General features: G+C 38.7%; 1 protein-coding gene and 1 long non-coding RNA gene across 3 annotated transcripts; both read right to left on the bottom strand.

Annotated features, from left to right (window-relative positions):
• Positions 1-11,234: 11,234 nt before the first annotated feature.
• On the bottom strand, positions 11,235-67,168 carry LOC150085620 (putative peptidase C1-like protein F26E4.3). Of its 2 annotated transcripts, none has more exons than XM_090374139.1 (12): positions 66,972-67,168; positions 43,182-43,597; positions 37,176-37,239; positions 30,600-30,704; positions 29,665-29,755; positions 28,319-28,460; positions 20,648-20,798; positions 19,133-19,304; positions 18,815-18,860; positions 18,528-18,651; positions 14,507-14,549; positions 11,235-11,935 (listed from the first exon to the last, which is right to left on the bottom strand). In XM_090374139.1, exons 2-12 carry the CDS (start codon positions 43,453-43,455, stop codon positions 11,765-11,767), a joined length of 1,383 nt encoding a protein of 460 aa, XP_090230265.1. In that variant the 5' UTR covers positions 43,456-43,597; positions 66,972-67,168; the 3' UTR covers positions 11,235-11,764. The 2 variants fall into 2 exon arrangements, with proteins under 2 accessions (XP_090230265.1, XP_090230266.1); XM_090374140.1 differs by lacking the exon at positions 66,972-67,168 and adding an exon at positions 43,775-43,798.
• Positions 67,169-76,095: 8,927 nt separating this feature from the next.
• LOC150085619 (uncharacterized) lies at positions 76,096-79,742 on the bottom strand. The gene is made up of 2 exons (XR_016546973.1): positions 79,030-79,742; positions 76,096-76,635 (listed from the first exon to the last, which is right to left on the bottom strand). It is a non-coding gene; the product is annotated as an uncharacterized LOC150085619 (long non-coding RNA).
• Positions 79,743-121,896: the final 42,154 nt, after the last annotated feature.

Genomic DNA, 121,896 nt, shown 5'->3' with positions numbered 1-121,896 from the left:
TTACAAAATTCATGCACTTTTAAATCTCTGGCCTTCCCAGTGAATGGTACACCTACAATCAAAGCAACGAAGAGATGGGGGGGGGGGAGGTGAACCCCTGGTTCTGTTTGACACTAAACACACTTCAGAAATGACCAAACTTCTAAACTACAGAAAAGTCTCAGAACGAACCTTCACTCTCCACTTACTCTATTAAAGTGATCGCGGGTGAAATCAATACGCCAAGTTTTGGGCAGATGTGTAACTGGAGAATCCCCCCGAAACCCTTATGTGCCCTCCCTTCTTTAGTCTCTGGCGTGGAGACGCAGGAAAGGCGATAGATTCCTGCCAATGGAGATGCTCCAAAACGTCCAAGAAATGGATGCTGACTCCAAGAAATTCATTGGGGACAAACCGACAGAAGACGCATCATCAGGGAGCAGTTTTCATCTTCAGCCGAGTGACTGTCATTATATTACCTTGATCGGTGTGTTGCTATTTTGAAAATGTATTAATGATAACGTGGTTCTAAGTCTAACTAGTCTTTATGTAATGAAAAATCACTATTACTTTTCAAACTGACAACTCTGCTTTAGAAAGAAACAACTTTTCTTATCTCAAAGCGTGGTAACTTAAAAGCTTATTCAACTCGGAACGAGTTCCAGACAACACCTGTTTACTTCATCTTTGCCGATGCAAAATTACGGAAAGCGAAGCCCTCTTTTATTAGGTAGAGTTTTGTTTTCTTCCCTCTTTTCTGCCTCCTTAGAACAAAAGCATTAATAACTGTACTGCAATGGTTTACAGAAGACGCCGTTCGTTTTATTTTTGGCTTATTTGTTCTTCTCCCATTTATAGTTAATTAATGGCATACCGGAGTCTCTTTGCGCTCATTAGCGGCCAACACTTTCACCTACACGGGAAATCACTCCAAACTGCTTAATGACTTTAATTACCAACATTTAGAGGAAGAAGATTCTCCAAACAAGAATGCAGAATACTTTATTTTTCTGCCATCTTCCTGCGAAATATTTGTGTAAGTGGGTGGAGAATTTGTGTGTTCCATTAGGAGATGTGCAAATACCTTTCCTGCTTGATCCAGAAACCTTATACGATTTGAATAGAATTGGTGTGAGATTGGTTTCTGTAGAATTTTTTGTTTTGCTAAGTGTTGTAACGAATTACATTTGCTTTCAACAGTGTTCTTCAGCGAACTTTTGATTTTAACGAGACTTAGACCTTGGGATTTTAGTTCCAAAAAACATTTTTCATTTAATAATGTTGAGAATAGGTATTTCGTGCAAAATTGGAGAATTGTAGTAGACTTGATCGAATCTCACGCATTTGGTCAACAGTGCATTTGCAGAAGTGCCACCATTAAGCTCAACTGCAGGCAATAAGCAAATATTCACCATAATTAATGTATGTCTGATTATTACCTTTGGTTAAGCTTAAAGATTAGTCTTATGGTCAGGCAGTGGCGGCAATCTAGGTGAACCTTGCAATATGTGTATCAATCCAGGTATATTACCACTCACTCCATGATCTTCAGATGTAATGCTCGGCATTAGATACACAGAGGTGGACAAAATAATGGAAATGTCTGTGATTAGAGTTACATGTATGCACTAATATGGTGTTCCGCCACTCTTTTCTTTAAAACAGTTTGTATTCTACGTGGAATAGATCCAAATAAATCTTGAACTATCTTAAAAAGAATTCGACATTTTTTTTTTTTTAATGGAGGAAGGTTTCAAGTTCCTTGAGTGATGAAGGTGGAGGAAATCTGCTTCTCACTCTCCTCACCAAATATGCCCACAGTGACTCAATAATGTTTAAGTCTGGTGATTGTGCAGGACCATGGGCGACTTAGCCTCAGTTTTATGCTCCTCAAACCAAGATTGGACACATCTGACTGCGAGTATTGGAGCATTATCATCATGAAACATGGAATCGTTTGTGGGATTCAACGTATGGGAGAACTTGGTCACTTAGAACATCAAAGTAACAAGTGGCAGTAATTCGGCCGTTCAGGGAGATGATAGGACCTAAAGAATACCAAGATGTTGTTGGCCAAACCATTGTTGTTCTCCCACCATGTCTGAAAGTTAGCACAAGACAGTCAACTGATACGCTTCCTTTGGCATTAGCCAAAAGTAAGCTATCCGTGATGTTGTAAAAAGTGTGAATGATGATTCTTCTGAAAATATGACGCGTTTCCAATCAAGTGTCCTGTTTTTGTGGTCCTTATACCACTGCATACTCTTTCTAGCAATATATCAGAGTGACTTGGCAACAGCAGCAATGCCATTTTTTTTCAGCTTATGAAGTTATCGCCGAACTGTTTTTCTAGACACTGGATTGCTGAGACTAAGTTCTGCAGTTAATTTTGAGGCAGTAGTGTTATGTTTTCACTCTACAATCCTTTTCATTGTCCGGTGGTCTCCTTCAGTCGGCTTCGATTTTCTGCCACAAATATTCCCATCAGATTTTGTTTTTCCACACTTGTTGAATGCGGTCTTCACTTTCGATAGAGTTTCTCCGGATGCATTAAACAAATCAGTAGTTTTAGTCATAGATGCCCCTACTAAACGTGCACCAACAATTCGACATATTTGGAATTCAGACAGTTGGGTCACATTAGTTCATATACCTTTTCATATCATCTCTAAATAAACATCAACGTTAACATATTTTCTTCACAGTAATATCCGCAAGAAACAAAAAAAAAATCATTTCTGCATGTTCATAAATACGTCACACAGCCATCACTGAAACTATTATTTTGACAACAGGTGTTTCCATTATTTTGCCCATTCGCTGTGGTTATTTGTTGTTTTCAACTTAAACGAAGTTGGGTATTTAATAAAGAACAAGTTATTAATTCTCTTTTTTTCCAATTCAATTTTGACTGTAGTTAGTCAGTGTCTGGCGGAAATATAGGTTTTTCATCCCACAGACTCCTTTGATAATATCCATGTTTTAACAGGTGACCTAAAAAGTTCGTGGGGACTTTTTAGGATAGATTTAAATCACACGTAAAAAATTAATGACCGTGATGACCATTATGAACTTTAACCCTTTGTCCAGAAGGTTAAAGATCATAATGGAGGATGCCACTGTATTCTACCAGACAGAGGAAAAATCTTCTGTTGACCAAGTGGGAGTTTCGATGTCTGCGGCACAAGTTCATGGGGTGATAACCAAAGTTGTGATCGTCTGGGTTTGCTGTACATGCAGCAGCTTCGAATGCAAAGTCCTACACTTGGGGAACAGCAATCCCAAAATAACTTCTACATTGATTGAATTAAAAACTGGAGGAAGAAGCGGAGTTACGATACGATATAAATTCTCCGCGCAATGTAGAGCAGGCTGCAAGAAGAGCCCATGGTGTCCTATCGATGACTTATAGAATATTTTCTTGCAGAGACAGGAAGGTCGTAATCCCACTCTATAATACTGTGTCCAAGTACGGAGAACGCACTTGAAAGACAGCTTATTGAGATTCCAAAGAGGGGGAACATATCGCTTGGTGAGATCTGCAAAAGAGCACCCATATGTGGAAAGACTTCAGGTATGTGGGCTACAGACTTGGCAACCTAGCACATCAGAGGGCATCTCTTGGAGGTCTCTGAGGCTCTAAGGGGAGGAGGGAAGGGGTGTTCAGGCTTACAGCTTGGTGAAATCCAAAGCTTACGTGATATTCAAAGGTTACTTTCCAACATTGCCTTTGCTTTCTTGCGCTGAAGCAGCAACAAGAAAATTGTTAGTTTCATGTCAGCTGTGAGTTCAAGTGGAACCCATTTGCACAAGCAATCTAAAATATGTAATGTCTTGCAATGAGAGCGCTAGGAAAAACCGGACTGCATATTGTAAATCAGCTTTTAAAATACACTACGTCCACTACCTTTCTATTGAAAAAAGTTCACCGTTCAGAGTGGCCTTCATTGCATGGAAATCCTCTCTACTGTTTTTTACTTCACTTTTATTTCCTATTCTGTGCAACAACCGAAACTTCTCGAATATTCCCGACATATCTTAAACGCTGATCCATAAACTATTCTGAATAGAGAAGGAAAGAGAAGAATATAGTCCAATTATTCTACCCAGTAGGCTACTTCTAAACATCGATAAATCTTAAGCTTAAGCTGGATTCCCTTAAGATTCCCCTGGATTCCCTTAAACCTTAAGCTGGATTCCCTCTTTCGAAACTGGACTTATCAATTCTGCTACTTGCATTTTCTACAAACAACTTTCATTATATACTTTTGATCCTCTGTCTGCGTTGAAAAGATTCAACAAATCGAGCAGCACGTATTAAAGTATTAAGCATCTAGTTTAAGAACCTTGAGAATTTTACTGAACTGTCAGAGTTCCATGATGACTTCAATAGAGCAACTGGGAGTTGAAATGGAATGAGAGTCAGAACGTGACTAAAATACCCAATGCGACTACAGAACTAACAGCTATTTTAAAGGAAGAGAAAAAGATAGAAGTGTGGTATTAGGCCACTCCAGTAGGATTTCAACTGTCTGTCCTTTCAAAATGATCATTTCTCATTTGTATGTAAGATCTACTTGTCATTCATGATAACCTCAGAGGACGCCCTTAGACAAAAAGTATTCTTTGGATATTTGCGGACCCAGATTAATTAATGCAAATTTCAAGTTAATCAAATTCAAGATTGTTCAAGTAAACTTGAGTACGATTTGTTGGATGGAATAAGTAGCAGCGAGCTAATGATTCATGTATTTCATTTAGCCAGCGGCTAATTACTTCATATGATAATAGATCTGATCTTTATTTATGTATTACGACTTAGCACAAGGGTATTTATGGGCTAAAAAGGCCGCAATAACTCAACTATGCAATCCACTCCCGCTTCAGATCTAACCACGGTTCTAAATCGAAAAGACAGAATTTCTTCAGTCCCTGACAGAGTTATAGCCGTTACTGGTTCAGAGAAATACCCCAAATCCGATAATTCAAAGTACTATCTAAATTGTAAAGAATACTTTGAATTGCTAGATTGGAAACAACGATAAGCACAGCACAACTTACTTCTTTCTCACTTTGCACCGAAGTTGTCGTCCTAAGTGCAACATTTTGAAGGATGTCCCGTTATTATTTAGATTTATCATATAACAGTAAAAATGAAGAATCACAGTCTATTACCCTTTATTTCGTGTTTCTTTGTATTAGCGACGAATCATTGCAGACAATTAATTACACGTAATTTAATTTTAGTTTGTTATTAAAGTTTGTTTATCAGTTTTGTAATTTTATTGTTAAAGTGAAACAAAAACGGTGAAAACGTTTGTGAAGAATCAACTTTTATATTCTTTAATTACCTTGACTTAACCTAAAATTAATAGCGGATGAGGTTAAATTACGTTCAAAAACACAGTAAGTATTATTAGGGGTTCCTAGTTAAATTGCTTGACCTTAATAACGTGTCAAGTTAATAACAATGTCAAAACATGCGTCAAGCGAGCGAATAATCGAGAATAGCAATCATTTGCATATCGCAGCTGTCAGTCCTTTCCACAAAATTATTCCCTCTATAAATGTAACCGAACAATTAGATACCGTACCAATACCATCGTGGTATTTGTTACTTGAAACGTCGTAATGGTGAAATTTGAAAGAGGGGAGATTACTCTTCTGTCCATTTCATTGTTTTAGACAATTTTATATCAGTTTGAACAGCTCTGAAGAGCAACTCGAAAAAAAAAAAAGAAGCGAATCACGTACCTCATTGGGACAGGTGAAATGGCATTAGCGGCGCTGAAGGACAAGAAGACGACAGTCGTGGAATGCCTCAACGTGAAGGGGTGATTAGAGTTGTCTGTTGGCACGAGAAGTTCACACGAGATAACGGGTAGCGACAGTCAAGGTGAGTTATGAAGACATCGAAAAGAAATGAAAGTAGCTGGACGAGTATCAGCTTTGGACGAAGAAAGTTCATTCAGCGGCAAGGAAGGAGACGGGGGTGGGCCAAACAACAAGAAACATTGGGGTGAACTTTGAACTGTATTCTTAGAATAGAATGCGCTTTATTACACCAAAGTCAGAGACCACTGTCGCGTATTTAACACAATTATCGAATTTTACCGAATAAATTACGAATATCTTTCACTTGACGCAAAACGCTCTGATAATTGTTATGTGAGCAACAAACTGGAACCTCCAGCATGTACACTATATTATTTCCCAAGTTTTCCTCCCCTCTGATACACAACTACGCCCTCTTTAAAAATGCGAATTGGAAATAAGTGACGCGAAAGTGAACAGTCACGTGAAGGAGAATCAAACACGATAAATAAAACAGATAAACCACCATCATTATTATTTATTTATTATTATTATTGTTACGTTATTTCTCCCTGTGGGGGATTCCAACCCGGTGATGAGTACTGGTATCAAGTGCACAGGGTGGTTATGTCTGGTGTTGCCCTCATGGGTAGCACAGTTGGTAGGATCGCTATCCTCTCCCCACTGAGTGGAAAAGACCTGAGGTTGAGTTCCGTCGATGCCGCGAGGAATTTCTGTGGGTCTCTTTCACAACGTGGCTGAGTTAGTTGGTCTCAGGCAAGGGTAGCGTGGTTTTTATTTGCTAAAATCTGGATTTTCATCCAGAAAACAAAAAAATCGAACTCAGAACACACGCAATTTGCAGACAGTATGCACAGGGCAATATGGCCTTAGTCGCTGATGCTCCTAAAACCTTACAACAACAAAACCATGTCTGGTGTTGCTGTCGGTGGAGGAACTCTCTGACTATCCTACAGGTGCTCAGGATTGCGACTTTCTGACGTTCCTTGTAGGTGTTGTCTGGGAGACGTATTGCTGCTAGGCTGTCATGTAGGGTCTTTGGAACCATACCGGTGGGTGATACGATGATCGGAATGGTCATCTGCGCGTGTAGTGCAGTGGTAGCGTCACCGTCCTCCCCACACCGAATGGAAAAGTGTTCGAATCCCGTCGATGACGCGAGGAACTTTAATGGACTTTTTTCAATCCGTGGCTGAGTTAGTCGGTCTCAGGCGTAGATAGAAGGTTTTCCTCCCAGAAACTGGGGGTTTTCGTCCATCAAAACAGACAAATCGACCACAGAACACACGCAATTAACAGACACAAGACACACAGCACGGCAGATGAATTTCATTATTCCGTGGCCTAAAAATAATAGTTTGATCGGAATGGTCGCTACTTCTTGCATATGTCTTTGTCTTAGGTCTGTGTACTTCCTGATATTTTCCTCTTGGATTTTCAGTGTTGGTTGACATGCCGGTCAGATAGCTATCCTTTTCCTTCCTCTTGACAAGGATTATGTCCGGTATGTTGTGCTGGATTGTCTTGTCTGCTATTATGGCGCTGTATCAGTACGGCTTGAGCGTGGGGGGTCTCTAGTTTGGCCTGGGGTTCGTACTTGTAATACGATACACTTTCTTTCATCAACAAGTATTTCCTCGCTAGCTTCTGATGTATTAACCTGACCGTGTCTACGAGTGTACTCAGGCTGATAATCCTGCATCCTGTGGTGATATGTTGGATCGTTTCTGAGGCCAGAAGCATCATCACTATGTGTCATCCTACATTCATGGCTCCTTGGCGACGTATCTTCTATAGTTCCTGGTATATTTTCTATATTTCCACTGGGCAGGCTTTCTAGGTGATCTCCTTCCTGGTGACAAAATGGCCAGAAAGAACTAAACAACACGACAATACACACTACACAAGCATAGCATAACACTATACACACGTCTAGCCTTTTACAGAGTTCTGTATTCATCGCAGTGTACCAAGGCAGAGTTGAACTTTTGTTCAGGTGCCGTCCTATATGAGATACTAAACATGTCTACATACTTCCTGGTGTCAATTACCTGGTCTTGGATGGCAAATGGTGAATCCTTCAGTCTCGAAGAAGAGCATCTGCTCGTGGGCCAAGCATTGGAAGCCATTTTATCTATGTGGTCTTGATAGAGGTCATTGTAGTGTCTACAATGGAGTATTTTTCTTGCCCATCTTTCTAGCTTCGTTTGTTCCGTCTGGGCGGGAATAGACCCTCGCCTGGATTGAGTAAGGTGTAAGGTGTAAGGTGTATTTAGTGTCAGACGGCACCAGGGGTTCCCCCCATCTCCGCGTAGTTTTCATTGTGGGTGTACCAGTTCACTGGTCCCGCCTGGATTGAGTGGGGGTATGCCGCTTGGATTGAGTGGGGGTATGCCGCTTGTCGGTCTTCCTCATGGCTTGGTAGAGTGCTGCTGTGTTTTTCTGGAAGTAATCCTTGAGATTAGCTATCGCTGTCTTCTGTTTCTCGATGGGGACTATCAGGCCCCTTCCTCCTTTCCGAGCTGTTGTCAGTCTCTCCACGGCTGACATCGGGTAATGCTGGCGGCTCTTGGTCATCATTTTCCATGTCTTTCTCATGATATCTTCTAGCTCGGTGTTAGTCCAATCTATGATCCCGAAGCAGTATGTTAACACTGGGACTGCGTAGGTGTTTATGGCTTTAACTGTTTCCTCCGTTTACTTTGCTTTGAGCAGGTTTCTGAGTCTCAGATGGTATTTTTCGATTAGGCAGCCCTTGATCTCCTTGTGCTCTAACTGCTGAGCCTGCATCATCCTAGGAATTTGTAGGTCTCTGCCCTTGTCATGGCTTCGATCTCTTTACCAGTCTGCAGCTTGTAGTTTCGGCAGACTAATTTCCACTGACTCATTTCGTGGTTCTTCATTACATTTGTCTAGACTAAATTCTATCCTGATATCATTGCTGAATTCTTCGGTGATCCGGAGTAGCTGCTGGAGTTGCTTCTCGGTTACCGCATAGAGCTTGCTGTCATCCATGTACACCAAGTGGGAGAGGATGTACATGTTTTTCCTTCCTTCTTTGAGGTTATATCCGTACTTGCTATTGTCGATCATGGTGGATAGCGAGTTGAATGTAGACAGAACCAGTGAGCTTAGGGCATCTCCCTGAAAGATTCCTCTTCTGATGGCGTTCGGTCTGGTTGTGATTTACTCCATTTCGTCGTGGTTGCTTCTAGGAAGTTTTTTCACTGTCGGATTGACTTTGTAGATCTTCAGGGTCTCTATTAGCCAGCTATGAGGCACAGAGTCGAAGGCTTTGTGGTAATCGATGTAGGCCGTGTACAGGTTGCTGCGCTTCTTGTAGGTTTGCTCTATAACTCATCAATGGTTAATTATACCTTGCATCAATGGTTAATTGCACCTTGAATCCTTTGCTAATCCGCTTGCATCATTGCTGCTGTTTTCGGCCATGATGTTCTGGCTCTTCAAGCGGCCTGATATCTTCTTGGTTATGCAGCTGGTTAGAATTTTGTACATTGTACAGGTGATCGGCCGATGTTTCGCCGGGTTTCTTGTATTTTGCCTTCAAATATGCGATTCCTTTTGTAAGAAAATCTAGGATTGTCTCTAGGCGACTTATCATTTGGGTGAACTGCTCTGCTAGGTGCTTGTGTGTGCAGAGTGAGCTTCTTGTACCAGTAGTTGACATTATCTGTTCCTGGGGCTCGCCAGTTGGAGGACTTCCTGATCGACTGCCGTACTTCTTCTTCTCGAATCTCCCATCTCTCATGCATCCCTGGTTTTCTTCCGTTCTGGTTATATCCAGGGTGCTCGGTTATTATGTCTTACTTCCCTGCTACATATGTTTCCCTAGAATTCCTCGATCGTCTTCTGCTCGAGTGGTTTGTTTCCGTCTTTCCTGTCTTGTCCGATACTCCTCTAGAAGGCTCTTTGGTTTTCGTAGAAAACCAAAGTTTTCAACTTTGGGTGTTTATTTTCCTCTTAGAGCTCTCCTTGTATCTGTGCAGTCTCTTGTTGAGTGCGAGGAGGTTCTGCTTCAGTGTGTCTACGTATTCGGTGATTATTGGTCTCGTGCTTTCTGTGGACTTTGTCTCTCTTGAGGATGCTCTTCACTTTTCAAATAAAATATTTACTCCTCTTACCCCTTTGGTACTTGGTCAATTTGTCTAACTTGACTTTTAATTCTTCTATCTTCTACTGAAGTCTTCTTTCCCAAGCAGGCGGTTCCTTATTTTTTCGTTTCTTCTGCTGCTGCTCTCTTGTATCTCTTCCATTAATCCTAGTGGCTGCTATTACGGCACGGCACGGCACACGGCTGTGCGGATGGCTTCTAGTGTTGCACCGTTGTTGTTGAGGTAATGTTGTTTTATTTGCGATTAAGTTGGTCTGTGACTCTCCAGAGGATCCTACTGGGTCTCTGCTTCGGTATCAAACTCTGTGGAGTCCATTCCCTCCAATTCTGTTAGGGCTTTCTTCCACTCGTGTTCTTTTCTAGATATCATGACCTCGTCTCTTTCCGCTTAAACTGCCTTCGGTTGAATTTCTTCTTGATCTTCCTTCTCTGGTTCTAGGTTGTCCATATCCTTTGTAGTTGGTCGCTCACGTTGATTTTTTTTAAGATTGCAGGAGCTAGTAGGTTCGTCGTGACGATGGTCCTTGTCTAGTCCGCTAATCGCCGACCTGAATATCCTGGAATCATTCCAACCACTTGGTATGTATTCTCGACATGTACATTGTCATATCGGTTTATAGCTTGGAGATTTCATAGTATGATCGAATGATGAACGTATTCATTTCGATGTTGGTTGGGTCGTAAGTTAATTTTGTTTTTCCTGGGGATTTTGAATTAGGTTGACTTTTTGGAGCTCTATCCCACCCACCAGAAAAACTTTATTTCACCGTTTTCACGGTTTTTTTTCTGCTCGCAGAATGCCCGTTTTTATCTCAGTTATAGTTTTTACACAAATTGTTGAAAACGAACAACCAAGTTTAGGAGGGTAGGGAATGAAAAAATCCCAGCAGGAGTGTTAACTTTATTTTCATAATGTTTTCTCTCTTTTTTTTCCAATTAAAACATAATGGAGTAATCAAGTCAGTATAACTGAACTTTAATGTTGGATGAATTATCTCTATTATTCTAAATAACTATTTTGGTTTAAGAAGGAGATCCTTTGTGTAGAATTCGGAATATGGTCCCCCCCCCTTTCTTGCAATACGGACAATGGAGCCTCATCGTCCATACTGTAAAGGGGGGTCCACTTATTGAAAATTCGCAAGCGATAAAAAGTTGATTCAGAAGCTCATTTTAGATCCTAAAGTCGGTTCAAGAATTAAACACAGTTTAATACATTACACAACAAGTTTATTTCTGAATTTTCTTGTACAGTTTCATGTTGTCCAAAGAACTTAAAATTAAAAAGAAAAAAATAATAAAATAAACATCAAGAGCGGGTACATAAGTTTGTATACTGCTAGTTACTCCAAAGCAAAATAGATGGTGCCACCACCAGTTCGATGAGAAACATATAACGAAATTGAATGCAAAGAAAATTAAGTCTACTCGTCACGGTGGGTGATTGATTAAGGGACGAAAACTTTCACTGCTGCAAGAATACCTTCAGCTCTTCCACAGTGATTTCGAAGAAAGGCGTGAATTGCGTGATGCGGTGAATTTTGAGCATCCCTTCAGTTCGTAGCTAGTCCAGGCTGGCAGTGACTTGAAAATGAATTCTGATACGAGTCTACTGCATGAATTCTGCCAGTCAAGAAAAGAGCATTTTATGCAAAACGAAGTTAATAAGTTGACTACAATACAAGAACACATTCATGGCAGTGTTAGAAGTAGAGCTTTTTTCCCACTAAACCACAGGCATTCCTCAGTTGAGAGGTTTTCTTCAGTAAAGCAAAAATGGCAGTTTTGTTCTACGTCAAGTGAATCTCGCTAAAGAAATCACGTGTGCCTTCGATGAACGACGTTGCTAATGATGGAATTCTCGTCAACTTCATCTTGCTTGGCCCACACTCCAACGATGAACATCTCAATGTCACATTCGTTTTCTCCTCTGAGTATGCGGAAATAGCCATCTTCTCCCCACAGTCGGCCCCAAGAATTGGCGCAGAGCTGTTAAGAAAATTCAAAAAGTTATTTGTTATTTTTACCATTACAATGCAACATGTCCATATCTCTGAAACAGATTATAATTTTCTATATAATTGGGTTATCCTAGTGAGCAGGTGGGGGATGCTGTGACTACAATTTTGTAGATTTTCCCTTAGTTTCATTGGTTAGGACTGAGTTAAGATTAAGTGCCCTCTGGTGTGTGAATTTATGAGCATTCACAGGAATTGTGTTGTGATTATTTTGGGTCATAACGGTTCATAAACAGCATTAAACTGTATAACATTCGTTTACTGGATAGTTTGGTAGACTGGTGACAATGTCGAGTGTGAGGGATGAAAATTCCACTGGAGATTTAGGACCTATTAGGCGTAGTAAGCGGAAATAATTGAAATGTTATTAGGGGAGACATACTGAAGAAGATTGTGTACCACAGAAATTGACATTGATGGATTCTGGAGTTACTTATGGATGGTGCTTCTTTAGAAGAATCACCTTCGGGAGATAATGATCGCCTAGTTGACGTTTCGGGCTCTCCAAACCGAGACAATGTTGAAGCGGAGAAGAGCCGATCCTCAAAGATTCCAGATGTTACGAGACCAGCTCGATTATACTTTGTTACCACATTGATACAGCACAATTGATCGTCTTTAATTGAGTAGTGAAAAACATTATACTATTGATCTAATGGAATCTTGCCGAATCCTGCTCATGGGCACCTGTTGCATATATCAATAAAAGTGGAATTGTTTCAAGTTTGTACCTGTATAGCGTAAAAGATATAGTGGCTTTGATGATCCGTACTAATTAGACATTTGTTATTTTTATCTGTCCCTTGATTTCATTACCCAATAATTTCAAATCATGTAATCGTTTTTAAGAACTAGACTTCTATTTCTTTACTGAGCAGTCAGGAAACCCATAGTGTCCTATAGATTATTTATCAAACATTATCCTGTAGAGATATTGAGGTCATAGTCCTACTGTATAAGGCAAGACCACATTTGAAACTGTTCAAATAAGGAGACCTCATCTGAAAAAAGACATTGAAAGGGTCCAAAGACGGGCAACTCGAATGGTGAGATCGGCAGAAAGACGACCATATGAGGAAAGACTCCAAATATGTGGGCTACAGAGCTTGGCTACCAGACACCTCAGAAGTGACCTGATTGAGGTTTATAAGGCTCCGAGAGGGATTAGTAAAATTAATGAAGGTGGCATTCTCACCGTTCTAAAGCATTCCAGGACTAGAGGTCATAAATTCAAATCACAAAAGGTTGAGGTTTAGATTGTAGGAAGTTTTCTTTTATCCAGCGATCCGCCTAGTGGTATACGTGTCACGGTAAGAACATACAGTATCACGGTAAATGTGATACTGCCGGCTCGTGGTATGCAGTCCATAAGAAGTACTTGATTGCAATGGGAGCAAGAAACGTGATCTGACAGACTTCGAAAAAGGGAAGATTGTCGGGTACTAGATGAAGGGTGGGCAGTCTTATGGAAGCTGAATCTTGTTGGCTGTTCGCAGAGTGCTGGACATATCTGTCCAGCACTCTGCGATAAATCCATGGCGTATGACTGACCATGGATTTAACGAGGGACAACTAGCGGTGTTTCCAACCACGATCCAACGAACTCTACGTATGGGCAACCGGAGTAGGCGCCCGATCAAGGTATTCATGCTGACAGCTATCCATCGCCAACGACGCCTCGGTAGACCTTTGACTACTGGGAAAATGTTGCCTTTTCCGATGAACTTGTTTCCTGCTATTCTGTGTGGGCGGCAGATGGAAAGTACAACGACAAACTGAGGAGAGGAATCACTCCAATGCCCTAATACAACAGACTTACAGATGGCGGTAGTGTTTTGGTATGGGTGATATATTCCTGGGAAGAAAACGAGGAACTTTTATGGATTCTTTTTACTCCATAGCTGGTTTAGTCAGTCGTATGTTCGCTGATCGATTGATCAGCGAAAACACGAAATTTATGGACATATTACAGATGGACAGATTTAGTCGTCAGGTGGTCCTAATATGACCGTTTTTTTTTTTTTTTTTTATCCATTGTGGGTCATTAGGTACACCCTTTCATGATGACCGTGTTCCCGGATGGCACAGATGTGCTCCAACAGGATAACGCGCTCTCCCACGTTGCTGGTATTGTTCAAGAGTGGTTCACCGAACATGAACGTGACTTCGAGATGCTACCTAGAATATCTCTGGGATCACGTTGATTGACAGATCCGACGTTTGGATTCTCCACCACGGATTATAGCAGATCTACGTGACGCAATCCTTGGGACATGGTACACCGTACCTCCTGCAACTTTCACAACCCTTGCAGAGTCCATGTCTCGCCTTGTGGAGGCGATGCTGGAGGCAAGAGGAGGACATACCCGCCATTAGGTAGGTGGTGATAATGTTTTTGAACAGTGTGATAAAAACTTGCTCTGATCATTTAAGAATTTAAAATAAACGTTTATAAAAAATAATCACAATTTTAGTATAATTTTCATTAAAAAAATTCGATTTTACAGTTCAGTATGTATTCTATGCACAATTATTCACATACCCAGTATTTGATTGGTCTTCCACTTGATCGATCGACTCCCCACCTGTAAGGCAGCACAAAACACAATATGAGAAAATTAAAAGAGATAATTATTAATCACAAATAAAGTTACAAAAATTTGGGAACTGTAACCATTTAGATGAAATTTAAAAATCTAGAATTGCGAATTGATTATCCCGATATCTGAAAATGTGCTTTGAGATGACTGCCAGTTGACCGTCAGTTATACATAAAAAAAGGAAAGGTTTTAGAGGCACTTTTAGCAGCTAATGCACGAACTACTGCAAATGAATAAAAGATGAGTGGCTGTGAGGGCAATACTGCAGCTGGAAGTCGCCCACCTCTTGAACTGCGAGAGCAGAAGTTTGGCCACCACGTCTTTCATGCGAGCGTTTTTATTTATATCAAGGGCAAATGTCAACACAGAAAGATAAAAAATGCAGTATTTGCTGTCTCTAAGGAACTGCATGAAGAAAGAGAGGGTAAAGTAAATCAGGCGTCAACACACTGATAAAATGCCACTTTTATATTTAATGCACTGTCTTAAGGGATCATGTGATCCCCAATTTATTACTGAAAGTTAGAGGCAGGTATCTAAATTTAAGAAATTAAATTACAGCATTACTAGCACATCGGTATTGGATATTATATTATGCTAAGATACAAGTTACGCACCAAACTAAAGAGTGAAAAGAGCTACTTATACAATCACGATTGCCAGCGATGATTATTCTGTACTTTTTTCCCTGTAATTTGGAAAATTAAAAACGGAAAACGGAATTATTTATTATTAATTAAAAAATTATCTGCTTATTTCTTATTTCACGCTGCTCTAACAAACTCTCACCAACCAGTAGTTGGATAAATGTGTGGAGAGTTGAATAAGTATCAAATAATAAAGAAGAAAAAAAACACTCAAATTTAATCCATAGTCGGGACTTTTCTCAACATATATCCCTTCTAGGAAAACTTGGAAAGCTTTATGAGAGATTATTAGCGCCTAGGATGCAGAAGGTTTCGGCTGCAAGTAATATGATTTCTAATTCACAATTCGGCTTTAAGAAAGCCTCCTCCACTGAAGATGCCAGCAGAAATTTGGTGAATCTATGTAAAACTACAGAAAAGAAATACATGATGGTTGTTTTTATCGACTTTGAGGGCGCTTTCGATACACTCTGGTGGGAGAGCGTCCTCAGGTCACTTCGAGAGACAGAATGTGATGATTTACTATATCAGGTTATTAGGTCTTATTTTTCAAATAGGCAGATAAAAGTCATCTCGCAACACTTGGTATTTTCAAAATTCATTTCCAGAGGATGCCCACAAGGCTCTGTCCTTGGGCCGCTCCTCTGGAATTCTGTTTCAGACCAATGGTTACGAAAAGAAAGTCAAATTTGCAATAAAATAGCATATGCCGACGATCTATTGCTATGCATATCAGGCAGTTCAAGACTTTTGCTAGAAACACATGGGAAAGAAATCCTGGATGATTTGCTGGAATGGTCTAGAATAAACAAATTAAAAATTTCTGAGACGAAAACTAAAATGCATGATCTTCAATAATAAACTGGATTATAACAGACCTCCTAAACTTCATATCAGCAATGTCCAAATTCCTTATGTTTCTCAAAATAAATATCTTGGTCTCTTAATTGATGATAAATTTTCTTTTATCCCCCACGTAAAGAACTTAACTGAAAAGATTAAGAAGTTTACTGCCAATGTGATTAGGCTCTCAAGAGCTGAATGAGGTATAAATCACAAAACTTTGGCATTATATTATAAGGCTATATTTTTGCCAATTGTAGTATATGCGGCTGCCATATGGTTTCCTGGGGTTACTCACGTCACAGTGACGGCCAAACTTTTATCGTTGCAGAGAAAGATGATATTGGCAACACACAGATGCTGAAGAACAACAACAACCAATGCATTACAAGCGATGTAAGGTTGTATTCCGATTGACCTTTATGTGGCATACCAAGGCATGATTTCTAACTTAAAGAAAGGTTTGGCAACTCAAATCATCGACACTGCAAGTAATCCGGCCACGGACATTCGGCAAGAGAAAATTAATCTTTGGACAAATTTCACTGAGAAGTGGAAATACAGATGGCAATCCAGTGAAACAGGACTCACTACCAGGGAGTTCATTGAAGATGCAACATTTGCTGTAAATAAGAAAGTTATGGGATGGTTTTATCCTTCAATGACAACGTCATATTTAATAACTGGACATGGTTCACTGCGGGATAAATTGTGTAAATTTGGACTCGAACCTGACCCTTTGTGTTTTTGTGGGGCAGTAGAAGATTGGAGGCATGTTCTGCTTCATTGCCCGGCTTATGACGACTTCAGACAAGAACTATTTAACAGCACTCAACCTATTAGGACTGACAACCTCGATATTTTGATTCAAGATGCCAAGAACTTTGCAGCATTCCAATCTTTTTCTGACAAGGTTTAAAAAGAAGACGCACCTTGTTTACTAATTCTAAAAGTGGACAGGAGACATTATTCCATGAAATTATATTTCTACCTTACAACTGTTAACCTAGAAACTAACTGTTGTGTTCTTAAATTAGTAATAATATAGAATGTATAAAATGGTATTAACTGTACATAATTTTTTTTTTTTTACATAGAATTTTTTTATTAATTTTTTTTGTTTATTATTATTTTATTATTTTTTCTATTTAATTATTTTTCTTTTATTTATTTATTTTTCCCTCGGGTTGGGCAGCCTGAGGGCTCCTGTCCTTTGGTATTGCACTCCTTCCACTGGACGACAAATTGGTGCAGCAGCACTAGATAATAGAACTAGGCACAACTCGTCATGCTTAGAAATGGGCAGTGATTGACCGGGTGTTGATCGCTGTAGAGTGTAGACATCAGAGTTACTTTTTCAACACAGATTTTGCAAGGTGGAGTTCGACTAAACGTCTAGGTGCCACCCAAAACAAGTACATCCGCATATATACATACATAGTATATCTTTTATTGTGTTTTATTGCTTGCAAGTGAAGTTGTATAATTAAAATTGTTTCTTACGCAAAATGCGATGATTGTAAATAGAAAGTATCTATGTATATTTGTAATAAAAATGTATGTAAATATGAAAAAAACATTGCTCTGTACTTGTTAGGTTGTACTTGTATTTAAATGTAAATTTGTATTTATAATGTATGAAGATTGTAAAGGATCTAGTTAATGAAAATGAGCATTGAACTTGATAATAACCGAAATTACAAAAACTGATAAGACCACAAACGTCCATTGCACAATCTTCCTCCACCTTTCTAAAAAAAACCCCTAAAATGTGATCTGTAGCTAAGCACATAAACATCGACAATAACTTTACTCAACACAATAAGAAAATAATTTCATTTCAACCATCTAATAATAAAATTATGTTAATTGCAGATTACGTTACACAGAAAAAAAAAACCCTTTTGTTGTTAATTCTCTTTTTTAGACTGCACCACAGTACATCCATCAGTTTTATCTTTAAAACTCATTTAAGGCGAAAAATGTCACATATATCAGTGGACATAAGCTGATAACTTCTAAAGATCGGTTTGCCTCTTTGAAAGATGAAAAAAAATCTGCAATGAATTCGTCCAGATGAAATTTTAAAAAAGACTTACAACCAAAATATTTAAAATCAAAAACAGGGCTGATGGAATATAAAAATATCTTAAGACTTAATAAAATTTACCTGTTTTAAATCATCGAATTAAAGTGTTCAAAATCTTTTCATTATTCCAAACTGAGTTAATTTAGATACCAAAATAAAACTCATATAAATTTGCGTTTATTTGATGCCCATCAAAATACTCAAAAAAGACAATTCTCTTAAGAATATTTTCTTACTGTTGATGTAGACTGATTAAAAATGTTAATGCAACATAATTTCTTTTTGTGGCTGAATGTTAATAACCAACTGATTTCATTTATCTCAACTAAAAATGTGTAATTTAAAAAAAAAATGAGGGATATTAAAGGAACCAAAATGCATTACCCGATTATCCTGACCGAGTGCCATCCTTGTTGTCTGTACTTTTCTTCAAGATGCCTGGTAAGATGGGAATATCTATAAACACCATTACGATACATGAAGAAATCCTCTCTCACACGGAAGGCAGCTGAAAAAAATGGTGAAAGTTCTCAATGAAAATGGATTTTCATTACTGTGTCTATGACATAAATTGCGACGAGTCCAGCTCTCTTATTATACTATTAACTAGCACATAAACTCGTACGCTTTTAATTACTAGGTGATAGAATAATTAAAAATAATCAACTTACCTTGAACAGGCCCGTTGGTGTATATCTCGTGCATAATAATTTCTTCCTGGAAAAAAAGCCTTCAGTATCAGCGATTAATATTTTATACAAATTATTTTAATACAGATATTATAAAACAATTTATTCTATTTATATCTTCTACCTGTTCTACTTTATACATCATACATTTTTGTTTTACTACGTTTATCGTATGTTTTTTATATCACATATTTTTCTTTTGCTCAATAACTGGTATTGTCTAGTTTGTACAGTAGATACGATCAGATGCGTGAAGTGATGATCAAATTTAAATCATTTTAGGACGATAAGAAGTCTCACCCTAGGGCTAACTCTATAAGGCGGTGTGGAGTGATGAAGTCGATCTGTTCTTCCATTAGGACAAGCAACCTGAGGTTCTCTGCCTCTGTGTCTTCCCATTCGACGGACTTGACAGGTTCCTTCTTCACCCGTTTGTCCACTCACGTATGGATAACAGTTCTCACTCGCCACGCTAAGTTCAGAAGAAAATAAAATTTAAAGGGAGGCTTTATTAGCTTAAAAATGAAAAATAAATATGCAGAAATAAACAAATCTTTATTCTAGAGATCTTTCAAAAGGAACTAATGTTTACTAAGCATACTATAAAAAAGTAATTTGTTCTTAAAGTGTCGACACTTTTTTTTATACAGAATACCTAATATATATGAATATACACGTGCAGTGTACAAGAGTGTATGTGAAGGTTTCTTTCCTATATTCATACATCAATTGGATTTTCTTATAAGTTATGTTATAAATCCCTAATCAAAGCTCACGTTTCAGCGAAGAAAATAATTGATGACTATCAACTGAAGACGAAGAGTCAGCACATGCTTTCTTTAAAAGATGTAGATTGGTACTGGCGTATTAAATGTAAAAAAAAATAATTTATTCATACAATAGACGTTTCATTTTACCTGAACTTTAAACTGAACTATAGTTGGCTAATTGATTGCCATGTCAAACACAAATAAGACTAATTGTACTTATATTATATCAGGGGTGTCTTAAAAAAAATAAATAAAAATATCATTAGCGAAAATAAAAATCGAAAGAAAGTAAAATTAATGAAAACTTAAGAAAGATAGAAGTTTTAATATTAATTGAACCACAGTAATTGTGGTTCAATTAATATTAAAAGAGGTCCTAAAGGTGCAAGTTTAGGTGACTTTGACTAAGCGCATGAGAAGCTATAACGATGTTTTTTTTTTGTTTTTTTTTCAAACTGAAAATTAAGTTAATTTGATTATTATCATACGAAGCTCATAAATATTGTATCGGTGGTACTCAGCCGGATGGCACCTAAAACAGAAAAATATTTTCCATAGAAAAAAATACCATATTATATGTAAAATATTAAGATTTTAATATTTTTTACATGAATATAATATTTTGGAAACGTACCGGTATTTCTTCTAGTTAGTTATCTTTGACATATATTCTTATAAGAATTAAAAGAACTACAATGATACTAACGTTAACAGTGTGTAAAAAGGAAAAGTAAATTTAGCAATACAAGAGCAGTTTTGAAATGTGCTACTAGATGGCGGCACATTTAGTTTTACATTATGCTACTAGATGGCGGCACTTTTAGTTTTGTCATGAGCTACTAGATGGCAGCACTAGACAGCTGTGAAACCGTAATGGCTTAAGATTCTGCTTAGAATTTCAGGGTATAGTAAGTAGTCCATTACGTCATTTCTTAGATTATCCACAATTAGGATTAAAATGTTCTAGTACACTAAATTAAATAATTACTGTGAAAATTATTCACCAACATTTTTTATATCATTAGTAATAAAATTTATTGTTTACCCATGTTTCCTGAGATACCACCAGGCTCGATCTAAGTGACCTCCTTTACAACCTTTTTGACGCCGATTCTGACAGGAAACCAAATGTTGGGCAGACAGCGTTGTTCGTTCAGTGCCCAGTGTATGCACTGCCAGCCGATCGGAAGCTAGGGCTGAAAAATATATATATATCAAATAGGAAGGCACTCTTAATAATCGCATACAAAAACACTTACATACTCGTAGCATTAAATTTTGAATCGAACCACCCTCTCCAAAACTGTAATGCCCTCGTTGGTAGTACAGTTGATATAATCAGTGTCCTCTCAACACAGGGTGGAAAAGATCCGAGTTCGAATTCTATCAATAACGCGAGGAATTTTATTGGATCTTTTTCACAACGTGGCTGAGTCAGTTGGACTCAGGCAAGGGTAGCATGGTTTTCCCTCCAGGAAAATCGGATCTTTCCAGTTCCAGAAAACAGTAAATCGACCACAAAACACCAACAATTTACAGACATCATATACGGGGGAAAATGGCCTAGGTTGCTGATGCACCTACAACAATCAACCAACCAACCAAAAATGTCATGAATATTACAGTCATTTTGTAACTGCACTGCTCGACAAAATTAACAGAACAAAATGTTTTTCATAAATATTTGATAAAATAGGCATCCTGACATACGAAATCGAATATCACATAGATATCGATCATCACCTGAAAGAACATCTTTCCTTACAGAGCTGCACATTATACAAATTATTCATGCCTATAAAAACACGAGTTGTGACCACAGTACTATATTCCTGTTTTTGGCTTGTTCAGTGGGGTAGCCACATTTTCAGTACTCAGGGTGGCAAGTCATCATCATTTAGATGTTTATTTGAGATGGCGGGCCGTTGAACGACTTGAATCTGGGCAGTCGCACACATTGTCTTAACGTATCGCACCATGTCGTCTCGGCACTATGGAAGCAGTTTCAGAAGAGAGGAACCACTAAAAGAAGAGCTGGCCAAGGTAGTCCGAGGGCTACATCAACCACAACAGATCGCCATCTTTCTCTAAACAGCAAGACGGAACCCTACGATGTCCTCTCATCAACCGTCTCTTGAAGTCTTTGCGGCCACAGGTGAAAACATTTCCAACCGAACTGTGTCAAGAAAGTTGAATTCAAGTGGACTCTAAGCAAGAAAGCCCCTAGTTTATATCCCATTAATCCCTGCGCAGATGTGGGGAACCACTGGTGGCGCCTTTTACAAAACACTATGCCACACTATAGCACTGTCCCTTTAACCCCAAGCCACCACAGAGCTCGTCGAAGCTGGTGCCATGTACATGTGACTTGGAGATTTTGCCGGGGCCTTCGACACCGTCTAGTAGCCAAGTGTCCTGGGCAGACTCCAGAAAGCAGCACTCCCAGAAAACTCGTATAACAGTATCCGGGCATATTTGTCGGATAGGATAACTGAGGTCGTCACAACTTTCCGAAGAGTTGTTAAAAGCGTCCGCAGGGATCTGTCCTAGGGTCGCTACTGTGGAGCGTGGTCCTTGATGACTTCTTGTCTCTGGACCTGGGAAACGTGGCCAGTCAGGCTTTTGCTGATGACCTCATTTTATTGTTGGAAGCGGACTCCAGAACGGGACTTGAAACACAGGCAAACAAGCGCTACAAACCCTACAGAACTGGGGGAAAACACACATGTTAAAGATTTCGCTAATAAAGATAGCAGGACCCACCATTAAACTAGCAAAGCAAATAAAGTATCTAAGTACTTGTCCTTTAAACCTCACCTCGTCTACTTGAGAGAGAAGTTAAGGAACTATACAGCACTTGTAGCAAGAGTATATCGCAGGGACTGGAAACTCAACAGGAAGACCCTGTCCCTGTATTATAAAACAATATTCATCCCAGCGATCACCTACGGATCTCCAATCTGATTCAGGAAAGCCGGAACCGCAGTCAACAGAAGACTGCTGGACACTCTCCAAAGAAACATACTGTTAACTATAATCAGGACCTGCAAAACGATGAGCACCCGCGCTCTACAGGTTCCTGCGGGAGCTCTTCCGCTGGACCTCGAGGTGACTAGATGCGGAATCATGTATGTCCAAGGATGTGCCTGCCTCCATCTATGACTTCGCCATGGACCAACAGCCAGACGACAGAGAAACAAAGAATAACGGCTCACATGTTGCGGATTTGGCCGCACAGATGGGAAATGTCGAAAAGGGTCAAGTTACAAGAAGCTTCATACCGAAAGTCGCAAAAATGTACCCGGGGCTAAATAAAACCTTCCTCCTGACGGGCCACGGCCCATTTAAAGCAAAACTGAACGCACCCCTAGGAATGATAGAAGAGTCCACATGCATCTGTGGAGAACCTGAAACCTGGCAGCATATTATGCACAACTGTGAATGCTACGAAGAACACAGAAGTAGACTTATAACTGAGATCCAATACTTGTCAAAAAAACAAGAGCACCATCTACTGGATTCAGAAGATGAATACAAAGCCCTCAGCCGATTTGCACTTGACGTATTCAACAGACGGCGAACAGAAATAGCCATCCACAACGAATATAAAACGACAAATAATAAAGGCAAACTGATAATGAACATCAACCCGGGAAATGACGGCAAAATACTAAGGGCAAAACCCCTGGCTTTTTGGCCGTGAAGGGAATTAAAGATTCTCTCTCTCTCTCTCTCTCTCTCTCTCTCTCTGGCAAGCACAAACACCAGACCCTTACGGAGCAATATGCACCATAATAAATGGAGCACCGCACCAATACATTGTATTACTGAAACAGCATCGACCTAAGAATCAATGGGAGTGGCACCAGCCAGGATGTGGTCGCTCCCAGGATGAACCCACACCAAATAGAACCCACACACCTAGAAGAGGACTAGGCCCACCAACGAGTGAGCATCGGACTGCACTTGCTGGCGGGCACTGCAAATTGTCACTATGGCGAACTGGGTGGGGCTCCCTTGCTTGGCTCACTTTCTTTCCCCATCTCTGGTGGGGGATGGTCTGTCTGTCTGTCCCTTCCCCTCCCTGTCACCCCGTCTTTTCCCTCTGGGAGGGCATAGACATGCTCCACTGATATACCTGGGGTCGCCTTCCCTATCGACCCCATATTTCTGTTTCCCTCAGCCTTCCCCCCCCCCCCCACTCTACCTATATCGCCAGCGAAAAGCGAGTGCCCCACACAACTAAAAATTTAAAATGCCAAACTCCACATAATTGGAACCTCTTTCGGCCTAACCAGATTCTAGCGTTTATCTCCCCCCAATCCCCCCTTTAATATAGGTCCTAGCTAAGGCTTACAATACTGGTCAAAATCTTAATACCGGTATTTCGGTATTTTTTATTTATGAAACCGGGATACCGGTATTCCAAAAACAAAAATCATTAAAATACAGTTATTCTAAAAACAAAAAAATACATATTGTTACTGCAAAGTTTAGTTAGATTTAAGCATCCACACTACCTGTCCGAATAAAGTGAGCTCTTAAGAAACAAGCAATCGATAGTATGATCGTTTAAAATTGATCTAATTTTGGTACATACAGTATTTCATTAGCGACAGAAAATGCCTTTCGGATTCTATTCTGGTACTGAGATAATCGTAGACGATCTCAGTCCATATTTTCTAGGCTTTGAACTTTTTTAGCAAAAACAGTTAAAAGTATTTCATTAATTTGCGACTCAAGTTCATCTTTTAAAATCTCATTGGATTCGGGCAATTTCTTATTTTGGAAAGAATTTGCGGAACACTGATGTTCTGTTCCATGGTTCAATTATGTTCGTAATTTTCTGAAAGAGAAAGACGTTTTATTAAGTGAAGTATAATTTTCACTGTAGTATCTTTACTGAGTCTTGGAGACTGCAAAAGAGTGGGGATAAGGAATAAAGAAGAGAGCAAAGACTGCAGTTAAGGAATTCTTAACATATATAAATACAAAGAACAGAAGGGCAAATCAGATTGGACCCTTATGTAATGGATGTGGGATAGTATTAGATGCCATAGCTGAAGTTGTAGATGAACTCAACAGTTACTTTGCATCGATATTTACATAAAAAAACCCTTTGTCAATGAGATATTATGGAAGTGAAGTTTAAAAAAATGTAATTAATGATATTGAAATTTCAAATGATTATTTAATGAGAACTTTCGCGCATACAGACGAGTAAGGCTCCTGTGGTTGATGGCATATACTCTATAATCTTAAAGGCGGCGGCAAGTGAGTGCATTGAACCATTAAAGCTAGTTATGAGAGCATCACTGGACTCAGGAGAGATTCCGTTGGATTGGTGTAAATTGGAACATAAAAGCGGTTCTAAGAGTGTAACGGGAAATTACCGACCGGTCAGTCAAACTTCAGTAGTGGCTAAAATCATGGAAGCAATGATCGAGGGTGGAATTCAGGATCATTTAGATGGAAATGGAATTCTGTAGGATACACAGCATGGTTTTGTAAAGGCAACATGTTCAACAAATCTGGTTAGCCATTTTGACAGGTCACTAGTGAGCTGGATTTAGAGAATAATTTCGACATTGTTTATTTGGATTTCAGCAAAGCATTTGACTCAGTCCCACATGAGTGGTTACTTTATAAGCTGGAGCAGGTTGGAATCACAGGGAAAATCCTTCGATGGATAGCACGATGGCTTGAGGACACCAGGCAGAGGGTTGTGATAGATGGTTATTCTTCAGATTGGGGGTTAATGTAAGTAGTGGGGTTCCCCAAGGACCAGTATTGGGACTACTGTTGTTTTTGATTATCTTAAATGACATCTATGGAGGGCGCGAGGTCTAAACTTGCAGATGATGTAAAGATCAGTAGAGTAGTTAATGATCGCTGCCAAGCAGAGCTTCTTCCGACTGACCTAGATAGACTTCCGGGATGGTCAGAAAAGTGGCAGCTATGCTTTAATTCAGCAAAATGCAAGGTTCTACACATGGGGAACAGCAATCCCAAAATAACTTATACACTTGGTGCAGTTGAACTAAAGTCAGTAGTGGAGAAACGGGACTTGGGAGTTACGATACGGTCAGATATGAAGTTGTCCGAAAATTCTGGACAGGTTGCAATGTTGCATGGTGTCCTTTCGATGATTTATCGAACATTTGCTAGTAGAGATAAGGACGTCATAATCACATAAAGGTGATTTTATAACCTTTATGTGATTAAATCATAAGATTTTTTTTTTAAATTAATACCGAAAAACCGGTATTTTTTGTATCAATACCAGAAAAAAATGACCGGGATCCCGGTATTGTAAGCCCTAGTTCTAGTCACTGAAATCTCAGGAAAATAGGTGGCAGGACCTGCCAGAGTACTTATCTAAAAATACTGGTGTACCTGCTCTGCCTCCACGGGACCAAGTGTGGGCAACGTTGGGCCTCAACGGGGGTCCAGCGGCTAACGGCCAGATGAACAACAGAACATAACACTACACATATCCATACACTTTAAATCTCTGGCCTTCCCAGTGAACTGGTACACCTACAATGAAAGCAACGCGGAGGTGGGGGTAACCCCCTGGTGCCATTAGACACTAAATACACCTCACACTTGTCTGCTCTGTTAATATTCAGCAGCGAACGACTGTAGGTCTGTTTACAGAATATGAAGTGCCATTTGGTTCATTATGAATTTTGCCGGATTTAGCAAAAATGCTTATTTTTTTAACATTCCTTAAATGCTAAAAACATAACTCAGACAAATATAACCTATTTGACTGAGTCAAATGATAATATAAGAAGATTATAATTGTTAGATGAAATGGCCCTGTATTGGACTGGAGATAAAAAGAATAATTTTATTTAACGATATAAAATTAATGTACGTTTAACAAAATATTTCACATTTGTCTCGCTAACTTGTCAACTTATTTGGTAAACCAATAAGATCCACAAAATGTTCGAATTACTTGACAGCACATTCGAAAACTATTCTGTTTTATTCCGAAATTAATATTCAAATTAAAACAGCCCATCGATGGTCATAAATTATTAATTAAACCTTCAATTTTCGGTCATTAGCAAAACCAAAATAAAATTACCTAGAGCAGAATTCGGTAACTTAGAGCATCCGTGCCAAAGGTGGTTCACGAATTGATTTCATTTAATTAACCCAGTTATCCACTTTTAAACGTTGCCGATCTAGAGCAGTGGCTCACAGGCAATTTTTTTTATTTTAGTTGTAATCCTCAATTAGTTTATACATCTTGATGCGAACGACTGGTGAATAGAGTTCACAGAGAATAATAGCATGAAATTTCATGCCATTGAAATTAAAAGAGTGTGGAGGAATACTTGAAGTCAGGAGAACTGCGCAGCGGGAATCTCTTGCGAGGTGGTATTTTGTACTACCACCTCGCATCTACAAAATAAGATGGCGAATTTTACACTACCTTGTGTCGTAATTTGGTTTCATAAAAGATATCCAAGAACCCCTTCTTTAAAAGAATTATGGCACTTATGAACAAGTATGATCTGGATATGGCTGTAGACAAGAAAGAGTCTCACAGAGCTATCTGGAACAGGTTGGATGGTTGACGGACGAGTTCAAGGTTAAAGATGTCCTCATCAATTCTTGTGTGTGATGATGTCTCCTGCAAATGCCTGCTCTCTGCGATTCTCTTCATGATACTGGACTTTTGACGTCATAAATACCTTATTTTTTTACCCTTGAATTGGATTTTTCTCGTTTGAAATTAACTATCATTGTATTAGTGTGTTATTCTTCTCTTTATTTATATGTTTTCTACAATCTTCACACCGGATACCGCTGCATTTTTCTGTATAATAAACCTGTGGCTATCTCAAGAAATATTTCCTGTTTATTTCCTGATTGCATAGAAAAAAAAAAAATGGCTGGCTTTATCATTAACTAGTTAATCTGATCAACTAATGTATTATTACAGTGTTTATATTTCTTTTCATTTCCTGTCAGCCGACACAAATTGGAGAATTTGATTTTCGAAAAGTTAATCTCTATTTAAATAATTCTTTTTTTTTTTTTTTTTTATGAGATAAGAGTGTTCATTAAATACGTTGGTAATTACAAAATCAGAAATCTCGTCTTTGCTGAAAGGGATGAACAAAAACAGGAAGATACACGAACTGGAAATGAAAAAAGAAAAGCGAAATGAGTGACATTCGAAGTAATTCAGCACTTCATACATCTTAAGGAAGTTTTAAGAGAGGAAAATGACCACGAAGAGATTATTCTTGGGCCAATTAAAAGAGAATTAAAATAAGAAGAGAAAAAAAAGAAAAAAAAAACTGCTTGAAAAAGTTGCCAGCTAATTCACGATTCTTAGAAGAGAAGAGGGGGAAAAATGCATAAAATAAGTGGTCATTGGTTCGCAGAAATCCCAAAGGCAAATCACCCGCAAAAGAGGTTCACTCAAAATGCAAATTTTAATTGTGTCTGCGTGAAGTCTTTTGCAGTCTCTCTGTTTTTATCTCTCTCTCTCTCTCTCTATATATATATCCATTAAACATCAACAAACTAAAATGCAAGTGACTGATCATAAACTCAAGCAACGGAGGCTAAGCTATTTGGATTTTCAGTTAAATAACTAAATCTCTAAAAATTTCCATTTAACTTCAATAAAATCGCCAACATTTAATTATTAAGATAATCAAAAAGGATTACTTAAGAGAAGACCCACCTGTTGTTGATACAGCCCAAGAAGAAGCGCAATCCCCTTGGTCTTTTATTGGCTGGATTAATCCTGGCCACTTTATCCGGGCATCAAAACTCTCCGGTAGGTTGCGATTTCTATCGATATGAATTTCATTCATTTCCAGAGTCTGAAAATAAAACAAAAATCCATGAAATTTAAATATTTCGTTCTTCCAGATGGTAATAGGATACCCTAGGGGTCTCAAAACTACGATACCAAAATCTTCCCCATAAATTAAACTAACGATATCATTTGGTTTAAAGCTAGGCAAGAAATAAATGTACCATTTATTTTTAATAACTAAATTTTAATCTAAATATCAAATAAGATTGGCAAAGAATGCCTAGAAAAATATCTAACTTGCCGCTTAATCACGTTATTAAGTTGATGGTTCATTGGAGAGGAGGGAACAATTAAATTGCTAAATACACACGTTGGACAGCCACAGTATCGCGCTGCCTCCAACCATGAAAAGAAGTGTTGTGCAAAGTGAACGCATTTTTATCTTTAATCGCAAAGCCTGGAGATATGGTGAATCCTCTAGAGAAACATTTTCAGAGTGGTGCATAGTCCCTCACGTACTGTCGAGGCTGGAAATCCAGATGTCAGCTGATGGCTCGACCGCCTAGTGCCTTGTATCCCTGTGGAGCTTCTTCACTTACAGATGATGGAATTAAGACTCTTGTACTTATAGAGATTACAGTCGTAGTCTCTACTCCTTCGTCCGTTGCAGTACACTCAAATTTTCTCTTAAGATAATGGAACAAGGTTAGCAAAGAATCAAATATATTAGTGAAGGGGCGATGCTTTCTGCTGATCCAGCAATTTGGATCCGTCTCAATCTTATCAATACAGTAACCATCAAATTAAGAAAAGAAAATAATGACGCTCCTCAGGAACACTTTTTTTATTTTTATAAAGGAATCGCACTGCAAGCCTTAGTCAATATTATTATGTCGAGATCGTACGTTGCCACTCTATCCATCAGTGCAAGCAATTGGGAGGAAACTGTTCATCTTGTGATCTTCATGAACAAGAAAATGCATCACAACTAACTGATAACAAAAACGCGTAAGTCACGCAGTTTAGTATCCCTCAAATTACACGATCTATTTAGACCACACACAATTCCACAAACACTGGATTATAGAGGTAGATATTAATGAAAGAAGCAAAGTGCGTATTTCGTCTCTGATAAATCAACAATAAGGTAAAATATTACAATGCTATGAGATAAATAATATTCGTTTTACTTTTATGTTGTGTGGGGAACTTGACAACTTTTCGATCCTATTATAGACAATAGCAATTCAATATTTCTTAATTCTTACCGGTCGCGATGGCCTGTGCGTTCCAAGTCGATATCTTATTCCTTCTTCTAATGTCTTTCCCCAAAGGATAGAATAATTGGACGCGCGCCATCTGGAGAAGAAATATGGATAAAAACATTACAGAATGAGATAATTTCCATAATGTAAAAATAAGTTGATCATCTAAATGCAAATAATTTACTTTAATGAAGGGAGGGTTTGGTTTGTTGTAGGGTTTTAGGCGCATCAGAGACTGATGCTTTACTGTGACGTATAATGTCGATTTTCTGGACGAAAAACCCGATTTTCCGGGAGAAAAAACCACGCTACTCTCACTGTTTTAGGCATAACGTGTTACCACGTTAAATGCCTGAAAGGGGAGGGGGTCAGTGGGATGCATGGCACCAGATAATATGCACAAAATTTCAAACATCAAAATTAGCCATTCTCCAATCTTGATGTTCAAAATTATTGCGTGTGTTTGCTCAAATTTCAGAAATTTTTAGGTAAAATGACGTATTCTTAATTTTAAAATGTAATTTGAGTGTACAAGAAGGTTCACTTACAAACAAAAAGACCGTATCTCTTATTAAGGCTACGCTGATTCATCACAAAAAGATAAATAAGTGACCAATTGGAAAACGGCTGACTTATATCACTTAAGAAAGCAAAAAATTTAATTTCTTTTGGGCATTTAAATGATCGCAGATTGAGAAAACCTTTGTTCAAGTGCAGCCATAAAGATACTCGGCCAAAAATAAAGAGAATGGGAAAAAAAAGAAAAGAAAAAAAACGGAGTTGGCTCCACAGCCAATGACGATAGAAAAATTTGGATGCATCCACAGAGCTGTTACGTCATCGCAGCGTCTTATCTCTAATGGAGATGGCAAACAAAAGGGAGTAAACGCAGCAAATCAAGCAGCCCACGGTGTTGATAAACACAGATGTTGACTTACCCGTAACTCCCCCTGTTGACGGCGTCGATCAACTCCGTCCTAACCAAACAGACATTTTCTTCGCAGTCCATGTTGACCACGCCTGGAGTGGTTTGCTTGCACGTGCTACGAAAAAGAGAAGAAGAAAAAAAAAAGTCTTTATTATCCAGACCGAAGAAAAAACTACAAAAGGAATTTTCGTTAAAAAAAAAAAAAAATTAAAAGAAAGGAACTGCCAGAGCAGATTACTCATATTTTGTTAAATAAACCTTTCGTAGTTTTAATATTCAAAAACGGTGGACAGCCTTAATTTATACTTTTTAATCTCGCTCTTATATACTTACTGGCCATAAAATTAGAAACCTTTTGCAGTTAATGTCAACAGATGATTAAATACGTATGCAGTTAAGTTGTCACATGGTATAATCACAATTTTTTGATGTCAGATAAATACTGAATGCTTTCAGGTGGCTTTTTAGTTAATCCGGTCATAGAGAAGACAGCTGATCTTTCCGATTTTCAGAAAGGTGTTATTGCTGGAGCACGTTTATTAAGAGCCACGCTTGAAAAAACAAAGGAAATCATTGGTTTGTCAAAAGCAACCCACTCAAAGGCATGCATTGAGTGGAAGACGAAAGCAGAACGCAGCTCTAAAAGGAAGAAATGAGGCAGAAAGTCGGTACTCCAAGAATAAAGCTGCGTGAATTTAAAGCGAATTTTGTGTCAGAATAGAAAGTCCAATGTGCATCAAATGACTGAAAAATCCTATTTATGCAAAGAGACCCATTTCTGACTGAATTATGCGGCGTCAGTTTTTTATTTATTCATTTATTTATTAAAGAAGGCGGTCCCAGCCAACTTTCCTGCAACCCCACCATCTATCGCAATACTGTACAGGTAATTTCCAGCATAACATAACTACCACCAGTTGGTTATCATTCCTGGCACATGGAGACGGCCGGTGATCGTTTGCCAGCATACGGATGATATCAAAAATACAGCATCAATCGTCTACCAGCGTGCTAATTAATATAATACACAGCGTCAATATAATACCCCCAATTTATAGACAATATATACGAAGAAATATGGCTTTAGTCGCTGATGTTCCTAAAACCCTACTACAACAATAACGAATTACTAATTTTTTTTAACTACTATAGAATACGTAGCTGAGTGGCAGACCACTTCGAACCAACATCTTTAAGAAGCAAAGCAACGATTCGTTATCCATCCATCGCCATCACAAACAGCAGGCTCGCGGTGGGACGTTGGCCTAATCCATCGCACGAATCCCCAGTTTCTCCGACACGAACCCAGCCACCCAAAGATGATAGGTGCGCTTCAAGGGTGATGGATCACAAATTCAAACTCAAGTCTGGCCACTAAATGCTGTTCCTACCTAAACATTGATATCAATTTCACAGTTGGCTCTTTAATTCATATAAGTTGCATACGACTGTACGAGATATTCCCCAGTCGCAGACAACTTCAGATCTTCTATCAAAAGGGCCACAAGACAGCGTTCACTCACTTATACATCTGTTATACACTGACCAAAGCAAAATCACAGCCATTCATTCGTCAGGTAACCCACGGGTGTGTAACTAGGAGACAGAACTTTTCACCATCAGACTAACCACTGAAACGCCCATGCCCGTCCCCAAAGAGCAATGTTTTTCATCAGGTCAGCCCACCAACATCCGCACAGAGGCATATCATTCATCTCACAGACCACCCACCGTGGCGGGAGTTGAAGAATCAGGATTACAGTAGTCGCGTGCCTATTCGAAAACCACTTCTCCCAGTAAAAAATCGAAAGATCGATTGGAGTAGTGACGCCACTGTCATGACTAGACTGTGGAATAGTGAAAAAAATCGTGTGGTCTGACTTGTCTCCAATCACACTTTTTTTGCACCAGTGGTAGGATGAAGATGTGGCGTGAACCTCACAAAGCCATGTATCTAGACTCTCCAATGTTCACTCAAGTGGCTGGGTGTGTGACCATGGTGTGTAATATGTTTTGTTGTTATGGACTGGGTCCGTTCATACCATTAGAACGTCGTATTACCTCTAACGAATATATTTCTGTCATATCGGACTGGCTTCACTTTGCACTTCTTCATTTTTACCACAATTTCAATGGATACTTTCGAGAAAGCAACGCAATTATTGACCGTGCAAAAATGATGTCAGAACGGTTCGAAGAACATTACCAAGATTTCTACCATCTACCTTGACCACCTAATTTTCCAGATCTGAATCCAATTGAGAATGTCTAGAATATGATGGAAAGGGCAGTTTGGCTTTCTATTGACCACAGTACAACAGTTACAAATATCCTGATGGAAAAATGGGGAATGGCAAAATCTGGAGCTAAACTTCCTAAAACGCCAAATAGAATCCATGCCACAACGTGTACGGGATGTAATTTGGGAAAAGGTGGCCCTACTGGTTACTGAATAAAGATTTCTAATTCTTTTGGCTGGTGAGTATGTATTGAATCTAAAAGGAGTGCTGAGAGATAGGGTTGATTGTACCATTAAACGTTTTTATTTCAGTCAAAGAAGCAACAGCTTTTAAAGAAGTAAGACGAATATTTGACAGTTTATCACCGTCAAATATTCATTTAACTTCGATCTGTTTTTGTTCTGTAATTAACGCGAAGCTCTAGTTAATTTTTAAACAGCGAATAAAATAAGTCAACCGAAAGATTAGTTTTGTTTTCAATAAAACTAACTATTTTAAAGCTTTTCTCCTTTAAAATACGTATAGGGCATTTGTATTTCAAAATTTAATTTATCAGCTTATTGGCTTTAATAATATTATGCCGTATAAAACTACAGTTGTTCATCTGGGGGTTACAAAGAGTTTGTGTGGTAGGTCGGTATACTTGGTCTTTTAGCCCGTCAGAAGTCGATGTGTGGTCTCTTAGCCCGTCACAAATATGCAGTCAAAGTTATGAACTGTACTCAGTGATCAATTACCTTGCCAGATAATCCCCCTCCCCAAACGCTGTCTTTAAACCCCAACTCGTAGTCCTGGGGCAGAAACCACCTAGTGGGTTTTGAAGTGTGGGCTTTGTTACTTTCGTCATCTTTATTGAGGATACTGCGCTCTCAACCCTCCAAGCTGCCCTTTCATCAAGCTCCTAATTGTATTGTAGGGAGGTTAAAAGAAAACGTGCTAAGCTTCCTCCAAAGGCCTTTCAACTCCAGTGCCTTTGTTTGGACCTCACGAAGATCAACTTGCCACTCAACTTGAAATAAAACTGGGTTTTCCTTCATTTATCTTTATAAAACCATAAAATTTCGGATATACTGTTTTAAAATATGTTGGATCTTACTTTAAATTCCGGACCTTCATTTTAAGTTTATATATGTATAAGAAGAAATTCCATCTACTTATTTAAAGAGCACAGTGTCAGGAGAGCAAGTGGCCACGGTTTTCACATGGTAGTTACGATTGCATTCAATTTAAAATTACCTACATTTCAGAGACAAAAAAAAAAAAATTGTCTCTGAAATGTAGTTAATCAACAAGGAAGTAATATCATTTGAACGTTGTACAGTATATTAAGGTACTACCATCTACTGACCTCAATCTGAAGGATAGGTTGTTCTAAATAGAATAAAATAAGCTCTCGATGTTGTTGTTATTATTTTTGCTATGGGAGTTACTGGCTATTTAGGCTATATTGTGCCCAACTCTAGATGTAAACTGAGGTTCTCAATACACATAGCATAGGAATTTAGGATTTAATTTCTACAATAAAGAATATATGCAAGATAACCTTAAAAAAAGTGTTTATTAACAAAATACATACAATGAAACGCGTAAAATGTGTGGCATTATAAAATAGCTTCCACAGTCTGTTGTCTGATACTCAAATACTGTCAGTGGTTGAGGATTGGGAAGACACAAGGTACTTATTGGCATTGGACTTCAATTTCTGTGGGTTGTAATTTGAAATATACTTAAAGAGTAATTTTTGTTTTTAGGCAAATAGAACCAGATCTCCAGGCGGAAGTGCCAGATAGAAAGATGTCTAGACTGGTTTGGAAGTGGAAGATAAGTGGAATTACTGATACCCATTTCAGTAATTGAACACAACGCTGTATTAAATTATTGTATCCATGACAGTACGAGTGGTGGTTTTGCTGTTCATTACTCGTTTGTTAAAGACTTAATGCGATTTTAATCGACAGCTACTAAAATTTCTTAAAGATCCTTACGGAAAAGGTCTTTAAAGTCTTTTTTGAGACTGCAGTTGGTTGCATTCGGACGGCTGTACAAAGTTCCTCCCATGAGGTATTCCAGGTCTTCAAAACTGTGACCCACTTCTGATTTCTCTTTAAGGAACTAATCAAATACTGACGAGATCACGATCAATTGATAGAACCAAAATGTATCGTATTCCCAACCTCCGGGGGGTTCTTTCAACATGGTCATTCCGTAGCAGCTGATTTCAAGATGGAGTAATGCGGTTTATGAACAACACGATGCGTTATCAGATGTGCCGGAGTTGACTGTTGCTTGTCATTTGATCACATCCGCTGATGCAGTTTCCACAAGTCTAAAGACACTAAACTATTTTCTATTTCTCAGACACTAATCTGATTTTCTGAAATGTAACTGGCAAATACTGTTCACCGATACGGTCGGGATCACTGGTCAAGAAGAAAACACTTAGTAATATTATACGTTAAGATGCTGAAGTTTTTAATCTGTGTTTACACTGCATGAGAAATGTGTGTTTTTCTAAATTTACTTTGGCATTTCATATTTCGATGCTTAGATTTATGTATTTCGATGCACTACGTTTTTACGATATTTTAATGTTTCATGACCCAACTGCTCTTTTAACCCACATACGTTGTCAAGAACACGTATTCGAGACTCGCAGAACCCTTTGCTATGCATATTTCCTTATTGCAATCCAACCATTGTAATTCGTCTTGCTAAACAGCCAATTCCCCTGTTGCCTCCATTTCTTTGGCTGGATGGATGTAGTGTGTGCGTCTGTCTGTCTGAGTTTGTTTTCGTGGCGTAATGTTTCATCTTTTTGACCTTTATTTCATGTAGCATGACAATGAGATAGGTTTAAGGATTGCAAGCGAAATGGATTGGCAATTCCGGTTTACACATCAGTGACCCTCCTGACTCGAAAGCGGTGCATTGTGGGAGTTCAAGTATGTCTGAATAGTCGTTGATGCTGAAATCACAACATAAAGTGAAAGGGGTGTGGAGGGATTAAACTGAGCCTGCGGAAATTGGCTGATTAATACTAATCACTTTGCTCCTGTTGGGATAATTAATAAAATAATTAGCAATGGCTTTCATGGGATAGAATTTGAATTCTTACACTATGTGACAGAAGCGACGAGGAAAGACTACTTATTTTACTCTTTCAAAATCTTATGATGTATTAGACATTAGTGATATCGTAATCACATCAACAGCTTCAATAAAAATAATATTTCGTCTGTAACTGAAAAATATAAGATGAGAGAAATTAATAAAAAGAAAACATCCGCGGAAGTTTGTATTAGAAATAACCGATATTGTAATTTAGATAAATGGAAAACTAAAGAAAATTGAAGGTTGTCGAAAAGCCGCTCTATAATCATCCAGTTTAAAAAAGAAGCAAAATTGAAGATGGAATCACGGTATAATAGGAACAAAGCACATTTGTTGCTGCATAACTGGCATTTTTATGACTCCACAAAATCTCTTTAATTAGCTAACGATAGATTTCTATTTCCGTTTTTCGCTATATCCATCATCCTTAAAGTAGCCTGATATAAGCGGAAATGGTTGACACCCATTCATTTAAACTTAATTTCCATTGTCAGAATTACCAGCATGAAGCTTGCAGCAGTGTGTCCCAATAAAAACAACCCGCCAATTTTAGAATTCACAATTCTGGTTTATCAATGCCGCAGCGTATGAAGAGACTGCAATTATTACGAACGGTGGACTATCCTAAAAGATGAATGTTTTGTCCTAAGCACTGTACCCCCAAATTCCTTTTACAGGCTAGTAATGAATGCGAATTGCTATTCAAAAATAAATAATGCACTCCTGATTACCTTGACTTCAGTTGACTCCATGATATCATCTTGGAAAGATCTATTTGATCATACAATCCAAAATTTTCGTGTTATCTGTAGTTAGTATTACGAAAAACATTCAGTTTGAGGCTCCATCAACACAGTCCAGAAAGCCTACTGTTACTTAGCTTAGATTCACGTTTGTCAATCAAGGAAGAAAGGAAGAACTGAACGAATCCATACGCCCAGACAACTGGATCTATTCGATGCGCATTTGAATTCTTGAAAATAAGTCTTGGACTCGTCATGTGCTATGGTTGAATGCAGCTTTTGGCTACTTAATTCATAACAGAGACTAAGAATGGAAAGATTGAACTTTGGTATGAGTGAATGAGATAGAATTTCCTATGGCTAATATGTATTCGAAATATTTATTTCCTAATTATTAGGAAACCATCAGAACTGTAAAGATTATTCTATTGATTTCATCGATCTAGAAATTTTATCATTCATTTCAAATCTGTAATAAACACCTGAACTTACCATTTGTTGCAATTTGACTTAAAGCCCTGCCCTTCGTGATACCTTTTCCCTCCGCTAATGCAAGCTGAAAAGTAACACAGAATAAAATAATTGATCTTCAATTCACTTTATAATAATTCGTTTTTAAACTATCTGTATTACTAACTGATTAAAATTCAATAAAAATTCAATAATAATTTTCAAATTACCTTTCATTTAATTGCAGTTCAATAAGCTCGTGTAATCCCTCCACTAAAGCCAAGCCGTATAATTAATTCGACATTTAACTTATACGTGGAAGCCACGATTAATTTTGAGGTACATAGATGAAAGAATCAGCTTAAATTTCAGTTTACAGAGATTTTAGCTTCAAAAATATAAAAATCATTCCAGTAATTTAGATACATCAAATTCCTTTAGGCGTTTGTATTTATCAATAACTAAAATGAATGTAATCATTTTTAGCCCATAACTTAGATACGATAATGATCAACACTATTAAACTTAATTTAATTATCATTATTTTGCTTTGGCTGCAGATGGCACCACTGGTATCTGACATTAGGGTCTTTGTGATAGGCAGCTGAAAAATTCACGAAGATTAAGAAAAGCCATTTCCAAAACACCTTTTCTGCTTTCATAACAATTTTAACTTCAATTCATGTTATCACTTGGTTGAGGGAGAGCAAACAAACCTTCGATACAACTGGTCTTATCTTGGCGGCACTCGGACGCCAACTCATATGATAAATATGGAGTTTGTTCTTGCGTGATGACTCAAACAAAAGAAAGTTGTCTGTGAACAGGTGATATTGCTAAAGGAAAACACGACGAAATCCATTAAGATCATATCCTTGCGATGCATATCTCTCTGAAAGCGGGCGGTAATTGTAAATATCTAAAAGGATTTCTTGGCTATTTAAACTTACATCGTCTAGAGAAAGAAATTATCATTATAAAAAGAAAGAAATAGAAGCCCCGATTTCCACGGTGTCCATTGAGATGACAAATTGATCCTGACACCGCTTGCGAAACTTTCTGTAAAGGTGTACGTTATGCACGCGCATTATGCGGGGTCTTAAAACGAAAGAATGAAGATGAGTATCTAGAATTTTTAGTGATCACTTGTTAAGATGGGCACACAGTGACTTCATTAACAGTTCGACATGATTACTAAAGCGCCATCTGCTGCTGCTTTTGGCCCTCGATGGTAACCAGTGGTTATAGTCACAGTCCTCCCATATCGAGTAGAAAAGGTCTGAGCTCGAATCCCATCAATGATTCGAGGAAATTATGGGGTTTTTTACAACGTGGCTGAGTTAGTGGGTCTCAGGCGATGGTTCCATGTTTATTCTCACATAAATTCGGACTTTTCATCCAGCAAACCTGCTCCACACACACACACACACACACACACACACACACACACACACACACACACACACACACACACACTCGAAATTTGAGCATAAAGCAATAAATTCTCAAACGCTTGAGCTTTCCTGAAGGGAATAGCATCTTGAGGAGCTTCAACTCTCTTACAAAATGGCGCATTTAAAAAAAAAAAATGCATTCGTTGTAATTTGGGGAAGAAGAAGAAGGAACTGCACTCCCACGAGGTTGACGAACTTGCCGAATTAGTTGATGATGTAACCTTACGATTAACATTCCTGCTGGCTTTTATCAGGATCATCGTGAGGTCACCCGTAAGTTGCATCAGTGTTAGGTCTTCGCTAGCCAATGATGTGTCGCAGAATGCTAGTGGACGCCCACAGCCCGTAATTATAATGAATGACCCGCTACAAGTGCTGTCTGAGGCGTAACAGAACTACATACAAATGACTTCAAGTTATATGTACTTGGTTTTCTCCCATTCATGGACTAAGTTCGTGAAGCATTTGATTTTTGAGGAGAAAATTCTTTCTTCGCAAAGGTATGACTTTCCCAAAACGAACAGAAAGAAGTACATTTCATTCATGGTCCGGGACCGACTAACTGTTGCCGAAGAAGAATATTCAGTTCATATTCTTAGATACCTTTTCAAATGTTTCTGAAAAGAAGTTTCTTCCAAGCATTTATTGAAATATTTAAGGCGTGGCTTATTTTGACCTGTTGAAGTCCAATTCAACCAATGCTTACTGCCAGAAACTTTAAAGTCTGAGCGTTGCATTACAAGAAAAACATCTTCCGCTAAATGATCGCAAGAGTGTTGTGCTTCATTAAGACAACGTCCTCATATTGCTCAGATCACAGAAATGTCGTGAATCTTTGGTGGGAAAAAATTCATATCTGCCAGTAGTTGTTGTTATAAAGTGTTAGGCGTGTGTAACTTAGTCCACATTGCGCTGTATGTAATATTTCTGTAAATTGGGTGTGTTCTGTGGTCGAGTTGCTCTTTGCTGGATGAAAAACCTGACTTTCCGAGCATCTACCCTCCATTAAACCGACTAATTCAGCCATGTTATGATAAAGACCCATGAAAATTCATCGCGTCTTGAGGGAATTCGAACTCAGGTCTTCGGTGTGGATAGGACGGTGATTATACCAACTGTGCTACCCACGACGGCCTGCATCATGCCAGACTTTGCTACATCAAATTACCACCTATTCAGATATCTACATCGTCTTGATGGAAAAGAATTTGAAAAAGTTTCCAAGCAGTCAGAAATAATTCCTGTCACAGTTTTCATGAAGTCATACAGAACGAAAGAAACTGTACACAAAAATCAAAGTGCACTTGATCAAAACTTTATTCGATGTAGGTGTTTTTTATTATCAAAAATTGAGGAAGAAAACGATATTGCAGTACTGCGGTATGGCTAAGCGAAACTTTTCCAGAGCTTTGCAATAGCAGATTTTACATTCGACAAATGTTTGGCAGTTAAAATTCTACTAATTAGTACTCATTACGTAGACAATCTACACAAATTATAGACTCAACCAGTTCCTATCAAATTTCTCCACACTTGCAGTCATAATCCACCAGATCAGTTTCTTCCCTCATCTAATTACTTCTTGTGACGTCTTAAGCGTGAAGACCTTGATTCCTTTCGGGCAAACGAAGTTGAAACTATTTTTCAGACTCGGATTACTGATGTTAACGATTAAAACCAAACATTCAAAGGCATTTGTCATCACAAAGTTGAATCCCTATCAACAAGGTCTGAATCCTCCCCCCCCCCACTTCGTTCCCACTGAACCCATTACACGAATGAAACCCGAGTAAAATAAATAAATGTATTGTCGTCCACAGCGAGTTGACATTAGATCAGAATGCATTGTGCACGTTTAAATACTCACGAAAAGCTCCCTCCTCTTCCGTGAGTGTGGCACGTTAGCACTTCCGTGTTGATACGCTGTTTTTTTCCTCGTTGCTTTTCTTTTTAAACAGCTCCGGTACCTCTTTTTATTTGTGTCAAAAGAAACAAAATGCTAAGTGTCTTTGTTAAGGTCAATGTCCACAAGTGATATTACGAAAACCTGTCTTCTACGTCACTCTAATTTCTTGTCCTTCCATTCCACACATAGAAGGTCATTGTACTTCGCACACAGTGTCCATTTACATTCTCTCTTCTCGGCTTGCTCTAGAGTGGAGTGCCGATGAAGCACTACGGAGAAAAGTGGCCATTCTATCCCCCTCTTCCTCGTGTTCTTTTCGTTTCTATGGAGATGAGACAACAGAATGGCATCCCAACGTACTTAACTAGTCACTCGGCAAATATCTAGAAATGATGCAACAAAGATGCATTTCCATACTCAAGGATTGCTGGGTAGCTCAAGGTTTACCGGTTATTGGTATCCATCTAGCTATTTCAGTGCCTCATCGCACATGAATCTTTCATCATTTCTATGATTATCAGTTTCTTTTTTTAACACACAGTTAGACAGTTAAGTTTTTGATCATGCTCTTGCCACTCAGGAAATATTTTTTTGTTTTCAGATTGATTCTTATGTTCCTTCAAGTTTTATATAATCTCTCATGGCCATCTCGTTTTGGGATACAAGGTTATAAATACAGGCAACCCCCATACAACACGGTTTCGCTCTAGCATGGTTAGAGAATTTCGGTAAACCTCACATAACATGGTATTTTTGAACTTTTGTGCAGGGGGAAACCCTGCTATTATGTTGGAAGTAATTTTTCAATGTTTCCACTTTTTTTGAATCCTCGCTTATTTTGTTGGGAAATCCCCGTGTTACGTTCTGTGCTATTCAACTTCTTGAAAAATCTATATTTCAAAGTTTTATTACTATTGGATAGCACGCCAGGCCATCCAAAAATATAAGTCATCGAAACGTTGAAGTTATGTTCCTACCCCCACAGTTGTACTGGGTTATTACAACTTCTTTCATTCAGCCGTTAGATTCAGGCATTATATCAACCTTTAAAACTTATTCCATTAAAAAATCGTTACAATGGAGTTTGGATAAAATTGATTCCGAATCTATTGAGGTAATGGAGGCATGGAAACATTTCTCAATTGTGGACTGTATCAGAATCGTAGCTTTATCGCTCAAAAAAGTAAAACCGTCAACGCTAAATGCGTGTGAAAAATATATGGCCAGAGTCAGTTCACTCGGGAAATGTGGTCGAACGGGCAGAAAGTCCTCGTGGGTAGCACAGTTGATAGATTGCCCTCTTCCCCACAAAGACCCGAGTTCGAATCCCGTCGATGACAGGAGGAATTTTTATGGGTCTTTTTCAAGACGTGGCTGAGTTCGTCGGGCTCAGGCGAATGTTGAATGGTTTTTCTCCCGGAAACTCGGGTTTTTCGTCTATCAAAACAGAAAATCGACCTCAGGACACACGCAATTTATAGACAATATACACAGAGTAACATGGCCTTAGTCGCTGATGCTCCTGGAAAAATAAAAAGGTATGATTACTGAAGACGTTCAAGAATTACTGGTAGAAAAAGAGGCTGGCGAATCGGATTTGGTGCAAATGGCATCGGAGGTAAAACCAAAGGGGAGAGCATAAAGGTAGCCGGCAATTAGAATCTTATTTTTTGAATGCAGATGCTGGAATGCAAGAAGCCCAAATTTCAAAAGGGTGCTTCAAAAATGCTTAGTTCCATACGAAGAAATTCACAAAGATTTATCAAGAAGAAGCAAACAAACCCAGATTACTGATTTTTTAAAGAGAGAATAAGATACACGAAATCTAGAATGGTGTATTTTTGTTAGTTTTTTTAACATTTTATTAACGAAATAGTGTATTTTTGTTATCTTTTGGAACGTAAACCCCCTTTGTGTACTTTTTCTTAGTCCCGTATAACACGGTTTCGCACAACAAGACATTTTATAGGAACCTAACTACCGTGTTATACGAGGGTTACCTGTATTTGATAACGCATCGCGTGTTTATTACTAGTTATCCTGAAAAATGCCTTTCGTAGTAGGAGGTCACAAAGATATCCTACTTCCACTCCTACCAGCATACTAGTTTCATCACTTGTCACTCATTGAGAGGGGTCTGAGTTCGAATCTCATTGGTAAACAGAAAAATCCTTAAAGGCCTCTTCATCCGGGGCTGTAGTTAGCCGGCGGAGGAGTAGGGATTTTCCCATTCAGTTATTCCGGATTCTTCAACCTGCACCACGTGCAATTAGGCCCTTGAAGTAGTTTATAGACTTAATATACACCAGCATAATATAGCCTTCGATTCTGATGAATTTTTATTAATAATAATAATAAAAATAGTAACAACTGGACTTGAAGTAGCTTAAATTCATTTTTAAAGAAAATTAAAACTAATTTTAATTTTAATTCCAAATTTTCGGCCATTTCGACAGGTATAGCCCTTTATCCTTAATACAGTAATTATAGTATAAACAGTATGTTCAGCAAACCATCAAAGTACTTTAAGAAAATCCCTAGTTAAGAAAAATTTGGCAACTTCAACAATTTTAATTCAAGATTTAAAAGTCGTTTTAACTGCTAAACCTCTCTCAAAGAAGGGATTACCACTTTCGCTCTCCCTTTCACCCGCACATACATTAAAAAAAGAGCCATGCCACTACTTACAGGGTCGAATGACGGGCTGTGGCGCGGGATGTCCAAGACAGTGTCCCCAAAAATCCGGGCAGCAATCCGCTCCATTTGTCCTGTTACAGAATATGTCACAATAACAAAGAGTGCCGAGTATTGGTACAGTGCAAGCGTCGTTCCTGCCGGGGCAGCAGTCTATCGGTCTGCGGGTGCGACAGTAACTTCCTCTTAGGTCGTCGGTATAGCCACTTGTCAAAGAACCACACAGGAGCACCCCCAACACAATGAAAACGACGTCTGGAGTTCTCATGTCCACCGGGAGAGTAAAAGAGCCTTACTTAAGCACCCCTAGTTAGAAATAGGTTTTGTCTATCTGCACGGTTGACTTACAAACACCTTTTTGTTCGGCGCTTAATTCACCTTTTGTGTTCGTCCCTCTGAACAGTCCTGACCTATATAAATATGGAGAGAAAAAAAAAAGAAATGCGCGTCAGATTAGGTTGAGACGAATGTCAATATTTGTTTTGTGCGCAGACGCCATCGATAAATGTTAAGCTCAGGTGATAAGGAGAAGGGGGACACAGCGGGGGGTTTCCTTTACCCCGAAATAGTAAATCTCTGTTACTCACTACAACACGAACAAGCCGATTGAAGCACAGGCGCAGAACCAGCTACTAGTTCACGTTGGTCATCACAGTACGGATCCAGAAGAAACGTGAGTTACGTAACAATGAACACCTGACAATACCACGTGCTGCTGCGGTCGCGATACGCGTGCTGTGGATGCAGAAAGGACCAGCGTGGCGCATGAGCAATGCAGTTTTTTTTTCTTTTGTATAAAAGACGCGGGAAAAATTTATTCATGTAGCAAATAAATATCTGGGATTTTGTGTATTTATAGTCACCCTCCCCCCTTCTGGTCTACTATTTGGGGCGTATACGTCATTAAGTTGTCACTGTCTGGTAAAACAGATTACCGATAGAGGACGCCTTCGGTTACAGACGTTAAAACCTATTGTGCTTTAATCTACAACGGTCTTATTCAACTTAAGATGCAGTTCTGCGTTTTGGGAATAATTAAGCTACCGATTTATAAATACTCGTAAAGGGTCAAGGCACTTGGTATTCGTTTACCGACGTGATGAGTTATGTAACACTCACCAAGTTTGCGCTCTCGATGATGCAACGAGGAAATAGATGGAGATGATGTAACAAGTGTAGGAAGAGCGCACACATCTATAAATGAATTAAGTGGATAATTGCAAAGCCAAATACGGGATAAAGTAGGCTGTAATAAGCTAAACATCTCCATATAGGTCTTGGGGTAAGGCGACGTCGCGCCTTGTTTCTCTTCAAATAATTATCTTGTAGTACATGCTAGAATACAATGTAAGAAATTATCTAAACATGCTGCTTCCAACACTGTTGGAGAACAGAATCATGTTTAAAGGTCATAAAGCCCCGGACGCTTACGAAATATAAAAATGGTCTATTAGTGAAAATCAAATTGCATTGATACCTGAAAAATTAACTTTTTTATATATAAAACAATTTAAGCAATTTATGAGAAACGTGTAATTCGGTGGTGGAGAAGGGGAAGCTGTTTGTTTTGAATTAATTAATTACTGTATCAAATTCATTTCTCAGAATACTTCGGTTACTCTTTATCCCTTCCATAGATTTCGCTGGTTTAGATCAGCATTATTATAAGTGTTCAGAGAAATCAGAATTTCATTCTTATGATTCTCCTATAAATCTTATTTTAGTTATAGAAGTAATTCCGGTAACAAATTATTACTGATCTAAATCGATCCAATAGAAAAGTAAGAGTGCCTAGAAGCATTATAAAAATAAGAAAAGCTGGGCCATCACTCGCTAAATTTCTAGTGTAAATGCATTCTGATTTATCCTTCCATATCATAAAACTATATCAAATTGTGACATAGGCTAACGTAACAATAAACATTGTCCATATAAAAAAAAATACATAAAAGAATAGTCATCAAGAATTAACAATTAAAATATAACAGAGCAGCACCAACAATTAAAATATAACAGAGCAGTACAAACAATTAAAATATAACAGAGCAGTACCAACAATTAAACATAACAATATAATAGCAATAATTTAAACATAACAATACAGTAGTAAAATCAAACATAACAATACAGTACCAACAATTAAATCGGAATAATTTAATCCCTGTATTAAAACAAAGCTGCGTGAAATTGGTAATAAAAAGGGTACCCAGAGGGCACTAGAGACGCCCTTAGCTGTTGCTGGTACATGGCCATAGTAGAAATAAGACACATTCTTATTAAGCAATCCCGTAACCCAACTAACACGAACCCATTCCGCAGTATTTAATCAATGAACTTACCGTGGACAGACCAAAACTAAGCACGAACCCGAGAAGTGCAAGTTCTGCATGCGCGCGAGGAGGTAGTACTGTCAGCACGTACCTGCTTTACCTGCATTCCGAAAAGGTGGTTACATACCGCTCTTTTTATTCTGCGAGCATCACCGTTGGCAGCGAAACGCCAGGGGGTGCAAAAAGACGGGAAAGCACAAAGAATGATGTCGTGCTAACATTTGTCTGCTGCGGCCTTTCAGTTTTCTTTTATGCAATCGAAATGTTACTCAAAAAATAATCGTCCGGTCTATGAACATCATGCTCACGTGCAATCACCGAATGATTGTTCTCGTCATGTTCGGGTCACTTTGGAAAGTTGAAGTCCATTGTCGTGGGTGCGCTGTTTCTTCACACTTCATCTTTAACATGGTTTCGCTTCATTTCTCACCCGATTAAGTGTAGTTCCTTCTATTATGCGCTCATTCTGTCAATAACGTCTTATGCAAACCAGTTCCAGAATATATTTCTCATTTATTTAGAAAATTAATATCTGGCGGATTAAATTAAATTATGGTTCACTCATTTAGGAATGTACTCTGAACGATCTCTAATTGACGTTGTTAATTAGTGAGAGATAATTAGCAAGCGCCAGCGGTAAATGGATTGCAGATCTGAGAAACTAGGCAAATAGTTGTTTATAAGAATAGATATTTATATTAAATAATTAATAACAATATTGCATCTATTAAATTTTAAATAATTTGATAAATAATCAGCCATATGATTGAATATTGAGTAAATAAGTTTAATAAAATAAATAAACCAAGTAAATAAATCAATATTTGACTTATCCTACCAAAGTAAAAAACCTTTGTGGTACAATAGTTAAACTTTTGACAATCTTACCACCACATTTGACTATCCTATCCAACCTTAGCTGTGGTAGGACCTGCCACAGCTAAAGAACTATTGGGCAAATATGCCACTGCCACCAAAAGTTTTGTGATAAATATTCTACTTCGGAGAGGCAGCAATCATAGCTGCCATAAAAACGATGATGTATCACTCAAGATCAGAAGCTGCATGCACTTTTTTGTTAACAGTAAAATATTACTGGACAGCTTGAAAAGCTTTTGTTTGTGAGTCTAACAAATACATGGTGCCAGCCGACGGTCACGGTGTAACTCTGTGCTTCTCGTGAGTAATAATTACTAACCTTCCAATAAGTTTGAAAATCCCAAATTGTTTGATTTGATACTTAGTATCATCGATGAAAAGGCCACGCCTTTAGCTGCATTACTAAAAGTGAAATATGACTGAGAAACGTCTCATCTGAAACAAGATTTGCCTTTCTCAGCATTTAATCGGGCTTAATTGATTAATCGTAATCCTTACATCACCGAGACGACACAAGAAACAAATACTGAAACGTATTTTAATTACCATGTTAAGTATCGGAAGGGTGCCTTTGACGTTTCTTTATCAGAACAAGTGCTTACTGAAGGCCACCATCACCCTGACCTACTTTTCTATCATCCAGATAAAAGAAAGAGTCATAGAATCATAAGCGTTATTTAAAGTAGATCTTTTGTTATGAATTAACCAGCTTGGTTTCGTATACACACACTGAGCCAATAAAACTTTTCTCAAGTCACAACTGAAAAATCAAGAAGATATCTGTTAGCATTAATTAATATTAGCAAAATGATGCAAGAGAGAGACTTGGTAACGATCACCCCTTGTATTCTTCGTTTATTTCTTTTATTCGTTTCATCTACGTCCACTTCCCTTTCTAAATTTGTTTACCACTTCGATGAAGAGGGAGTTTATCACAGTAATCAATTACATTTTTAACTTAAGAGTAATTGTAAGACTGGCTGCTTTCTTTTAACTAGGCTGCAACTGTCCTTTCTTAATTTAAATCTGTGTTCCGTTGGATTATTTCCCGAGAAAAAGACACCAACAGTCTATGGTTTACTTAACCTTTTAAAAGTCTTAAATAACTCAGTCAGGTCAGCATGCAGATGCCTAGCTGCCAAGCATCACAAAGGGCTGTTATTATGGAGGCTTTCTCTGTAATAATAACGCTTTGTGACCATAACTAACCTCATTGTTCTTTTCTGTACCATTTCCAGCACGTTCAACCTTCTTTAAAAACCTGAAAGCAATATTCAAGACGTGACCTAACTATTGCTTTATACAATGTAGTTGAATATTGCTGCTGCGAAAGTTCCTCTATATTACGGCCAGAGGCGTACATGTTGGCTGCCTAGCAACCTGCCTGCACTGCTCAGAAAACATGTTAAACTATCGTTATCTCTAGAAAGCTTCTCATCTGGGAAGTTTCTTAAATCAGGACTGCAGTATCCATTTTCAAGGGCTTGCAATTACTGATGCTGTACCATAACTTCCTTTTCCCCCAAACATCTGAATAATTTATTTAAGGCTTTTAAATTAACATAATGTCATGAATAAATATCAGAATCTTTAACCGTGGGTCCATATATGTTAGTCATGAACGTCCATTTATAACCAGTGTATATTTTTTTTATCAATTAACCATCATTTAATTTGCAGTAACAATTTACTTTTAATAACCATCACTCCAATTTATACGAGGGGCAGCGTGGAAGAAGTGTGCAACGGGACTAGCTGATGCGTACAATAAAAAGTGTAATTTCCTCATATGCATATATACACTGCCCTGCCATTAATATCCGGACATCCCTCCATGGATGGGGAAACAGATCCTATGCATGCAACACGTCACAGAACCTGCTATAAATATGCACACTTGGCTTCGAACAGATAATTGCAAAAATGGGCTTGCAAGATGACACGTTCAACAGAATTAACAGACTTCCAACGTGGAATGATGCCACATAAGCAAGCGTTCTGTGCGAGACATCGCAATCACTCTGGGGATTCCTAGGTCAACGGTTAGCGACATCATATGCAAATGGAAGAGGAATGGGACTGAATCTGCCAAAAACCGGCCTGGTAAACCTGGAAAACTAACAGAACGGGACAAGAGAATTCTGCGAAGAACTGTACGCGCAAATCGTAATTTCCCATTGTCTCAAGTCCCACAAACCCTCTGTGAGAGGATTGGGACTAATGTCAGCACTAGTACAATACGAAGGACACTCCACGATATGGGTTACAATGGGCGTGCAGCTGTTCACAAAGCGTTGATCACCTCAACAAATGCCAGACGCTGATACATGGTGTAAGGAGCGTGAATCCTGGACTGTAGAACAGTGGAAAACAGTCCTATGGACAGAAGAGTCGAGGTTCGCACTCTACCAGTCCGATGGCCGTTCCTGGGTGTGGCGAATGCCAAGAGAACAGTTCCTTCCTGAATCCTGATTGTATCCTCCCAACAATGAAGTTTGGTGGAGGCAATGTCATGGTATGAGGCTCCCTTTCATGGTTTGGCTTGGACCCATTAGTCGTTATCGACAAAAAAATGAATGCTGTGGAATACCAGGACAGTCTTGACAATTATGCACTTCCAAAATTATGGAAATACTTCGTGGAAGGCCCATACCTGTATCAGCAATACAACGCGCCATGCCATACTGCTCGGGTCGTAGCAGAGTGGTTTGAGGACATGCGTGTGGAAAAGTTGGATTGGCCAGCCCAGAATCTGATTTGAACCCTGTCGAGCATCTTTGGGATGTACTGGATGGTCAGGTAAGTTCCCGTCGAGATCGCCCAAAGAACAAGGCCGAACTGGTGGCTGCGTTAAAGGCCGAATGGAGGAACATATAACCTGAAATTTATAAAACGTTGGTTGGGAGTATGCCGCGAAGATTGAAGGCCGTTATAAAAGCAGAAGGTTTCAGCGCAAAATATTAAATAGCACAATAAAAGCTCTTTTTTTGTCTAAAGACAGGTGTCCGGATATTAATGGTAGGGCAGTATATATATATATATAGATTGCTATAGCAATCTATATATAGTCGAAGCTCTTTATAGAGACCTTCTTTTTAACGCCCCACACGTTAAAACGTCTTATGTGGTTGGTCCCTGCCAATTTCTTATTAAGATAATGGTATTTTATGAATGATCGATATAACACCCTTCTGATATAACGACCATTTTCTCATTCATGGGGGCTCGTTATATAGATCTTCGACTGTGATAACGCTCTCTACGTCATTCGCATATATTATGACAGTGTTTAAGAAATCGAATACTGAGCTCTCAACTATTTTACTTCTCTTCAACGTAGTCACATACAAAGGTTACATGAAATATTAAGTTCAATAAGGTAATATTTAGAAAACAGAAGAAGTGCTAAACAATAATATTGCAGTTATTAAATTTTAGAAATTTTACTAAATAAAATAACCGTATATTGAGTAATCGATAAAAAAAATGTAACAAAATAAAATAAACCAATTAGATAAATTAATGATATATAAATAAATAGAACGTAATTTGCAATTTAAAAGAAATTCAAAATTCGTGTAATCGAGGGAGTTACTATTTTGATGCTTAGGTAATTCTGTATTAGCCTGGTAATAGGAGGTACTGGTACTGTTTAGTACTAGCCTAGCAATTGTTGTTTAAGGAACAAAACGCTTCAGAAGAACAAGGACAGTCTTAGAGAAATTATGGATATCAGAATAGCTTTCTTCCCCCACCTCAAAAAAAAAAAAAAAACTACCAGAATAACGGAATAAGCCAAGACAAAAGAAACAAATTGCCACTGGTCGGACGTGTACGTAATTGAAATGAATGACAATGAGTGGCTGCATAAGACGCTGCTTCGTGTACGGCCAAAGAGACGATAAGGCTTGCATTAAGGGGGAAGAGGTATCTCCGCCCACTCCTCCAACCCTTAACCCCACCAACCATTACTTTAACAACTTGAAAAATGAAGTCACTCCTGCAGAGAGGGAGGGAGAAATTAAAAAGTGAAATTTAAATAATCACTTAAATTATGTTCTTCATTAAGTAATCATTTTAACCTCTGTTTATTGCTTAATCAAGCAAGCATTTTGTGAATGACGCCAATATACCAACAGCGAGTATCTTCTACCGGTTCTTATGGGTGAAAAATAAACAAATACGTAGTCAGCTTTTCAGACGCGTCCTGTTTCCTTAGCCTGACTGCTGTCACTTCCCATTTGCGACTGAGACGAAGATTTAGTGACGTCATAGGCAGCATAATTACCTGTACCTGATTAATATATTTCGGACACACCCGTCTCTTTCGAGCATGTTTTTATAATCCAGGTGTTCTATTTTGTTCCGCACCTGAACTTACATACTGCTTGTGGGTAGGAGACAAAAAAAAAAAAAAGGGAAAACTTTGACCACACCTTAATTAGGTGTCTACAACTGTTACCCATTGAAAGAAACGTTGCAAAACTTAGTGCTTTTTTTTTTTTTTTTTTTTTGCCGTCTGGTTTCAGTGAACCTTTAATTAAAAGAAAAAGTTGCACGCAATTCGGACGGGCTTATTAGTTTTGTTATTTTGGACGGATCCGACCAATCACGCAATAACTGTACGAGACATAAAGAACAAGAGCAATTTGCCAAAATGGTAATACGATTACTTCATTCATAACTGAAGCGCCGGAAACCCATTGTAGTTGATTATTTTGCTTTTCATTATTAACATCAGTCAACCTCTTACATGATGTGACACAAGGTGGTTTAACCGAGAGAGAGATAAATCAAAGAAAACCATATACGTTTCTGTCCGCTAAATGATCTCGAATATCGTTAGGTCGAATTACACAGACATATCAAAAGACAAATTCGATGCAGCGAAAGCCCTTACAGTTCTGCGCCTTTATTGCATCTACAAAAATCGGCAGTTATATTATCATAGAATTGAATCAACAACAATTTTCAAAAAAAAAAAAAACAAGGAATTTGAAAAATCAGACAATAAAAGCACCCTAAAGTAGAATCCCTCAGGAATATATTCATTTCTTTACTACTCAGTCAAAATTTAAATAAAAAGATAAAAAAAAATAAAAAGTGTATAAAGAAGTGCAAATAATTTAGATCAAAATAAAATTTAAAGTAATAAACTTTTAGATTCTTTTAAATAGCGATACTTTCCTTTGTATTATTAAAATTAAATGGACAAAAGTCTGAAGTTTACTGTTATAAAAGACTAAATTTACAAAATTGTGTTTATTTACTTGCATTGTTTATATATAATGGAAACGCTAATACATTTTAAATTATTTCAGTTACAATTAGATGCGTATGAAGTGATAATTTGAGAGAGACCTTAATTTGCGCACTTTGAGGATTTCATTTCTTTGTACATGGACAGACGGAAAAAGAAAAAAATAAATAAAAGGCAGAAAAACTGGACTTACTAAGGATGACCCGGTATGAATCCCTCCTTTCAATATTGCAGCGCGAAGGCACAATATAGTCACTACTTGAGTGATCCATCCTTATATATATATCTTAGACACCTACAATATTATCAACATTATGTGGAGGAGAAGGCCAAGGCCTGATTAACGCTCAAAGGACGCTTTCTGTCTTTTGTAACATTTCCCGCCTTCTTTCTGTGCACCTACTTATTTAATTTATCACCTTACTTCCCTCTGTGTGTGCAGCGTTCCCGTAATAGCCCCCTTCGCTCGCAAAATTAGCAAGAATGCCAGCAGTCGTAAATTATTGGATTGTTAGCGCGAGAGAGGCAGCTGTCCTCTGCTCAGCATCCGGAGGGGGCTCACCGATGCTCATCGCCAACACACAATGGAGGAAGGTGCGCTTCGAGCAAACACAGCGCACGCAGGAAAACACGCGGAACCGATCCTAATGGGGACCATTAAATATGTCATCACGCGGGAGATAACAATTTTCGTTTGAATTTTAACACGGTCACTCGAACGCGGCGCAAAATGTAATATTTGACACCTGGTGTATTCGCTGTGGAAAGTGGAGCTGACCCTGACCTCGTGATAAGTCCATTTGCCATCCGAAAGATTCGTATTATTTGCAGGACAGAATAATATGTGGTAGAGAAATATACTGGCTTCCATCTCTAGTCAGTGTTTTCAAAGTAAAGCTCAAATATGGCGTGCCTATACATTTTGTAGGTTGGTGTACGCTCCTTTTCCCAAGTGCAGCGGATATCTGGTATGGTCTGATGGGTGAAATTATAACGTTGTGTCATAACGATAATAAGTGGGGGAGGATTCGTTTAGCGTGAAGGTTCCTCCTAATTCCGACCGACAGCCAAGTGGATTAGAACTGCGGCGGTGCGCTAATAATAGCCCAGAAAATCAACAAATTACAATTTCCTTGGGCTGATGTTTTCATACGTCCTGTGGTTCTTTGCGTCAGTTAGTATTTCTTTTGCTACAGTTGTTGACTGTGAAAACGAAATGAATGCTTTCTTTGAGGTACGCGAGAATGATTTAAGAGAGATTCATACACTCAATTTAACAAGAAAATTTAGCTAAAACTGGAAAATAAATATATTTAATGAACAAAAGAAAAAAGAAACGAACTTGACATGTTCGTTTCTTTTTTTTTTTTTTTATTGGTTAGATTTTCTTGTGACAGGAAGCGGAATTTATTTGTGAATCGCAAACACAAAAAGTTCTTCAAATCTATAATACAGGTGGTTTTTTTTTTGCAAGAATCAAATCGTCTAACTATGATGCTTCAGAAATTATTAACAATAAAGTAAGCGTATTTATATTATACAAAATATAATTTTTTTACATTAATAAAAAAAAATCTTCATTTTATACTGTTATTATTTCAAACACCTCTTTATTGCTTACTTCTGTAAGTTCCAAAGTTAACAATTCAAAAAGGAATTCAAAATGTAGAGCAATTTCCTGTGAATGTTTCTGTATATGTTCATTTATTTAATCAAAATATTTCGAAATGTAGAGCAATGTATCAGTTCATTTAGTGCAATTTAATCGAAATGTAGAGCAATTTCTTAAATGTTTCTGTATCTGTTCATTTAGTGCCATTTCATTATAAGATTCAGTGTGTGACGTCTCTCAGAAACCACATTAGCAAGCCACTTGTGATATGCTTATACTTATCTCGGACGACCTTAACACATTTGTTGGAAAACCAAGGTTTAGATAAAGAGCGAGTTTCAGAGTGTAATAAGGGATAAAGTTATTTGGGTTTTTTTATTCATACCTCTCTGATAATTGAATTGTATCAACTATAAAAAAAGATAGATGTACTCGAAAAGATCTTTACCTCCCGAAACCGCCAAAGGTAGCAGTGCCAACACCCATATTCGTGTCTGTATTCGCCTGAACAAGTACAATGACGAGAAGAGTAGAATTGGAAGTAGTGCTAAGAGTGAAGTGTCTTGTGTTGCATGCCAGAATGTTGCAATCTGAACGAGCAAACGTCAGGTTCATGTGCATATATAAAGAATTCTCCACTAACTTTAAATATGAAGAAGGTTACTAGAGAGAGTTTCATATCTGTGGGTCGATTCTAGATTCTAGCCGATTCACACTGTAGAAGGTCCAGAACAGCTTGCAAATGAAGAGAACATTGATGTTCATTCAAGTCTACTCAAAATGAACCAACCCGCATATACGAACAAATTATTGACTCTACATATCCTCATGTGTAAAGATGAACTATGCCCGTCGTAGTACTGCCTGGTGCGTAGACAAAATATGCACACTAGTATTTCGTAAAGTTTTGATTTTGCTTGAAACAAGTCCGAGAAAGAGAAGAGAAAAAGAAACGGATCGTCCTACTTTAAAGGCCAATCTAAGAATGACCACGAGAAAGGGATTCCATGGGCTGGAGAATTCATCGTAATCATCTAAAATGATTAGATGATAACTAGCATTAACTCTACACTTTTAAAGGTTATTGTTGCTGGAGAAAAGATAGAGGATGTTAGGGACGCTTTTGAGATATTTTGAGCTATATTCGATAAATGTACAATTTGCTCTGATCTTAAAAGCCTCAGCATCTCTACTAGCTTGGTCACCTTGTGACCAAGCTAGTAGAGATGCTGAGTAGAGACCAAGCTTGGTATAATGGAAAGTTGGAGACAGCTGGGGATTTTAAGTGAGATTGGAGCAAGCAGAATTTCAAAGGAAGAAAGTCAAGAGATTGGGGAGTGATGAAGATATCAAATGAATTTAGTAAAACTATTAGTAGTGGGACATGATGCAAGAAAGCAAGCTTATACAGCATATCTTCCTTGAATTTATTTAAGCTATCAACTTCCACAACAACAGATGGAATTTTGTTCTAGCAATCAACCACCCTCTGTCTAAAAGCAAACTTTCGCGCATCTATTCTGCAACCATCCTTCCTCAATTTATGGTCCCTCATGTGCGTAGTCTGAGCAGTAGGAAGATTCCCATCAGCATTGAGCTTGCCCAATCCATTCAAAGCCTTATATACCTCAATTAGATCACCTCTCAGATGCCTAATCTCCAGAATTGCAAATTTGCAGAACTGAAGACTTTCGTGGTAAGCGCGCCCTTTTTGTTCCCCTCACCAATCTCGCTGCCCTTCTCTGAACCCGTTCCTGCAGTTCTATATCCTTCTAAAATGAAGGAATGAACTCAAGGAATGGAATGACTATTGCCTTATACTCTCATCCTTATCCCTGTTAGCAAAATTCCTGCATATCACCGACAAAATCTCATGAGCTGTCTCAGAGAATTTCATATCTGACAGCACAATTACCCCTTGGCCATTTTAATTTTCTACTATCCTGAGCGTAGAACTACACAGCTGGTATGTTACTCTGTAGTTACTGTTACTCATATGCAGTCCCTTACATTTGTCAATATTAGCCTTCAATTGTCATTTCTCAGTCCATTTGATTAATTTTTCTAGATCCTGTCAAAAGAATACCGTCATTACTGTTATTAACCATCTTATCAACATTTGTATCATCTGCAAACTTGGACATTAAGCCTGATATGCCTTCATCAATATCCTTACTAAATACAGAAAACAACAAAGGCCTAATCCCAAAGTAACTGCATGTTAGATTAAGTTGCTTTGCCAGTATGATTTCAGCTTATAGCAACAAACCTTGCGAACAATCCATACTCTTTTGTAATTTCAATAAATGTTTTTAACATGCTCTGTAATATCTCTGCCAGTAATTAAAGGTCACTGTTCTACATCCGGGAGGTGTATCCTGCAAAGGAACAAACGTTGGCTTTCAATCCAAGGAGATTAAATAATAATTTAAAGAGGGCTCTTATTGTAAATATGAAATGAAAGTAGCAACCATAAACAAACTCTTAAAATAAATGGCACATTAGAATGTGTTTATAAAGTCAGATAAATGTAGAGGGATGATTTGACTCATTCGCCAAGCTTTGACTGTACGTGTGTAATTAATATGGCGAAAGGAATAAACATAGTGAATGCCGGTTCCTGGATCGACAGTTCTGTTTAGAAGCCTTTGGCATACTAAGCTTTGATATGTAGGTTAGTTTAATTTGAATTATCTTTACTTCCTCCTTCTCCTTCCGTTTATTCTCTCTCTGTGTCTATCAGTGCAACCGGCAACTTCAACTGGTTACTGTACGAGCATCAGACAGAGAGGAACACTGTTCAGTTCAAGCACACTTGAGTATCAAAGGGAGGCCTGTATTGTCACTGGATCGCACGTGAAACTTAAGATTCTTTAGCGTTCACTGAAGGAAAGGGTATATACCCCAAGTAGGTCTATTTCAGTCAACGAGAAAGCTGTCTAAAATTACTGACAGTAAAGAGAAACATCTCGTCAGAGAGAATAGAAATATTGTGCAATTTTTAAGGATAACCTTGGATAGCTTGCTCCTCTCGGTACACCAGCACAAATGTGTCGTTGAACGTTGATTTGAATTTATTTCAATGAGAAGCTGTAATTGATCTGAATATACTAAAATGAATAGAGTTTCTAGACATAATTACTTTTGTTATGTAAAGAAACGTTTCGTTAATTCAAATTATATAAATAATTATACGTTAGATAGGCCGATAAGTTTTAAATATCTTTCTATACATTAAAATAATTTTCCTCCTAATGATATTTATTCAGCCAATGGAAGAAGAGAGATGCGGATTACGTGCTAATACGTACGTGGTCACGCGCTATGTTTATCTAACATGATCACGCGGTACCATTCTTGATTTCGACATTTAACGTATTTATTTAAATAAACTAAATGCAACAAGGCATAATATTTTAAGAGTTTAAGATTCTATATCAATATAATATCGGTGTAGATACACCATAGACAACTCTTAAAGCAAAACTACGATCGTAGTGTGAAAGGCACCCACCGATGAAAAGCCAACTAGCTTTGAAACGGCGCCGTCTGGGTGGTGGGGTCCACCCAGAATAAGACACAATAGTCTTCTCTATAACTGAAGCGTTACTTATTCGAGGTAGTGCAATACATGGTAACTCGTTGTGAAGGACGAGCACAATATGAGATACAGATGAAATGATACCTCCCACACTACGATCGTAATTTTTAGATATTATATAGATATAGTAACGTATTCATAGCTGAGGAAGAGACACACACACAGAGTCGAAAGCTTCTGTAAGTATTTTATTTTATCAAAAGAAGCGAGCGCAGCAAGCAGGGGACGAAACCCCTAGTAACTATTAAAATTATTATTTAAACTCAGTCTTAAATTGATAATGAATATTTCGAATAACCAATCACGTTCATGTTTCGTACATACGCACTCAAACTATACCGCTGTCAAGATAGTTATTTTTATTTTATTGCAGATATCTGTGTCGTGCATCTGTCAAAACAACGTGTTTTGCAAATGAATCGAAAAAGCATCTCTCGCTCTTAATTATGAAATATTTTTTTATAAAATAATATGAATAATAAAAGTTAAGTTTATTTTCTTAAATTTAATTTTTATTTCTAAGCTTTGTTAGCTAAAAATAAAAATTTTATTTTAACAGCTTTTATATTTTAGTATAAAATATAAAATAAATATAATTGTAAGGTTTATGCAACCATGAAGCGATTATGGTCGTGGCTTGTGTTAATATTATGGTTGCGATTATTTAAAATTAAAAGCGAACAAAAATTAAAAGCGAACAATAAATAAAATCAATTTTGCAATTGTTCTTTTCCTGTGGCACACTTCGCATTTTCACGTTAACTGCTCCTCCATCCAAGGCCAATGGATTGCTTTCGAGGAATTAATTCTAGACTAACATTCTTAATGCGACAGTCAAAGTGTCATTTACTCAAAGAACGCAATTCATACGTGGATTATGTGATGCCTGTTTTCATAACCACTCAGACTGCTGATCGAAACAGCCTCAAGAAACCTCTGCGCGCATCTTGTCTGATGATATCGAAAGGATTAGGGTAAAATCACTGGAACCGTTTACTACAAATGCTGTTTCTTCTGAAATCCCGGAAACGTAATATTTATTTTTACTCATCATCGCGTATAAATAAAGACAATGATTGTATAAATACCGTCTTCGCTGGCCGAATGTTATTATAAACTAGTGCTTTACCGCCGCGGCTGGAACCATACCAAGGTAAACCGTAAGAAATAAATTTCTAGGAAAGCATCATGAGCCAGCTGGCAGGATGCGGTCCCACAATCAGGGTGAAGGTCTGTCAGGCTTGTTGTACGAGCGGCCTAGTTACCAGCTCTGTTTGGGTATGTTGTTGCCAACGTTGGTAGGAAGTTACTTAACTACGAAAAAAGCAGATCGTAATTTGTTCTCACTTCGTGATCGCATTTCTCTCATCGTACCTCCCCTTTTTCTCCGTTCTCTTCCTTAGTCCATTTACAGAGCACGTCCAGGCAGCCTCACTCTACTACACCACTTCTAATCAGATTGTCACATCGATCCGACAAGGTGACTAGGGGGATGGTGGGCATCTCGGACTCATAACTCATGTCAAGGTAGCAGAACAAATGTCCTTTCTCCGACTTTCCGGAAATGGAGTCGTGTATGTCTGGAATATCCCTCCCATCTGATATTTATGAAGTCAGTGTTTGTTTTGGTTTGTTTAATATCTTTGAAGCCTACACGCATTACAGGAATGGCATGGTATTAATATTAAAAATTATAAAATATTAACAGTTAACGTTATACAATGGGAGATCGGGCAGGTGAATCACAAGCTGTCAATTGTCAGATGGAAATGCTTCAATTATATCATTATATAATACCCTGTAGATGTATACATATCTGTAAATGCGGTTTACGAACATTTATACACCATAAAATAATATATATAACGTACGAATTTAAAACATACTGTGTAAACCAAAGTATTGTTTAAGGAGTAGGGAAAAACACAGAGCCAGATTGTAACCAACGAGTCGAGAAGATTAATTTGATATTATTGAACAGATCCGATTACTGCTGGGTTAGATTGTTTAGAATAAATTTCGGGGGCGCAATTTAAGTCTTGAAAACTGCATGTATTATATGGTCAACTTGCCTGTTTGAGGATTAAAATCGTACACCCCATCCTCGAGACCGATTTCCTTCTTGAAAAGTCCTTTAGAAGGACACCTATCTGGAGATAAATCGAGCCCAGAAACGTAGCGTAACCACTATATCACCGTGGAGGGTAGTTGGGTGTGTAGGCTTTAGGCGCATCAGCTACTTTGACCATATTGGGTCGCATATACTATGTCTGTAAATTGCGTGTGTTCTGTGATCGATTTTCTGTATGCTGGACGAAAAACGCGAGTTCTGGGAGAAAAACTCATTCTACCCTCTCTTGAAACCGACTAACTCAGCCACGTTGCGATAAAGGCCCTTAAAAATTCCTCGTGTCATTGACAGGATTCGAATTTGGGTGTTTTCCACCCGATGTAGGGAGGACGATGACTATATCAACTGTCCTACCCACAAGGGCCAGTGGACGGACGGTAATTATTGAACTATGTATCCCTGAGAGCAGATGTCACTTCTGGAGAAAAGATGCGTTGTGTAATCAGCTATGAGGTATTTAATATTTCGGGAAATATGTTGGTGTAATATCCCTAACTTCCACCATACTTAGAAGGAAAATTGAGTCCGCCGGATTTATATCGACAAAAGTCAACTATAATTGTAGTTTCATTTGTTCTACTTTTGATATAAGGACGTGCCTTTTCTTATGTCATTTGAGGCTGTTTATTTCCTGAAGAGACAGGCGACAAGCCATAAACCTGATTAGAATTCGGTCACTTCTTTCTCCAGTTATGTAAGAGCGTATTTGGTTAAACCTCAAGGGGGAGGGAAATTGCCTTAGTATTATTGTGTAGCGTATTGAGTATAACATTATGCATGTGCCCGTTTTCACATCCAAAAACAAAACTAAATAAAAATTGACAAGATAAAAGCCTGCTTTGACTCCATGTATACTGCCCATTTGAATTCGCACTCTAGTTGACCAGCCAATTTCATACACCAGATAACAGAGCTACAGAAAACTCCACTGAGATAGATAGTTGGTGTCACTAATCGGCTGCTTCCCTTCTAGCCAGTTGTTCCATATTAATTATGGCCAAGTGACCCTTCAATAGTTCTGCCTGCCCAACTGTTGGGTACAAACACCATTCAGGTTTAAACAACCAACCAATAAATTATTAAATTTCAGGGCAGGTGCTTTATTTAAAACAGGAAGATTTTTTTTTCATTCAGTTCCCTGTAGTGGGTTGTTGACTTATTGTTCATCGAAATAGGCCATCAGTAATTTCCGGATTGTTCCCCTTCAGCTTCTTTCAAGCACTTCAGAAGACAATTTCTCAACCTCCTTCGTCAAATGCGAATACGTGAATAGCAAATAAAGTTATCTAAAGATGACTTGATTTATAAATAATCCCTAGAGCACTGAATTCGTCTTCAACCGTTTAAGATATTTCTTAGTCTGGAGTGATTTACGGAGGGGTTGACACGCTTGTTTTCTTGTGATGAAAAAAAGGAAAAGAACGCAAAATTTGAATCTTAAAATAAAGAAACAGTAGGGCATCGCCTGTATTACTCTCGTGCTGGTATAAAGTTGACGTTACCTTTGAGACAAAGCTTCTCGCAGTAATTCAATGCCTTAATAAATGCGCAAAAAAATCTCTAATAGTGCAGATAACATTCACGAGCATAAATAGCTGCGCGTGCTCTTGGATAGCTTCGATTTCGGCCATCGAGACAAATCAAAGCGTGTTTATAAACAAGTCATCAGAAAATTTGACCTGTAGACCAGAAACAAAGGCATAATCAATATTTGTTAATATTTAACAGAATGTGACGATTAGAAATTGAAAAAATAAATTACTTAAAATCGTGTCTTACCTTCACCTTTGTATCGATGTATTGGTGACTTACTAATCTGAAAGATTTGGAATTTCTGTTTGGTGTGATGAACTTCAGGAGCTCACTAATGGAGAACCTTCCTCAAGAAATCAGGCATTCTAATTAATGACTTGAGGGTGCTGGTTGGCCGTATCCAGACCGCTGTTTGCCATCGATTTCTCACACCCGTTTTTAATAGTCGTTCGACTTGCACCCTTTGTAAAAGAAAAAAAAAAGCGCTGCATATCATCCTTGGGCCAGAGAAAAGTGTGTCAAATATGTTTGGTATTTCCTCCAGCCTTGTTTTGGCACCAAGGACAGCGTGCTAAGGTGTTAGGACTAGTGACTGAGAAAAAAGGGTTATGAGCGGCATCCAAATGATACAGGGGAGAAACATTTGCATGTGGAGAACTGCTGATCTAGGTAACATTGCCATATCGAAAGGAGAGTTGAGTATTTCACCGTTTGATTCGTGGATTGTTAGAAGAAATTCCACCAAAACGATTTTAAGTCAGCGTAGTAATAAAGGACCATTGTATTCCGAGAGTTCTTAATTGAAATTCCAAAACAAATGCATCTCGATTTCGATGAAATATAAATTCACATTTCACTGCCCTCATGGTGCATTTCATCGTACATGAACAAAACAGATATCGATGCACTGTTTCGTTTAACGAGTCATCAATATCTTACGCAGGGAAGTTCGCAAAACATTTCGACATTTCACCTATAAATCCACATCATATTTTTACAAATAAAACTTTGAGCCACCAGTTATTTTATATTTTCATTTTGTTCTTAGAACTTGTTTTTACAACGATTTATAATTTCCACACAGCACTTACTGTTAACAACTGACTGATAATCGTAGCTTGGTGCATTCTCGAACATATGCTGTGTGAAATTTGGTGCTTATACGATAACCACTTGGCTACAGTCTGGCCAAAAGCGCGTATTTTATTATATTCTTATAATACAATGTTGATTTGATGAAGTCATCTTGAAAATGCAGATTTGTTTATTTAATAGAAGCGATAACTTAGAAATCAAATGATACTTAAAAACTATACTACATGTATTCGCTGTTTCAAATGAACTCCCTGCACGCCTCTGCTAGAGATACATTATCACACCACCTAAAAACAATGAGGATGAAATAATTCGTCCGTCCCTTCATTTTCCAGCATCTCGTGTACTAACCAGAACCATGAAAGCAAATTTAAACTAAACTGAATTGGGTCTAACTCAGCCACTGAGTGAACATTCTTCGAGTCATTGACGGGATTCGAACTAGGGCCTTTCCTAGCCCGTTGTAGCGAAGAACCAATGTGGTAAACGCGAAGACTGGCATGAACCAATAGGTGAAAGAATGCACAAAGTGCCGATGCCTTGAAAACTTATTGACCATGAATGAAGTCATCGTTACTCAGTGTCAAGGTCGGACATTACCTAAATACATAATTACATTTGGTGTCCCTCCCTATGGTGGTAGGGACAACAAAACAAAAACCCTCTAAAAGCAGGGACAACAAATAATTATATTTAGTGTCCCTACCTATGGTGGGACAACCATTGATGGTTGACGATTTACCTGGGGACAACGATTCTTTAAGAATAATTGACCATCTTGTATAAATAAGAAAGGTATAAGTTTACTTGGTTTTTGGTTTGACTAGCTCCTCCCTGAAGTGAACGCAGTAAGGTCCGAAACAGCTGTATTGGTGAATGGCGATATTTTTTCTGTATTCGGTCAAGAGTCCTCATGTTATCTCGTGAATTATTTGGTGTTCCTACTTATGATTTTGTTAGCGGGTCTCGAACTTTAGGTAAAGTTTGACAAATAGCAATAAGATCTCTCAGTTATGACAATCAGATTTGTCTGTCAAACATCCAAGCCGCTGGTTAGGGACTTAACAACAGAATTTGATTATTAACGACAGATCGTAAGTCCATATCGTGAATATGAAATCTCGAATTCAAAGTAAACATCAAAAAGGTGGGACCACCTAAAACTCCAAGGATTAATATTAAAAAGAAAAAAACAAGATGATACTTTTATGAATACAACACAGGACTCGTCTGACGAAATTTTTATCCATAGATCTCGGCTTGCTATGCAGGTCCTCTTGTAATTTTTCAGATATTGAGGTCGAAGAGTGGGGGGACTCTTTTTTTAAGGCCAAAGAACTGGGCTAAAAATACTACTGGATTTAAAGGCTATTGAAATATCTTTCAACTGATCTCATGTGTAAGTTTTCCAAATAAACGCAATTTGTGGAATCTTAGATCCTGCTAAAGTCATACAAGCGATAAGAATGCTCACGCTTGAATCGAAGCTGTCATATTACTCATATTCTGCATTTACAAACGAAAAAAACTAGCTTTCAGGCAATTGGCTTCATTTGCCAAAAGGTAACCTTCAAATTGATCTTCGAGGACAATCAAGTAGGCCTAGAAAACACGTAAATTTTCTTCGAAAAATGAATTTTTAATCAGCGTGTGAAGTAAAAAAATTCTGTCTTTCGCCCCAAGCAAAGTAGAATGGTCGTTGTCCTTCCACATTATATGGAAATGTTCTGGGTTCAGTTCCAGTCTTGAAGGAGAAACATTTATGGGTTTCTCCCAGCCACCGTGCCCAAGTTAATCCATCAAGATTGCATGTTCTTTTCCACCCACAGAAAGAAGATTTTTCATCTCGAAAGCAGACAACCGATCATAGACTACACACAATTTAACAGATATCCCTTTGTTTTCCACAGTGCAATTTTTAAAATAATCCAAATGAACTTGGCATTGTGGTCACCCGTCAGAGGGAAGACAGTTTAAGTAGGAGGGAGACAACACTTTAGCTCTACGAGACAGCTTGGTAAGCAGTTCTTGGAGAAGTTCAGTGGCCTAGACCCCACCCGATACTTTCACCACCTTTAGGAGCTACTTCTTAGATAACATTCATCACTCCCTCCTTCCAGATGGTGCGCTCTATAAATAATTCATGACCAAGGGGTGTGGCACGACATGTCTGGTCCTTTCACATCAAGAGGTTGATGCCTTCACAAACTACCCACATGGCAAGGTGTCTCAAGTGGATGCTTTATTAGCAACTACAGTCCCGAAGCTGTTAATAAAATCACAATGAATGACTTGAGTTATTTGAATTTTACAAGCAGCACATGAAGGATGTAGGGTCGTTATTAAAGCACGCGCACTGTCGTGGCAGTAAGCCCGTACTATCAAAGCCATATCGAGGATTTATTGGCTTTATTTGATTCTTTTAGCATTCTATTTATTACTCTCCTTTGCGATTGCATCCCTGAAGGGTAACGGGCCATGAATAGAGGTAATGGGAAGTTTATCCAGTCGTATAGAAAATATGAAAGGCGCTTTTGGAGTTCTAGAATTGTTGAGCTTTCATTAGAAGCCACAAACACTGATTTTATGGGATGAAAGGGTGTTACACGCAAGAACTTGTGTTGAGGACTATATCGAAAAGACCATAGGTGCCAACATTGTACTGACGTCTTAAACCACACTGACAAATACAACTCACTTTCATCTCTCCGACGGTCTGATTTTATCGCTTCATTTAGCAGGTGGTTTAGAAGGCGCTCTGAGTTCAATACATCGTTCTGAGTTCTTATTGATGTGTGAAACAAGGTTGGATAATCCACAGACCCCATTCGCCATTGTCGATTAGAAATTACATTGTGGAACTAATTTTTAGTCATATTTTTACAATCGTGTAAGGTTTAAACTATACGTCTACCCCAGTCCCTAGATTTTGGACACGGCTCCCAGACGTAGACCACATTTGTCCTGATATAACGATCAGTTCAATTTATTTTGTTTTATTTATTTACCGCAAATTTTTATTTCTTTCAAAATGTTAAGTTTTGTTTTCTTCTTTGGGTCCAAATCAACTCTAAAAGTAATTCTTAACACATTTAAGAATAAAATCTCAGTGAAAGTCAATTGATAAAATTAAGTGATGCATATTTATTTAATTGCAATGAGTGGGGCTTAATTCTGCATCGAAAATCGCAGTCTCTTAGAAGGAACAGAGGGCGCGTTTAACTCTATACTTTACCCTAAGCAAACTAACAAAACATCAAAATTTGTAAGATCGGTTAATGCTCTGGAAGAGTGGCATTTCAGAGACGTTACTACTGTATATATTTACTGTAAATTCATAGACTGAAAGACCAGTGACTGTGGACCAGCCCAGATTCTGTCCAGATCTGGTTGTCCTCAGACCACTCTTTGGAGATCGCTGTTTTACAGTGTTGATGTGGCTTAAAAGTAGCTGGAGATTGGATACACGAAACTGCCCAATTAATAGTCACTGATAAAGGGAATATGAACTAATTTCCAACCGGTATAAATCATACGTGATTGAATACGCAATGGATTTCAACGGTTGCTAAAACATGCCAAGTGGCCCCTCAGTGGAATGCGAAGAGTTCTCAACATAATGGAGATTTTCTCAATCCCAAGTGGTACAACGGTGGACAACTCATTTCATGAAGGCAATACTGTTATTAATTAACCCGATAATCGCACTATCAAGTAATTTACCATGCATAGATCATGGCTTGGTAAGTTATTGGTAGAGCATGGTAAGCAATACTAAAAATGAGAATGTATATTTTGCATTACTGAAATTAAATTATTTTCTAGAACACAAAGTTGACTTCTCATGTAAAGTACCACCTCTTAGCACTTTATATAGGGAATCAGTGTGATCAGTTTGGCGTCAATTCAAATTAGTTTGCTTGCTTCTCAGCTATTTTGAACTCTTCCAAATGAAATCGTGTTGAGTGGCATTCACATTCCTCCTCGTACAACGATTTCTGACCACGAACAACATCTTCCTAATCCTCTAGCCTTAGTACCTTTTCGGTTTAGCTCCCTGAGATTTACTTTTGTTTTCATGGCTAAAATTTAAATTCAAAGGGAGGATGTTTGGCCACGTTTTGAATATACAACAACAATAAAAGTAGTATTGTAAAGAGATACCGAAAAGTGGGTTTCAGTTATCTCAAAAGCTTTTCAACTTAGTCAAAGGAATAAACTAAGTAATAGCCGCTGAAACTAGTCTGGAAATGTTTGGGTGGAAACTTCGTATACATTTGAATGCTCACAGAATGATTTTTGCTGCTACTTTCGATTTATTATTAAAATATGAAAGGTTTGTGAGCGAATCCAGATGATTTAATTAGAAATTTTGATGAAGACATCGTAAGCAACGTAGCTAACAAGAATGGTTTCTGATGCCTTAGGCTCTGTACCACTCCTAAGACCTTTCCTGCAGACATTTTGTAGAAATCTATAAAATCAGGCCATAACAGCAGTCAAAACGTCAAAATTACAACATAAACGAACAATAAACGCATTTTATGAACATTTTACTTCCTAGAATCTAACACTTGATCATGCTTTTATTTCGTGAAGGGCAAAGGCGGCTTTGGCCTAATTTCAAAGTAGCTAACACTGTCCTATTAAAAATAAATAAATAAATAAAATTCGGCTTAATGCTCAACAAACAAGCCAAATGGAGTTAACTAAGCCAGTTGTTATGACAGTCGGATATGGCTCAGTTAACAATGAACCGAGTATTTTGCGAAGTCGTGCAGATTCGAACACGCACTGTGAGAAGTTCTGTATCTGCATGCCAATCTTAAACAAATATTAATAATTTTTAGTTGGGTTTCTGTGAAAATTAAGTTTTAATCATTAAAAACGCGAAATAACGTAAATTATTTAGCGTTTTTAATAATTTAACGCAATCATTTTGTTCAGACACTTTTCAGCTTTGTTTAAATTAATGGAAATCGAAAGAACGAACGTGCATTTTTAATACAATAAATAGCAAGTGGGGAACATGTTGGTAGCTCTTGTTTTAAATTCTAATGACTTTGAAGGGTCTGGGGAGGGGAAGGGGCGTGGGCTTATGAAATAGAGCAGAAAGCTCTCGTATTCTTTAAAATAATCCTACTAAATACGTTGTGCGCATGCCTAAAATAATAAACAACGCTGAATCTTCATTGGCAAGACTGTGTCAGAGAATAACTGTTTCACTGCATTAAAAGCAGAACTGTACCATCTAAATAGGAATCGTAAATGCGATTATATCTCTTTGCATTAACAGCATTCATAGTTTAAAAATCATAAAATACAATACTGTCGATCGCTCACCTTTAAGTCGATGGGTCAGGTTCCGAGAGCCTTTATTATCGTTATGCAAATTACCTGCTGATCAGAGACACCCGTTATGGCACACCTGTAGCATAACAGTCAGCTTTTCCACAGGGATGCTCCTTATATAACATCGCTGACCAGCAGCCTCATCTCAGTTGCACACATCCCATTTGTTAGCATGTGTGCGTCGTCAAAAAAGTGAATCCTTTAAATACCGAACGTTCCTGGCACCAGAGTGTCTGTCGGTGTCCCTTGTGTACGGTGAAGATGATGTGAGTCAAGGTCTAAACTGGTACGATGCTTCAATTGCTATCAGTTGGCTGCATGGCGTTGTCGGATGTTGGCAGCCAGTCGCTCTTTGCACTACACGTATCTGCTTGTTAGCACAGGTCGGACTGACATCATCGACCTTAATCTATCTTAATTATAATGAGTTTTTGTAATACTTAGGTGTCTCTAGAAGAATCAAGCTAAAATGAAGGAGACAGTCATCTTAAAAAATTCTCTCTCTAACTAGGCAGAAAAAAAGTTCACCCTGATGAAGTGGATATTATATTTTCCAGTATAATTATTACCACATCCTTATGCGCTGTATTGTGGAGTTCCTGAACTAATGCACACGGTATCGAAATATGTCTGCTGAAAAGTTGAAGTGCTACGCTTCTGCGTGTCAAGCTTTCTCAAATTAAAGGAGTCAGTTTATGAATTCCTACAGCGAGATCAGGAACAGGTTTTCTTAGACATATTCAACGTTGTTATTACATATTTAAGCTTAATTTTCTTTATCCAACGTAGCATAAAAGGTAGGTAATCATCAGCAAGAGATATACAAAGAAACATCTGCCATTTCCAATCCTAAATGGAATTGGTAGATGTTAAAGTGTATTGCAAAGGCGTATTACTAAAGTTAAAATGCCTCTGCGTAGGAAAGTCTTTTAGGGATCGGATTTATTCCTATATCTGAGGTAGCATGCGTGATCACAAATAGTCTAGAATGAAAAATATACGGTTCACTGAGCACTGTTATTTCAGCAGCCATAAAAGTCGTTTTATCTGATAAAAATCGTCACAAATACCTCAAGCCTTTCAGCAAAGAAATTCACAAAAGAATTAAGGAATAAAGTTTGTTATTTTGTAATTCTTTTATTTCAAACATTTTTAATTAGCTAGCAAATTCCTCTGTTTTATTAACCCGCTTATCCGTCAGCTTAAAAGAACGTTCACCTAACTTAATGAACAAACTCTGCTTGACTTTATTAATTATTAAAAATAAAAAAAAACTACTCATAAGGTAACACTAGCACAGTAGCGATATCTCGTGTTAAAGAGGAACTTTATACTGGTAAAATGCAATAATATTTGAAATTAATTTTCGACTGTAAAACAGCAAGTGTTTTTATATGAAGACACCTGAAAAAAAATTAGTCACCGAGTAATTTTTCAATTAATAACATGTAATCCCTACTTTACCATGATCCACACTTCATGAATTTTGGTTAATAGGGATCCAAGTAGACCCATTAAACACAATATATCAATATTGAACTGTACTGAAAACAATTGAGTCAGTAACTCAATCAGGTTTCGTGGATGCTCTTGTGCTTTCACTTTCGTAGCTCCATACGTTCTCAATAAGATTGAAGTCTAGTAGCTTGGCTCACCAATCTAAATTCCCTACCATCTCTTCTTGCTTTCCTTGCGCCAGTTTAAAATAGTAGAAGTCCCATGAACTTGGCAGTTGCGATCCGGGAGTACAGGAGGGTCGAAATCATGAGTGTCCCTCAAATGTTCAGCAAAATGCGCAACCAGATCATCCAGGATATTTTTTAAGCCAACCTGATTCACCTGGATTGATATTTCAAGTAGAAGACAGTTCATAACAGATAGAACATCTCCAAAGCGTCATTGACCCGCCACCTTGTACGAACCCTTGCGTACAGTCTGGATGAAATGCCTCATTGTTTTTACTGTAAGCTCGGTGCCTGCATCATTAGAGTATAAGAAAAAAACTCTTCTAGTTTTTATGCGAAAAGTTAATCTTGGTTAACTTTTTGTCCCTTTTCACCTTGGTTAATCTTTTTTTAACAGTTCTTGCCTTAAGTTGGTTTTCGCTTAATAAACGTAATATTCGTCGCCGATCACGATCACATGGCACAGAGTTTCAACAGAAATTCTTCCGCTGATTTCCAGTTGATTTCAATTTACATCATTCCTCTTATTACTTTCTGAAACCCCAAAAACTCAACTGTTTCTTTAACAGGAGACCTGCCAAATGCCAACCATCCTTTTTTCCACCCACTAACATCTTTTATGCGTCGCATCTTTCCTGGTGGAAACCCATGTTTCTTCATTCCCAGCTACCTGTAAATAGAGAAAACGGGTTCACCTCATACTTTTAATTTCAGCAAAGCAAGAAGATCAATACACGTGTTCAATCTATTATATGCCTTAAATATCACAAGTGAATAACTTTTCTTGTCTCGTGTCTGTGTTAAGGAAAGTTATCAATAAAACCAAAGTCAATCAGCTAATCTTTTAAAAACTACGAGGGCTATTCGTACGTATGCACTGTCCGAGACAATTTCTTCCATTCTGTTGACGTTCTCGAACAGATTCAGTACTTTAATGCCCAAAGGTGCGACTATCTTTTCATCAAGCTTTTACAGGTTAGTAGGCTGCTCTCATCCAATAAGGCTTTCACCTTCGGAAAGGTCACAAAAGACAGGACGGGACGTATCTTTAACATTCCTTCGGTGTATCAATTCATGAGCTGTCCATTAGGACAACTACGTCGATAAAAGCTGAATCCAAAGTGAAGAAACTACATTTGTACCACAATGGCTGCCAATAATGACGCTGATTGCTTTGGAATCAGTAATTAAGATTCTTAAAGTGAAATTTATGATCCCGAGTGTGAACCTACATGTAGTCCCTTTTTTTTTATCTTTCCCACCAGACATGAGAAGCAACATATTCGGGTACACTGCTAGACCACACGCATACGGACACCAAGTGTTACGAACCCAGTCACGAAGTAATGACCTGCAGCACGCGAGGGGGTTTCGATGGTAAAAACGGAGATATCTAAGAAGGGATCATGAGGCGAACAGAGACACATAATACTTGACGAGCAAAGGATCACGTTTTATTAAGTCAATTAAAGTGTTTGGTGAATCGCGAATGTACTGGGAAGACTTATGGGATATGTAATGGTGACATGGATGGTTGATCCGTTGATAGTCCACGCCTAAATGGCAAAAGTAATCTTCCCCCCCAGAAAATATTCTCCTGGCAGGTCGTTTCCAGGTTAAGTTAAGATAAACGTATCAGATAAATCTGCTGCAGCGATCGTGGTGTCAATTCTTTAGTAGGATAACTGGGATTACTTGTGAAAACCAGCTAGGACAACGTGTGTTTGGATGCCACACGCACGTGGATGCACCAATAAATCAGTAAAGAGTCTCTTATATAAAACCAGAGTGCAATCTGAATCCTGCATTGGATTGCACAACATGAACTGAAATTAACCAAAAATTACGAGATCGTATAATGGTTATGGTGTTCGCAGGATTCCACTTTTGTTATTTTAATCCAGTGTATGCAACTTCAGATTATTATAGATATTTGCGTATTTGCACAAAAGTTACTCACTATACAAAAATATAATGCCGTCGTCCTACAATTTCCTGTTTAGTAAGAAGTTGGAAGTAATGAGGAATATGTCCTGAAAGGTCCAAAGTGGGATTTTGACTCTTCAGGGCATATTTGAAATCAAAACTTCCAGAGATAATCGTATGTGTTAGAGTTATTAATTGAATCTCTATTACAGTATTACACTAAAAGATTGATTATCAGAGTATCAACAGACAACTCGTATATTATAAACTCAGGAGACTGATGAAATATGACCACCTATCTAATAACGCATTGTGTCTCACACGGCGCTGATAATAACTCGAACATACCTTGAGAAGGATGTTATGATATGGTAAAAACATCCATAGATATGACCACAATACATCTAGCCGAGTAACGCTTAATTGCTGGACAGTGGCACGGGGAGGATCCACACTTCGTACATCTCTCTTTCCGGGATTCGCGATGAGCTTGAGATAATCGAAATTGAATGTGAGGAAGAAGATGAAATATTCGACCAGGTGAGCGCATCACATGTTGAAAAGTTTATCGCAGTTAATAACATCTTTCAACATGAAAGAACAGGAATTACCTGGTACACTTGATCTGCAATATTTTTCTAAGCTGAAAGCATTGTTCCCATTCGACTGCGCTGTCCACAACTACACATGGTGAGTCTATTATCTCATGTTTTTTGTTCAGCTGTTCCATTGCAATTATGACTAGGTAAGCAAATCGCGTTTGTCGATGTGGAGTAGCAGCGAGGCTGCTGCCACCATACCCCAACCAGCGGAGGGTATATTGCCTTATTCTGCATAAAATGTCTCGGTTGCGCTCCATTCACTGTATTCGTTCCAGAGTTTTTTCAACACCTTACATTCCTTTTCTACCACGTCGCTTGTGATGGCTGGGTGTCGTAACTATTGTATACCTTCGTAACAGGAACTTCGCAGTAACCCAAAAGAGGTACTGCTATATCTGGTGGGGGAGAAGCACTAAGTATCATTTTCCTTTCAAACACCAATAAACTATGGTGTTTTCCACCTTTGGTACAGTTACTGGTCTGTTCCAGTTTGCAAATTTCGTATACATTAGCAGGTATTGAATACTGTTGGCTGTAGTTCAGTCCGCCTTTTGTTATTTGGAACAGTTCATCCTCTAACATTTTAGGGGAGGTTCTTATTTTACTTAACTGCGTACGCTCTTTTGGAAATTGATTACTGAGGAAAAATACAAGATAAAAATGATAACTGGCTGTTAAGATTATTACTACTATATATTTAATACTACTTGTTGGGGGGAGGGTCGTGAAAAAGCTTTCGTGAAATATTTATATTTCATTATCAAACTTTAGGTTGAATCTCTGTCCAGGCATATCCAAGTGCACAAAGAACTAGCACTTCTAAACCATTTTATGAGCGCCGGACCATCGGACATTAGCAATGTGTAATAAAATAAAGACTGCACCCATTAAATGGGTTAAATTTGTTTAATTCTTCTCGATGTCCAGTTCTAATCCCTCAAGATAATGCTAGGTCAGATATTCGGAGGAGTAGCCCACATACAACCGACCACCAGAACCAGCCTACACACCAACACTGATGTCCAGAGTATGAGAAAAAAGGTCACCCCAGGTTTCCACTACACAACCCCGAATCCAGGATGGAAAACTTGATACAATGGTCTGATTATGGGTATCGGTAAGATACCTGAAACGTCAGCTTAAAGTATGGTAGTTTAGGCGACTAGCCTAATAAAATATTTATTAATTTAACGTGGTATTAAATATAGTAATAATCTTAATGGAAAACAACCACGTAACGTCCTTCCTTAACTATGTCAGAAAACAGGCTGCTTGTGTTTTAAGAACAGACTTGACAATAGCTGATCACTGGAGTAAACCCCATGGCAGAACAAACTCGTGGCTAGTACGATGACTAAATTAAATATCCTTCCACAGAGTACAGAAATACGCCTGGGTTCGAATCCCATAGAAATGAGATCAGAACCCACGACTTCGGGAAGAAGGTCTCAGTGGGAAAGTCGCATGGTTTTCCATCATTGAACCTCAGGTTTTTCATCTAGAGAAACAGACAACCGACTATGAAATAAATGCAATTTTCGGACATTATAAACAGACTGTCTTGGATGCCTCGACACCAATCCTAAACAAATACAAATAATCCAAGCAAATATTCTGCACATACTCGAAATGTAAACAGACCTGAATGTAATCTTTGGGGTCAATAGGTACCTTATGACTATGCAGAGATGTCAAATTTGGTGACCTTAAAAAGCGGCATTCTCTTGAGGGATTAGAACTGGACCTCGAGAAGAATTAAACAAATTTCAGCGCATTTATTGGGTATACAGTTTATTATTATTATTACATTTTGCTAATTCCGGGTGGTCAGATGCTCATAAAATGGTTTAGAAGTGCTCATTCTTTATGAACGTGGTTTCGCCTGGATAGAGACTCAACCTAAAGTTTGATAATGAAATATAAATATCTCACGAAAGCCTTTGTTTACTTTTATAATATAATATGAGAGTTTTTTCAATCAAGTGTTGACGTTCATGAGACAACGTGCTTTTGAAACTGTCTCTGCGTGGCCATTCCTTCCTTGTCCAATGCTGAAGGATGGATTAGCAAAAAACCGATTGATAACAACAACATACACACCTCCAAGTCTTCACAAAACAAACAGTCTAGTCACCACATTCCAGTCACCATTCATACATGACTGCATTAAGGACCTTCGTGTTTTCATATTTCTCCTTCAAATAAGCAGAACTTACATTTGGGAGAAAAACACAAATATTCTCCTTATGGAGGAGAACTCCAACATTGTTCACTTGAATCATATACTGGAGCTTCTAATGCAATCATTAATTAGGAAATATTGTACAGCGAAATAAACAAGGAAATCTGGAGAAAAGTATGAAATAAACTTCTTCTCAAAGTGTCACATCAAGGAAATAATGCTTCTGGGGGAGATAGTTTATAGCTTGGACTCATCCCCTGATTCCTGCAGAGACTTTTGAAGATCCAAATATTTCATCAAATCATTAACTCCTTTTATGTGAGATGTTGCATTTCATGAAGAGACTGTCGCCATATAGAGTATATTACATTCATAACTTGATGATAAAATTATATTGGGAGTTCCTAACGCAGAAGATGAAAGGAAACTATGTCCATATAGAATGGGTCTTATAGCAGATGGTAGATCTGGATGCACCATATCCATATTTACCTAACTTTACACTGTATAGTCGCCTTATACCTGACTATACACTGAGCGGACAGAACTCATGGGATATCAACCTAGTAACGGGTAGGCCCACCTTTTGCCCGAATAAGGGCAGTCACATTCCGAGGCATTGAGTCCACTAGTTCACGAAAGCAGTCCACAGGTATTTCCATCCATTCTTGCTGCATCGCTGTCCATAATTCCGTCGCATTCCTGGGTGGAGGATTCAAAGCTCGAACGGACCTTTCCAGAGCATCCGAAAGATGCTCCACAGGGCTCATATCCGATGAAAGGGGAAGCCATTCCATGGTGGTAAAATCTGCAAAATGCTCTTCGAACCACGTTCTATTCACTACGGCTCTGTGGGGAGGCGCATTGTCCTGCTGGAAGAATCTATTGCCCTGGAGTGCATGTGACCAGGAAGGGATGCAGATGGTCTGCAAAGATGGACACATAACCTGGACCGACCGTTCAGAGATACGTCTAGACATATCAGAGGTCCCAACGTGTGTCATTTGAACACGCCCCAGACCATTGCCGATCGTCCGCCCACCTGCCTGAACAGTTCCTTATTGGCACGACGGGTGCATAGCTTCGTGCGGTTTCCGCCAGATATGCACCCTCCCGCCAGCTCGAAATAATAACTGGAAATGGGACTCATCGGACCAGGAGACCCGTCTCCAATCATCCGAGGCCCAGTGCCGATGTTCTTTCGCCCATTTGAGGCGTAGAGTCCTGTGCGGTGGTGTTAGCAATGGGACTCGGGTGGGTCGACGGCTCCCATAACCTATTGCAGCTAATGATCTCCTGATGGTCTTGGTGGAGACGTTTCTGGCACCTCCCTCGTTGAAGTCGGCTGTGATTTGTGTCACTGTCGCTCTCCGGTTGGCTGAAACAATGCGAGGCAGACTGGAAATAGCGTATTCCCGATACACTGTTAATATTGTCGATCGGGGACAGTGCAATTTCTGTACCACCTACGCGATAGAGTGACCTATGCGTTGGGCACCCACTATCATCTCCCTTTCAAAATCGGTTAACTCACGACGTTTATCCATACTACATCGAATTATCCTACGGGAATTCAGTGATGCAGTGTACCTATATACCTGCCAAGCAGTGGGTTCGTCCACTAGCGAGAGGGGTGACAGCGTCGCGGTGCACAGGAACCCCAGGAATTCTGCCCTTTCAGTGTACATACAAGGCTATGCCATATATTGAGAATAATAATAATACCTTTTATTATTTTCTTACCTTGATTCCAAATGTTCAGCACCCGTGTGGCAAATTTGTGTAGACCAGTGGTTTATTTTGATCGCCAAGGTTTTTATCCCGAAATATGCAAAGTGCACTTTTTTTTAACAACATCCGTATTGTTTTTCCATCGCTTTTTTTTTTTTTTTTTTTTTTGATAGTTTCATTATTACATTCATTACAAATGTAGAAAACGTGTCGGAATTACTTGGATCATCCTGTACCAATCGAAGCAGTACAGGGAATGACACTTAATAGCGGTCCACTGTCCAATTATATCCCAACGCCATCTAGCGTTGGGATATAAGTTGACAGTAGATTTTTCATCCAGATGTGTGAGGCTGACTGCACGAAACAGTTTAAGGAAGATCGGAATTTCCTACTTCTGTTCACAATAATATTACATTACCTCTTCGGCGTTTAAATTATTATGATTAATTGAACTTTGCTTCTAAGGCCTGACGAAGCCGGGTGGTCAGGAGCACGCGCCTTTGAGTGGACCGGGGTTCAAGTCCGTGACTGCTAAATACGATTAACATTTGTATCGATGATTTATTGTAAACTCCACTGACCTGTTGGTTGTGCGGGAGTATAAACAAGAACATTCTTCCATCATGATCTTGATTATTTGTTGACGCTGATGTTATTTCTCTCTAAAAAATAACTTCAGAAAGTTGATTCATACCCTTGCTTTCTTAATCGGTCTGTTTAGCTTGTATTTTATTTATTTATATGCTATTTTTTCTTATGAAACAATTTATTTCCTTTAACATTCCTGAACGTTTATGTGAAGTGTCCTTTTTAAGTTGTGGTTTATTGTAAGATTTATACTTTATATTGTATATTTTTATTACTTATGTAGTGGTAAATCGCATGATTATAACTAGCAAACCCTGGTCACCCTGCTTTTTATAACAATTCTCAATGACAGTAACAATTCTCAGTGTTATGAATATAATCGTTGCGCATTAACCAAATTCAGAATTTGCATCATTCATTTATTTTAGCAAATACAATCGTTCATATAATAAAAAAAGCAGTTACTTCAGCTTCATTAATTCCTCGCTTATTTCTATCAACAGCAACCACTGCGCATGAACAGCTTTTGCCTTTTTTTCTCACCTTACCATCCATTAAGTCTCTCTATAGAGAAAAAAAAACAATGCAAAACACTCAGCATCGACATAATAAACAGTAAATTAAGAGCAGCGCGAGAAAATTCATATACAGATGAGGGAGGGGCAGACTAGAAAACGTTAATGACTAAATGCATAAGTGGAGACCTTCAAGCAAGGCCACTACTGCTTGCAGGGCATTTCAAATTACTTTTACAGGACAGTTAAAGTCTGAGAATTAATGTACTGCATAGTCACGATACATACTGATAATAGAAGCACATATATACATAAAGGTTTGAGTCCGGTTAAGGAATTTCCATTTTGTGTCGTGTCATTTCAGAAGCAGCACGAGCAGATGAATCTGGGTCCTCATCCACGTGGCTTGTTCCAGGTATAAATCTGAAATAAGAAATGAATAGTTTCGTTACGTCAGCAGCCTACATTGTAAACTTATCACTAAGATATTAGGTCAGCACAAAAATGTTTGTGACGAAGTTACGCGTGAAAGGAATAAAATATAAATTTAAAACTCTTTTTGAGGGGAAGAGTTAAACCGTGTGGGATGTACGGTTATCTTCGCGAATTCTTAAGGTGAAGCAAATGAAACGAATCATAAATAAGCGGGTCATCTTCAATGCTTACGACACTGCAAAGGAATGCACTTTGCATTTACGTAAACATCCGCAACTCGTGTTTCAATGATAGCAGCTTTTCTGTTCTTGAAAATCCTTAGCGCAGTTAAGCTATCCTTCCGGTGTGGGTGGTACTGAATGCCCGCCCCAATTCTGAGGTCACTTAGTAGCTATGATTGATGATTCAGATAAATTTTATTTATGGAAAACGTCAGATAAAAATTGGCCTTTTTAGTCAATATTCAAGGTTAGTACTTCAAGGACATTTAATCATCCGTGGCCTCGCGGTTCATTTTGTTTCAAGAATGTTCATCTGTCAGAGTGGACAGTGATTGAGTTTAGTTTTATTATGAGACATTATGCCCAGTAGAACATACAAACCTTCTCTTTCAATCATTAATTATGAAAACAAACGGGTATCACGTGAAACAATAAAGAATTAAAAATGGTCTAAAAATATGCGTGCAATGCAGATAAATTTAAAAATATGTATGTTATTCATCATTTATATAAATATATCATGAAACTTAAATGTAGTCTAAGTTATATTCCCCTTTTATAAGCCGTACTAAATTAACTTGCCCAAGGCTCTTTGATGTTAGAAGAATGACTAGAATTTTTATTGAATAATTGAAGCAGACAAATAAATAACCAACTTTAGTCTATAACCGCCGTATAGTGGCGCCATCTCTTGGCTGCAGTAATAATTACATTAAAATTCTCTATGGAAAATTAACCCCTAATTTTATAATGTTATAAATGGTGAATGAAATTATTTTAGCGGGTCTTTCAGTATCAAATGCTTTATAGAAAGCTCAAAGAATTAAAAAAAAGAGATTATCCTTAAATTCTGAATCCTCAGTCTATTATTATCCACATTATAATAAATGCAATATATATATATATTCTAAATTAAATATATCTTAAAAGTTTTCGCTTCTATATTTAAAAGCACAAAAGCAGGTGAATTTAGAAATCAGTAGACATGAGAGTAAACCGCGTCTCAGTTTACAAAGCCTGGCAACCTAAACTTTAATATTTCTTTTCTAGACTATTGAGTACTTTGAAAAAATCGAAAATCGCAAGTGTCTTTCTTATAGTTGTATAAATACAAGAGAGAAGCTCTGAATATAATGTACAGATAGTGGATACCCAGGAGGTGTGCGTGCGTGAAGGGGAGGGGGAAGGGTGCTCCACAATCTTACTAATGCAACAGAGTGTAGATGATCGTACATTAAAATATTAATATATAATAATATTTTAGGCTGCCAATTCCTGTCCCCCAACCCCTCTAAAGGGAATCTTGATCCTTATTTGCTTTTGCACCATCCCAATGTGTTTAACTTCTCATCAGGAAGTCAGCATCAACGCTAAGTGGATGCGTCACTCCTTGAGGAAGAAGTGAATTAACCACTTCTTTTCCAAAACATGCTGCCTCCGTAGCCGAGTGGGCAGGAGCGGGAGTGCAGTAGCACACGCTCTTTGAGTAGACCGGGGTTCAAGCCTCTGACTGCTGAATACGGTCGATCTGCCAACCCGCACTGGACCAGCGTGGCAGATTATGGTCCATTTTCCTCAGCATGAATTGTTGAGGAGGCTTCCATCCTGCAGTGGGTTGATAATGGCTGCACTTTACTTTTTTTTCCAAAACATAAGACGCTCTGTTTAAGTGAGCTTTAATTATCGTCTGAATTTTCTGCTCTAAATACAGGGGCGAGCCATCCCGAGGGTGAAAGGGGTGCAATGCACCCGGAGGCCAACATTCAAGGGGCGCCTGAAAACCTGAAACTTACATACACATATGAAGAAAATTTTAAAGGGGGCGTCAAGTTTCAATTGGCACCCGGGCGCCACATACCCTAGGAACGCTCCTGTCGGAATACATATTTGGAATTATGTCCTAAAATCTTAAAAATCAGCTGATACCTAGCATAAAGTTTATTTAAACCCTAAACTACTTAATATTTATCGTTCAAGCCACAGATTATTTGCACAGATCTCTTATGAATACTCTTATCCACGCGTATATCCGTTCAAATATTTCAGTTGCTAACGGATAAACATTTATTCATAAATTAAATTAATACAATAGCATTTTATATATGCACTTTTAACAAAAATACTTTCATTACAAAAGAAAAAGAAAGAAAATCGCACTCACCAGTTTTGTTTTTTCTGCCGGTTGTCGCACCCCCAGACAGTGTTCCCAATAATCTGGACAGCAGTCATTTCCTTCCCGACGATCGCAGAACACATCGCAATAGCAAAACGTGTCCATTATGGGTATTGCACATTCGTCTTGTCTTCCCATACAGCAACTGCCTTCCGGCCACGTTCTGCTACAGAAATTTCCCTCGATGTCCGAAAACTGGCAATCGGTGAAACACGGCAAAAAAATTAGCGCAAAACACACCGATAATGGAAAAACAATCGACTTTGAAAGATGCATATTCCTGATTCCAGAACAACTCCTAAATATCAAACCTACGCCTTGTTTTTGCTCGGTATCGGTTTTTTTTTGTTTTTAGTTTTTTTTAAAGCGAGCGGTCAATCGTTGCCAGTAGCAACTGGAAAGAAGCGATGCAGTAGGAAATGCGCAGGGGTTGAGTCAAATTCGAATTGTTCTCTGCGACGGAAATTGCAAAAATAAAGCGAAGAGTCTTACTGTCTGGACTTCCGGATGGAACGACGAAGTACTGTCCTTACAACGAGATATTTCAGAATCATACAAAGATGTCCTTGTGGCGATAATCTAATTGCAGTCTCGTTTACCTATACATCTTTCGCTCACTTCAGCCCACTTATCCGCCTCTGTCGCATGGCTCGCCAGATCACTGCTCGTAGCTTCTAGATTGGAAACTTGGCAAATTTACAACTATCGAGCTTGGCGCCATCTGCCGGACTCTACGATTACCATATGAATTATTTTTGTACGTGTACAGTATCGATTTTAATTTAGTATTCACTGCCCCTAGAATGTATACCGTGTAGAACTGGGGCCAGTGCTGTTTTTCACTTTGTTTATTCTTATAAAATTTATGCATATTTATGGAAATATAAAACTCGCAGTATAGATCTTTAAAACATGAAATTTACGATGTTTTAATGATCTACGTATAGTATATATTTATATGTATTTACATTTATATGTATATATATATTTGTATTTATATGAATATGTATCTATTTTTTATTTTATTTATTTATTTGTCTATTTGTATTTATACGAATTTATTTTTATCTGTATATATATATATATATATATATATATATATATATTTATAGCATATTTATTATTAAATATTAAAAACAATATTAATAATCATATTTTAATATGATTAATAATGATTATTATAATTATAATTATTTTATTTTATTTTTATTCATTTGTATTTATACAAATTTATTTTTATTTGTATTTATTCGTTTATTTTTATCTGTATATATACATATATGTATTTATCTATAGTATATTTATTATTAAATATTAAAAATAACATTAATAATAATATTTTAATATGATTAATAATGATAATTATAATTATTAATATTGATAATAATCTGGAATATGATGTGATCGAGCGTTAGCATTTTGCAAAGGATTTTATCTACCATGTTTTAATTAATGTTTACATTTAATTTTAAAATAATTACAAATGCATAAATTTGTTTAAAAAAAAAACAAAACAAAACGGGGAGGAGGGGAGTTGAAAGGAGGAAGGAAGAAATACGAAAATATGAAGGAACATAGCTTTAGCAATGGAGTTCAAATCAAAATGTTAAATAAATCTGATTTTATAAATCTTTAAAAGTCCATTCCAGTGATACAACCAATGTTCGCCTCACCAAATATTAATTCCGACTCTATAAAACAGAAATAACACACACATACACAACAGTTTTGTTTTTGTTTGTTTTGTTTTACAATATCCAAATTTAGTTTCATGCAGATTCGTTTTCTATAGCATAAAATCCCATCATAGTTATAGAAATGCATTTGCAGTGTTTGTTGCGTGTCTCTACCACAGAAAGGTAATACGCATTTGCTATTCTACAGTTCTCCAGAGATATCTTTAAATAAAAATGTTAGTTGTCATAGTTACAGAGCAGGTTTCTTCCGTAGAGTTGATGAGGAGTAACGCGAACTGTATCGTAAGATTAGAAAAGTTCAGATTGCTTTTCGAGACACTGAAGAAGATATTCGTGTACCAATAAATTTTTTAAGATGGTTGGTCGTTCGATTACGTGGCTTGGATTGAGTTCGCAATTAGTTTATGCATTGCAGACTTGAATGCTAGGATACAATGTCATTTTTTTTTCCAATAGCTGCACAGAAATGATATATTACAAATGTCTCTGAATTAAATTCGACTGCCGATTTAATTTGAATTTTGAGTTTGATGCTAATACGTTTCGTCCATTTCTAAGCAAATAAAAGTAAATACAGACCTATTTTAACCGAAAAAGAGCTGATACAAATAGGATCTCCTTTTACTCTGACACGTGGAATTTAGTAGCAAATCTTTGCCTATAGACATGGAATGCGTAATGTCAAACTCCATCAGTACGATTGCTCAAAGGTGGAAACTAAACACTATTGCGAACAATTCAGAATAGACGCAAAGATTAAGGCAGGAATGAAGGAGACTCAACAAATCACTCCTAAATAAGACAACTCAATAAACATCTCCAGAGTTAATTATAAGTCCGTGCGTGCGTGGAGCAGAGAAGAGAAATTCGTGAATATTTATAACTACCGATATTTCGGATTATTTTTGATCTTGCTGGGTGGGATAAAGTATTTTCTCAAATCTTTCCGCGACTTATGTCTGAAGCACACGCTATCTTGAGCGAAATACTAGGAGAGTAATTAATCTATTGTTTCCTTATACGTTCATTCAATCCCTCGATCCACAACGAGTAACAGTGAATGATCATTAAATAATTATTTTTTTATATATTTTCATTAAAACATAATTGAAATACGTTTAAACATCTGATTTCATTGACAGTCCATAGATGGCGCCATTGTAATGCGAAATTTTTATAGAGAATTATAAAACTGATTAAACACAACTTGTAAACAAATGCACTTAGCCAATTAATATCCAATCACAAATTTATTAATAATTATCTTATCTTTATAGCCTCATTAGATATTCATTCAAGTATCTTCACGAGACAGCACTTTAAGTGCTGGCTCGTGTGTATAGTCAGATAAATTAGATTTTTCTTTTATCTAACAATGAAAATTTGTAATAAATGTTGTAAAAACAAAGCCTAATCGTCAGCCATTTGATTTAAAATAAAATAAAAATTATCATTCAATTTAATAATTATTCGCTAATTAATTTACGAAGGCATCCTTTGTGCTGCAGCAGCATACTACGCCAAAGATTCTTCTACACGCGATGGAATTTCCCTTATGTGGGTTTGTTATGAGCAATTAACCTAAACTTTTGTTTTTGACAGTACGTGAACGCTTTAAGAATGTGGGCTCAACATAGGGCAAGTCTGGGTAGCCACTTTGATACATGGACTTTCTGGAAACCTGCCAACTCAAGGCAAGTCACAACTGCATACTTATGTTGAATGAAGAAAGGATTTTAAATCGTTCTGCGTATGCTTTCCGCCCACCGTCTGGTTATGTATTTTATATTAGACAGATCCCTTTTTAAGGACCTTTGATTACTGCAGTTCCTTCTATTTTTCCTCAATGGATCAGGGATATTCACAATCTAGCCTGAACAGAATTTTGTTTATGAAAATAAAATACCCTAAAGTAAATCAGTGATTTATTTTAGGGTATTTTATTATTTATGCCATCCTCCTGAAGATGGTCATTTCGAATTATTTCCTGAGAAAATCCGGCTACGTGGAGCCAAAGTCATACAGTCTGAGTCACCCAAGTAACTCTATCCTCTGACAGCTGACAAACAGAGCATTAGGTTGAATAAACAGCTGTACACAGTTAACGTACTTGAATACTATGTTGACAAAAATATTAGGCTACTGAGGAATAAAGATATTTTATGCAAGCGGTTGGTTCTATAAGTATTATAGAGGGCTGTGAAGCATAAGCACAGAGAATTTGAATGAACAAGTAGTGGGATGCAGTGGAAAGAATTTATCCTACGATCAGGAGCAGATCTGTATTCTTGGGGCCCCAGGGCTGGCGTCCTTAGTGGGCATTTTTAGGTATCAGTATAATGTGCATGGCACAATCAGTTAAATCAATGTGGTCCCTTCCTGAGTAATATAGAGGTCAATTAAGACGAGTTATTAGTTCCTCTCATTAATATTCCATTTGTTATTGTTAGCAAAGATAATAATCATGGTGTCAATACATAATATTTTAGGAACATATTTTAGGTTGTTCAAATTTAGATTTTGGATTGTTCAAACGTTGCTAAACTCTGAAAAGTGGGATACTACAGGTTCGTGTCAGAGCTAGAGCAGTAGCCACTACTACTAACATCATAATAGCGAAAACCACGCTATCTGTAGAGCATTTTGGTTGAAAAGCTGCTTTAAACCGCGAGGTTTTCACGATTGGAATGTTAATGCACCTTTTCTGCTCTGAATTTTTAAATGATTAACGGTTATCAAGAGTTTTACACAAAAAATAAAGTTGGGTATTTGGGACCTCTCAACTCAAAGGGGCCAAGGACTCAAGCCCTATGAGCCGTGCCTGGATCCATCCCTGCCTACAACAGATTCTGGAGCTCAGCATTCTGAAGACTTCCATCTCAAACATCGTACACATTTGGAAAGCAGTCAACCATGCCAAAATAGAACTTCGATCGGTGAGACCAACTATTTTGGTAACTGGGTGTGTTGAATTATATAAGTATATATATACGTTTGAATTTAGGGGGTACAAAATATAGCTTAATTTTAATGACTCTTTTCAAGGACCAGCCACATGTTATGACAACTCAAATAGTATCTTAATATCTGGTAATATGAATAGTATTTCGCAAGTGAACACTTAAAGTACACAGGATATGCTGAGTATAACTGGAAAGCATAAGACACGTGACTTTTAATTCTGCGTAGCTGGTAGATGTCTCTTTATAAACTGTGAAAATCAGAACATTGGACAGAATTTCAAACAGCGCGATCAGTGTGGAGCGTTTCCGTCTGTTCGTATTGATCACGTCAGTAGAAAATGAACGACAAGACAATCAAAGACACGGAAGACAGCTTCTATCGGATCGGTACAACTGTGAGGCTTTGTATCCAAGTGAATCGATGCATTCCAGAATTAGTGACGATGTTGCTGGTGGCAGACATTTGAGCGATGGTTGCAATCCTGAAAATTGTAGTCAAATCCCACTAGATATGAGGAACTTCCGTATCTTTTGTGGGCCAGAGAACTATCCTTCGTACCGTGAAGCACAATTTCATGCAATACAGCAGTTAGAAACAACTGTGGAAAATTAAAGTTAAAAAAAGAAGAAAGAGCGAAAGAAAGACCATATTTCGAATATTTATTAGTAAGAGATTTATTCAGAAAAATTATCGTTGTGTACGGTATTTTCGCATATGGTTTCTTCTTGATTAATAATGCATATAAGAGGTCCCCTCTTTTACAAGCGGTTCTATTCTAGTTCCAGCTGCAATAACATGCTAATTACGAACGAATCTTAAACACAAAAATTATAACACTGAGGTATACGTTAGTTGACTAATTTTATATCCTGTATACACTCGGTAGACACCAAAATATGTCCACCCACCCAAAGCGTGTTCAGCTCTCCAGCGTCATACGGTGTTTATAAAAGAATATCACGATTGTCTCACGATTATTATTTTTTGAATAACAAGATGGAACCGACAGCGATATCAATAACCTAAAGCCAAAAATCATGGCCAACGGGATGAGTGCCAAACTGCATAACACAACTTCCCAAAATTATTCGACATTCGTCCATAGATCCATCGTGTATGGTGCTCATTATCCATGCGGGTGGCGGTGGTTGCTTAATGTGGGGCATGTTTTGCTGTAAAGAACTAGGAACTGTAACCTAACATGGGTTATCCTCTTCATTATTCACATCTGCAGTCCTTTCATTGAAGACCCACTCTGATACACTCAATTATCACTAAATTAACACCTCCCTATCTATAATGGACTGATCTGCATAGCTCTCAGTATAAAAAGCCGAACAGCTTCATACGCTAGAGCGGTGGTAATTTACATCCGGTGTGCAAGTAAGTGATAAAGTAGTAGCGATGAGACATAGTAAAGATATCAAGGAGATTCGAGAGGGCATGATTGTGAGAGCTTGTGCGTCGGGTACTTCCACATCGCAAACAGCACGTCTTGTCGGTTGCTCACGGTCTGCTGTGGTTAAGGTGTACAAAGAATGGCGTCGAACGGGTCACACCACCTCCCGCCGACAGATCTGTAAAGGATTACGCAAGGCAGATGTTCGGGGTTATCAAAGGATGCAGCGCTTAGTACAGGCTTAATGGCAGGTCACTGTGCGACAGCTGACATCGCAATATAATATGGGGAATACAAGAACAATATCGCAAATGACGATGCGCTGCACACTCAGATGTATGGTGTTCTACAGCAGATGACCCAAGAGACACCCTCTCGTCACCGTTGATCATCGTCGAATGCGAATACTGAGGTGTCAGCAACACGCTGGTTGGACACCGAGGGACTGGAAACGAGTGTGCTGATCGGATGAGTCCAAACACATGGTACAACGCGCTTTCGTGTGTGGCACAAGCTACACGAGTCGATGGACCCATCGTGCATGGTGCCCACTATCGAGGCAGGTGGCTGCGGTTGCTAAATATGGGGCATATTTTGCTGGCAAGAACTAAGAGCCGCCATGGGTAGCACGGTTGTAGGATCGCCGTCCTCTCCATACCGGGTAGAAAAGTTTTTGAGTTCGAGTCCAGTCGATGACGGGAGGAATTTTTATTGGCCTTTATCACGTCTGAGATCCTCACCTGAGACCGACTAAGTTAGTCGGTCTCAGGTGAGGGCAGCATGGTTTTTTCTCAAGAAAGCAAGGGTTTTTCGTCCAGAAAACAGAAAATCGATCTCATTATTCAATTTACAGACAATATACACGAAGAAATACGGCCTTGGTCGTCAATGCTCCTAAAGCCCTACTACAACAACTAGGATCCGTAGTGCTTATGGACCTACGTTTCACAGATGAGGTCTTATAGCGTTTTTTGTCTTTCAGCAAATAGGTTTACCTCAACTCCGCCTAGTAACTTTAGGTCGGAAACCTACCGGCAGCTCTTAGGAGACCATGTGCACTCTGCTATTTTGTATTTTTTTTACCGGACAGAAACGGGATCTTCCGAGACAATAATGCGCCATGTCATCGGGCCCGCACTGTGAAAAAGTAGTTCGAATAACACAATGAATATATCACCCAACTTGATTGGCCTCCAAATTCGCCTCATCTCAATCCAACTGAACAGCTGTGGAATGTTTCGGAACGGGAAGTTAGGCGTATGGACACGCAACAGTCATCTATTCCAACACTGTGGAAAGTCCAGCAGGGAGCATGGCTGCAGATCCCTACGGACATCTTTAGACTTGGAGTCAATGCCAAGACGAATAGCGCCTGTTATCCGTGCGAACAGTGGCTCAACACGTTATTTGGAAAGTGCTCATAATTCAGTGATCCCTCTGTTGCGTTCGTTGCTCTTGGAATAACTATACAGTTAAACGCATCTTGAAAGCCTATAACTCAGAAAACCTCTAATTTATTTCAGTTCGTTGCTCGATCCTTAAAATTTCGGAAAAACTTATTCATTCAGTAATTGTGAAAATTACTTGTGACACTGTCATGCTAAATTCTACTAAGTGGTTAACCTCCACAATCGTCCTCTTCCAGAATGCCGCAAATCCTGGGCACGATGATTCCAGTTAGACCCTCTTCCCCAATACAATAGAATTGCAATCCGTGCTGTCTTCCATATTCTGAAGCACTATTATACACGGAGTGAACAAAAATAAGGTGAGCCTATCTAATAACGTGTAGGCTCACCTTTCGCCCGGATAAGGGCAGTCACACACACACAGCGAAGCATTGAGTCCACTAGTTCACGAAAGCGTTCCACAGGTATCTCCATCCGTGCTTGCTGCGCCGCTGTCCATAATTCCGTCGCATTCCTGGGTGGAGGTTCCAAAACTCGAAAGCACCTTTTCACAGCATCCCAAAGATGCTCACAGGGTTCATGTCCAATGAACGGGGAGGCCATTCCATGGTGGTAATATCTGCGGAATGCTCTTCGAACCATGTTCTAGTCACCAAACGGCTCTGTGGAGAAGCGTATTGTCCTGTTGGAAGAGTCCATTGCCCTGTGGGTGCACGATGGCCATGAAGGGTGGTCTGCAAGGATGGGCACGTAACCTGGACAGTGACCATTCAGAGATGCGTCTAGACGTACCGCAGGTCCCAATGTGTGCCAGTTGAACACCCACCAGATCATTACCGACCGTCCACCTACCTGAACAGTTCCTTGTTGACATGACGGGTGCTTAGTTTCGTGCGGTTTCGGCCAGATATGTCCCCAGTCCGCTCGAATTAACTGGAAACGGTACTCATCGGACCCCTCTTTAATCATCCAAGGTCCAATGCCGATGCTCTTTCACCCAGTAGAGGCGTAGAGTGTCCTGTGTCGTGGTGTTAGCAGTGGGATCTTTTGGATAGGCGGCTCCCATAACCTATTGCGGCTAATTATCGCCTGGTGGTCTTGGTGGAGACGTTTCTGGCACATCGCTCGTTGAAGTCAGCGGTGATTTGTGCCACTGTCGATCTCCGGTTGGCTGAAACAATGCGAGACAGACGTCGACGGCCACGTTCATCCACCACCTTTCTCCGCCCACAGCGCTGTCAACGTTCAGATGTTATTCCGGAAATGGCGTATTCCCGATACACTCTTGATACTGTCGAACGGGGATAGCGCAATTTCTGTACCACTATCGCGAAAGAGTGACCCATGCCATGCGTCGGGCACCGACTGTCATCTCTCTTTCAAAGTCGGTTAACTCACGATGTTTATCCATACTGACATCGAATTACCGTCTACGTGAATGCAGTGATGCAGTCCCAATATACCTGACAAGCAGTGGGTTCGTCCACTGAGAGGGGTGACAGCATCGCGTTGCCCAGGAACCAGGTATACCGTGAATTCTGTCGTTTCGCTGTACTGAATTATGCAGGCATGGTACGCAGAATTTATGCGATTTGATTATTGCTCGGCTGTGCGCCGACATACAAATATGCATTTTAAACATCTGTTATTGAGTTCTTGGGAATTTCTTTAAAGTTTTGCATTCCAGGCGCACCGCCATCTTGAAAGTTAAGGTCCGTTAATATCTAATATGGCAGTTTAACATATCCAAGGTTGCTTAATCGTACCGAAATGCAATTCTCGCTCACTCAGAAATGACCGCTACATATATGTTTAATAGCGGATTACATCTACATACCTGTAGATGTAATCCGCAGTCATCGAACATTGAGTTTTCAAAAGAACAGCGCCACAAGTCATAAAACAAGAGGCCACACAGTCAACACAAGAAACACCAGATTCAGCAACACGCAAATCATCTGGAACTGTTCTTTCATTCTGATGTAGTTTAACAGTATCGACAATATGTGTTGCAGATCATCCTCAGCAAACCTACCACAACATCTTTAAGAGAATACATGATATGTACGCTTACTGGCTTGGTTCATTTCCACAGAGCCGTCAAACTTTTATCAGGCATTTAAACAGTTGGGAATATTGATGCTGAGGGTCATGTTGCTCGAATACCAACCATTAAGGCGCCGTTGAGGTCGCTCAAGGGTTGTTAAATGAGACAACCAACACGACAGAAGCGAGACAGATTTTTGTAAACTCTCTTATATATCACATTTTTCAGAAAGCAATGAATATGTAGTGATACAAAAACTGCGCCCTGATGACCACAAATTTTGTATTTTCGGTTGTTTAGATCATTGGCATAGCAACTCAAGCCATGAAGGTTAGGGGGTGGGGTTTCAGTAAATTGTGTATTCCCAAAACAATTTACTAATTTAACAAATAAAATCCAAGGAAATTTCCAACAATTTCTGCCTGGGGTTGGCTTTTTCATATCTACTTGAAACGACCTCAGTAAATTCTGTCTCTAATTGATGGGACTCGAACTAGTTTCTTCCTAAACGAGGTGAGTGGAAAATCAGGTGAATGACCAGACCAGTGGTCACACAAGAGTGTTTTGACAAATAAAGTTCCCTTTCAGTTGATCGACACCGTTAGCAGCTGTCATGCAGAAACTGTCTCCAGGGGATCCTAAGGTTCTTAAGGGATATATTTTAGGAGACAACGCTACAAAGCTTCTAATCGCTCAGAGTGACAGCGCATTGCTAGTGGCTATTCTGGTCTAGTTTCTCCGTGCGTGTTTCTTTGTTTCTGAGTGGTTAATACAAGAGCTAACTTTCGTTAATTTTTAATCTTCTGTTCACCAGAATGAATGACTTTATTATTCTAATTATCCCTGTATATTTATTCAGGGCGTGTACAAAAATAAACACGCTATAACAACATTCATAGTTCATCATTATCATCACCACTTTTTCCAAACTTTCAAGTCCAATACGAGTTAAACAAGACGTGACGAAGCTTTCAATTTCAGTGCGCGTTAGTTGCCAAAGGAACTAAGGCTATGAGGCATCAGTACAGTGTGTGAGACCAACTAACTCAGCCATGTTAAAAAAAGCCCCTAAAAATTCTTAACTGACGGGATTCGAACTCATGCCATTCCTACCAGGTGTTGAAGGAGGATGCTTATATCCACTGTGCCACCTGCGAGGGCTAAATTTAAGTACAGCATCCGTATATTTTAAGGGAATGTAATAGACATCAAAAAAGGCAACAGATTTTATATCAGAAAGGTGAATTTTACTAATTCTAGTTCAATTTCACAGTTCGCGTCTACATCGACATATTTTGAATTGAGAGGGGAAAAAGCGACATCGTTTTCCCTCTACTTTTTTACGACTGTGATATCCCTCGACATAAAATTCCTCTAGCGTAATAAGAAAGTCCAGCTTCGTCGTGAATATGGAAAATGTTGGGATCAATAACCTAACCCAACACAAGAAACTCCATAATTGGGACTTCAACTCACAGAAGTCTGATAATATATTGGGGTTTGGAGATGACAAAATCCTTGGAGATTTAACAACTCACGTTCAGCTGCTGACGATATTGTAAGGCTCCTAATGATGAACATAACTTAAAAGAGAAACTTTAAAAAGGGAAGATAAATCACGCAGGTAAATTGGTCCTTTTTTACCTGTTTGTGAACGAAATCTCCATCCGGATAACAACTCAACGTCAGTTTGGTCTATTTTCTTTCACAATTCTGCTAGTAGGTGGATCTCCATTTCATGTTATATCAATTGTCAACAGAATTACATAATCGGTAACTTAATTAATAAAACTAACATTATCTTTATTAGAACTTCGTTGCGTTTCTTATAAATTAATCACTTCCACCGTCTGATTAAGAGTTTTAATATATTCAGTTTTTATACATCGAAGCAATACACTTTTTTCATTTGGTGATCAGCAATTACCTGGTGGTGAGAATATTTCCAGTAAGAGCGTGCGATGTTTCTTAGACTACACGAGAAGAGATCTCTTTTTTATTCCTTTTAGGAAATGCGGCCAAAAAAGATAACCTAAATGGTGGCACATCCATTATTCAATATGAGAGGGAAAAAATACAACAGAATTAATTACAGGTGATTCTGAAAGAAAGGCAATTTCTCTCGTGACTTGCAGTAACCTCTGTAATTAAAAGTCTCGAAAACAGAACCGTTGTAAAAGCGTGGAGCTTAGAGCACAAACCTTTAAGTTGCGTAATTATCTGTTCTTCCATGTCAGTAATCGGATCACGAATCTTCTTACTCGTTAAATCGGAAAAGGCCCGGAAAGAAGAAAAAGTTAACTTCCTTTAAAAAGGTTTATCGCAGCACATAAGAGATGAAAAACAAATTGGGAAAAAAACAGAAATAAAGCTGAACCTCAGAAATAACAATGCAAACGGGGTGGTTTAAAAACGAACTGGAAAAAAAAGGTCCTCAAAGAGCAAGAGTGCATAAATAACTCACGCGCTTCAGGGTCTTGAAGAAGGGACTTCTGATATTTTTTCTAACGTAGTAAAATGTCCAAAGAACGTTGTACTTGTAAAGTGCTTACTAGAATTAACTTATTACAACCACAAGAAAGTTTCAGGATACTCGATTTTTTAGCTGTACTCAAGAGCTAAAAAATCTAAGGTAACCAAACAAAAATAATAATGATTGAGTTAAAGTTGGACATTACGCGGATGTGCTACTAAGTAAGATTTTGGAAATCACAGGGTTCACGTCATAAAGTGTGGTTTCTTAAAACTTAAATTGTGGTATTCTACGTTGAAAATTGTTGCAAGAACGTTGAAAGAACAAGTACATCACTGATGGGATGCTGTTCATTAGTTTGCAAACAATATTTAAAACAAATCCAGTACATCACTTCTGCATAAACTGTCTAAAAATTTATTTCTTATAAAGCTTTAGTGTTCAGTCGTTAAATCCTATTCCGAGTAATAAGATTTCTCATTTGAATCCAAAATATCTCCATTCCTTCTAACGTGAACAGATAGTTGGAAAGCTAAGAGTATTATTCCCTATGACATCTTAGGAAATGCTGCTCTCAACTCCGCAAATACTAGTGTTCTATCTTAAGCCTCAAGAAACGAAATGAACCACCCTTACCATGATGTCACTTCGCGAAATCAAATCTGGGAAAGTCACTGTGCCTCTACTTCTTCTTAAAAAATGAATTTACACATACCATGAGGTTCCAACAAGGCAAGCAAAAAACCTTCTTCGACAAGAGAAGAAATCCAGATATCACCAAACACAGCTTTATAAACACAGAACTATCTGCATCGCCATCACACTGGAAATCGATTTCTCCTCAGTGACCTAACTTGTCTAAAATACTTTGATATTGGTTTCTATCCAGACTAATTAAATCTTACTCCTTCTTTGGTTTGCGCAGCCAAAAGTAAATTCAGCTCAATCTTTCAGATCTTGGTTTCTGAGTTTTTTTTTTTTTTTTCACATTTGTGGCTTTTTTCCCATACGTTTGGGCAAACGTTAATAGCGATTTCAGTGGCTATTTGGAGCCAAATGTTCTATAGACTACAGCTGTGGTCTATAGAACATTTACGTTGATTTAACACCGTTATTGAGTTCAGTATGATTAAACATTTCCTAGTTAATTTCACAAACATACATGGTCTCAGTTCTACTCTTAACGATGTTCATTTCCACTTACAGTTTGCCAAACCCCATGTACTTTTTCTGAGAGAATTTCAGTTATCGGTTGATTCAACCACTGCTCATTTTAGTTACCAAAATTATTTACTGTATGATTCCTTTAGCCTCAAAGGCGGTACTTGTGCATATGTCGATTCCGATATTCCCTGTCAGAGATTTGGTAATTTGGAATCTCCTCTTTTCGATCTTCTCTGACTTAAAATCTCTCTTCCTCATTCTGTAAAATTCGTCTGTTGTCTCTACCGTTCTCCCAACTCCACTAATCACTTGGAACTCTTTGATTTACTCTCTTTTCAACTTGGCTTTCTCAAGTCCAACTTTTCTAACAGTGAGGTAATTTTCCTTGGTGATTTTAATGTTCACAGCTCCAGCTGGTTTCCGTTCTCTAGTCACACAGACCCAACTGGTCGAGATGCTGAGGCTTTTGCAATTACAGTACTAATGACCTCGGACAGATTGTTCATTTACCTGCCAGAATACCGGACAATCCTAACCATAAAGCCAACACGCTTGATCTTTTTCTCACAAACAACCCTTCTAAATACACGGTCGAAGTGAGCGGTCCTTTAGGCACCTAAGACTACAACTTGGTGATTGTCTCTTCTCCAATGGAGCCTTTATCTCATGACTATTCCCAACTTTGTTTTGTTTGGCATTACAAGAATGCAAAATGGGATGACCTGCGAGATTTCTTTTCTTCTTTTCCTTTGGTCGGATTATTGTTTTCTAACTTGTGATGTCACTGTTTGCTCAGATTGTGTCAGTTGTTTGTTTTTGGTTTTTAGGAGCATTAACAACTAAAGCTATATTGCTCAATGAATATGCGGTGTTCATTCCCTGACCTTTCCGCATCCTCCATATTTGGGGGTGACGGGCTCGAACCCTGGTCTATTCAAGAAGCGTGTGCTACGCACTGCTGCTCCTTCCCACCTGGCTACGGAGGCGCCGATCGTGTTAGTGAAATTATTCTTGTAGGAATGGAATCCTTTATTCTTTAAAATCTCCACTTTAAAATCTCTCCCTTTATCTAAACCCTGGTTTTCCAATAAATGTGCTAAGGCTGTTCAAGAGAAGAATGTTGCATATCGTATTGGCTTGTTTCCAATTCTTCAGTTTCATTTTCTGCCTACACCAAAGCTCGCAACAATTGTAAAGCAGTTATTAATCAGTCCAAATTAGATTTTGAACAGGCTAAGTGTAGAAAACGTGCTTTTTTCCCGAATAGTAGCCGAACATTCAGGTCTCTTGCCAAAGCTATTGGCCGCAACTTTTGCCCATCTCTGCTTCCACCTCTGTCAAAACCAAATGGTTCTGTTGTCACTTCAGCTAAGGATAAAGCTGACCTGCTAGCATCCAATTTTTCTTCCAATACATGTATTAATGATCTTGGTAAAACGCCTCCAAACACGCTCCATTCAATGCCTCCTGTGGTCTTCCGTCAAAAGGATATCAGAAGGATTTTGACAAATCTTGATGCTAAGAAAGCTTCAGGTCCTGATAGTATTTCTCCACTTGTTATCAAAACCTGTGCTCCTGAATTTACTCCTCTACTTTGCCGACTTTTTTCACTGCCTTATTCCAAAGGTATTTTCCTTCTGCTTCAAAATTTGCTCAAATCCAGCCAGTTCCTAAAAGGGTGACAAATCCCTCCCTTCCTTTTATCGTCCCATTGCAATTATTTCTACTCTTTCTAAAGTAATGGAGAAATAAATTAACCGCCAACTCTTAACCTACATAGAAACGTTCCGTCTGATCAACGATCGCCAGTGTGGATTCCGTCAGTGTCGATCCGCTTGTGATATTCTGGCTTATGTTACCCATTTATGAACTAATTCAATGGAAAGGTTCGGTGAAACACAAGTAGTTGCTCTTGATATGTCAAAGGCTTTTGATCGTGTTTGGCACAAAGGTCTTCTAAACAAGCTTCCATCTTATGGTTTGCCAACTGTCTTTCTGTGATTGGTTATCAAGTTTTCTCTCTGACTGCTCACTGAGGGTGATGGCTCTTTGTTTTCTAACTTCTCAATAGTGCTGGTGTCCCCCAAGGTTTTCCCCCTCTTGTATATTAATGACCTTCCATTGGCTGGAAATCCTATCCATAGTTTTGCTGATGACAGCGCATTGCATTCCACTTTCAGAAACCTCGCCCTGCTCAATCAGCTTCATCTTCTCGAATATCCGCTACCAATTCAAATTCTCGAATATCCGCTTCATTGTCAATTAAATTGTTCTTTTAACTATATATATATATATATATATAACGACTTAGAGTACAAACGTAACGAATAATTAATACATACTTGATACGGAAGTTATATAAAGGGAACTCGTAGATAACACTCGATACTGAAAAATAAATATAGCGTTATAACTGGGTTAAGATACAAGTTTAAGGTTTTAATTTTGTTCTGAAATTGTAATTTTACTGACATTTAAATCGAAATCATGACTCTGACCAGAGCAGCAAAGCAAAAGGCTCAAGCTAATGGGAGTGCTGTGACTCAGGGGAGAACTGAGGGGGGCAGTTGCCCTCTGAATCACAGCCTTTTAAGATGCACTGTTTGCTTGATGTTTGCGGAGCAATCGGGTACGGGACATGATACTGCCATGGGGGATGTCTTTGTGTGTGCACGATGCAAGGAGTGCAAGGAAATTAGGCGACAACTCGGCGTTGTTATGGGCCTATATGAGACCTTGAAGGACAGGGTGGATGCCCTCGAAGGAAATAAATTGAGGGCCCATCAAGCTCTCAGCTGCCCACATCAACGCCAGAGCTTGCACTTGGTCATCTTGCAACACAGAGGCAGCCCCCAAGGCAGAATGCGCTGGTCCCACAGGAACTAGTAGTTGTTGGTGACTCTATTGTCAGGGAAACGGGAAACATGCTTTGTAAAAAGGATAGGTGGAACAGGACCAGGGTATGTCTGCCAGGGGCAAGGGTTGATGACGTTGTAGAGCAGATATCATCTTTTAAGGGCACAAAAGGTGATATAGTTGTACACGTTGGCACTAATGACATTAAGAGTAGGAGACCAGCGGAATTACTTAACAAGTACAGGTCACTGTTGAAAAAAAGCCGTGAAGTAGGGTTAAATTTGAAAGTGTCTGCAATTATGCCCAGACACGATAGGAGGGAGTATATGATGAGAGCCTTGTCGATCAATTCGGCCCTGGAAAGATTGGGCAAGGCTCAAGGGGTAGAATTTTTTTCAGCCTGGAATGTACTTGTTAACAGGAGAGATTGCTTCTACAGGGATGGGATACACTTAAATAGAAAGGGTGCAAGAATATTTGCTGATGCTATCGAGGCAGTGTTAGGTGCGTCGGAAAACTGCTAGCTTGGTGGGGAGACAAAGACCAATAGATTGACAGTAGCCACTGGCAGAGGTGAAAGAGATTCTTGCACTGCTTCTATTGGAATGAGCAGAAGCCTGAAAAACAAGATGCAGGATATTTCAGAGACTGCTGGAAGTCATTGTGATACAAGTAAACACATGGGTTGTGTTAGGGTAGCTAAGAATAGAAACAAGTGCAGGTATACTTGCGTGTACACCAATGCTAGGAGTTTAGTAAATAAATTTGATGAATTTGAGGTATTGCTCAAAACATCAAAGGCAGATATTGTTGGGATATCAGAGACGTGGTGTCACACAGATATAAGGAATGCAGAACTGGAATTTGGGGAGTACAATGTGTATAGAAAGGATAGACAGGACAGGAGGGGAGGAGGGGTTATGCTATTAGTTAAAAAACACATAAAATCCAAGGAAGTGAAGCCAGTCGACATTGATGGACAGGGCAGTGTCGAGTCAGTTTGGTGTGACCTAAGCATAGGTAAATCAAAATTGAGAGTAGGAGTGTGCTATAGGCCTAATGACTCTGATGAGTATAATAAGATACTGTACAGGGAAATAGAATGGGCCAGTAAATCAGAGAGTCTTATAATGGGGGATTTTAATTTCCCAGATATTGACTGGAATTTGTGGGTTGGTCACTCACACACTAGCAGGGCTTCTGTGGATTTATTGGATGATTGTTTTCTACACCAGCATGTTCGGGAGGCAACTAGAGGGAGTAATACTCTTGATCTGATTATCAGTAGTGATTCTTCATGCATTAGGAATCTGCAGATAAAGGAACCACTGGGTGGCAGTGATCACAGTGTGCTGAAGTGGGATTTACTCAAGGAGGTAACTACCATCAGAGGCAAAGGGAAGGGATTTTGCTTTCGTAAAGGCGACTATGATGGTCTGAGACAGTATTTAAATTCTATACAGTGGGACCAACTGATGATGTTACCAACAGCATATTCAAAATGGGAAGCATTCAAGGAACTAATCTTGGAAGCTACCAGGCTTTACATACCAACTAAGAAATATTGTTCAAGGTTCAGGCCTAAATGGTTGTCAGATGAACTAATGAGACATATGTCAGAGAAGAAAAATGCATGGGATACATACAAATTAATGGGTGACATGGAAGCCTATGATAGATATAAGTTGGTCTGTAACCAAGTCACAAAAGAGATTAGGCAGGCAAAGGCAGATTATGAGAAATCCTTGGCAAAGGATGCAAAGAAAAACAGAAAAGAGTTCTTTACCTATTTAAACTCAAGAAGGAAAGGGATGAATCAGATTGGTCCACTGGATGTTGATGGTTCAACAGTTGAGGATCCTGCTCAGGTGGCTAACAATCTAAACGAGTATTTTGCATCTACATTCACACATGAGGAGTTATTTAGGAAGGGGAATGTCGTAGGTGAAGTAAACATTGGCAGTGAGCTAGATTATTTTCTAATAACTGAGAGGAAAGTGGAGGAGAAATTGCTGAGGATAAACATAAAAAAGGCACCAGGGGTGGATGGGATATATCCAGTTATATTAAAGGAGGCAGCAAAGGAAGTAAGCGAACCCTTAGCCATAATTATTAGAGCTTCTTTGGACTCAGGGGAGGTACCCATGGACTGGAGATGTGCAAATGTAACCCCAATTCACAAAGGAGGATCAAAGGCTGACACAAGTAATTACAGACCTGTTAGTTTAACTTCGGTTCCAGGAAAATTAATGGAGGCACTGGTTAAAGAAGCACTGCAGGATCATCTGGACAAGAATTCAGTTATAGCTCAGACACAGCATGGTTTTGTTAAGGGCAGGTCTTGTTTGACCAATTTGATTGGATACTATGATGTAGTCATAAAAGAACTGGATGCAGGGAATAACATTGATATTATGTATTTGGATCTTAGAAAGGCTTTTGATACTGTTGCTCATGGAAGACTGCTGCACAAATTGGAGAAGTGTGGCATTGGAGGCAAATTGCTGCTATGGATAAAGGGATGGTTGAGTGGCAGAAGACAGAGAGTGGTAATCAATGGACACTGCTCAACGTGGACTAATGTTATTAGTGGAGTTCCTCAGGGTTCAGTGTTGGGTCCATTGTTTTCTGTATTTATAAATGATATTGATGATGGTGTATCAGGCTTAATGTCCAAGTTTGCAGACGATACCAAGGTTGGCAGGGTTGTTAAGGACACTACTGATACTATGCTGCTGCAACAGGATCTGGAAAGGTTGAGCAGATGGGCTGAGAGGTGGCAAATGAAGTTTAACATTGACAAATGTAAAGTACTACATATAGGAAACAGTAACCCCAGATCAACGTATCAACTCTGTGGTACTACGCTGACAGTGGTAGAGAATGAAAAGGACCTGGGGGTAATTGTGCTGGCAGATATGAAGTTCTCTGAGCAGTGCAGACGAGCTGCAAGAGTAGCTCATGGTGTCTTGTCAATGATATACAGGAAGTTTTCTAGCAGGGATAAGGATGTGATTATTCCCTTGTATAAGGCATTGGTCAGGCCACACCTTGAGTACTGTATACAGGTCTGGAGGCCTCATTTCAAGTAGGATGTAGAGCTGCTCGAACGAGTACAGAGAAGGGCAACAAGATTAGTGAATGGAACAAAGGGTTGCTCTTACGAAGAAAGGCTTAAGTTTTGCAAATTACAGAGCCTGGAGACTAGGCATCGGCGAGGTGATCTGATAGAGGTGTATAAGGCTTTGAATGGCTTGAGCATGCTCAATGCCAATGGGAGTCTTCCTCTTGCTCAGAATAATCACCTGAGAGGGCATAAATTCAAATTGAGGAAGGACGGATGTCGGATAGAAGTGCGGAAATTTGCCTTTAGCCAGCGGGCAGTTGGTTTGTGGAATAGACTCCCATCGCTTGTTGTTGAAGTTGATAGCCTAAATAAATTTAAGGCTCAGCTGGACAGGTATTTCGAACGAACGGAGGGGTGAAATGGGAGTAGTGGTTTTTTTTTTTTTTTTTTTTTTTTTTGGCTGATGCTGAATAAGCTTGCTTTCTTGCATCATATGCCTCTACTAATGCTAATGCTAATTCCTTCCGATCTCCGGGTAATTCTCCAGCAGGGCAAAGACAACTTAGTTGATTTCAACCCTTCTAAAACTCAGTCTTGTCTTATATCTCGGAAAAAGGATTCTTCTGCTCCTATGCTTATCTTTGGCGACACTCCGATTTCTAGGCAAAATGATATATCTCTTTTGGGGATTACCCTGACTTCTAATCTCTCTTGACACAAGCACATTACAAATATTGCTTCCTCTGCATCTAAAAAACTTAGTTTTCTCTTTCGCCCTCGGCGTTACTTTTCTTCCAAACAGCTGCTCACTCTGTATAAATCGCAAATCCGCCCTGCCATGGAATATTGTTCACACATCTGGGGTGGTGCTCCCAAAACCTCTCTCAGGCTTCTTGATTCCATTCAGAAGAGGGCAGTTAGGTTAATTAATGATTCATCTCTAACAGAGTCTCTCCACTCGCTTTCTCATAGACGTACTGTTTCTGCTGCATGCCTCTTCTACAGATACTTCCATGGCCACTGTTCTTCTGAATTGGCTTCTATAATTCCCACTCTCTCTTTCAAAACAGTCCGAACAAGTGCCACCAGTCAACATCCATTTCCTGTCCAACTTCAAACTCACAGAACCAATTTTTCATCTTCACCGTTTATTCATTCAACTGCCGTTTTCTAGAAAAACTTCTTTTCATAATAGTATTTCTATTTACTGAAAATTACAATATACAGACATTCAAATCTAATGTAAACGAGTACCTTCTTTCATCTTCTCAAACTTCAACCCATGCACGATACTAAGTACTACATGTTCTAATACCTCTCGTGCTTGGGGGTTTCATAAAAAAAAAACATGATGCAGCAACGAACACAAAATTAATTTTCAGTTTATCTTTATTAAAAACACCTTATTAAACATTCACAAACAATTCATGGTGTCGATTGAGGGGCTTTTATTTCTCAGTAAGTGGTGCTGTACTCTCTGGAGGAGATACAAATGAAACTCATCGTTGTGTAAAATCCATACCTCCATGTGTCTGTGTCAGTGCAATACTAATCGTCATGGTTCTGCCTATATCTGCATTGGACTTATCTGCGCTGAAACCAGAGCAATCTTCCGCAAGTCGTTGTTGCTCACGACGTTTTGGATTCGCTCGTGGGAAGAACAATCTCCACCCCCTCAAAGTTCTGTGTACATTGTGTACCGCGTTGCGATGTGGAGCGTTTTTGGCATGGATTTCGCTGTTGGCATTCTGCTACAGCACCCTATCATTCCTTTGCAGAAACTGGATGTAAAATTCTTATCGGCGTATTCTCCATTTGTAAATGTTTTCGGGATTTTGAATATCTCTGCAACAGCAAACAACTAAACTAGCTGAAATCTATAAAGAGACCAAGAGTTGCGCAGTTACAAAATGCTGGCTCGTTCCGATAGACTAGCATCTAATTCAATAACGGTATCGAATCGATATTTGGTTTACAGGAAAATTTTTTTCTCTAAATCACCGGTAGAACACGCTCCTGAAATTCAGACAATACGTCGTGGAACACCCTGTATATGTTTAAGAACGGTTTTAATAATAATAAGTAAATAAATATAATATAATCTTTATTGTGTACAAAAGGATGTATACAATGTACCCTTCACGGCAGGAATGCCAGGGGCTTCACATTGATTGGTGGACAAAGGTCTTGAGGACGGGGCCCACATCGAAGTTCGGATTCATCCCCCAGGGCCAACAATATAATAAGTTTCAGTTAAATTATTCACAATATATTCATAAAGTCAAAAATACTTAATGTCAAAAATACTTTATAATATCTTTATGAATAAAGTTTTTTTTTTACTTTATTCATAAAGATATTATAAAGTATTTTTGACATTAAATACAATACAGACATCCTTTTTTAAATTTATTATACTGCGACATTACTGTGCAGTTTGCCTGGTTGAGTTTAGGTCATCAAGGATTTCTCTCCGGTATTTGCGATCCTTGACAAAATTGTAGAGGTCGCCTTCGAAAGAAAGCGGTCGCTAATAGCTAGTCTATTATGGTTGGCTATAAGTGTTGGAGCTGACCTCAGTCCGGGTTGAGGGATTCTCCAGCTGCACAGTTCCCATATGTTTGGCTCCGATATTATTCCAGTGGTCAGTTTGGCAGTTAGTGTGAGGCGTCTTTCCATTATAAGGTTTGGCATAGTGTATAGTATTAGGGTCAGGCGCCACCTGTGGTTTCCCACATCTGCGCAAAGTTCAATGCGGTTGCCATTGCAGTTGTTCTTTGCTGGGGTGGACGATGATGTTTATGTGTGATCTAACGAAGGAGCCAATATTGGAAGGAGTACACACGCTTGATATTCGTGGGGCCTGCAGATGCCCATATTTCTGAGGCGTATAACACGACGGAGTACACAGAGGTGTATACGTACCGCCGAGTCACATCCAGATCCTTAACATGAAGAAGTTGTTGTTTGGTAATCCACCGCATTTTGCAGAATTTTGTTATGAGCTTGTCAATGTGGGGCTTGAAGGTCAGTTTGCAATCGAAGACGACTCTCAAGTCCGTATGTGTATTTACCACTGGAAGGAGAATGTCATCTAGGGAAGCTTTGACTTCAGTGGGTTGGTGTTTCAAAGAAAAGACAATTTAGGCTGATTTTGCAGGATTAATAAGTAGTCCAAATTGATGGAGATAAGATTCTAAGTCGTGTAGCTTTCGATTGATCTTTTGATTAATTTTTGAGATATGTTCCCCCGGGTTAATCTGTGTGTGTAGCTTAATATCGTCAGCATAGCAGATTATGTCTTCTTTTATGTCTTCTGCAGTAAATAATGCTCCGGAGTGGACTCCGCCTTGGGGAACTCCCGCAGTGATTTGCATAACAGATTAACTTTTAATTCTTTTTTTTTTATTTTGTTCTTCGTTTATACTCATTAGCAGTGTTAATTAAAGATTCGAGAGACAGAATGGGTTCAAATTAAAGTCTTTCTAGAGAGCCGCATCCAAGATATTATGCAAAAATACTTTTATTTGACATTATACAAATTTTTGTATTTTCGAGTATCATGTATACCGCGATCTTGTGTTTTTTAGCTGGACAACCAAATGTCTTGATTATACTTAGCAGTAATTTTGCTAATTATTCGATTGCTTTAATATTTAAACTAAGCTTAGTTACTTTTATCCATCTATTTTAATGCCCTAGAGATAAGATAGAGGAAATAGAAATGCATATATAGCATGCATATTTAAGTATAATAACAACATATTCATATGTTAAAATTAACGGACCCCAGAGTTTCCCCCATTAGCCCCTCGTAAACGTCTTGTGGTGAGGCAACGCAAATCAAAATTGGGATAATCGTTGAGTATTGGAATAATCGCTGAATCAAAATTGGGATAATCGTTGAGGTTATGTCCGGTTGTACCACAGTGCCCACAGGTTTGCTGCTCTTGAGTACTGCCACGAGTTATATGACCATAGAATAGGCACTTAAAGCACCTAGGCACGATGGTATAATCTTTGACGGCATGGGACGTCCAACCCAGGTAGGCTCTATGTGAGGAGAGAAGAAATCTCCTGATTTATCCAGAGACCTCAAGAATCCAGTTGATGCAAGACTTATTAGGTTTTGGGCGGGTGGAGAATCTATGTCTAATCATTTGATTAACCTCATCAAAGGAGAGTCCCATATTCTTAAGATGTTTAATGTACAGGTCATCAATAATGTCTTCAATTTTGGTATCCTTATGAATGTCATCAATGACTACTGTAGGCTCAAGTTTCCTATTGTCTCTGTTCTCAAACCACTCTCCTGCAGTTTGGTGCAGTTTTTGATCTTTTCCAAATCACCAGAGGACGCAGCTTCAATGAGAATGCCTGTGGCACGTATCTTCCTCATCGTCTTGATCCTGACGTCTTTAATTTCTGGGGCAAGTTTGGATCTCGCCTCTTGCCTAACCTCTTCACTAGTTGTAAACGAGCTTCCTTCAGAGGCCGTTATCAGAATAACGTGCTTTTCCCTCAATGGTTTAGAGGATGTGGATTTCTTAGCCATACCCGATGGGGTGTACAGGCTCGTGGCCTGAGCATAGCTTAAAAGCTTTATCAGCAGCAATACCTGTGCGTTTTATCATTTAATTCAATTGATGTTCTATTTCCTCCAAATTTCCCTTCAGTCTCTAATTATCGAGAATCACCTTCGTCGTAAGTTGTTCCATAGCAGACCAAATATCTTGTATATCCGCTATGGTATTTTTAGTTAGCCTACCGCCTTCATTGAGAATTTCTGTCAGAGCAGCATGTAACGAAAACACTTAATCAGGGAATGATACAGAACGCGAGGCCAAAGACATGGCGTCATCAGGTTTTTTGGCTTCAACAGGTTGATTAACCAAAGATGCAACAGCAGAATCAGAAGTAACTTCAAGCATAGGTCCACTTAATGGGAGAAGATCCTTCGGATCAATTCTAGTAAGTTCAACTCTGGGCTCAGGTAAAACTGTAATAGAAGTACCAACAGCGGAACCATCAAATACCTGAGATGGAGTCAGAAGAGGTGGGATACTATCCACCATCCTTTTGTGTCGAATTCATATCGAGTCAAAAGGTTAAAAGATTAAAAATAAAAACACAGTAAATGATCAAAATACCAATATACAATTCCTGAATGTAAAATCAAGGTCCTAGTTTAACACTAGAATCAGAATGAAGTGAATCAATGGAAGGAACAGCTCCGAGGTCCCCGGATGAAAGTCAAAATAAGGTGAATCAAACGTTTATGGCCAAAAACCAGTCATTCACTTGGGTAACAGTTCCACAAAGTGAGATAACAAGTACAGTAGACAGTTCCAAACACAGTTACAATAGTCATCTCCATTGATTTTTAAGGTGAACATATTTAAAAAGTACCGACGGTTTGAGGTCATTTATCTCATCTATTTGCTGCCAGGGGGCGCTGTAAAAATTTGCAAAATTAAGTAAATTTCTCCTCTGTCAGCTTGCAAATTATGGTCACGGTCCGTCCAACATACACAGGATGACAGCGCAAACAAGCTCAAAGTGGCACTTGAATGGCAATTTTTGAAATTGAAGTTGAACTTTATTTTGTGATCCAAATACACAGTTTTAAAACTCAAAACGGGTATGGGGACCCTAACCAAGCCCATAAAGTCAATGCATAGGTAATTTGGATTAAAAAAACATCATATTTATGTATTTATAAAAAAAAAAAAAAAAAAAAAACACCAATATTATGGTACGGAGTATATATAAAAACCTTCTTTTGCATACCAGTAAAAATGGCGACTTTTAGGAAGTAATATCCGCCTTTGCACACAATGTTGTAACCATGGCAATCCCTAAACATTATATACAAGAGCTTCTAATAATTTGAAACCAAGGTACATTTATTTCACATATATTAATCGGCCAATAGCAATATTCCAGTTATAACGTCACACAGCAAGATGGTGGCGCCCATTACAAACGCTCCCACCTAAATTTCCCTCCAAAGAGCCTGATTGGCTCTGATCTTTGAAGAAGACAATATGGCAGCCATAGTAACAAATAAGTTGCAATGTTAGAACATGAGCCTAAAATTTAAATTTTTCAAAATGGCTGGATATCGGCAGACATAAAAGATGAGCGAGTGTCCCCTCTGCCACAAACAGCCACCCAAGTGTCCAAAAATCTATATTTAGGATCTGTTCTACCCAAATCTGGGTAGAAGAGACAACAAAATGAAATAAGTGTCTGACAGTTAAAGGAATAACATAAGCCTTTATACAGAAGCCATTAAGCCAATACATAAAACAACAACGTCAACGTTCATTTTTGAAAATCACTTTTACTCAACAACCTCCACTGTTAGACCTAAAAAGGTATCCAGAGACTCATCTACACTTTATAAATCTGGGACACACATTATTTCCTTGGGGGAAGCCTAAAACACAATAATAAACAAGATATCCAGAAGCTAACTATAATATAGATGTGCGGAAATTTGCCTTTGGCCAGCGGGTGGTTGGTTGGTGGAACCGACTTCCATCACTGGTTGTTGAAGTTGATAGCCTAAACAAATTTAAAGCTCAACTGGACAGGTATTTCGAACAAACGGAGGGGTGAAATGGGAGTGGTTTTTTTTTTTTTTTTTTTGTTTTTTTTGGCTGATGCTGAATAAGCTTGCTTTCTTGCATCATATGCCTCTGCTAATGCTAATGCTAATGCTAATACAGTTCAACTTACAGCTAATGTCAGCACCTATCTGTATAATAACAACAAACAGAACGTTAGGCTTTATGGTTTCCAGCTTCCTACTGTTGACATCCCAGTTCGGATAATTCAAATTTTAAATTTCAACAAAAAGCAGCTTCCTGCATCAAAGATAAAAATTCGATAAATTGGCGATTCAGAATTAGATTAGAACTGACGCTGTGCACTTGCATAATGGGTATGTTGAGTGGCAGGTGTGGTGAAAAGAGAACGTACTGGAGCACACCAAGTAACAGATGGTACGCCTGTTATTCAATTAGACTATCGACTTCTTTCAGGTGTTCTTTCTAGAAGAACACCAATTTTAAAATATTAACATTTTTATAAAGAATTTGAAACAACATTTTTGAAATAGAAGTTCTTACGAAACGCGCGCAACATAAGATATCCCAAATTTCAGCGTACATAAAGAAGACATATTTTCATACCTGACTGGTCCAAAAACTCGGTTGTAGTGTCCATGCTGAAGAGACATTTTTAATATTAGTATTAGATAAAAATGTTCCAGTTTGTACTCCGGTGGTTAAGGCTTGGGCAGCCTTGAAGTTGGAGATTTCAACACAGAAGTTTGTTGTTCTGTTGCTGAAAGATCGGCTTAGCTGGACACGACTACCCCTTTGTCGTTCTGGGGGTCTGTCGCCCAGAATATATGTATCTTGGTGTTTGCCTCAGGAGCGTTTGAGTTTTCTTGTGCTAACCATCTGACAAAAAAAAAAAAAAGGTGAATAGGCTGTACGTCAAGCTCTGGCGAGTAACTCACATCGATTCGAGTATCACAGGGAGGGCCCTTCACCTCCTCTACGACCATATCTATACTCCAATCATGACATACGAGACCGGGGGCTTAGGAAGGCAGAAAACTATTTAATAGGGTCTCCCAGAAAGTTATTTCATCTACCCATGTGTATTTTGTCTGTAAATTGTGTGCTCTCTGATCGATTTGCCTGCTATGCTGAACGAAAAACTTAGGAAGGGAGAACCACCGATTGCCCTGTGAGAAAGTCCCTTTTTAGTGGTCCAAGTCTCTCTCTCTCTCTCTCTCTCTCTCTCTCTCTCTCTCTCTCTCTCTCTCTCTCTCTTTCTCTCTCTCTCTAACTCACACACTAGCAAGGCTTTTGTGGATTTATTGGATGATTGTTTTCTACATCAGCATGTTCGGGCGCCAACCAGAGGGAGTAATACTCTTGATTTGATTATCAGCAGTGATTCTTCATGCATTAAGAATCTGCAGATAAATGAACCACTAAGTGGCAGTGATCACAGTGTGCTGAAGTGGGATTTACTCAAAGAGGTAACAATCATCATAGCTAAAGGAAAGGGTTTTTCCTTTTATAAAGGCGACTACGATGGTCTGAGACAGTATTTAAATTCTATTCAGTGGGACCAACTGATGATTTTACCAACAGCAAATTCAAAATGGGAAGCATTCAAAGAACTTATCGTGGAAGCTACTAGGTTTTACATACCAACTAAGAAATATTGTTCAAGTTTAGGCCTAAATGGATGTCATATGAACTAATGAGACATATGACAGAGAAGAAAAATGCATGGGATACATATAAATTATCAGGTGACATGGAACCCTATGATAGATATAAGGTGGTCTGTAACCAAGTCACAAAGGAGATTAGGGAGGCAACGGCAGATTATGAGAAATCCTTGGCAAAGGATGCAAAGAAAAACAGAAAATAATTTTTACCTATGTAAACTCTAAAAGGAAGGGGATGAATCAAATTGGTCCACTTGATATCGACGGTTCAACTATTGATGATCCTGCTCAGGTAGCTAACAAACTAAATGAATATTTTGCATCTACATTCACGCGTGATGAGTTATTCATGTAGGGGAATGCCAGAGGTGAGTTAAATTTTGGCAGTAAGCTTGTAATAACTGAGAGTAAAGTGGAGGAGATATTATTGAAAATAAACACAAGAAAGGCACCTGGGGTGGATGGGATCTATCCAGTTATGTTAAAGGAGGCAGCAAAGGAAGTAAGCAAACCCTTAGCCATAATTATGAGAGCTTCCTTGGACTCAGGGGAGGTACCCATAGACTGGAGATGTGCAAATGTGACCCCAATTCACAAAGGAGGATCAAAGGCTGACACAAGTAATTATAGACCTGTGAGTTTAACTTCTGTTCCCGGAAAATTAATGGAGGCACTGATTAAAGAAGCACTGCAGGATCATCTAGACAAGACTTCAATTATAGCTCGGACACAGCATGGTTTTGTTAAGGGGAAGTCTTGCCTGACCAATTTGATTGGATACTATGATGCAGTCACAAAAGAACTGGATGCAGAGAATAACTTTGATATTATATACTTGGATCTTAGAAAGGCTTTTGATACTGTTGCACATGGAAGACTGCTGCACAAATTGGAGCAGTGTGGCATTGGAGGCAAATTGCTGCTATGAATAAAGGGATGGTTCAGGGGGAGAAGACAGAGAGTGGTAATCAATGGACACTGCTCATCGTGGACTAATGTTATTAGTGGAGTCCCTCAGGGTTCAGTGTTGGGTCCATTATTGTTTTCTCGTTTTATAAATAATATTGATGATGGTATATCAAGCTTAATGTCCAAGTTTTCAGACGATACAAAGGTTGGCAGGGTTGTTAAGGACACCACTGACGCTATGCTGCTGCAACAGGATCTAGAAAGGTTGAGCAGATGGGCTGAGAGGTGGCAAATGAAGTTTAACATTGACAAATGTAAAGTACTACAGCAACCCCAGAGCAACGTATCAACTCTGTGGTACTACACTGACAGTGGTAGAGAATGAAAAGGACCTGGGGGTAATTGTGCAGGCAGATATGAAGTTCTGTGAGCAGTGCCAGACGGGCTGCAAGAGTAGCTCATGGTGTCTTATCAATGATATACAGGAATTTTTCTAGCAGGGATAAGGAGGTGGTTATTCCCTTGTATAAGGCAATGGTCAGGCCACACCTTCAGTACTGTATACAAGTCTGGAGGCCTCATTTCAAGCAGGATGTAGAGCTGCTGGATCGAGTACAGAGAAGAGCAACAAGATTAGTGAATGAAACAAAGGGTTGCTCTTACGAAGAAAGGCTTAAGTTTTGCAAATTACAGTGTCTGGGGACTAGGCACCAGCGAGGTGATCTGATTGAGGTGTATAAAGCCTTGAATGGTTTGAGCATGCTCAATGCTGACGGGATTCTGCCTCTTGCTCAGACAAATCACCTGAGAGGGCATAAATTCAAATTGAGGAAAGACAGATGTAGGATAGGTGTGCGGAAATTTGCCTTTAGCCAGCGGGTAGTTGGTTGGTGGAACAGACTTCCATCCCTGGTCGTGGAAGTTGATAGCCTAAATAAGTTTAAGGCTCAGCTGGACAGGTATTTCGAAGGAACGGAGGGGTGACGTGGAAGTTTTTTTTTTTTTTTTTTTTTTTTGGCTGATGCTGCATAAGCTTGCTTTCTTGCATCAAATGCCTCTACTAATGCTAATGCTAATATGTATATTAGTCGAGAAGATGCGCGTGGTGAGGTCATACCTACTTTATGCCCTGAAGAAAGGGGCTCACAGAGAATTATTGCGAGTCCGGTCATGCCGAGTTGGGGGGCTGGCTGATAGCCTGCTTTTGTCATCTGTGCGAAGGCGAATCCATGATGAATTTATACTATCTGGAAAGAACAATTGACTAATTCTGAGAAAGGAATGCATTTGTAGACTTTCTTGCCCTTCGTTCATATTGTAGACCAGAGGCTTAGATAGGTCTGTTGCCTCTTGACTGGATATGGCTGAAGTCCAGGCTGTTCCGGCTGGGCTTGGCTGTCTCAGACCTGTCCTCATGTGGTGAGCCAGAGACAAGGCTCCACATCATGATGCAATGTCCGCATTTTGTGAGCGGCCGTGCTCGTTTGGAACGGGAGACGTTCGCTCTGACTCAGGGATTGTTATGTGACCCATTTTTGAATTTGTTAAGACGTTTCTGGAGGAGGTCTAGATTGCCATAGATAGTAATGACCTATCTCCTCGTGGTGGCGATGGTAACTCGCCCCCACCACGTGGCCAAATGTCACTAATTAACTTATGTCATGATGATTGTTATTTAAATTAACCTCGTTGGGTCCCGTTTGTTGTGTTACAAACCAACTAGATGTTGCAATCTTTGTACAACAATCAGATGAGAAGGACTTGCAAATGTGGGAGACCCGGGTGGCGAGCCGATGATAGTTAACTTAAATGACACCACCTTTCGTGTGTAAATATCAAAGCGATTATTCAGTCTTTAGATTACTTACTAACAAAATTTAGCCAAACAAGACTCAGTTTGCCACCTTTTTAATGTATAGAAAGACTTTCAGTGATCATTTGAATGATTTTTTGTTTGCAGCAGCTTTCTTCTAGGAATTCTGGAGCGGGGGTAGAGGTGGAAAATACAAGAGAAGAAGAAAAAAGAATTTTGCTTCTTCTCTTATACATGCTGTCTATGATGCGATGTTTGATAAGAAGCGTAGTTTCTTATGACGCATTCTCTTTCCCGGAAGCGGTGTGCTGTTCACCAGTTGTCAATGGACACCCTCTCTCTGAAATTAACTGTTAATCACACACAAGCGATTTAATAACCGAATTAGCATACTCTCCAAAGTCTAACATCAGGTTCGCACGAGCTCGTGGCAACTCGCTTCTATTTCTTATGGACGAACAAGAAGAATCATGTCGAAACTCACAAGCAGAGACAGAAAAAAAATGACGCTTTCAAGAAGAACGAGAAAAGAGCATTACTTATCAATCCTTGGCTTGTAATTAAAATCGCAATATCTCTTTTCATGCAAAAGACAAAGGCTGTCTTTCATCGAGTGTGCACGTTCAGTTCCTTGACAGAACGTTATTAATTTCCTTTACACCACTGGCAATTTGCATTCTGGAAAAAACAAGACAGGGAGATGTGTTAAGCCGACTTGATTAAAGAGAAAAAGCGTGGATAATATGATATGACTGATTAATAATAAAGCGAGAATATCTTTCTGTCATAACCAAGAATAAAAGGTTTCTTTCTGGAAGGGTTAAACCCTGGTCATACAATGAAGTTTCTTGAAAGTATGTAGAGTTATAAGGCTGCAGTTTTTAGGATGAAACTTCTGTGTAACGTGTGATATAATAGCTCCTAAACCAAAGGGATTATATATTAGTGGTTCAGAGAGATTATTTCATAAAGATGCATGGCGATATGATACATACGCTACTTTTCACACTTTCTTTTGAATTGATCACAAAAGCAATCTGCTGTTGGAAAACTTGGCATGTTTTTAGAGATATCAGTCCTTCAGCATTCTTAAATAAAATTCTAACATTAGCAATACCTTGGGAAACAAGAAAAGAAAGCGTAGGAATATCTTTAATATCTTCGTAAACATAAACACACGCCCTTCCACACCATAAAAGCACCATAGTGCTGTTTGATATTTATACAAACGAATCTTAGTAAAGGTCCAGATGCATTAGTAGCCTTGGCAACTGGCGATGTTTCCATTAATGTGATTAACCAAGTTTTAAAAAGGTAGACAGCGCAATAATCTTTGTCATGTGTTTTGTACATAAACAGAAAAACTAACTAGAGAAGTTTATAGTTTAAATCCTTCAAATGCAAATATTTAAGGTATTTAATTGAGTTCACCCGAGTTCTTTAAGAAATTAGAAGACTTCTTTAAGTGTGACGCCAAAGAAGAGAATGCCGAACACAAAATAAAGACCGAAATATGCACAAACATCCGGGAAAACCTCACCAACACCAAGAATTGCCGCGACAAGCCAGAAACATCATTATGTTCCTATTTGCCCGTGTTTCGGATGCGAGATGAGCATGCTAATAGGCCATTTGCGGAAGTCCACTCGCCACATTCCTGGGCAATGCCAGAGATGAGAACGTTAAACAAAGTTTTCTTCTCTTTCGAGGTAACTTACCTCTCACAGTTGACAAGTAGAAAAACTTCGTTTCACTTCCAAACCAATCCATCAGGGGAGGAGAGGAAAAAACCATTTTCACGAGAATAGAGTGTCAAAATTAGATTCCCGTGTCCTTCTATTTCATTTTCCGTCACATTACCTCCTTCCCCAGCAAGTTTTCATCGCTTGTCTGCACTTTTTATCTCGCACTTGCGCGTCACTACTCCAAACGGACGCACCAAGAAGGTCGAGCGACTGCGACACGCATGAAAAGAGTCAAATCGCCGAAGTGACCATGGGAAATGTTGACCTTTATCAGAGAGGCCATCATTAACGGGTCCTTGAACCTGGCAGTGATGTCCACTAGCGGTATTGACTCTCATTCTGATATTCACACGTCCCTTAGCTTCGGGTGGGTGGGAATTTATAGTTCTGTAGGGGAGAGTCTCTTTTTTAGGGCATTGCGGTTTGACGATTTTAGTGAAGCCACATATCAAAGGTTAGCAACAATGGGCAAACTCAGTAGAATAAAACCAGAAACTCTGAGTGTCCACTTTATTTAGTACACTTAGCCTTTTCATGAAAACGGCGCGCTCCTTTTATTTATTTATTTATTTGCGTGAACAGTTTCACGTGTTCTTACCATTTAATGTAAAGCAGGTGGAGAAATATGCAGAGATTCCTTATGTATGCATTTCAGTGCGAGAATGAGTAAGACAAAAGATTTAAGTTACTTTGAACGTGACTTGATAATGAGTACCAGTTGCGCCGCTATGAGCAATAGTGTTAGTAGTCACAAATGATGGAAGGAAGCATGTTTAAAAAACCACCCTCATCTGTACATCCCTTCTGGCAATTCATCTAATCCTTCCTTAAATGTATTCAAACTACCAATTTCACAAATGGAAGCGGATAGTTTGAATAAATATACTGAGAATAAATACTTCCATAAAGATTAAAAGCTTTTTCGCGCATCCATCCAAAGTACTTCGGAAATTCCCCGCAGAAATAAGTATTGCGACTTTTGTTTCTTACAATCCTTAATGACATTAATGGGGGATTGCGGGGGGAAACTGTCAAAGTTTGCCGATGATTTAAAGATAGGGAGGTTGGTTAACGACCAGAACCAGGCTATTTATTTTTAAAATGACTTAGATCGGCTGTACAATTGGCCTGGAAAATGGAAACGTTTTATGCCTCTAAACCTAATGTTTTGTATCTGAGGGACAGAAATCCTGGCATTACAAGCTAGAGGGAGTGGAGTAAAAGTGGATTTAGAATATTGTGGAGTCGCATTTAGAATATTGTCTGGAGGCCACACTGGAAGAAATGCATAGATTTTATAGAACGGGCTCAAAGAAGGGCAACCAGATTGATGACCAGGGCTAATCGATGTCAACGTGAAGAAGGGCTAAAAGATGCGAACTATATGAAGCTGGACAACCAGACGTCTTGGGAGCGGGATGTGATAAAGGTATATAAACTCTGAAGGTGATAAGTAAAACGAAGGAGGAAAGCGTATTTCACTAGCAAAGGAGAGTACAACCAGAGGGGTCGCAAATACACAATTTTTGGGGAGTAACAGAGGGCTGAATCTCATAAATTACTTTCGGGCAGCGTGTTGTAGATCACTGGAATGAATCCTGCCTTAGTGGTCGAGACGAATAGTTTAGTAAGTTCAAACCGGAATTGGAGAACCACTTTTTTGTGCTATGATGTACATATGAAAGATAGATTTTTTTTTTTTTTTTTTGGCCGATGCAGAAAAGTCTGCTTCCTTGCATCATTCATCCATTTTTATACTACTATAATACGAGATGCGTTCAAGATATAAAGTGCCCAAATTTATTTTTCATAAAATATAAAAGATATAGAAATCATTTTTCAACATGATCTCCTAGTAGTAACACACATTTTTGATACTTTTTCTTCCAAGCTGTGAAGGCTTGTTTGGAATGGTCGAAGCAGCTGCTTCTCCATTAAAACCATTTTTTTGGTTTTAATGGAGCAAAAACGTCGATGGATATAATGTGCCAGTAAGACTCAGTTAGGCGAAGTTCTCTAACACGAAGAACATCCTTCATCATTGTAAGCAACCAAAACTAACTAGAAGCAAAGGTCACGCCAGTATGGAGGATGTAGGATAACTTCAGTTTTGTTTTCTGTGAAAAAAGACACCTTAGCAGCACAATGGCGCGAAGCCAACATCGTTCTGAATGCAAAACGTTTCTCCAACATTTCTTCAGAATTTCGTATAGATTATATTTTCTGTCACTGTAGTGTACTTTAAAACACAATGCATAAGAATGAGTCAATCAATATCCCAGAAAACAACAACCGTCATTTTCTCTGCATTTGCAGCAACACGGAACTTTTTGAGTGGGAATGAATCAGCATGCTTCCTAATGGCGGAACGACTCTTGGTTTCAGGATCGAACAATGGATTCGTGTCTAATCCATGTTACAGTCGAGGAGAAGAAACAACCTTTCATTGAAGCATCTCTACAATGAACATTGCTTGACACGAATGTCTTTTTGTTCCTGAGAAAGCTGCCGGGGGAATGGTTCACCTTGGGTACTCAGATCTTCGCGAAGTATGCACGGAGCCAACAGAAATAATTTTAATTTTTAATTTTCTGTTTATACTCCGGCACGACAACGAAGTCAGTAGAGTTTACAATAAATCGTCAATACAAATATTTATCGTATTTAGTAGTCACGGGCTTGAACCCCGGTCCACTCAAGGAACGCATGCTATGCACCCTCGCTCGTGACCACTCGGCTACGTGTAGCTGTTGAAATATTGTCCAAAACAATTTCCTCTACCCGGCGAATATTGGCTTCAGAACGACTGGTTCGAGGTCTTGGATGACGAGCTTTGTTTTCGCAAGGCTTCAGTCCTTTACGAAACATTAGCGCCCAGATATGCACATTTTTCGCATCCGTAACGCTGTCAGGACAAACTCCCAACATTGCTCGATGAATTTCAACGAGTTTCTCCCTTAAATGGCAATTGCATGTTGTTTTTGGGCTAAAGACCGCCATTTTAAGTATTACAAACATACTATGCCGTTTGAGCATTGTAATCGATGTACCTTGTTGTATATTGCTCCATCTTCTGATACCCTTCTAAATTGACTTCTTATCATTTTAAAGCAGTCGCAATATTTTTATATTATTCAGTCGCAATAAAGCAGTCGCAATATTATTTTTTAATTCATTTTGGAGACCTTATAACTTGAACGTACCTCTTACAAATACTGACCTCAATCCTCCTGGGGTTTCCAGGTGCGACCTTGTCTAGGGTGTATTGATGATCCAACAACAGCTGACGGAATCAACAGCTGCAGCCAAAAACACGTCGTTGATGCCAGCGGCCAACGAAACTTGACAAGACTTGCACAGATTAACAGAACACCAAATACGAGTAATAATCAGTCATACAGCAAACTTTATATACAGTATTTATCAATAAAAGTTGCATCTCTCCAAATTTTTCTTTAATATAGCTGACATAAAAAGTTTCCTAGTTTGTTTGATTGTAGTGGCAACTGAAATTGTCCAATCCCGGATTAAGGGTTCCCAATAAAATTTTAATCAAAATCCGTTCAGTCAAAGTGGTGCTCTGAATATGTTTACAAATAAAAAAAGAAACAAAAAAAAAAAACCCCAAGGGTAGCAGATGCTTTCATGTAACTGCGAAATGCGCCTAACAGCCAGAAGCTAAATTAAAATTCATGCACGAACTTTCGAATTCATAAATATCTCTTCAAATGATCACACTTCGTATTAACGGTCTCTTTGGTTCACCAAAACGTGTATTTACTTGCAAATGCGAACATAAATATATATTTACGTGCGAATTTACGATTCCGTTATTTAGGAAAGTTTCGGTGTCAAATCTTCAAACCAGTTTCCTAATACGATTAAGACGTCAAATGGCGGATAAAAGCATTTAATTCATTCGTTAATTTCTCAGCCTTTGATCTCAAATTGGTGCTCCTAAGCACGTCTCAGTAATCCATTATAGATACGAGTATGGCAGAAAAATCCGTCTCTTTTTTCATTGGATTTGTTCTTTGATAAGGCTTTTTCCCCTATATCCTTCTTAATAATATTTTCTACGAGAATTGTCGCGTGCAGCACGGCAACTCTATCGAGGTACCTTCGTTCGATATTAATTTGATGGAATGAAAAGGCTACCTATAAAAAAATGAAGATTTTTTTGCATTCTTGGTGTTTTTTTTCCAAAAATATAATAAGTGAAAAGTCTGTGATCTGTTTCTTGAGATATTGGTAGTACGTATCTTATAAAGACCACCTGCTTAGTGTGCACTAAGCGAGTGGTTTTTATCCTCAGTAAAAACATTTTAATGTTGTTTTTACTGTTCAAAAGATGTTCATCCTTTCTGCCATGAACGAAGGATTTGAAATCGTTAAATTTATTTCAACAATGGCTTAAAATTATTCCAGAAAAATTAATATTTGATCATAAAATTCTATAAAGTTATAAATCAGATCAGATTTATCCGTTATAATTCACAGATGAAACGGAACATTTAAAATAATTTAAAGAATTAAAAATAAAAGTGTAAAATTTAAAATGTCTTTAAAATATCGAAATAATTATAACAGCGCGCATCTCTATACTATTTTAAGTTTAAAAAAATAAAATAAATATTAAATAAACAAGAGAAATTAAAAAAAAAGGAACTTGCAAAAGCTAAAGCTGCATGTTTCATCTTGAAGAACGTTGCAGTTGTATTTTAACTGTACGGCAAGGAGGCCCAACCAATAACGTATTCGTGTGGTACAGTTAGGTCTTGATTAAACTTTACGTTGGCTTTAAGACCAACAAACTCTGTAAGCTCCAAGAGACCGACAGGGATGAGCTTGCTGTGCTCACTTGCAAATTTAAAAAAAATCCGGGCAACCTTGCCTTTCAATTATTATTTTTTTAATTATTTGCCCTGAGAGACTGTGGATTAATAACTGATACATAATGATATCAGAAAGAGAAGCGCCGATCTGGAAAGCTGTTTAGGCTGAGAGAGCGTAAAGCCCTGGGGACAGATGATGAATATCCAATTATATAGAAGAATGAAGAGGCAGGTGAGTGCACCCACCCACTAGTAATATTAATGAGATCACCATTGGATTCAGTGAATATTCTTTGCCACTTTTCCTTAGTCTGGAGAGCGCCAACGTCTCCCCAGTCCATATGGAAGCAGCTAAAGAAATACTGGCCAACGCAATATAAGATCATCTCGACGACAATGACATCTCATGTGTCTTAGCATGAAACCATGCTAATACGAATGTGTCTCGAGTGTATTGAGATTGGTAGAATAATAAGATAACATCCAGCTAACGGCCATTCTGTGGTCGAAAACAGCTCGTTGATTACAAGACTTGTGTAGGATAAAAAGGATAGACTGTAATCAATCAAAAAACAGCCTGGTGCAACAGGGTTAACCAAAGAGATATTTCAGGACACATAACTCTTCGTATCTTGGCACGGATAGAGTATCGTAGCCGACGATCGATCCAAATTCCGCTTCTCTCAGAAAAAAAAAGCTGGAAGGTAGAATGAGAAATACCAACGCCGGCCAGTAGGAGGATTGGAAAAACATTGCCTCGTCTAACGTATCTCAGTTCCACTGTTGCAGGCTGATCGGAGAATCAGAATATAACAAAACCAGCATGAGTCCATGGACCCTGCCATGTGTCAGAAATTCAGGGTAATGGTAATGGCGGTGTAATGGTGGGAAGAATGTTTTATGATACATAATGGACTCTTGATACCAGAGGAACAACATTTAGATGTCACAGGTTATCTGGGAATTGTTTCCTGCTAGGTGCATCCCTTTATGGACTCAATGTATGCACCTGAATGATTCTTCCAACAATATAATACGTTATCTCACAAGGCTAGAATTGTATAGAACTAGTTCCAGGAATATGAGAAATGGACCAAGCATTCTGCGGTATCCTCCCGAGTAATGAGGTGGGACCAGCTCTTCGAAGAAGAGATCTTCAACTATCCAATATGCAAAAAATTGAGGGAAGCAGTTGAGTCAACATGAACCAGCATTCCCACAATACGCTTTCGATATCTCGTCGAGTCCATGCCATTATAGGCTGTTTTGAGCGCTACAGTGGGATTTACTCGCTATTAGGTAAGTGGATTAGCGTACTTAATAAAGTGGCCACTCAGTGTATAACTTTCAGATTCACTGAGAAATTATTCCAAAAGAAAAACACTCGAAAGCAGCCGATACATCTACTTATTCTAGACATTGAAAACGACAGATGATTATTTATTTTCGTTAATTCATCGTGGGGGGGACAAAGTGGTATACATTGATGGACAATAACTTCATAATACAATGGGATATTCTTAATAGCTTTTATCTTTAAATGGAAATATGTCTAGCTGAACTGAATCATTAAGAAAAATTGCTGAAAAATTGGGCAGCATAAAAACTTCTGCTGTCGAGTTTTCAAAAACAAAAATTAGAAAGTCCGGGCGTATTTCTGAAATTCCGCTGACCCAGCACAAAGTAGGTGGCAAAGTCAACAATTACCTTATTTGATTTATACTCGGCAAGAAAAGAAAACAGCTCAAGTAGCTTTAGCCAACTGCCCAAACCACATCTGCTCTCTGTTGGCCTTTGTTATCGATCATCTTCAATTGCATTTTGGGTCAAGAAAATAAAAGCATCGACGATGGTCAAAGTAGCGTCTGCTGAATTCAATCCCCTACCGTCTATACTGACCCCCTAACTAAATTCGCAAATATGAAATTATCGCAATAAATTTGAAACGCATACTCTTCTTGACATATTTTGTAATCCAAAGCATAAATTCGATCATTACGTTTTTAAACTGTTTAATTTTTTATGATTAAATTATTTAGAATTAAGTTACACAAGAAGCACTGTTGATAAGAAGAAAAGTCAACTAACAATGCCAATGAATGCATATTTTAAATATTCTTCCTTATTTTTTGTATTATTGAGATTCCCAAACTTTAATCATCACATTTTCCACTACTTCTTGCGTCATCTTTCATCTTCACTTGTAATGGAATCTCCCGAGGCGGCTTCCCTCTCTCCCCCCTCCCTTCTGGGAGATTATAACAAGCCTTTCAAGTGAGTCTTATGAGAGTAAACCTCCCTGAAATTAAATATATATGAAACAAACCTTATGAAATAATGCAGAACACCATTATAAAATTTTCTAATATTCATCGAGCATTTTCAGAGTTAAAATGTGTATGGTATGTAGAAGTTCCAGGTGCAGAGGAAGAGCACGAGAGAGAAAGGAGATAATATAATATCGTGTAAGAGAGAACGAGATTACGAGTGTGTCTGTCCGCTGCATCTCCACCTCTCTCTTCAGCAATCGTCATATTCTTCGCGTTAATTGGCTTGTCGATTTCTCTTAGTCCTTCTGGGAGCATCCCTACTTCAAGCCATGTCGTAGGCTTCGGCTGCACTTAACCGCTCATCGCCGAGTGTCAGTCAATACGAGCATTGCTATTGAAAACGAAGGGAAGTTTTGTTGTAATGTTCGTTCGGTTTCTGTTTACTCCAGGAATGCAACTGACAGCTGGATTCTGCAGAGAGAACTTTAAATGAGAAAATTCTCGTCCTCGAATATGAGGAGATTATAGCAAATTCATGGAATTCTAGCGCTGGAATAAATTCGTAATGGGTGACTTACCTTAACCCAAAATTATTGCTGTAGTAAAGCAGTCACTGAAATTATCCTCTCTGCTGCGCATCCAATAAACTGTACAGCGATTTCCATCGCAGGTTTAGAGTACCCGTCCATCCGATCGGATTTATCCAGGTGAACGAACCCTCCAGACGATAAAGGAACATCTAGATGGCATTTTAATGGACAACGGATAAAAATGTTACGCAGCCTGCTGCGCTTTGTAGGTAACAGTAATAAACTGTATCGAGCGTACAAGTGATAATGTACTGGTAAGAAGAAACTACATTTTCCTATAAAATACACGTTTTTCTGCAGCTGACACTGCTCTGGGCAATTCAATTTATTGATCTCTGAATATCAAATATAATACCCTTCCTCGAATAACGGCAAAGCCAGGGATTTATAGTGATAAATGGAATCTGTGATGGCGCATGCGTCTAGATCAAGCTTAAGTAGTTTAAGATGTTAGCTATGCACGCTAACACCCTTATAAACACGATACTAGAATACTATTTCGGTTGTTTTCAGTCTCATCAAGGATTCTAAATAATTAATAGACGATTACTCCACTCCCAAAGAACAAAAACATAAATTCCCTATAACCAAATCACTAAATACGTTCTATTTGCAAAAAGGATCCGTACAGATCGATTTCACATTCACATTGTTCCCCCCTTCAGTACCAATAACACACTCCATCCTCCTTAGGTGGGTTTTAACACCAAAGAATGGCAAAGAATGGCAGAGGAGGATGGCTAGAATTGCGCAAGCAAACAGACGGGCCACAATGTCGCAAATCACGTCAGAATACAACCTTGGTGCGCAGAACAAAATATCGCAACGGACTACTAGTCGCACTTTGTCGCGAATAGCCAAATCGCGTACCTTTGTTATCAATGAAGAAGAAATAGAGCACGCCTACTGTGGGCACAGCAACACCAGTACTGGACGATCGAGGATTGGAAAACAGTTTTCTTGGTCTGACGAGTCGACGGTCCTGGTTCATCATGTTGATGGAAGGCTCAGAATTTGGCGCAAAACAACATGAATCTATGGACCCATCGTGACGACTACTGTGCAAGGTCGTGAGGGCAGTGTTATGGTGTGGGGAATGTTTCCTTGGCACACGTTGGTTCCATTGATACCCATAGATTCACGTCTGAATGCCACATCATACCTAAACATCGTTGCTGACCAAGTGCATCCGTTCATGTTGACAGTTTATTCTCAGTCAGATAGTTACTTCCAACAGGATAATGCGCCGGTGCACAAAGCCCGAATCACTATGAAATGGTTCTGGGAACATGACAATGACTTTTCTTTACTGCAGTGGCCAGCTCAGTCCGCGAATCTCATCCTATTGAACATCTTTGGGATGAGCTGGAAAGGGCTGTTCGCTGCAGGCCTACACCTCCGTCGAATCCCAAGGAACTGCGTGACACATATGTCTGCGTGGTATTCTATTCCTGCACAACGTTTTCAGCATCTTGTTCAATCCATGCCAAGACGAATTCAGGCTGTTTTTAAAGCTAAATGAGGCTGAACACGCTACTAGGTAGGTGTACCTAATAAAATGGCAGCACAGTGTACGTACCAACAGCGGCACGAATAGTGTTGTTCTACTACATAAATGGTAGCATCGGTTCAGGTGTGAGTAACCAGTGTGATAGTGTAGACACTAGCAGTGGTAACGTGTCTGTTAATTGAGTTTCAGTTCAGTGACTGCCTCGTTATTTTCAGTATATTTAAACGCAAAATAGTCTAGTAAGAGAAAAGCTAATTCTGTTCATCAAGTTAATCCCTCTTTCTTGACAGTAATATAAAAGCTGAAGATGATGGTACTGCCATTTTTGCAGTTTATAGTGGTATAGGTCAAGCGGCACCGAGAGCACTAATGTTCCATGGAACTCCATAGTCCCCTAGTTGACGTTCAGGACCACGGGAAGGTGGACCAGGAAGTAGAGTTATAAGGTCCTGGCCGAGCAAACCTTGGCGTCGCTTGCTATAATTTTGTTGGAAGGAGGAGAGCGGGAATGGCAGTACAAGCTTGGAAGATAGGTGAAGGTAAGGAAGGGAGATGATAGGAAGATGTCCAAAAAGAAATCAGAAGAAACGGAGAACAAAGGGGCATCCCTGCAGAGGCAGCCCACCCTCCATGAATGGAGGACTGCTAGGAGCATTGGAAAGTATTTAAGATGGTAGGACCTACCAGCCAAAGTTAGGGACGGAAGTTGGGGGAATAGTACTGCCGTGAGAGACTCGGGCAACACTTGACAAAGGAATGCTTCTTAGTTTGCTGTTTTAGGCATCTGTAACTTAAGCCACATTGAGCCGTATATAATGTCTGTAAAATATTATAGCTTATAAGCCTAGCATGACACCAGCTATTCAGCCACATTGTGAAAGAAACCGCACAAAACTTCCTGGCATTATTGACGGTATTTGAATTAGGGCGTGCAGACAAGAGGATTATCGAGGGTTTGAATGATTTTCAGCCCATAGTTGAAAGAGAGAGAGAGAGAAATTTGTTCAGTACACTTCCTATTTACAATTCAGAGCAGGATAATAAGCTTGCATTTCAAGCAAAATACGTTAAAGAGTTTCCTTACAACTTGTTTCTATTTAAAGTGGATTTTATCAATAAATAGTTCTCTTGATTGATAAAAAATAATAAGACTTTTACCACATTTTATAATCATCCCACACCGAGTGGAAATGTCCTGGGTTCGAATCTTAGGAACTATTAGAAATGTTTTCACAACATGGCTGAGTTAGTGGACATAGTGTTTTTTGTTATGCGGTTCCCGTGGTTTCCCACAAATCCGCGTTAAATACTCTGTTAACATAGCAAAGCCAGTCAGTGTGGGTTATGTGTGAATAGTGTTTTGTTTGTGTTGTTTGACTGGCCTCTTCGTTACTGGGAGGCGCGATCACCAGGAAGGAGCCTCCCAGCATCCGTCCACTGGCACGAGGAGCCGGACCAGGGAGTAAAAGACATCTGACGGGCCGTCCACACTCTTGCAGGAGCGAGAGTGGGGAAGGCCAAGGAAAGAGCAGAGAAGAGACAGGAAAGTGGAAGACAGACAAGATAGCGAGGATGACAGAGCGTAGGCATCCTCCCAGGCGAAACGGAGCAGGAAGAGTGCTAGGTGCAGTTGTGGGAGTCCTGAAGAAAGACTGTGGGTAGGAAGAAGTGAATAGGTAAAGTTCAAATTAAAGAGTCCAGGATCGTCACAATGGAGAATCACGGAGCGGCGTCGACAGGGCTGTCCGCCCTGTCGACGGCTGTCCGCCATTTGCAGTTTCATGTCTGGAAGTTTCCGGTGCTGGGTAGTTGCTGTCTAGAGGAGGTTATCCAGGAGTAGTGTTCGG

Source organism: Mastigoproctus giganteus, chromosome 5, assembly GCF_048544385.1.
Source record: "Mastigoproctus giganteus isolate SK-2022 chromosome 5, ASM4854438v1, whole genome shotgun sequence".
NCBI lineage: Eukaryota > Metazoa > Arthropoda > Arachnida > Uropygi > Thelyphonidae > Mastigoproctus > Mastigoproctus giganteus.
This window is presented reverse-complemented; position numbering and strand designations above follow the sequence as displayed.

Coding starts and splice junctions, on each gene's coding strand:
- LOC150085620 (XM_090374139.1), bottom strand. CDS start 43,455: ATGAGAACTCCAGACGTCGTTTTCATTGTGTTGGGGGTGCTCCTGTGT. Junction 19,305..20,647: donor TGGTATCTCAGGAAACATGG/GTAAACAATAAA, acceptor TTCTGAACTTAG/CGTGGCGAGTGAGAACTGTT. Junction 11,936..14,506: donor GAAGACCAATCAAATACTGG/GTATGTGAATAA, acceptor TTTTCTTAACAG/CTCTGCGCCAATTCTTGGGG.